This window comes from Pan troglodytes, chromosome 19 (assembly GCF_028858775.2).
Source record: "Pan troglodytes isolate AG18354 chromosome 19, NHGRI_mPanTro3-v2.0_pri, whole genome shotgun sequence".
NCBI classification, from domain to species: Eukaryota; Metazoa; Chordata; class Mammalia; order Primates; family Hominidae; genus Pan; species Pan troglodytes.
Genome location: NC_072417.2, coordinates 1,074,551 through 1,218,729, shown reverse-complemented (window position 1 = coordinate 1,218,729; position 144,179 = coordinate 1,074,551).

The following is a 144,179-nucleotide window of genomic DNA, read 5'->3' as shown; positions in this document are numbered from 1 at the left end:
CCATGTTTATACAGATAGCGGTGTAGATATTTCCATGTTTATACAGATAGCGGTGTAGGTATTTCCACGTTTATACAGATGGCGGTGTAGATATTTCCATCTTTCTACAAATGGCAGTGTAGATATTTCCATGTTTATAGAGATGGCGGTGTAGATATTTCCATGTTTATATAGATGGCAGTGTAGATATTTTCTTGTTTATGTAGATGGCGTTGTAGATACCTCCATGTTTAAAGAGATGGCGGTGTGTATATTTCCATGTTGATGGAGATAGCGGTGTAGATATTTCCATGTTTATAGAGATAGCGGTGTAGTTATTTCCATGTATATAGAGATAGCGGTGTAGATATTTCCACGTTTCTACAGATGACTATGTAGAGATTTCCATGTTTATACAGATGGCAGTGTAGATATTTCCATGTTTATAGAGATAGAAGTGTAGATATTTTCATGTTTATACATATTGCGGTGGAGATTTGTCCATGTTTATACAGATAGCAATGGAGATATTTCCACGTTAATGCACATAGCGGTGTAGATATTTCCATGTTTATACAGATAGCGTTGTAGATATTTCCATGTTTATACAGATGGCTGTGCCGATATTTCCATATTTATACAGAGTTCTCTGTAGATATTTCCATGTTTATATAGATGACAGTGCAGATATTTCCAGGTTTATACAGATGGCTGTGTAGATATTTCCATGTTTATACAGATGGCTGTGTAGATATTTCCATGTTTATACAGATGACTTTGTAGGTATTTCCATGTTTATACAGATGGCGGTGTAGATATTTCCATGTTTATAGAGATAGCTGTGTAGATATTTCCATGTTTACACAGATAGCGGTTTAGATATTTCCATGTTTATACAGATCGCGGTGTAGATATTTCCATGTTTATACAGATCGCGGTGTAGATATTTCCATGTTTATACAGATAGCGCTGTAGATATTTCCATGTTTATACAGATGACGGTGTAGATATTTCCATGTTTATAGAGATGGCGGTGTAGATATTTCCATGTTTATAGAGATAGCGGTGTAGATATATCAATGTTCATAGAGATAGCAGTGAGGATATTTCCATGTTTATACAGATAGCAGTGTAGATATTTCCACTTTTATAGAGATAGCGGTTTAGATATTGCATATTTATACAGAGAGCGGTGTAGATATTTCCATGTTTATACAGATTGCTGTGTAGATATTTCCATGTTTATAGAGATAGCGGTGTAGGTATTTCCACGTTTATACAGATGACGGTGTAGATATTTCCATCTTTCTACAAATGGCAGTGTAGACATTTCCATGTTTATAGAGATAGAAGTGTAGATATTTTCATGTTTATACATATTGCGGTGGAGATTTGACCATGTTTATACAGATAGCAATGGAGATATTCCCACGTTAATACACATAGCGGTGTAGATATTTCCATGTTTATACAGATAGCGTTGTAGCTATTTCCATGTTTATACAGAGTTCTCTGTAGATATTTCCATGTTTATATAGATGACAGTGCAGATATTTCCAGGTTTATACAGATGGCTGTGTAGATATTTCCATGTTTATACAGATGGCTGTGTAGATATTTCCATGTTTATACAGATGACTTTGTAGGTATTTCCATGTTTATACAGATGGCGGTGTAGATATTTCCATGTTTATAGAGATAGCTGTATAGATATTTCCATGTTTACACAGATAGCGGTTTAGATATTTCCATGTTTATACGGATCGCGGTGTAGATACTTCCATGTTTATAGAGACAGCTGTGTAGATATTTCCATGTTTACACAGATAGCGGTTTAGATATTTCCATGTTTATACAGTTCGCGGTGTAGATATTTCCATGTTTATACAGATAGCGGTGTAGATATTTCCACGTTTATACAGATGGCGGTGTAGATATTTCCATCTTTCTACAAATGGCAGTGTAGATATTTCCATGTTTATAGTGATGGCGGTGTAGATATTTCCATGTTTATATAGATGGCAGTGTAGATATTTTCTTGTTTATGTAGCTGGCGTTGTAGATACCTCCATGTTTAAAGAGATGGCAGTGTGTATATTTCCATGTTGATGGAGATAGCGGTGTAGATATTTCCAAGTTTATAGAGATAGCGGTGTAGTTATTTCCATGTTTATAGAGTTAGCGGTGTAGATATTTACATGTTTCTACAGATGACTGTGTAGATATTTCCATGTTTGTACAGATGGCAGTGTAGATATTTCCATGTTTATAGAGATAGAAGTGTAGATATTTTCATGTTTATACATATTGCGGTGGAGATTTGTCCATGTTTATACGGATAGCAATGGAGATATTTCCACGTTAATACACATAGCGGTGTAGATATTTCCATGTTTATACAGATAACGTTGTAGATATTTCCATGTTTATACAGATGGCTGTGCCGATATTTCCATGTTTCTATAGAGTTCACTGTAGATATTTCCATGTTTATATAGATGACAGTGCAGATATTTCCAGGTTTATACAGATGGCTGTGTAGATATTTCCATGTTTATACAGATGGCTGTGAAGATATTTCCATGTTTATACAGATGACTTTGTAGGTATTTCCATGTTTATACAGATGGCGGTGTAGATATTTCCATGTTTATAGAGATAGCTGTGTAGATATTTCCATGTTTACACAGATAGCGGTTTAGATATTTCCATGTTTATACAGATCGCGGTGTAGATATTTCCATGTTTATACAGATCGCGGTGTAGATATTTCCATGTTTATACAGATAGCGGTGTAGATATTTCCATGTTTATACAGATGACGGTGTAGATATTTCCATGTTTATAGAGATGGCGGTGTAGATATTTCCATGTTTATAGAGATAGCGGTGTAGATATATCAATGTTCATAGAGATAGCAGTGAGGATATTTGCATGTTTATACAGATAGCGTTGTAGATATTTCCATGTTTATACAGATAGCAGTGTAGATATTTCCACTTTTATAGAGATAGCGGTTTAGATATTTCATATTTGTACAGAGAGCAGTGTAGATATTTCCATGTTTATACAGAGTGCGGTGTAGATATTTCCATGTTTATACAGATAGTGGTGTAGATATTTCCACTTTTATGCAGATGGCGGTGCAGATATTTCCATCTTTCTACAAATGGCAGTGTAGATATTTCCATGTTTATAGAGATGGCGGTGTAGATATTTCCATGTTTATATAGATGGCAGTGTAGATATTTTCTTGTTTATGTAGATGGCGTTGTAGTTACCTCCATGTTTAAAGAGATGGCGGTGTGTATATTTCCATGTTGATGGACATAGCGGTGTAGATATTTCCATGTTTATAGAGATAGCGGTGTAGTTATTTCCATGTTTATAGAGATAGCGGTGTAGATATTTCCATGTTTCTACAGATGACTGTGTAGATATTTCCATGTTTGTACAGATGGCAGTGTAGATATTTCCATGTTTATAGAGATAGAAGTGTAGATATTTTCATGTTTATACATATTGCGGTGGAGATTTGTCCATGTTTATACAGATAGCAATGGAGATATTTCCACGTTAATACACATTGCGGTGTAGATATTTCCATGTTTATACAGATAGCGTTGTAGATATTTCCATGTTTATACAGATGGCTGTGCCGATATTTCCATGTTTATACAGAGTTCTCTGTAGATATTTCCATGTTTATATAGATGACAGTGCAGATATTTCCAGGTTTATACAGATGGCTGTGTAGATATTTCCATGTTTATACAGATGGCTGTGTAGATATTTCCATGTTTATACAGATGACTTTGTAGGTATTTCCATGTTTATACAGATGGTGGTGTAGATATTTCCATGTTTATAGAGATAGCTGTGTAGATATTTCCATGTTTTTAGAGATAGCGGTGTAGATATATCAATGTGCATAGAGATAGCAGTGAGGATATTTCCATGTTTATACACATAGCAGTGTAGATATTTCCACTTTTATAGAGATAGCGGTTTAGATATTTCATATTTTTACAGAGAGTGGTGTAGATATTTCCATGTTTATACAGATTGCGGTGTAGATATTTCCATGTTTATACAGATAGCGGTGTAGGTATTTCCACGTTTATACAGATGGCGGTGTAGATATTTCCATCTTTCTACAAATGGCAGTGTAGATATTTCCATGTTTATAGAGATGGCGGTGTAGATATTTCCATGTTTATATAGATGGCAGTGTAGATATTTTCTTGTTTATGTAGATGGCGTTGTAGATACCTCCATGTTTAAAGAGATGGCGGTGTGTATATTTCCATGTTGATGGAGATAGCTGTGTAGATATTTCCATGTTTATAGAGATAGCGGTGTAGTTATTTCCATGTTTATAGTGACAGCGGTGTAGATATTTCCATGTTTGTACAGATGACTGTGTAGATATTTCCATGTTTGTACAGATGTCAGTGTAGATATTTCCATGTTTATAGAGATAGAAGTGTAGATATTTTCATGTTTATACATATTGCGGTGGAGATTTGTCCATGTTTATACAGATAGCAATGGAGATATTTCCACGTTAATACACATAGCGGTGTAGATATTTCCATGTTTATACAGATAGCGTTGTAGATATTTCCATGTTTATACAGATGGCTGTGCCGATATTTCCATTTTTATACAGAGTTCTCTGTAGATATTTCCATGTTTATATAGATGACAGTGCAGATATTTCCAGCTTTACACAGATGGCTGTGTAGATATTTCCATGTTTATACAGATGGCTGTGTAGATATTTCCATGTTTATACAGATGACTTTGTAGGTATTTCCATGTTTATACAGATGGCGGTGTAGATATTTCCATGTTTATAGAGATAGCTGTGTAGATATTTCCATGTTTACTCAGATAGCGGTTTAGATATTTCCATGTTTATACAGATCGCGGTGTAGGTATTTCCATGTTTATACAGATCGCGGTGTAGATATTTCCATGTTTATACAGATAGCGGTGTAGATATTTCCATGTTTATACAGATGACGGTGTAGATATTTCCATGTTTATAGAGATGGCGGTGTAGATATTTCCATGTTTATAGAGATAGCGGTGTAGATATATCAATGTGCATAGACATAGCAGTGAGGATATTTCCATGTTTATACAGATAGCATTGTATATATTTCCATGTTTATACAGATAGCAGTGTAGATATTTCCACTTTTATAGAGATAGCGGTTTAGATATTTTATATTTATACAGAGAGCAGTGTAGATATTTCCATGTTTATACAGATTGCGGTGTAGATATTTCCATGTTTATACAGATAGTGGTGTAGGTATTTCCACTTTTATACAGATGGCGGTGCAGATATTTCCATCTTTCTACAAATGGCAGTGTAGATATTTCCATGTTTATAGAGATGGCGGTGTAGATATTTCCATGTTTATATAGATGGCAGTGTAGATATTTTCTTGTTTATGTAGATGGCGTTGTAGATACCTCCATGTTTAAAGAGATGGCGGTGTGTATATTTCCATGTTGATGGAGATAGCGGTGTAGATATTTCCATGTTTATAGAGATAGCGGTGTAGTTATTTCCATGTTTATAGAGATAGCGGTGTAGATATTTCCATGTTTCTACAGATGACTGTGTAGATATTTCCATGTTTGTACAGATGGCAGTGTAGATATTTCCATGTTTATAGAGATAGAAGTGTAGATATTTTCAGGTTTATACATATTGCGGTGGAGATTTGTCCATGTTTATACAGATAGCAATGGAGATATTTCCACGTTAATACACAGAGCGGTGTAGATATTTCCATGTTTATACAGATAGCGTTGTAGATATTTCCATGTTTATACAGATGGCTATGCCGATATTTCCATGTTTATACAGAGTTCTCTGTAGATATTTCCATGTTTATATAGATGACAGTGCAGATATTTCCAGGTTTATACAGATGGCTGTGTAGATATTTCCATGTTTATACAGATGGCTGTGTAGATATTTCCATGTTTATACAGATGACTTTGTAGGTATTTCCATGTTTATACAGATGGTGGTGTAGATATTTCCATGTTTATAGAGATAGCTGTGTAGATATTTCCATGTTTTTAGAGATAGCGGTGTAGATATATCAATGTGCATAGAGATAGCAGTGAGGATATTTCCATGTTTATACACATAGCAGTGTAGATATTTCCACTTTTATAGAGATAGCGGTTTAGATATTTCATATTTTTACAGAGAGTGGTGTAGATATTTCCATGTTTATACAGATTGCGGTGTAGATATTTCCATGTTTATACAGATAGCGGTGTAGGTATTTCCACGTTTATACAGATGGCGGTGTAGATATTTCCATCTTTCTACAAATGGCAGTGTAGATATTTCCATGTTTATAGAGATGGCGGTGTAGATATTTCCATGTTTATATAGATGGCAGTGTAGATATTTTCTTGTTTATGTAGATGGCGTTGTAGATACCTCCATGTTTAAAGAGATGGCGGTGTGTATATTTCCATGTTGATGGAGATAGCTGTGTAGATATTTCCATGTTTATAGAGATAGCGGTGTAGTTATTTCCATGTTTATAGTGACAGCGGTGTAGATATTTCCATGTTTGTACAGATGACTGTGTAGATATTTCCATGTTTGTACAGATGTCAGTGTAGATATTTCCATGTTTATAGAGATAGAAGTGTAGATATTTTCATGTTTATACATATTGCGGTGGAGATTTGTCCATGTTTATACAGATAGCAATGGAGATATTTCCACGTTAATACACATAGCGGTGTAGATATTTCCATGTTTATACAGATAGCGTTGTAGATATTTCCATGTTTATACAGATGGCTGTGCCGATATTTCCATTTTTATACAGAGTTCTCTGTAGATATTTCCATGTTTATATAGATGACAGTGCAGATATTTCCAGCTTTACACAGATGGCTGTGTAGATATTTCCATGTTTATACAGATGGCTGTGTAGATATTTCCATGTATATACAGATGACTTTGTAGGTATTTCCATGTTTATACTGATGGCGGTGTAGATATTTCCATGTTTATAGAGTTAGCTGTGTAGATATTTCCATGTTTACACAGATAGCGGTTTAGATATTTCCATGTTTATACAGTTCGCGGTGTAGATATTTCCATGTTTATACAGATAGCGGTGTAGATATTTCCACGTTTATACAGATGGCGGTGTAGATATTTCCATCTTTCTACAAATGGCAGTGTAGATATTTCCATGTTTATAGAGATGGCGGTGTAGATATTTCCATGTTTATATAGATGGCAGTGTAGATATTTTCTTGTTTATGTAGATGGCGTTGTAGATACCTCCATGTTTAAAGAGATGGCGGTGTGTATATTTCCATGTTGATGGAGATAGCGGTGTAGATATTTCCAAGTTTATATAGATAGCGGTGTAGTTATTTCCATGTTTATAGAGATAGCGGTGTAGATATTTCCATGTTTCTACAGATGACTGTGTAGATATTTCCATGTTTGTACAGATGGCAGTGTAGATATTTCCATGTTTATAGAGATAGAAGTGTAGATATTTTCATGTTTATACATATTGCGGTGGAGTTTTGTCCATGTTTATACGGATAGCAATGGAGATATTTCCACGTTAATACACATAGCGGTGTAGATATTTCCATGTTTATACAGATAGCGTTGAAGATATTTCCATGTTTATACAGATGGCTGTGCCGATATTTCCATGTTTCTACAGAGTTCACTGTAGATATTTCCATGTTTATATAGATGACAGTGCAGATATTTCCAGGTTTATGCAGATGGCTGTGTAGATATTTCCATGTTTATACAGATGGCTGTGAAGATATTTCCATGTTTATACAGATGACTTTGTAGGTATTTCCATGTTTATACAGATGGCGGTGTAGATATTTCCATGTTTATAGAGATAGCTGTGTAGATATTTCCATGTTTACTCAGATAGCGGTTTAGATATTTCCATGTTTATACAGATCGCGGTGTAGATATTTCCATGTTTATACAGATCGCGGTGTAGATATTTCCATGTTTATACAGATAGCGGTGTAGATATTTCCATGTTTATACAGATGACGGTGTAGATATTTCCATGTTTATAGAGATGGCGGTGTAGATATTTCCATGTTTATAGAGATAGCGGTGTAGATATATCAATGTGCATAGAGATAGCAGTGAGGATATTTCCATGTTTATACAGATAGCATTGTATATATTTCCATGTTTATACAGATAGCAGTGTAGATATTTCCACTTTTATAGAGATAGCGGTTTAGATATTTTATATTTATACAGAGAGCAGTGTAGATATTTCCATGTTTATACAGATTGCGGTGTAGATATTTCCATGTTTATACAGATAGTGGTGTAGGTATTTCCACTTTTATACAGATGGCGGTGCAGATATTTCCATCTTTCTACAAATGGCAGTGTAGATATTTCCATGTTTATAGAGATGGCGGTGTAGATATTTCCATGTTTATATAGATGGCAGTGTAGATATTTTCTTGTTTATGTAGATGGCGTTGTAGATACCTCCATGTTTAAAGAGATGGCGGTGTGTATATTTCCATGTTGATGGAGATAGCGGTGTAGATATTTCCATGTTTATAGAGATAGCGGTGTAGTTATTTCCATGTTTATAGAGATAGCGGTGTAGATATTTCCATGTTTCTACAGATGACTGTGTAGATATTTCCATGTTTGTACAGATGGCAGTGTAGATATTTCCATGTTTATAGAGATAGAAGTGTAGATATTTTCAGGTTTATACATATTGCGGTGGAGATTTGTCCATGTTTATACAGATAGCAATGGAGATATTTCCACGTTAATACACATAGCGGTGTAGATATTTCCATGTTTATACAGATAGCGTTGTAGATATTTCCATGTTTATACAGATGGCTATGCCGATATTTCCATGTTTATACAGAGTTCTCTGTAGATATTTCCATGTTTATATAGATGACAGTGCAGATATTTCCAGGTTTATACAGATGGCTGTGTAGATATTTCCATGTTTATACAGATGGCTGTGTAGATATTTCCATGTTTATACAGATGACTTTGTAGGTATTTCCATGTTTATACAGATGGCGGTGTAGATATTTCCATGTTTATAGAGATAGCTGTGTAGATATTTCCATGTTTACACAGATAGCGGTTTAGATATTTCCATGTTTATACAGATCACGGTGTAGATATTTCCATGTTTATACAGATCGCGGTGCAGATATTTCCATGTCTTTACAGATAGCGGTGTAGATATTTCCATGTTTATACAGATGACGGTGTAGATATTTCCATGTTTATAGAGATGGCGGTGTAGATATTTCCATGTTTATAGAGATAGCGGTGTAGATATATCAATGTGCATAGAGATAGCAGTGAGGATATTTCCATGTTTATACAGATAGCAGTGTAGATATTTCCACTTTTATAGAGATAGCGGTTTAGATATTTCATATTTATACAGAGAGCGGTATAGATATTTCCATGTTTATACAGATTGCGGTGTAGATATTTCCATGTTTATACAGATAGCGGTGTAGGTATTTCCACGTTTATACAGATGGCGGTGTAGATATTTCCATGTTTATAGAGATGGCGGTGTAGATATTTCCATGTTTATATAGATGGCAGTGTAGATATTTTCTTGTTTATGTAGATGGGGTTGTAGATACCTCCATGTTTAAAGAGATGGCGGTGTGTATATTTCCATGTTGATGGAGATAGCTGTGTAGATATTTCCATGTTTATAGAGATAGCGGTGTAGTTATTTCCATGTTTATAGAGATAGCGGTGTAGATATTTCCATGTTTCTACAGATGACTTTGTAGATATTTCCATGTTTGTACAGATGGCAGTGTAAATATTTCCATGTTTATAGAGATAGAAGTGTAGATATTTTCTTGTTTATACATATTGCGGTGGAGGTTTGTCCATGTTTATACAGATAGCAATGGAGATATTTCCACGTTAATACACATAGCGTTGTAGATATTACCATGTTTATACAGACAGCGTTCTAGATATTTCCATGTTTATACAGATGGCTGTGCCGATATTTCCATGTTTATACAGAGTTCTCTGTAGATATTTCCATGTTTATATAGATGACAGTGCAGATATTTCCAGGTTTACACAGATGGCTGTGTAGATATTTCCATGTTTATACAGATGGCTGTGTAGATATTTCCATGTTTATACAGATGACTTTGTAGGTATTTCCATGTTTATACAGATGGCGGTGTAGATATTTCCATGTTTATACAGATAGCTGTGTAGATATTTCCATGTTTACACAGATAGCGGTTTAGATATTTCCATGTTTATACAGTTCGCGGTGTAGATATTTCCATGTTTATACAGGTGGCGGTGTAGATATTACCACGTTTATACAGATGGCGGTGTAGATATTTCCATCTTTCTACAAATGGCAGTGTAGATATTTCCATGTTTATAGAGATGGCGGTGTAGATATTTCCATGTTTATATAGATGGCAGTGTAGATATTTTCTTGTTTATGTAGATGGCGTTGTAGATACCTCCATGTTTAAAGAGATGGCGGTGTGTATATTTCCATGTTGATGGAGATAGCGGTGTAGATATTTCCAAGTTTATAGAAATAGCGGTGTAGTTATTTCCATGTTTATAGAGATAGCGGTGTAGATATTTCCATGTTTCTACAGATGACTGTGTAGATATTTCCATGTTTGTACAGATGGCAGTGTAGATATTTCCATGTTTATAGAGATAGAAGTGTAGATATTTTCATGTTTATGCATATTGCGGTGGAGTTTTGTCCATGTTTATACGGATAGCAATGGAGATATTTCCACGTTAATACACATAGCGGTGTAGATATTTCCATGTTTATACAGATAGCGTTGTAGATATTTCCATGTTTATACAGATGGCTGTGCCGATATTTCCATGTTTCTATAGAGTTCACTGTAGATATTTCCATGTTTATATAGATGACAGTGCAGATATTTCCAGGTTTATGCAGATGGCTGTGTAGATATTTCCATGTTTATACAGATGGCTGTGAAGATATTTCCATGTTTATACAGATGACTTTGTAGGTATTTCCATGTTTATACAGATGGCGGTGTAGATATTTCCATGTTTATAGAGATAGCTGTGTAGATATTTCCATGTTTACACAGATAGCGGTTTAGATATTTCCATGTTTATACAGATCGCGGTGTAGATATTTCCATGTTTATACAGATCGCGGTGTAGATATTTCCATGTTTATACAGATAGCGGTGTAGATATTTAAATGTTTATACAGATGACGGTGTAGATATTTCCATGTTTATAGAGATGGCGGTGTAGATATTTCCATGTATATAGAGATAGCGGTGTAGATATATCAATGTGCATAGAGATAGCAGTGAGGATATTTCCATGTTTATACAGATAGCGTTGTAGATATTTCCATGTTTATACAGATAGCAGTGTAGATATTTCCACTTTTATAGAGATAGCGGTTTAGATATTTCATATTTATACAGAGAGCAGTGTAGATATTTCCATGTTTATACAGATTGCGGTGTAGATATTTCCATGTTTATACAGATAGTGGTGTAGGTATTTCCACTTTTATACAGATGGCGGTGCAGATATTTCCATCTTTCTACAAATGGCAGTGTAGATATTTCCATGTTTATAGAGATGGCGGTGTAGATATTTCCATGTTTATATTGATGGCAGTGTAGATATTTTCTTGTTTATGTAGATGGCGTTGTAGATACCTCCATGTTTAAAGAGATGGCGGTGTGTATATTTCCATGTTGATGGAGATAGCGGTGTAGATATTTCCATGTTTATAGAGATAGCGGTGTAGTTATTTCCATGTTTATTGAGATAGCGGTGTAGATATTTCCATGTTTCTACAGATGACTGTGTAGATATTTCCATGTTTGTACAGATGGCAGTGTAGATATTTCCATGTTTATAGAGATAGAAGTGTAGATATTTTCAGGTTTATACATATTGCGGTGGAGATTTGTCCATGTGTATACAGATAGCAATGGAGATATTTCCACGTTAATACACATAGCGGTGTAGATATTTCCATGTTTATACAGATAGCGTTGTAGATATTTCCATGTTTATACAGATGGCTGTGCCGATATTTCCATGTTTATACAGAGTTCTCTGTAGATATTTCCATGTTTATATAGATGACAGTGCAGATATTTCCAGGTTTATACAGATGGCTGTGTAGATATTTCCATGTTTATACAGATGGCTGTGTAGATATTTCCATGTTTATACAGATGACTTTGTAGGTATTTCCATGTTTATACAGATGGCGGTGTAGATATTTCCATGTTTATAGAGATAGCTGTGTAGATATTTCCATGTTTACACAGATAGCGGTTTAGATATTTCCATGTTTATACAGATCGCGGTGTAGATATTTCCATGTTTATACAGATCGCGGTGTAGATATTTCCATGTCTTTACAGATAGCGGTGTAGATATTTCCATGTTTATACAGATGACGGTGTAGATATTTCCATGTTTATAGAGATGGCGGTGTAGATATTTCCATGTTTATAGAGATAGCTGTGTAGATATATCAATGTGCATAGAGATAGCAGTGAGGATATTTCCATGTTTATACAGATAGCAGTGTAGATATTTCCACTTTTATAGAGATAGCGGTTTAGATATTTCATATTTATACAGAGAGCGGTATAGATATTTCCATGTTTATACAGATTGCGGTGTAGATATTTCCATGTTTATACAGATAGCGGTGTAGTATTTCCACGTTTATACAGATGGCGGTGTAGATATTTCCATCTTTCTACAAATGGCAGTGTAGATATTTCCATGTTTATAGAGATGGCGGTGTAGATATTTCCATGTTTATATAGATGGCAGTGTAGATATTTTCTTGTTTATGTAGATGGCGTTGTAGATACCTCCATGTTTAAAGAGATGGCGGTGTGTATATTTCCATGTTGATGGAGATAGCTGTGTAGATATTTCCATGTTTATAGAGATAGCGGTGTAGTTATTTCCATGTTTATAGAGATAGCGGTGTAGATATTTCCATGTTTCTACAGATGACTGTGTAGATATTTCCATGTTTGTACAGATGGCAGTGTAGATATTTCCATGTTTATAGAGATAGAAGTGTAGATATTTTCTTGTTTATACATATTGCGGTGGAGATTTGTCCATGTTTATACAGATAGCAATGGAGATATTTCCACGTTAATACACATAACGGTGTAGATATTTCCATATTTATACAGATAGCGTTGTAGATATTTCCATGTTTATTCAGATGGCTGTGCCGATATTTCCATGTTTATACAGAGTTCACTGTAGATATTTCCATGTTTATATAGATGACAGTGCAGATATTTCCAGGTTTATACAGATGGCTGTGTAGATATTTCCATGTTTATACAGATGGCTGTGTAGATATTTCCATGTTTATACAAATGACTTTGTAGGTATTTCCATGTTTATACAGATGGCGGTGTAGATATTTCCATGTTTATACAGATAGCTGTGTAGATATTTCCATGTTTACACAGATAGCGGTTTAGATATTTCCAAGTTTATACAGTTCGCGGTGTAGATATTTCCATGTTTATACAGATGGCGGTGTAGATATTTCCACGTTTATAAAGATGGCGGTGTAGATATTTCCATCTTTCTACAAATGGCAGTGTAGATATTTCCATGATTATAGAGATGGCGGTGTAGATATTTCCATGTTTATATAGATGGCAGTGTAGATATTTTCTTGTTTATGTAGATGGCGTTGTAGATACCTCCATGTTTAAAGAGATGGCGGTGTGTATATTTCCATGTTGATGGAGATAGCGGTGTAGATATTTCCAAGTTTATAGAGATAGCGGTGTAGTTATTTCCATGTTTATAGAGATAGCGGTGTAGATATTTACATGTTTCTACAGATGACTGTGTAGATATTTCCATGTTTGTACAGATGGCAGTGTAGATATTTCCATGTTTATAGAGATAGAAGTGTAGATATTTTCATGTTTATACATATTGCGATGGAGTTTTGTCCATGTTTATACGGATAGCAATGGAGATATTTCCACGTTAATACACATAGCGGTGTAGATATTTCCATGTTTATACAGATAGCGTTGTAGATATTTCCATGTTTACACAGATGGCTGTGCCGATATTTCCATGTTTATACAGAGTTCACTGTAGATATTTCCATGTTTATATAGATGACAGTGCAGATATTTCCAGGTTTATACAGATGGCTGTGTAGATATTTCCATATTTATACAGATGGCTGTGAAGATATTTCCATGTTTATACAGATGACTTTGTAGGTATTTCCATGTTTATACAGATGGCGGTGTAGATATTTCCATGTTTATAGAGATAGCTGTGTAGATATTTCCATGTTTACACAGATAGCGGTTTAGGTATTTCCATGTTTATACAGATCGCGGTGTAGATATTTCCATGTTCATACAGATCGCGGTGTAGATATTTCCATGTTTATACAGATAGCGGTGTTGATATTTCCATGTTTATACAGATGACGGTGTAGATATTTCCATGTTTATAGAGATGGCGGTGTAGATATTTCCATGTTTATAGAGATAGCGGTGTAGATATATCAATGTTCATAGAGATAGCAGTGAGGATATTTCCATGTTTATACAGATAGCATTGTAGATATTTCCATGTTTATACAGATAGCAGTGTAGATATTTCCACTTTTATAGAGATAGCGGTTTAGATATTTCATATTTATACAGAGAGCGGTGTAGATATTTCCATGTTTATACAGATTGCGGTGTAGATATTTCCATGTTTATACAGATAGCGGTGTAGGTATTTCCACGTTTATACAGATGGCGGTGGAGATATTTCCATCTTTCTACAAATGGCAGTGTAGATATTTCCATGTTTATAGAGATGGCGGTGTAGATATTTCCATGTTTATATAGATGGCAGTGTAGATATTTTCTTGTTTATGTAGATGGCGTTGTAGATACCTCCATGTTTAAAGAGATGGCGGTGTGTATATTTCCATGTTGATGGAGATAGCGGTGTAGATATTTCCATGTTTATAGAGATAGCGGTGTAGTTATTTCCATGTTTATAGAGATAGCGGTGTAGATATTTCCATGTTTCTACAGATGACTGTGTAGATATTTCCATGTTTGTACAGATGGCAGTGTAGATATTTCCATGTTTATAGAGATAGAAGTGTAGATATTTTCATGTTTATACATATTGCGGTGGAGATTTGTCCATGTTTATACAGATAGCAATGGAGATATTTCCACGTTAATACACATAGCGGTGTAGATATTTCCATGTTTATACAGATAGCGTTGTAGATATTTCCATGTTTATACAGATGGCTGTGCCGATATTTCCATGTTTATACAGAGTTCTCTGTAGATATTTCCATGTTTATATAGATGACAGTGCAGATATTTCCAGGTTTATACAGATGGCTGTGTAGATATTTCCATGTTTATACAGATGGCTGTGTAGATATTTCCATGTTTATACAGATGACTTTGTAGGTATTTCCATGTTTATACAGATGGCGGTGTAGATATTTCCATGTTTATAGAGATAGCTGTGTAGATATTTCCATGTTTACACAGATAGCGGTTTAGATATTTCCATGTTTATACAGATCGCGGTGTAGATATTTCCATGTTTATACAGATCGCGGTGTAGTTATTTCCATGTTTATACAGATAGCGGTGTAGATATTTCCATGTTTATACAGATGACGGTGTAGATATTTCCATGTTTATAGAGATGGCGTTGTAGATATTTCCATGTTTATACAGATAGCGGTGTAGATATATCAATGTTCATAGAGATAGCAGTGAGGATATTTCCATGTTTATACAGATAGCAGTGTAGATATTTCCACTTTTATAGAGATAGCGGTTTGGATATTTCATATTTATACAGAGAGCGGTGAAGATATTTCCATGTTTATACAGATTGCGGAGTAGATATTTCCATGTTTATACAGATAGCGGTGTAGATATTTCCACGTTTATACAGATGGCGGTGTAGATATTTCCATCTTTCTACAAATGGCAGTGTAGATATTTCCATGTTTATAGAGATGGCGGTGTAGATATTTCCATGTTTATATAGATGGCAGTGTAGATATTTTTTTGTTTATGTAGATGGCGTTGTAGATAACTCCATGTTAAAAGAGATGGTGGTGTGTATATTTCCACGTTGATGGAGATAGCGGTGTAGATATTTCCATGTTTATAGAGATAGCGGTGTAGATATTTCCATGTTTCTACAGATGACTGTGTAGATATTTCCATGTTTGTACAGATGGCAGTGTAGATATTTTCATGTTTATAGAGATAGAAGTGTAGATATTTTCATGTTTATACATATTGCGGTGGAGATTTGTCCATGTTTATACAGATAGCAATGGAGATATTTCCACGTTAATACACATAGCGGTGTAGATATTTCCATGTTTATACAGATAGCATTGTAGATATTTCCATGTTAATACAGATGGCTGTGCCGATATTTCCATGTTTATACAGAGTTCTCTGAAGATATTTACATGTTTATATAGATTACAGTGCAGATATTTCCAGGTTTATTCAGATGGCTGTGTAGATATTTCCATGTTTATACAGATGGCTGTGTAGATATTTCCATGTTTATACAGATGACTTTGTAGGTATGTCCATGTTTATACAGATGGCGGTGTAGATATTTCCATGTTTATAGAGATAGCTGTGTAGATATTTCCATGTTTACACAGATAGCGGTTTAGATATTTCCATGTTTATACAGATCACGGTGTAGATATTTCCATGTTTATACAGATAGCGGTGTAGATATTTCCATGTTTATACAGATGACGGTGTAGATATTTCCATGTTTATAGAGATGGCGGTGTAGATATATCAATGTTCATGGAGATAGCAGTGAGGATATTTCCATGTTTATACAGATAGCAGTGTAGATATTTCCACTTTTATAGAGATAGCGGTTTAGATATTTCATATTTATACAGAGAGCGTTGTAGATATTTCCATGTTTATACAGATTGCGGTGTAGATATTTCCATGTTTATACAGATAGCGGTGTAGATATTTCCATGTTTATAGAGATGGCGGTGTAGATATTTCCATGTTTATAGAGATAGCGGTGTAGATATATCAATGTTCATAGAGATAGCAGTGAGGATATTTCCATGTTTATACAGATAGCAGTGTAGATATTTCCACTTTTATAGAGATAGCGGTTTAGATATTTCATATTTATACAGAGAGCGGTGTAGATATTTCAATGTTTATACAGATAGCGGTGTAGGTATTTCCACGTTTATACAGATGGCGGTGTAGATCTTTCCATCTTTCTACAAATGGCAGTGTAGATATTTCCATGTTTATAGAGATGGCGGTGTAGATATTTCCATGTTTATATAGATGGCAGTGTGGATATTTTCTTGTTTATGTAGATGGCGTTGTAGATACCTCCATGTTTACAGAGATGGCGGTGTGTATATTTCCATGTTGATGGAGATAGCAGTGTAGATATTTCCATGTTTATAGAGATAGCGGTGTAGTTATTTCCATGTTTATAGAGATAGCTGTGTAGATATTTCCATGTTTCTACAGATGACTGTGTAGATATTTCCATGATTCTACAGATGGCAGTGTAGATATTTCCATGTTTATAGAGATAGAAGTGTAGATATTTTCATGTTTATACATATTGCGGTGGAGATTTGTCCATGTTTATACAGATAGCAATGGAGATATTTCCATGTTAATACACATAGCGGTGTAGATATTTCCATGTTTATACAGATAGCGTTGTAGATATTTCCATGTTTATACAGATTGCTGTGCCGATATTTCCATGTTTCTACAGAGTTCTCTGTAGATATTTCCATGTTTATATAGATGACAGTGCAGATATTTCCAGGATTATACAGATGGCTGTGTAGATATTTCCATGTTTATACAGATGGCTGTGTAGATATTTCCATGTTTATACAGATGACTTTGTAGGTATTTCCATGTTTATACAGATGGCGGTGTTGATATTTCCATGTTTATAGAGATAGCTGTGTAGATATTTCCATGTTTACACAGATAGCGGTTTAGATATTTCCATGTTTATAAAGATCGCGGTGTAGATATTTCCATGTTTATACAGATCGCGGTGTAGATATTTCCATGTTTATACAGATGACGGTGTAGATATTTCCATGTTAATAGAGATGGCGGTGTAGATATTTCCATGTTTATAGAGATAGCGGTGTAGATATATCAATGTGCATTGAGATAGCAGTGAGGATATTTCCATGTTTATACAGATAGCAGTGTAGATATTTCCACTTCTATAGAGATAGCGGTTTAGATATTTCATATTTATACAGAGAGCGGTGTAGATATTTCCATGTTTATACAGATTGCGGTGTAGATATTTCCATGTTTATACAGATAGCGGTGTAGGTATTTCCACGTTTATACAGATGGCGGTGTAGATATTTCCATCTTTATACAAATGGCAGTGTAGATATTTCCATGTTTATAGAGATGGCGGTGTAGATATTTCCATGTTTATATAGATGGCAGTGTAGATATTTTCTTGTTTATGTAGATGGCGTTGTAGATACCTCCATGTTTAAAGAGATGGCGGTGTGTATATTTCCATGTTGATGGAGATAGCTGTGTAGATATTTCCATGTTTATAGAGATAGCGGTGTAGTTATTTCCATGTTTATAGAGATAGCGGTGTAGATATTTCCATATTTCTACAGATGACTGTGTAGATATTTCCATGTTTGTACAGATGGCAGTGTAGATATTTCCATGTTTATAGAGATAGAAGTGTAGATATTTTCATGTTTATACATATTGCGGTGGAGATTTGTCCATGTTTATACAGATAGCAATGGAGATATTTCCACGTTAATACACATAGCGGTGTAGATATTTCCATGTTTATACAGATAGCGTTGTAGATATTTCCATGTTTATACAGATGGCTGTGCCGATATTTCCATGTTTATACAGAGTTCTCTGTAGATATTTCCATGTTTATATAGATGACAGTGCAGATATTTCCAGGTTTACACAGATGGCTGTGTAGATATTTCCATGTTTATACAGATGGCTGTGTAGATATTTCCATGTTTATACAGATGACTTTGTAGGTATTTCCATGTTTATACAGATGGCGGTGTAGATATTTCCATGTTTATAGAGATAGCTGTGTAGATATTTCCATGTTTACACAGATAGCGGTTTAGATATTTCCATGTTTATACAGTTCGCGGTGTAGATATTTCCATGTTTATACAGATAGCGGTGTAGATATTTCCACGTTTATACAGATGGCGGTGTAGATATTTCCATCTTTCTACAAATGGCAGTGTAGATATTTCCATGTTTATAGAGATGGTGGTGTAGATATTTCCATGTTTACATAGATGGCAGTGTAGATATTTTCTTGTTTATGTAGATGGCGTTGTAGACACCTCCATGTTTAAAGAGATGGCGGTGTGTATATTTCCATGTTGATGGAGATATCGGTGTAGATATTTCCAAGTTTATAGAGATAGCGGTGTAGTTATTTCCATGTTTATAGAGATAGCGGTGTAGATATTTACATGTTTCTACAGATGATTGTGTAGATATTTCCATGTTTGTCCAGATGGCAGTGTAGATATTTCCATGTTTATAGAGATAGAAGTGTAGATATTTTCATGTTTATACATATTGCGGTGGAGTTTTGTCCATGTTTATACGGATAGCAATGGAGATATTTCCACGTTAATACACATAGCGGTGTAGATATTTCCATGTTTATACAGATAGCGTTGTAGATATTTCCATGTTTATACAGATGGCTGTGCCGATATTTCCATGTTTATACAGAGTTCACTGTAGATATTTCCATGTTTATATAGATGACAGTGCAGATATTTCCAGGTTTACACAGATGGCTGTGTAGATATTTCCATGTTTATACAGATGGCTGTGAAGATATTTCCATGTTTATACAGATGACTTTGTAGGTATTTCCATGTTTATACAGATGGCGGTGTAGATATTTCCATGTTTATAGAGATAGCTGTGTAGATATTTCCATGTTTACACAGATAGCGGTTTAGATATTTCCATGTTTATACAGATCGCGGTGTAGATATTTCCATGTTTATACAGATCGCGGTGTAGATATTTCCATGTTTATACAGATAGCGGTGTTGATATTTCCATGTTTATACAGATGACGGTGTAGATATTTCCATGTTTATAGAGATGGCGGTGTAGATATTTCCATGTTTATAGAGATGGCGGTGTAGATATTTCCATGTTTATAGAGATAGCGGTGTAGGTATATCAATGTTCATAGAGATAGCAGTGAGGATATTTCCATGTTTATACAGATAGCAGTTTAGATATTTCCACTTTTATAGAGATAGCGGTTTAGATATTTCATATTTACACAGAGAGCGGTGTAGATATTTCCATGTTTATACAGATTGCGGTGTAGATATTTCCATGTTTATACACATTGCGGTGTATATATTTCCATGTTTATACAGATAGCGGTGTAGGTATTTCCACGTTTATACAGATGGCGGTGTAGATCTTTCCATCTTTCTACAAATGGCAGTGTAGATATTTCCATGTTTATAGAGATGGATGTGTAGATATTTCCATGTTTATATAGATGGCAGTGTAGATATTTTCTTGTTTATGTAGATGGCGTTGTAGATACCTCCATGTTTACAGAGATGGCGGTGTGTATATTTCCATGTTGATGGAGATAGCGGTGTAGATATTTCCATGTTTATAGAGATTGCGGTGTAGTTATTTCCATGTTTATAGAGATAGCTGTGTAGATATTTCCATGTTTCTACAGATGACTGTGTAGATATTTCCATGTTTCTACAGATGGCAGTGTAGATATTTCCATGTTTATAGAGATAGAAGTGTAGATATTTTCATGTTTATACATATTGCGGTGGAGATTTGTCCATGTTTATACACATAGCAATGGAGATATTTCCACGTTAATACACATAGCGGTGTAGATATTTCCATGTTTATACAGATAGCGTTGTAGATATTTCCATGTTTATACAGATGGCTGTGCCGATATTTCCATGTTTATACAGAGTTCTCTGTAGATATTTCCATGTTTATATAGATGACAGTGCAGATATTTACAGGTTTACACAGATGGCTGTGTAGATATTTCCATGTTTATACAGATGGCTGTGTAGATATTTCCATGTTTATACAGATGACTTTGTAGGTATTTCCATGTTTATACAGATGGCGGTGTAGATATTTCCATGTTTATAGAGATAGCTGTGTAGATATTTCCATGTTTACACAGATAGCGGTTTAGATATTTCCATGTTTATACAGTTCGCGGTGTAGATATTTCCATGTTTATACAGATAGCGGTGTAGATATTTCCACGTTTATACAGATGGCGGTGTAGATATTTCCATCTTTCTACAAATGGCAGTGTAGATATTTCCATGTTTATAGAGATGGCGGTGTAGATATTTCCATGTTTATATAGATGGCAGTGTAGATATTTTCTTGTTTATGTAGATGGCGTTGTAGATAACTCCATGTTAAAAGAGATGGTGGTGTGTATATTTCCACGTTGATGGAGATAGCGGTGTAGATATTTCCATGTTTATAGAGATAGCGGTGTAGATATTTCCATGTTTCTACAGATGACTGTGTAGATATTTCCATGTTTGTACAGATGGCAGTGTAGATATTTTCATGTTTATAGAGATAGAAGTGTAGATATTTTCATGTTTATACATATTGCGGTGGAGATTTGTCCATGTTTATACAGATAGCAATGGAGATATTTCCACGTTAATACACATAGCGGTGTAGATATTTCCATGTTTATACAGATAGCATTGTAGATATTTCCATGTTAATACAGATGGCTGTGCCGATATTTCCATGTTTATACAGAGTTCTCTGAAGATATTTACATGTTTATATAGATTACAGTGCAGATATTTCCAGGTTTATTCAGATGGCTGTGTAGATATTTCCATGTTTATACAGATGGCTGTGTAGATATTTCCATGTTTATACAGATGACTTTGTAGGTATGTCCATGTTTATACAGATGGCGGTGTAGATATTTCCATGTTTATAGAGATAGCTGTGTAGATATTTCCATGTTTACACAGATAGCGGTTTAGATATTTCCATGTTTATACAGATCACGGTGTAGATATTTCCATGTTTATACAGATAGCGGTGTAGATATTTCCATGTTTATACAGATGACGGTGTAGATATTTCCATGTTTATAGAGATGGCGGTGTAGATATATCAATGTTCATGGAGATAGCAGTGAGGATATTTCCATGTTTATACAGATAGCAGTGTAGATATTTCCACTTTTATAGAGATAGCGGTTTAGATATTTCATATTTATACAGAGAGCGTTGTAGATATTTCCATGTTTATACAGATTGCGGTGTAGATATTTCCATGTTTATACAGATAGCGGTGTAGATATTTCCATGTTTATAGAGATGGCGGTGTAGATATTTCCATGTTTATAGAGATAGCGGTGTAGATATATCAATGTTCATAGAGATAGCAGTGAGGATATTTCCATGTTTATACAGATAGCAGTGTAGATATTTCCACTTTTATAGAGATAGCGGTTTAGATATTTCATATTTATACAGAGAGCGGTGTAGATATTTCAATGTTTATACAGATAGCGGTGTAGGTATTTCCACGTTTATACAGATGGCGGTGTAGATCTTTCCATCTTTCTACAAATGGCAGTGTAGATATTTCCATGTTTATAGAGATGGCGGTGTAGATATTTCCATGTTTATATAGATGGCAGTGTGGATATTTTCTTGTTTATGTAGATGGCGTTGTAGATACCTCCATGTTTACAGAGATGGCGGTGTGTATATTTCCATGTTGATGGAGATAGCAGTGTAGATATTTCCATGTTTATAGAGATAGCGGTGTAGTTATTTCCATGTTTATAGAGATAGCTGTGTAGATATTTCCATGTTTCTACAGATGACTGTGTAGATATTTCCATGATTCTACAGATGGCAGTGTAGATATTTCCATGTTTATAGAGATAGAAGTGTAGATATTTTCATGTTTATACATATTGCGGTGGAGATTTGTCCATGTTTATACAGATAGCAATGGAGATATTTCCATGTTAATACACATAGCGGTGTAGATATTTCCATGTTTATACAGATAGCGTTGTAGATATTTCCATGTTTATACAGATTGCTGTGCCGATATTTCCATGTTTCTACAGAGTTCTCTGTAGATATTTCCATGTTTATATAGATGACAGTGCAGATATTTCCAGGATTATACAGATGGCTGTGTAGATATTTCCATGTTTATACAGATGGCTGTGTAGATATTTCCATGTTTATACAGATGACTTTGTAGGTATTTCCATGTTTATACAGATGGCGGTGTTGATATTTCCATGTTTATAGAGATAGCTGTGTAGATATTTCCATGTTTACACAGATAGCGGTTTAGATATTTCCATGTTTATAAAGATCGCGGTGTAGATATTTCCATGTTTATACAGATCGCGGTGTAGATATTTCCATGTTTATACAGATGACGGTGTAGATATTTCCATGTTAATAGAGATGGCGGTGTAGATATTTCCATGTTTATAGAGATAGCGGTGTAGATATATCAATGTGCATTGAGATAGCAGTGAGGATATTTCCATGTTTATACAGATAGCAGTGTAGATATTTCCACTTCTATAGAGATAGCGGTTTAGATATTTCATATTTATACAGAGAGCGGTGTAGATATTTCCATGTTTATACAGATTGCGGTGTAGATATTTCCATGTTTATACAGATAGCGGTGTAGGTATTTCCACGTTTATACAGATGGCGGTGTAGATATTTCCATCTTTATACAAATGGCAGTGTAGATATTTCCATGTTTATAGAGATGGCGGTGTAGATATTTCCATGTTTATATAGATGGCAGTGTAGATATTTTCTTGTTTATGTAGATGGCGTTGTAGATACCTCCATGTTTAAAGAGATGGCGGTGTGTATATTTCCATGTTGATGGAGATAGCTGTGTAGATATTTCCATGTTTATAGAGATAGCGGTGTAGTTATTTCCATGTTTATAGAGATAGCGGTGTAGATATTTCCATATTTCTACAGATGACTGTGTAGATATTTCCATGTTTGTACAGATGGCAGTGTAGATATTTCCATGTTTATAGAGATAGAAGTGTAGATATTTTCATGTTTATACATATTGCGGTGGAGATTTGTCCATGTTTATACAGATAGCAATGGAGATATTTCCACGTTAATACACATAGCGGTGTAGATATTTCCATGTTTATACAGATAGCGTTGTAGATATTTCCATGTTTATACAGATGGCTGTGCCGATATTTCCATGTTTATACAGAGTTCTCTGTAGATATTTCCATGTTTATATAGATGACAGTGCAGATATTTCCAGGTTTACACAGATGGCTGTGTAGATATTTCCATGTTTATACAGATGGCTGTGTAGATATTTCCATGTTTATACAGATGACTTTGTAGGTATTTCCATGTTTATACAGATGGCGGTGTAGATATTTCCATGTTTATAGAGATAGCTGTGTAGATATTTCCATGTTTACACAGATAGCGGTTTAGATATTTCCATGTTTATACAGTTCGCGGTGTAGATATTTCCATGTTTATACAGATAGCGGTGTAGATATTTCCACGTTTATACAGATGGCGGTGTAGATATTTCCATCTTTCTACAAATGGCAGTGTAGATATTTCCATGTTTATAGAGATGGTGGTGTAGATATTTCCATGTTTACATAGATGGCAGTGTAGATATTTTCTTGTTTATGTAGATGGCGTTGTAGACACCTCCATGTTTAAAGAGATGGCGGTGTGTATATTTCCATGTTGATGGAGATATCGGTGTAGATATTTCCAAGTTTATAGAGATAGCGGTGTAGTTATTTCCATGTTTATAGAGATAGCGGTGTAGATATTTACATGTTTCTACAGATGATTGTGTAGATATTTCCATGTTTGTCCAGATGGCAGTGTAGATATTTCCATGTTTATAGAGATAGAAGTGTAGATATTTTCATGTTTATACATATTGCGGTGGAGTTTTGTCCATGTTTATACGGATAGCAATGGAGATATTTCCACGTTAATACACATAGCGGTGTAGATATTTCCATGTTTATACAGATAGCGTTGTAGATATTTCCATGTTTATACAGATGGCTGTGCCGATATTTCCATGTTTATACAGAGTTCACTGTAGATATTTCCATGTTTATATAGATGACAGTGCAGATATTTCCAGGTTTACACAGATGGCTGTGTAGATATTTCCATGTTTATACAGATGGCTGTGAAGATATTTCCATGTTTATACAGATGACTTTGTAGGTATTTCCATGTTTATACAGATGGCGGTGTAGATATTTCCATGTTTATAGAGATAGCTGTGTAGATATTTCCATGTTTACACAGATAGCGGTTTAGATATTTCCATGTTTATACAGATCGCGGTGTAGATATTTCCATGTTTATACAGATCGCGGTGTAGATATTTCCATGTTTATACAGATAGCGGTGTTGATATTTCCATGTTTATACAGATGACGGTGTAGATATTTCCATGTTTATAGAGATGGCGGTGTAGATATTTCCATGTTTATAGAGATGGCGGTGTAGATATTTCCATGTTTATAGAGATAGCGGTGTAGGTATATCAATGTTCATAGAGATAGCAGTGAGGATATTTCCATGTTTATACAGATAGCAGTTTAGATATTTCCACTTTTATAGAGATAGCGGTTTAGATATTTCATATTTACACAGAGAGCGGTGTAGATATTTCCATGTTTATACAGATTGCGGTGTAGATATTTCCATGTTTATACACATTGCGGTGTATATATTTCCATGTTTATACAGATAGCGGTGTAGGTATTTCCACGTTTATACAGATGGCGGTGTAGATCTTTCCATCTTTCTACAAATGGCAGTGTAGATATTTCCATGTTTATAGAGATGGATGTGTAGATATTTCCATGTTTATATAGATGGCAGTGTAGATATTTTCTTGTTTATGTAGATGGCGTTGTAGATACCTCCATGTTTACAGAGATGGCGGTGTGTATATTTCCATGTTGATGGAGATAGCGGTGTAGATATTTCCATGTTTATAGAGATTGCGGTGTAGTTATTTCCATGTTTATAGAGATAGCTGTGTAGATATTTCCATGTTTCTACAGATGACTGTGTAGATATTTCCATGTTTCTACAGATGGCAGTGTAGATATTTCCATGTTTATAGAGATAGAAGTGTAGATATTTTCATGTTTATACATATTGCGGTGGAGATTTGTCCATGTTTATACACATAGCAATGGAGATATTTCCACGTTAATACACATAGCGGTGTAGATATTTCCATGTTTATACAGATAGCGTTGTAGATATTTCCATGTTTATACAGATGGCTGTGCCGATATTTCCATGTTTATACAGAGTTCTCTGTAGATATTTCCATGTTTATATAGATGACAGTGCAGATATTTACAGGTTTACACAGATGGCTGTGTAGATATTTCCATGTTTATACAGATGGCTGTGTAGATATTTCCATGTTTATACAGATGACTTTGTAGGTATTTCCATGTTTATACAGATGGCGGTGTAGATATTTCCATGTTTATAGAGATAGCTGTGTAGATATTTCCATGTTTACACAGATAGCGGTTTAGATATTTCCATGTTTATACAGTTCGCGGTGTAGATATTTCCATGTTTATACAGATAGCGGTGTAGATATTTCCACGTTTATACAGATGGCGGTGTAGATATTTCCATCTTTCTACAAATGGCAGTGTAGATATTTCCATGTTTATAGAGATGGCGGTGTAGATATTTCCATGTTTATATAGATGGCAGTGTAGATATTTTCTTGTTTATGTAGATGGCGTTGTAGATACCTCCATGTTTAAAGAGATGGCGGTGTGTATATTTCCATGTTGATGGAGATAGCGGTGTAGATATTTCCAAGTTGATAGAGATAGCGGTGTAGTTATTTCCATGTGTATAGAGATAGCGGTGTAGATATTTACATGTTTCTACAGATGACTGTGTAGATATTTCCATGTTTGTCCAGATGGCAGTGTAGATATTTCCATGTTTATAGAGATAGAAGTGTAGATATTTTCATGTTTATACATATTTTGGTGGAGTTTTGTCCATGTTTATACGGATAGCAATGGAGATATTTCCACGTTAATACACATAGCGGTGTAGATATTTCCATGTTTATACAGATAGCGTTGTAGATATTTCCATGTTTATACAGATGGCTGTGCCGATATTTCCATTTTTCTACAGAGTTCACTGTAGATATTTCCATGTTTATATAGATGACAGTGCAGATATTTCCAGGTTTATACAGGTGGCTGTGTAGATATTTCCATGTTTATACAGATGGCTGTGAAGATATTTCCATGTTTATACTGATGACTTTGTAGGTATTTCCATGTTTATACAGATGGCGGTGTAGATATTTCCATGTTTATAGAGATAGCTGTGTAGATATTTCCATGTTTACACAGATAGCGGTTTAGATATTTCCATGTTTATACAGATCGCGGTGTAGATATTTCCATGTTTATACAGATCGCGGTGTAGATATTTCCATGTTTATACAGATAGCGGTGTAGATATTTCCATGTTTATACAGATGACGGTGTAGATATTTCCATGTTTATAGAGATGGCGGTGTAGATATTTCCATGTTTATAGAGATAGCGGTGTAGATATATCAATGTTCATAGAGATAGCAGTGAGGATATTTCCATGTTTATACAGATAGCAGTGTAGATATTTCCACTTTTATAGAGATACCGGTTTAGATATTTCATATTTATACAGAGAGCGGTGTAGATATTTCCATGTTTATACAGATAGCGGTGTAGGTATTTCCACGTTTATACAGATGGCGCTGTAGATCTTTCCATCTTTCTACAAATGGCAGTGTAGATATTTCCATGTTTATAGAGATGGCGGTGTAGATATTTCCATGTTTATATAGATGGCAGTGTGGATATTTTCTTGTTTATGTAGATGGCGTGTAGATACCTCCATGTTTACAGAGATGGCGGTGTGTATATTTCCATGTTGATGGAGATAGCAGTGTAGATATTTCCATGTTTATAGAGATAGCGGTGTAGTTATTTCCACGTTTATAGAGATAGCTGTGTAGATATTTCCATGTTTCTACAGATGACTGTGTAGATATTTCCATGATTCTACAGATGGCAGTGTAGATATTTCCATGTTTATAGAGATAGAAGTGTAGATATTTTCATGTTTATACATATTGCGGTGGAGATTTGTCCATGTTTATACAGATAGCAATGGAGATATTTCCATGTTAATACACATAGCGGTGTAGATATTTCCATGTTTATACAGATAGCGTTGTAGATATTTCCATGTTTATACAGATGGCTGTGCCGATATTTCCATGTTTCTACAGAGTTCTCTGTAGATATTTCCATGTTTATATAGATGACAGTGCAGATATTTCCAGGATTATACAGATGGCTGTGTAGATATTTCCATGTTTATACAGATGGCTGTGTAGATATTTCCATGTTTATACAGATGACTTTGTAGGTATTTCCATGTTTATACAGATGGCGGTGTTGATATTTCCATGTTTATAGAGATAGCTGTGTAGATATTTCCATGTTTACACAGATAGCGGTTTAGATATTTCCATGTTTATAAAGATCGCGGTGTAGATATTTCCATGTTTATACAGATCGCGGTGTAGATATTTCCATGTTTATACAGATGACGGTGTAGATATTTCCATGTTAATAGAGATGGCGGTGTAGATATTTCCATGTTTATAGAGATAGCGGTGTAGATATATCAATGTGCATTGAGATAGCAGTGAGGATATTTCCATGTTTATACAGATAGCAGTGTAGATATTTCCACTTCTATAGAGATAGCGGTTTAGATATTTCATATTTATACAGAGAGCGGTGTAGATATTTCCATGTTTATACAGATTGCGGTGTAGATATTTCCATGTTTATACAGATAGCGGTGTAGGTATTTCCACGTTTATACAGATGGCGGTGTAGATATTTCCATCTTTATACAAATGGCAGTGTAGATATTTCCATGTTTATAGAGATGGCGGTGTAGATATTTCCATGTTTATATAGATGGCAGTGTAGATATTTTCTTGTTTATGTAGATGGCGTTGTAGATACCTCCATGTTTAAAGAGATGGCGGTGTGTATATTTCCATGTTGATGGAGATAGCTGTGTAGATATTTCCATGTTTATAGAGATAGCGGTGTAGTTATTTCCATGTTTATAGAGATAGCGGTGTAGATATTTCCATATTTCTACAGATGACTGTGTAGATATTTCCATGTTTGTACAGATGGCAGTGTAGATATTTCCATGTTTATAGAGATAGAAGTGTAGATATTTTCATGTTTATACATATTGCGGTGGAGATTTGTCCATGTTTATACAGATAGCAATGGAGATATTTCCACGTTAATACACATAGCGGTGTAGATATTTCCATGTTTATACAGATAGCGTTGTAGATATTTCCATGTTTATACAGATGGCTGTGCCGATATTTCCATGTTTATACAGAGTTCTCTGTAGATATTTCCATGTTTATATAGATGACAGTGCAGATATTTCCAGGTTTACACAGATGGCTGTGTAGATATTTCCATGTTTATACAGATGGCTGTGTAGATATTTCCATGTTTATACAGATGACTTTGTAGGTATTTCCATGTTTATACAGATGGCGGTGTAGATATTTCCATGTTTATAGAGATAGCTGTGTAGATATTTCCATGTTTACACAGATAGCGGTTTAGATATTTCCATGTTTATACAGTTCGCGGTGTAGATATTTCCATGTTTATACAGATAGCGGTGTAGATATTTCCACGTTTATACAGATGGCGGTGTAGATATTTCCATCTTTCTACAAATGGCAGTGTAGATATTTCCATGTTTATAGAGATGGTGGTGTAGATATTTCCATGTTTACATAGATGGCAGTGTAGATATTTTCTTGTTTATGTAGATGGCGTTGTAGACACCTCCATGTTTAAAGAGATGGCGGTGTGTATATTTCCATGTTGATGGAGATATCGGTGTAGATATTTCCAAGTTTATAGAGATAGCGGTGTAGTTATTTCCATGTTTATAGAGATAGCGGTGTAGATATTTACATGTTTCTACAGATGACTGTGTAGATATTTCCATGTTTGTCCAGATGGCAGTGTAGATATTTCCATGTTTATAGAGATAGAAGTGTAGATATTTTCATGTTTATACATATTGCGGTGGAGTTTTGTCCATGTTTATACGGATAGCAATGGAGATATTTCCACGTTAATACACATAGCGGTGTAGATATTTCCATGTTTATACAGATAGCGTTGTAGATATTTCCATGTTTATACAGATGGCTGTGCCGATATTTCCATGTTTATACAGAGTTCACTGTAGATATTTCCATGTTTATATAGATGACAGTGCAGATATTTCCAGGTTTACACAGATGGCTGTGTAGATATTTCCATGTTTATACAGATGGCTGTGAAGATATTTCCATGTTTATACAGATGACTTTGTAGGTATTTCCATGTTTATACAGATGGCGGTGTAGATATTTCCATGTTTATAGAGATAGCTGTGTAGATATTTCCATGTTTACACAGATAGCGGTTTAGATATTTCCATGTTTATACAGATCGCGGTGTAGATATTTCCATGTTTATACAGATCGCGGTGTAGATATTTCCATGTTTATACAGATAGCGGTGTTGATATTTCCATGTTTATACAGATGACGGTGTAGATATTTCCATGTTTATAGAGATGGCGGTGTAGATATTTCCATGTTTATAGAGATGGCGGTGTAGATATTTCCATGTTTATAGAGATAGCGGTGTAGGTATATCAATGTTCATAGAGATAGCAGTGAGGATATTTCCATGTTTATACAGATAGCAGTTTAGATATTTCCACTTTTATAGAGATAGCGGTTTAGATATTTCATATTTACACAGAGAGCGGTGTAGATATTTCCATGTTTATACAGATTGCGGTGTAGATATTTCCATGTTTATACACATTGCGGTGTATATATTTCCATGTTTATACAGATAGCGGTGTAGGTATTTCCACGTTTATACAGATGGCGGTGTAGATCTTTCCATCTTTCTACAAATGGCAGTGTAGATATTTCCATGTTTATAGAGATGGATGTGTAGATATTTCCATGTTTATATAGATGGCAGTGTAGATATTTTCTTGTTTATGTAGATGGCGTTGTAGATACCTCCATGTTTACAGAGATGGCGGTGTGTATATTTCCATGTTGATGGAGATAGCGGTGTAGATATTTCCATGTTTATAGAGATTGCGGTGTAGTTATTTCCATGTTTATAGAGATAGCTGTGTAGATATTTCCATGTTTCTACAGATGACTGTGTAGATATTTCCATGTTTCTACAGATGGCAGTGTAGATATTTCCATGTTTATAGAGATAGAAGTGTAGATATTTTCATGTTTATACATATTGCGGTGGAGATTTGTCCATGTTTATACACATAGCAATGGAGATATTTCCACGTTAATACACATAGCGGTGTAGATATTTCCATGTTTATACAGATAGCGTTGTAGATATTTCCATGTTTATACAGATGGCTGTGCCGATATTTCCATGTTTATACAGAGTTCTCTGTAGATATTTCCATGTTTATATAGATGACAGTGCAGATATTTACAGGTTTACACAGATGGCTGTGTAGATATTTCCATGTTTATACAGATGGCTGTGTAGATATTTCCATGTTTATACAGATGACTTTGTAGGTATTTCCATGTTTATACAGATGGCGGTGTAGATATTTCCATGTTTATAGAGATAGCTGTGTAGATATTTCCATGTTTACACAGATAGCGGTTTAGATATTTCCATGTTTATACAGTTCGCGGTGTAGATATTTCCATGTTTATACAGATAGCGGTGTAGATATTTCCACGTTTATACAGATGGCGGTGTAGATATTTCCATCTTTCTACAAATGGCAGTGTAGATATTTCCATGTTTATAGAGATGGCGGTGTAGATATTTCCATGTTTATATAGATGGCAGTGTAGATATTTTCTTGTTTATGTAGATGGCGTTGTAGATACCTCCATGTTTAAAGAGATGGCGGTGTGTATATTTCCATGTTGATGGAGATAGCGGTGTAGATATTTCCAAGTTGATAGAGATAGCGGTGTAGTTATTTCCATGTGTATAGAGATAGCGGTGTAGATATTTACATGTTTCTACAGATGACTGTGTAGATATTTCCATGTTTGTCCAGATGGCAGTGTAGATATTTCCATGTTTATAGAGATAGAAGTGTAGATATTTTCATGTTTATACATATTTTGGTGGAGTTTTGTCCATGTTTATACGGATAGCAATGGAGATATTTCCACGTTAATACACATAGCGGTGTAGATATTTCCATGTTTATACAGATAGCGTTGTAGATATTTCCATGTTTATACAGATGGCTGTGCCGATATTTCCATTTTTCTACAGAGTTCACTGTAGATATTTCCATGTTTATATAGATGACAGTGCAGATATTTCCAGGTTTATACAGGTGGCTGTGTAGATATTTCCATGTTTATACAGATGGCTGTGAAGATATTTCCATGTTTATACTGATGACTTTGTAGGTATTTCCATGTTTATACAGATGGCGGTGTAGATATTTCCATGTTTATAGAGATAGCTGTGTAGATATTTCCATGTTTACACAGATAGCGGTTTAGATATTTCCATGTTTATACAGATCGCGGTGTAGATATTTCCATGTTTATACAGATCGCGGTGTAGATATTTCCATGTTTATACAGATAGCGGTGTAGATATTTCCATGTTTATACAGATGACGGTGTAGATATTTCCATGTTTATAGAGATGGCGGTGTAGATATTTCCATGTTTATAGAGATAGCGGTGTAGATATATCAATGTTCATAGAGATAGCAGTGAGGATATTTCCATGTTTATACAGATAGCAGTGTAGATATTTCCACTTTTATAGAGATAGCGGTTTAGATATTTCATATTTATACAGAGAGCGGTGTAGATATTTCCATGTTTATACAGATAGCGGTGTAGGTATTTCCACGTTTATACAGATGGCGCTGTAGATCTTTCCATCTTTCTACAAATGGCAGTGTAGATATTTCCATGTTTATAGAGATGGCGGTGTAGATATTTCCATGTTTATATAGATGGCAGTGTGGATATTTTCTTGTTTATGTAGATGGCGTGTAGATACCTCCATGTTTACAGAGATGGCGGTGTGTATATTTCCATGTTGATGGAGATAGCAGTGTAGATATTTCCATGTTTATAGAGATAGCGGTGTAGTTATTTCCACGTTTATAGAGATAGCTGTGTAGATATTTCCATGTTTCTACAGATGACTGTGTAGATATTTCCATGATTCTACAGATGGCAGTGTAGATATTTCCATGTTTATAGAGATAGAAGTGTAGATATTTTCATGTTTATACATATTGCGGTGGAGATTTGTCCATGTTTATACAGATAGCAATGGAGATATTTCCATGTTAATACACATAGCGGTGTAGATATTTCCATGTTTATACAGATAGCGTTGTAGATATTTCCATGTTTATACAGATGGCTGTGCCGATATTTCCATGTTTCTACAGAGTTCTCTGTAGATATTTCCATGTTTATATAGATGACAGTGCAGATATTTCCAGGATTATACAGATGGCTGTGTAGATATTTCCATGTTTATACAGATGGCTGTGTAGATATTTCCATGTTTATACAGATGACTTTGTAGGTATTTCCATGTTTATACAGATGGCGGTGTTGATATTTCCATGTTTATAGAGATAGCTGTGTAGATATTTCCATGTTTACACAGATAGCGGTTTAGATATTTCCATGTTTATAAAGATCGCGGTGTAGATATTTCCATGTTTATACAGATCGCGGTGTAGATATTTCCATGTTTATACAGATGACGGTGTAGATATTTCCATGTTAATAGAGATGGCGGTGTAGATATTTCCATGTTTATAGAGATAGCGGTGTAGATATATCAATGTGCATTGAGATAGCAGTGAGGATATTTCCATGTTTATACAGATAGCAGTGTAGATATTTCCACTTCTATAGAGATAGCGGTTTAGATATTTCATATTTATACAGAGAGCGGTGTAGATATTTCCATGTTTATACAGATTGCGGTGTAGATATTTCCATGTTTATACAGATAGCGGTGTAGGTATTTCCACGTTTATACAGATGGCGGTGTAGATATTTCCATCTTTATACAAATGGCAGTGGAGATATTTCCATGTTTATAGAGATGGCGGTGTAGATATTTCCATGTTTATATAGATGGCAGTGTAGATATTTTCTTGTTTATGTAGATGGCGTTGTAGATACCTCCATGTTTAAAGAGATGGCGGTGTGTATATTTCCATGTTGATGGAGATAGCTGTGTAGATATTTCCATGTTTATAGAGATAGCGGTGTAGTTATTTCCATGTTTATAGAGATAGCGGTGTAGATATTTCCATATTTCTACAGATGACTGTGTAGATATTTCCATGTTTGTCCAGATGGCAGTGTAGATATTTCCATGTTTATAGAGATAGAAGTGTAGATATTTTCATGTTTATACATATTGCGGTGGAGTTTTGTCCATGTTTATACGGATAGCAATGGAGATATTTCCACGTTAATACACATAGCGGTGTAGATATTTCCATGTTTATACAGATAGCGTTGTAGATATTTCCATGTTTATACAGATGGCTGTGCCGATATTTCCATGTTTATACAGAGTTCACTGTAGATATTTCCATGTTTATATAGATGACAGTGCAGATATTTCCAGGTTTACACAGATGGCTGTGTAGATATTTCCATGTTTATACAGATGGCTGTGAAGATATTTCCATGTTTATACAGATGACTTTGTAGGTATTTCCATGTTTATACAGATGGCGGTGTAGATATTTCCATGTTTATAGAGATAGCTGTGTAGATATTTCCATGTTTACACAGATAGCGGTTTAGATATTTCCATGTTTATACAGATCGCGGTGTAGATATTTCCATGTTTATACAGATCGCGGTGTAGATATTTCCATGTTTATACAGATAGCGGTGTTGATATTTCCATGTTTATACAGATGACGGTGTAGATATTTCCATGTTTATAGAGATGGCGGTGTAGATATTTCCATGTTTATAGAGATAGCGGTGTAGGTATATCAATGTTCATAGAGATAGCAGTGAGGATATTTCCATGTTTATACAGATAGCAGTGTAGATATTTCCACTTTTATAGAGATAGCGGTTTAGATATTTCATATTTACACAGAGAGCGGTGTAGATATTTCCATGTTTATACAGATTGCGGTGTAGATATTTCCATGTTTATACACATTGCGGTGTATATATTTCCATGTTTATACAGATAGCGGTGTAGGTATTTCCACGTTTATACAGATGGCGGTGTAGATCTTTCCATCTTTCTACAAATGGCAGTGTAGATATTTCCATGTTTATAGAGATGGATGTGTAGATATTTCCATGTTTATATAGATGGCAGTGTAGATATTTTCTTGTTTATGTAGATGGCGTTGTAGATACCTCCATGTTTACAGAGATGGCGGTGTGTATATTTCCATGTTGATGGAGATAGCGGTGTAGATATTTCCATGTTTATAGAGATAGCGGTGTAGTTATTTCCATGTTTATAGAGATAGCTGTGTAGATATTTCCATGTTTCTACAGATGACTGTGTAGATATTTCCATGTTTCTACAGATGGCAGTGTAGATATTTCCATGTTTATAGAGATAGAAGTGTAGATATTTTCATGTTTATACATATTGCGGTGGAGATTTGTCCATGTTTATACACATAGCAATGGAGATATTTCCACGTTAATACACATAGCGGTGTAGATATTTCCATGTTTATACAGATAGCGTTGTAGATATTTCCATGTTTATACAGATGGCTGTGCCGATATTTCCATATTTATACAGAGTTCTCTGTAGATATTTCCATGTTTATATAGATGACAGTGCAGATATTTCCAGGTTTATACAGATGGCTGTGTAGATATTTCCATGTTTATACAGATGGCTGTGTAGATATTTCCATGTTTATACAGATGACTTTGTAGGTATTTCCATGTTTATACAGATGGCGGTGTAGATATTTCCATGTTTATAGAGATAGCTGTGTAGATATTTCCATGTTTACACAGATAGCGGTTTAGATATTTCCATGTTTATACAGATCGCGGTGTAGATATTTCCATGTTTATACAGATCGCGGTGTAGATATTTCCATGTTTATACAGATAGCGGTATAGATATTTCCATGTTTATACAGATGACGGTGTAGATATTTCCATGTTAATAGAGATGGCGGTGTAGATATTTCCATGTTTATAGAGATAGCGGTGTAGATATATCAATGTGCATAGAGATAGCAGTGAGGATATTTCCATGTTTATACAGATAGCAGTGTAGATATTTTCACTTTTATAGAGATAGCGGTTTAGATATTTCATATTTATACAGAGAGCGGTGTAGATATTTCCATGTTTATACAGATTGCGGTGTAGATATTTCCATGTTTATACAGATAGCGGTGTAGGTATTTCCACGTTTATACAGATGGCGGTGTAGATATTTCCATCTTTCTACAAATGGCAGTGTAGATATTTCCATGTTTATAGAGATGGCGGTGTAGATATTTCCATGTTTATATAGATGGCAGTGTAGATATTTTCTTGTTTATGTAGATGGCGTTGTAGATACCTCCATGTTTAAAGAGATGGCGGTGTGTATATTTCCATGTTGATGGAGATAGCTGTGTAGATATTTCCATGTTTATAGAGATAGCGGTGTAGTTATTTCCATGTTTATAGAGATAGCGGTGTAGATATTTCCATGTTTCTACAGATGACTCTGTAGATATTTCCATGTTTGTACAGATGGCAGTGTAGATATTTCCATGTTTATAGAGATAGAAGTGTAGATATTTTCATGTTTATACATATTGCGGTGGAGATTTGTCCATGTTTATACAGATAGCAACGGAGATATTTCCACGTTAATACACATAGCGGTGTAGATATTTCCATGTTTATACAGATAGCGTTGTAGATATTTCCATGTTTATACAGATGGCTGTGCCGATATTTCCATGTTTATACAGAGTTCTCTGTAGATATTTCCATGTTTATATAGATGACAGTGCAGATATTTCCAGGTTTACACAGATGGCTGTGTAGATATTTCCATGTTTATACAGATGGCTGTGTAGATATTTCCATGCTTATACAGATGACTTTGTAGGTATTTCCATGTTTATACAGATGGCGGTGTAGATATTTCCATGTTTATAGAGATAGCTGTGTAGATATTTCCATGTTTAAACAGATAGCGGTTTAGATATTTCCATGTTTATACAGTTCGCGGTGTAGATATTTCCATGTTTATACAGATAGCGGTGTAGATATTTCCACGTTTATACAGATGGCGGTGTAGATATTTCCATCTTTCTACAAATGGCAGTGTAGATATTTCCATGTTTATAGAGATGGCGGTGTAGATATTTCCATGTTTATATAGATGGCAGTGTAGATATTTTCTTGTTTATGTAGATGGCGTTGTAGATACCTCCATGTTTAAAGAGATGGCGGTGTGTATATTTCCATGTTGATGGAGATAGCGGTGTAGATATTTCCAAGTTTATAGAGATATCGGTGTAGATACTTCCATGTTTATAGAGATAGCGGTGTAGATATTTACATGTTTCTACAGATGACTGTGTAGATATTTCCATGTTTGTACAGATGGCAGTGTAGATATTTCCATGTTTATAGAGATAGAAGTGTAGATATTTTCATGTTTATACGTATTGCGGTGGAGTTTTCTCCATGTTTATACGGATAGCAATGGAGATATTTCCACGTTAATACACATAGCGGTGTAGATATTTCCATGTTTATACAGATAGCGTTGTAGATATTTCCATGTTTATACAGATGGCTGTGCCGATATTTCCATGTTTCTACAGAGTTCACTGTAGATATTTCCATGTTTATATAGATGACAGTGCAGATATTTCCAGGTTTATACAGATGGCTGTGTAGATATTTCCATGTTTATACACATGGCTGTGTAGATATTTCCATGTTTATACAGATGACTTTGTAGGTATTTCCATGTTTATACAGATGGCGGTGTAGATATTTCCATGTTTATAGAGATAGCTGTGTAGATATTTCCATGTTTACACAGATAGCGGTGTAGATATTTCCATGTTTATACAGATCGCGGTGTAGATATTTCCATGTTTATACAGATAGCGGTGTAGATATTTCCATGTTTATACAGATGACGGTGTAGATATTTCCATGTTTATAGAGATGGCAGTGTAGATATTTCCATGTTTATAGAGATAGCGGTGTAGATATATCAATGTTCATAGAGATAGCAGTGAGGATATTTACATGTTTATACAGATAGCGTTGTAGATATTTCCATGTTTATACAGATAGCAGTGTAGATATTTCCACTTTTATAGAGATAGCTGTTTAGATATTTCATATTTATACAGAGAGCAGTGTAGATATTTCCATGTTTATACAGATCGCGGTGTAGATATTTCCATGTTTATACAGATAGCGGTGTTGATATTTCCATGTTTATACAGATGACGGTGTAGATATTTCCATGTTTATAGAGATGGCGGTGTAGATATTTCCATGTTTATAGAGATAGCGGTGTAGGTATATCAATGTTCATAGAGATAGCAGTGAGGATATTTCCATGTTTATACAGATAGCAGTGTAGATATTTCCACTTTTATAGAGATAGCGGTTTAGATATTTCATATTTACACAGAGAGCGGTGTAGATATTTCCATGTTTATACAGATTGCGGTGTAGATATTTCCATGTTTATACACATTGCGGTGTATATATTTCCATGTTTATACAGATAGCGGTGTAGGTATTTCCACGTTTACACAGATGGCGGTGTAGATCTTTCCATCTTTCTACAAATGGCAGTGTAGATATTTCCATGTTTATAGAGATGGATGTGTAGATATTTCCATGTTTATATAGATGGCAGTGTAGATATTTTCTTGTTTATGTAGATGGCGTTGTAGATACCTCCATGTTTACAGAGATGGCGGTGTGTATATTTCCATGTTGATGGAGATAGCGGTGTAGATATTTCCATGTTTATAGAGATAGCGGTGTAGTTATTTCCATGTTTATAGAGATAGCTGTGTAGATATTTCCATGTTTCTACAGATGACTGTGTAGATATTTCCATGTTTCTACAGATGGCAGTGTAGATATTTCCATGTTTATAGAGATAGAAGTGTAGATATTTTCATGTTTATACATATTGCGGTGGAGATTTGTCCATGTTTATACACATAGCAATGGAGATATTTCCACGTTAATACACATAGCGGTGTAGATATTTCCATGTTTATACAGATAGCGTTGTAGATATTTCCATGTTTATACAGATGGCTGTGCCGATATTTCCATGTTTATACAGAGTTCTCTGTAGATATTTCCATGTTTATATAGATGACAGTGCAGATATTTCCAGGTTTATACAGATGGCTGTGTAGATATTTCCATGTTTATACAGATGGCTGTGTAGATATTTCCATGTTTATACAGATGACTTTGTAGGTATTTCCATGTTTATACAGATGGCGGTGTAGATATTTCCATGTTTATAGAGATAGCTGTGTAGATATTTCCATGTTTACACAGATAGCGGTTTAGATATTTCCATGTTTATACAGATCGCGGTGTAGATATTTCCATGTTTATACAGATCGCGGTGTAGATATTTCCATGTTTATACAGATAGCGGTATAGATATTTCCATGTTTATACAGATGACGGTGTAGATATTTCCATGTTAATAGAGATGGCGGTGTAGATATTTCCATGTTTATAGAGATAGCGGTGTAGATATATCAATGTGCATAGAGATAGCAGTGAGGATATTTCCATGTTTATACAGATAGCAGTGTAGATATTTTCACTTTTATAGAGATAGCGGTTTAGATATTTCATATTTATACAGAGAGCGGTGTAGATATTTCCATGTTTATACAGATTGCGGTGTAGATATTTCCATGTTTATACAGATAGCGGTGTAGGTATTTCCACGTTTATACAGATGGCGGTGTAGATATTTCCATCTTTCTACAAATGGCAGTGTAGATATTTCCATGTTTATAGAGATGGCGGTGTAGATATTTCCATGTTTATATAGATGGCAGTGTAGATATTTTCTTGTTTATGTAGATGGCGTTGTAGATACCTCCATGTTTAAAGAGATGGCGGTGTGTATATTTCCATGTTGATGGAGATAGCTGTGTAGATATTTCCATGTTTATAGAGATAGCGGTGTAGTTATTTCCATGTTTATAGAGATAGCGGTGTAGATATTTCCATGTTTCTACAGATGACTCTGTAGATATTTCCATGTTTGTACAGATGGCAGTGTAGATATTTCCATGTTTATAGAGATAGAAGTGTAGATATTTTCATGTTTATACATATTGCGGTGGAGATTTGTCCATGTTTATACAGATAGCAATGGAGATATTTCCACGTTAATACACATAGCGGTGTAGATATTTCCATGTTTATACAGATAGCGTTGTAGATATTTCCATGTTTATACAGATGGCTGTGCCGATATTTCCATGTTTATACAGAGTTCTCTGTAGATATTTCCATGTTTATATAGATGACAGTGCAGATATTTCCAGGTTTACACAGATGGCTGTGTAGATATTTCCATGTTTATACAGATGGCTGTGTAGATATTTCCATGCTTATACAGATGACTTTGTAGGTATTTCCATGTTTATACAGATGGCGGTGTAGATATTTCCATGTTTATAGAGATAGCTGTGTAGATATTTCCATGTTTAAACAGATAGCGGTTTAGATATTTCCATGTTTATACAGTTCACGGTGTAGATATTTCCATGTTTATACAGATAGCGGTGTAGATATTTCCACGTTTATACAGATGGCGGTGTAGATATTTCCATCTTTCTACAAATGGCAGTGTAGATATTTCCATGTTTATAGAGATGGCGGTGTAGATATTTCCATGTTTATATAGATGGCAGTGTAGATATTTTCTTGTTTATGTAGATGGCGTTGTAGATACCTCCATGTTTAAAGAGATGGCGGTGTGTATATTTCCATGTTGATGGAGATAGCGGTGTAGATATTTCCAAGTTTATAGAGATATCGGTGTAGATACTTCCATGTTTATAGAGATAGCGGTGTAGATATTTACATGTTTCTACAGATGACTGTGTAGATATTTCCATGTTTGTACAGATGGCAGTGTAGATATTTCCATGTTTATAGAGATAGAAGTGTAGATATTTTCATGTTTATACGTATTGCGGTGGAGTTTTCTCCATGTTTATACGGATAGCAATGGAGATATTTCCACGTTAATACACATAGCGGTGTAGATATTTCCATGTTTATACAGATAGCGTTGTAGATATTTCCATGTTTATACAGATGGCTGTGCCGATATTTCCATGTTTTTACAGAGTTCACTGTAGATATTTCCATGTTTATATAGATGACAGTGCAGATATTTCCAGGTTTATACAGATGGCTGTGTAGATATTTCCATGTTTATACAGATGGCTGTGAAGATATTTCCATGTTTATACAGATGACTTTGTAGGTATTTCCATGTTTATACAGATGGCGGTGTAGATATTTCCATGTTTATAGAGATAGCTGTGTAGATATTTCCATGTTTACACAGATAGCGGTTTAGATATTTCCATGTTTATACAGATCGCGGTGTAGATATTTCCATGTTTATACAGATCGCGGTGTAGATATTTCCATGTTTATACAGATAGCGGTGTAGATATTTCCATGTATATACAGATGACGGTGTAGATATTTCCATGTTTATAGAGATGGCGGTGTAGATATTTCCATGTTTATAGAGATAGCGGTGTAGATATATCAATGTTCATAGAGATAGCAGTGAGGATATTTCCATGTTTATACAGATAGCAGTGTAGATATTTCCACTTTTATAGAGACAGCGGTTTAGATATTTCATATTTATACAGAGAGCAGTGTAGATATTTCCATGTTTATACAGATTGCGGTGTAGATATTTCCATGTTTATACAGATAGCGGTGTAGATATTTCCACGTTTATACAGATGGCGGTGTAGATATTTCCATCTTTCTACAAATGGCAGTGTAGATATTTCCATGTTTATAGAGATGGCGGTGTAGATATTTCCATGTTTATATAGATGGCAGTGTAGATATTTTCTTGTTTATGTAGATGGCGTTGTAGATACCTCCATGTTTACAGAGATGGCAGTGTGTATATATCCATGTTGATGGAGATAGTGGTGTAGATATTTCCATGTTTATAGAGATAGCGGTGTAGATATTTCCATGTTTATAGAGATAGCAGTGTAGTTATTTCCATGTTTATAGAGATAGCGGTGTAGATATTTCTATGTTTCTACAGATGACTGTGTAGATATTTCCATGTTTCTACAGACGGCACTGTAGATATTTCCATGTTTATAGAGATGGAAGTGAAGATATTTTCATGTTTATACATATTGCGGTGGAGATTTGTCCATGTTTATACAGATAGCAATGGAGATATTTCCACGTTAATACACATAGCGGTGTAGATATTTCCATGTTTATACAGATAGCGTTGTAGATATTTCCATGTTTATACAGATGGCTGTGCCGATATTTCCATGTTTCTACAGAGTTCACTGTAGATATTTCCATGTTTATATAGATGACAGTGCAGATATTTCCAGGTTTATACAGATGGCTGTGTAGATATTTCCATGTTTATACAGATGACTTTGTAGGTATTTCCATGTTTATACAGATGGCGGTGTAGATATTTCCATGTTTATAGAGATAGCTGTGTAGATATTTCCATGTTTACACAGATAGCGGTTTAGATATTTCCATGTTTATACAGATCGCGGTGTAGATATTTCCATGTTTATACAGATCGCGGTGTAGATATTTCCATGTTTATACAGATAGCGGTGTAGATATTTCCATGTTTATACAGATGACGGTGTAGATATTTCCATGTTTATAGAGATGGCGGTGTAGATATTTCCATGTTTATAGAGATAGCGGTGTAGATATATCAATGTTCATAGAGATAGCAGTGAGGATATTTCCATGTTTATACAGATAGCGTTGTAGATATTTCCATGTTTATACAGATAGCAGTGTAGATATTTCCACTTTTATAGAGATAGCGGTTTAGATATTTCATATTTGTACAGAGAGCAGTGTAGATATTTCCATGTTTATACAGAGTGCGGTGTAGATATTTCCATGTTTATACAGATAGTGGTGTAGATATTTCCACTTTTATGCAGATGGCGGTGCAGATATTTCCATCTTTCTACAAATGGCAGTGTAGATATTTCCATGTTTATAGAGATGGCGGTGTAGATATTTCCATGTTTATATAGATGGCAGTGTAGATATTTTCTTGTTTATGTAGATGGCGTTGTAGTTACCTCCATGTTTAAAGAGATGGCGGTGTGTATATTTCCATGTTGATGGACATAGCGGTGTAGATATTTCCATGTTTATAGAGATAGCGGTGTAGTTATTTCCATGTTTATAGAGATAGCGGTGTAGATATTTCCATGTTTCTACAGATGACTGTGTAGATATTTCCATGTTTGTACAGATGGCAGTGTAGATATTTCCATGTTTATAGAGATAGAAGTGTAGATATTTTCATGTTTATACATATTGCGGTGGAGATTTGTCCATGTTTATACAGATAGCAATGGAGATATTTCCACGTTAATACACATTGCGGTGTAGATATTTCCATGTTTATACAGATAGCGTTGTAGATATTTCCATGTTTATACAGATGGCTGTGCCGATATTTCCATGTTTATACAGAGTTCTCTGTAGATATTTCCATGTTTATATAGATGACAGTGCAGATATTTCCAGGTTTATACAGATGGCTGTGTAGATATTTCCATGTTTATACAGATGGCTGTGTAGATATTTCCATGTTTATACAGATGACTTTGTAGGTATTTCCATGTTTATACAGATGGTGGTGTAGATATTTCCATGTTTATAGAGATAGCTGTGTAGATATTTCCATGTTTTTAGAGATAGCGGTGTAGATATATCAATGTGCATAGAGATAGCAGTGAGGATATTTCCATGTTTATACACATAGCAGTGTAGATATTTCCACTTTTATAGAGATAGCGGTTTAGATATTTCATATTTTTACAGAGAGTGGTGTAGATATTTCCATGTTTATACAGATTGCGGTGTAGATATTTCCATGTTTATACAGATAGCGGTGTAGGTATTTCCACGTTTATACAGATGGCGGTGTAGATATTTCCATCTTTCTACAAATGGCAGTGTAGATATTTCCATGTTTATAGAGATGGCGGTGTAGATATTTCCATGTTTATATAGATGGCAGTGTAGATATTTTCTTGTTTATGTAGATGGCGTTGTAGATACCTCCATGTTTAAAGAGATGGCGGTGTGTATATTTCCATGTTGATGGAGATAGCTGTGTAGATATTTCCATGTTTATAGAGATAGCGGTGTAGTTATTTCCATGTTTATAGTGACAGCGGTGTAGATATTTCCATGTTTGTACAGATGACTGTGTAGATATTTCCATGTTTGTACAGATGTCAGTGTAGATATTTCCATGTTTATAGAGATAGAAGTGTAGATATTTTCATGTTTATACATATTGCGGTGGAGATTTGTCCATGTTTATACAGATAGCAATGGAGATATTTCCACGTTAATACACATAGCGGTGTAGATATTTCCATGTTTATACAGATAGCGTTGTAGATATTTCCATGTTTATACAGATGGCTGTGCCGATATTTCCATTTTTATACAGAGTTCTCTGTAGATATTTCCATGTTTATATAGATGACAGTGCAGATATTTCCAGCTTTACACAGATGGCTGTGTAGATATTTCCATGTTTATACAGATGGTTGTGTAGATATTTCCATGTTTATACAGATGACTTTGTAGGTATTTCCATGTTTATACTGATGGCGGTGTAGATATTTCCATGTTTATAGAGTTAGCTGTGTAGATATTTCCATGTTTACACAGATAGCGGTTTAGATATTTCCATGTTTATACAGTTCGCGGTGTAGATATTTCCATGTTTATACAGATAGCGGTGTAGATATTTCCACGTTTATACAGATGGCGGTGTAGATATTTCCATCTTTCTACAAATGGCAGTGTAGATATTTCCATGTTTATAGAGATGGCGGTGTAGATATTTCCATGTTTATATAGATGGCAGTGTAGATATTTTCTTGTTTATGTAGATGGCGTTGTAGATACCTCCATGTTTAAAGAGATGGCGGTGTGTATATTTCCATGTTGATGGAGATAGCGGTGTAGATATTTCCAAGTTTATATAGATAGCGGTGTAGTTATTTCCATGTTTATAGAGATAGCGGTGTAGATATTTCCATGTTTCTACAGATGACTGTGTAGATATTTCCATGTTTGTACAGATGGCAGTGTAGATATTTCCATGTTTATAGAGATAGAAGTGTAGATATTTTCATGTTTATACATATTGCGGTGGAGTTTTGTCCATGTTTATACGGATAGCAATGGAGATATTTCCACGTTAATACACATAGCGGTGTAGATATTTCCATGTTTATACAGATAGCGTTGAAGATATTTCCATGTTTATACAGATGGCTGTGCCGATATTTCCATGTTTCTACAGAGTTCACTGTAGATATTTCCATGTTTATATAGATGACAGTGCAGATATTTCCAGGTTTATGCAGATGGCTGTGTAGATATTTCCATGTTTATACAGATGGCTGTGAAGATATTTCCATGTTTATACAGATGACTTTGTAGGTATTTCCATGTTTATACAGATGGCGGTGTAGATATTTCCATGTTTATAGAGATAGCTGTGTAGATATTTCCATGTTTACTCAGATAGCGGTTTAGATATTTCCATGTTTATACAGATCGCGGTGTAGATATTTCCATGTTTATACAGATCGCGGTGTAGATATTTCCATGTTTATACAGATAGCGGTGTAGATATTTCCATGTTTATACAGATGACGGTGTAGATATTTCCATGTTTATAGAGATGGCGGTGTAGATATTTCCATGTTTATAGAGATAGCGGTGTAGATATATCAATGTGCATAGAGATAGCAGTGAGGATATTTCCATGTTTATACAGATAGCATTGTATATATTTCCATGTTTATACAGATAGCAGTGTAGATATTTCCACTTTTATAGAGATAGCGGTTTAGATATTTTATATTTATACAGAGAGCAGTGTAGATATTTCCATGTTTATACAGATTGCGGTGTAGATATTTCCATGTTTATACAGATAGTGGTGTAGGTATTTCCACTTTTATACAGATGGCGGTGCAGATATTTCCATCTTTCTACAAATGGCAGTGTAGATATTTCCATGTTTATAGAGATGGCGGTGTAGATATTTCCATGTTTATATAGATGGCAGTGTAGATATTTTCTTGTTTATGTAGATGGCGTTGTAGATACCTCCATGTTTAAAGAGATGGCGGTGTGTATATTTCCATGTTGATGGAGATAGCGGTGTAGATATTTCCATGTTTATAGAGATAGCGGTGTAGTTATTTCCATGTTTATAGAGATAGCGGTGTAGATATTTCCATGTTTCTACAGATGACTGTGTAGATATTTCCATGTTTGTACAGATGGCAGTGTAGATATTTCCATGTTTATAGAGATAGAAGTGTAGATATTTTCAGGTTTATACATATTGCGGTGGAGATTTGTCCATGTTTATACAGATAGCAATGGAGATATTTCCACGTTAATACACATAGCGGTGTAGATATTTCCATGTTTATACAGATAGCGTTGTAGATATTTCCATGTTTATACAGATGGCTATGCCGATATTTCCATGTTTATACAGAGTTCTCTGTAGATATTTCCATGTTTATATAGATGACAGTGCAGATATTTCCAGGTTTATACAGATGGCTGTGTAGATATTTCCATGTTTATACAGATGGCTGTGTAGATATTTCCATGTTTATACAGATGACTTTGTAGGTATTTCCATGTTTATACAGATGGCGGTGTAGATATTTCCATGTTTATAGAGATAGCTGTGTAGATATTTCCATGTTTACACAGATAGCGGTTTAGATATTTCCATGTTTATACAGATCACGGTGTAGATATTTCCATGTTTATACAGATCGCGGTGCAGATATTTCCATGTCTTTACAGATAGCGGTGTAGATATTTCCATGTTTATACAGATGACGGTGTAGATATTTCCATGTTTATAGAGATGGCGGTGTAGATATTTCCATGTTTATAGAGATAGCGGTGTAGATATATCAATGTGCATAGAGATAGCAGTGAGGATATTTCCATGTTTATACAGATAGCAGTGTAGATATTTCCACTTTTATAGAGATAGCGGTTTAGATATTTCATATTTATACAGAGAGCGGTATAGATATTTCCATGTTTATACAGATTGCGGTGTAGATATTTCCATGTTTATACAGATAGCGGTGTAGGTATTTCCACGTTTATACAGATGGCGGTGTAGATATTTCCATGTTTATAGAGATGGCGGTGTAGATATTTCCATGTTTATATAGATGGCAGTGTAGATATTTTCTTGTTTATGTAGATGGGGTTGTAGATACCTCCATGTTTAAAGAGATGGCGGTGTGTATATTTCCATGTTGATGGAGATAGCTGTGTAGATATTTCCATGTTTATAGAGATAGCGGTGTAGTTATTTCCATGTTTATAGAGATAGCGGTGTAGATATTTCCATGTTTCTACAGATGACTTTGTAGATATTTCCATGTTTGTACAGATGGCAGTGTAAATATTTCCATGTTTATAGAGATAGAAGTGTAGATATTTTCTTGTTTATACATATTGCGGTGGAGATTTGTCCATGTTTATACAGATAGCAATGGAGATATTTCCACGTTAATACACATAGCGTTGTAGATATTACCATGTTTATACAGACAGCGTTCTAGATATTTCCATGTTTATACAGATGGCTGTGCCGATATTTCCATGTTTATACAGAGTTCTCTGTAGATATTTCCATGTTTATATAGATGACAGTGCAGATATTTCCAGGTTTACACAGATGGCTGTGTAGATATTTCCATGTTTATACAGATGGCTGTGTAGATATTTCCATGTTTATACAGATGACTTTGTAGGTATTTCCATGTTTATACAGATGGCGGTGTAGATATTTCCATGTTTATACAGATAGCTGTGTAGATATTTCCATGTTTACACAGATAGCGGTTTAGATATTTCCATGTTTATACAGTTCGCGGTGTAGATATTTCCATGTTTATACAGGTGGCGGTGTAGATATTACCACGTTTATACAGATGGCGGTGTAGATATTTCCATCTTTCTACAAATGGCAGTGTAGATATTTCCATGTTTATAGAGATGGCGGTGTAGATATTTCCATGTTTATATGGATGGCAGTGTAGATATTTTCTTGTTTATGTAGATGGCGTTGTAGATACCTCCATGTTTAAAGAGATGGCGGTGTGTATATTTCCATGTTGATGGAGATAGCGGTGTAGATATTTCCAAGTTTATAGAAATAGCGGTGTAGTTATTTCCATGTTTATAGAGATAGCGGTGTAGATATTTCCATGTTTCTACAGATGACTGTGTAGATATTTCCATGTTTGTACAGATGGCAGTGTAGATATTTCCATGTTTATAGAGATAGAAGTGTAGATATTTTCATGTTTATACATATTGCGGTGGAGTTTTGTCCATGTTTATACGGATAGCAATGGAGATATTTCCACGTTAATACACATAGCGGTGTAGATATTTCCATGTTTATACAGATAGCGTTGTAGATATTTCCATGTTTATACAGATGGCTGTGCCGATATTTCCATGTTTCTATAGAGTTCACTGTAGATATTTCCATGTTTATATAGATGACAGTGCAGATATTTCCAGGTTTATGCAGATGGCTGTGTAGATATTTCCATGTTTATACAGATGGCTGTGAAGATATTTCCATGTTTATACAGATGACTTTGTAGGTATTTCCATGTTTATACAGATGGCGGTGTAGATATTTCCATGTTTATAGAGATAGCTGTGTAGATATTTCCATGTTTACACAGATAGCGGTTTAGATATTTCCATGTTTATACAGATCGCGGTGTAGATATTTCCATGTTTATACAGATCGCGGTGTAGATATTTCCATGTTTATACAGATAGCGGTGTAGATATTTAAATGTTTATACAGATGACGGTGTAGATATTTCCATGTTTATAGAGATGGCGGTGTAGATATTTCCATGTATATAGAGATAGCGGTGTAGATATATCAATGTGCATAGAGATAGCAGTGAGGATATTTCCATGTTTATACAGATAGCGTTGTAGATATTTCCATGTTTATACAGATAGCAGTGTAGATATTTCCACTTTTATAGAGATAGCGGTTTAGATATTTCATATTTATACAGAGAGCAGTGTAGATATTTCCATGTTTATACAGATTGCGGTGTAGATATTTCCATGTTTATACAGATAGTGGTGTAGGTATTTCCACTTTTATACAGATGGCGGTGCAGATATTTCCATCTTTCTACAAATGGCAGTGTAGATATTTCCATGTTTATAGAGATGGCGGTGTAGATATTTCCATGTTTATATTGATGGCAGTGTAGATATTTTCTTGTTTATGTAGATGGCGTTGTAGATACCTCCATGTTTAAAGAGATGGCGGTGTGTATATTTCCATGTTGATGGAGATAGCGGTGTAGATATTTCCATGTTTATAGAGATAGCGGTGTAGTTATTTCCATGTTTATTGAGATAGCGGTGTAGATATTTCCATGTTTCTACAGATGACTGTGTAGATATTTCCATGTTTGTACAGATGGCAGTGTAGATATTTCCATGTTTATAGAGATAGAAGTGTAGATATTTTCAGGTTTATACATATTGCGGTGGAGATTTGTCCATGTGTATACAGATAGCAATGGAGATATTTCCACGTTAATACACATAGCGGTGTAGATATTTCCATGTTTATACAGATAGCGTTGTAGATATTTCCATGTTTATACAGATGGCTGTGCCGATATTTCCATGTTTATACAGAGTTCTCTGTAGATATTTCCATGTTTATATAGATGACAGTGCAGATATTTACAGGTTTACACAGATGGCTGTGTAGATATTTCCATGTTTATACAGATGGCTGTGTAGATATTTCCATGTTTATACAGATGACTTTGTAGGTATTTCCATCTTTATACAGATGGCGGTGTAGATATTTCCATGTTTATAGAGATAGCTGTGTAGATATTTCCATGTTTACACAGATAGCGGTTTAGATATTTCCATGTTTATACAGTTCGCGGTGTAGATATTTCCATGTTTATACAGATAGCGGTGTAGATATTTCCACGTTTATACAGATGGCGGTGTAGATATTTCCATCTTTCTACAAATGGCAGTGTAGATATTTCCATGTTTATAGAGATGGCGGTGTAGATATTTCCATGTTTATATAGATGGCAGTGTAGATATTTTCTTGTTTATGTAGATGGCGTTGTAGATACCTCCATGTTTAAAGAGATGGCGGTGTGTATATTTCCATGTTGATGGAGATAGCGGTGTAGATATTTCCAAGTTGATAGAGATAGCGGTGTAGTTATTTCCATGTGTATAGAGATAGCGGTGTAGATATTTACATGTTTCTACAGATGACTGTGTGGATATTTCCATGTTTGTCCAGATGGCAGTGTAGATATTTCCATGTTTATAGAGATAGAAGTGTAGATATTTTCATGTTTATACATATTTTGGTGGAGTTTTGTCCATGTTTATACGGATAGCAATGGAGATATTTCCACGTTAATACACATAGCGGTGTAGATATTTCCATGTTTATACAGATAGCGTTGTAGATATTTCCATGTTTATACAGATGGCTGTGCCGATATTTCCATTTTTCTACAGAGTTCACTGTAGATATTTCCATGTTTATATAGATGACAGTGCAGATATTTCCAGGTTTATACAGGTGGCTGTGTAGATATTTCCATGTTTATACAGATGGCTGTGAAGATATTTCCATGTTTATACTGATGACTTTGTAGGTATTTCCATGTTTATACAGATGGCGGTGTAGATATTTCCATGTTTATAGAGATAGCTGTGTAGATATTTCCATGTTTACACAGATAGCGGTTTAGATATTTCCATGTTTATACAGATCGCGGTGTAGATATTTCCATGTTTATACAGATCGCGGTGTAGATATTTCCATGTTTATACAGATAGCGGTGTAGATATTTCCATGTTTATACAGATGACGGTGTAGATATTTCCATGTTTATAGAGATGGCGGTGTAGATATTTCCATGTTTATAGAGATAGCGGTGTAGATATATCAATGTTCATAGAGATAGCAGTGAGGATATTTCCATGTTTATACAGATAGCAGTGTAGATATTTCCACTTTTATAGAGATAGCGGTTTAGATATTTCATATTTATACAGAGAGCGGTGTAGATATTTCCATGTTTATACAGATAGCGGTGTAGGTATTTCCACGTTTATACAGATGGCGCTGTAGATCTTTCCATCTTTCTACAAATGGCAGTGTAGATATTTCCATGTTTATAGAGATGGCGGTGTAGATATTTCCATGTTTATATAGATGGCAGTGTGGATATTTTCTTGTTTATGTAGATGGCGTGTAGATACCTCCATGTTTACAGAGATGGCGGTGTGTATATTTCCATGTTGATGGAGATAGCAGTGTAGATATTTCCATGTTTATAGAGATAGCGGTGTAGTTATTTCCACGTTTATAGAGATAGCTGTGTAGATATTTCCATGTTTCTACAGATGACTGTGTAGATATTTCCATGATTCTACAGATGGCAGTGTAGATATTTCCATGTTTATAGAGATAGAAGTGTAGATATTTTCATGTTTATACATATTGCGGTGGAGATTTGTCCATGTTTATACAGATAGCAATGGAGATATTTCCATGTTAATACACATAGCGGTGTAGATATTTCCATGTTTATACAGATAGCGTTGTAGATATTTCCATGTTTATACAGATGGCTGTGCCGATATTTCCATGTTTCTACAGAGTTCTCTGTAGATATTTCCATGTTTATATAGATGACAGTGCAGATATTTCCAGGATTATACAGATGGCTGTGTAGATATTTCCATGTTTATACAGATGGCTGTGTAGATATTTCCATGTTTATACAGATGACTTTGTAGGTATTTCCATGTTTATACAGATGGCGGTGTTGATATTTCCATGTTTATAGAGATAGCTGTGTAGATATTTCCATGTTTACACAGATAGCGGTTTAGATATTTCCATGTTTATAAAGATCGCGGTGTAGATATTTCCATGTTTATACAGATCGCGGTGTAGATATTTCCATGTTTATACAGATGACGGTGTAGATATTTCCATGTTAATAGAGATGGCGGTGTAGATATTTCCATGTTTATAGAGATAGCGGTGTAGATATATCAATGTGCATTGAGATAGCAGTGAGGATATTTCCATGTTTATACAGATAGCAGTGTAGATATTTCCACTTCTATAGAGATAGCGGTTTAGATATTTCATATTTATACAGAGAGCGGTGTAGATATTTCCATGTTTATACAGATTGCGGTGTAGATATTTCCATGTTTATACAGATAGCGGTGTAGGTATTTCCACGTTTATACAGATGGCGGTGTAGATATTTCCATCTTTATACAAATGGCAGTGGAGATATTTCCATGTTTATAGAGATGGCGGTGTAGATATTTCCATGTTTATATAGATGGCAGTGTAGATATTTTCTTGTTTATGTAGATGGCGTTGTAGATACCTCCATGTTTAAAGAGATGGCGGTGTGTATATTTCCATGTTGATGGAGATAGCTGTGTAGATATTTCCATGTTTATAGAGATAGCGGTGTAGTTATTTCCATGTTTATAGAGATAGCGGTGTAGATATTTCCATATTTCTACAGATGACTGTGTAGATATTTCCATGTTTGTACAGATGGCAGTGTAGATATTTCCATGTTTATAGAGATAGAAGTGTAGATATTTTCATGTTTATACATATTGCGGTGGAGATTTGTCCATGTTTATACAGATAGCAATGGAGATATTTCCACGTTAATACACATAGCGGTGTAGATATTTCCATGTTTATACAGATAGCGTTGTAGATATTTCCATGTTTATACAGATGGCTGTGCCGATATTTCCATGTTTATACAGAGTTCTCTGTAGATATTTCCATGTTTATATAGATGACAGTGCAGATATTTCCAGGTTTACACAGATGGCTGTGTAGATATTTCCATGTTTATACAGATGGCTGTGTAGATATTTCCATGTTTATACAGATGACTTTGTAGGTATTTCCATGTTTATACAGATGGCGGTGTAGATATTTCCATGTTTATAGAGATAGCTGTGTAGATATTTCCATGTTTACACAGATAGCGGTTTAGATATTTCCATGTTTATACAGTTCGCGGTGTAGATATTTCCATGTTTATACAGATAGCGGTGTAGATATTTCCACGTTTATACAGATGGCGGTGTAGATATTTCCATCTTTCTACAAATGGCAGTGTAGATATTTCCATGTTTATAGAGATGGTGGTGTAGATATTTCCATGTTTACATAGATGGCAGTGTAGATATTTTCTTGTTTATGTAGATGGCGTTGTAGACACCTCCATGTTTAAAGAGATGGCGGTGTGTATATTTCCATGTTGATGGAGATATCGGTGTAGATATTTCCAAGTTTATAGAGATAGCGGTGTAGTTATTTCCATGTTTATAGAGATAGCGGTGTAGATATTTACATGTTTCTACAGATGACTGTGTAGATATTTCCATGTTTGTCCAGATGGCAGTGTAGATATTTCCATGTTTATAGAGATAGAAGTGTAGATATTTTCATGTTTATACATATTGCGGTGGAGTTTTGTCCATGTTTATACGGATAGCAATGGAGATATTTCCACGTTAATACACATAGCGGTGTAGATATTTCCATGTTTATACAGATAGCGTTGTAGATATTTCCGTGTTTATACAGATGGCTGTGCCGATATTTCCATGTTTATACAGAGTTCACTGTAGATATTTCCATGTTTATATAGATGACAGTGCAGATATTTCCAGGTTTACACAGATGGCTGTGTAGATATTTCCATGTTTATACAGATGGCTGTGAAGATATTTCCATGTTTATACAGATGACTTTGTAGGTATTTCCATGTTTATACAGATGGCGGTGTAGATATTTCCATGTTTATAGAGATAGCTGTGTAGATATTTCCATGTTTACACAGATAGCGGTTTAGATATTTCCATGTTTATACAGATCGCGGTGTAGATATTTCCATGTTTATACAGATCGCGGTGTAGATATTTCCATGTTTATACAGATAGCGGTGTTGATATTTCCATGTTTATACAGATGACGGTGTAGATATTTCCATGTTTATAGAGATGGCGGTGTAGATATTTCCATGTTTATAGAGATGGCGGTGTAGATATTTCCATGTTTATAGAGATAGCGGTGTAGGTATATCAATGTTCATAGAGATAGCAGTGAGGATATTTCCATGTTTATACAGATAGCAGTTTAGATATTTCCACTTTTATAGAGATAGCGGTTTAGATATTTCATATTTACACAGAGAGCGGTGTAGATATTTCCATGTTTATACAGATTGCGGTGTAGATATTTCCATGTTTATACACATTGCGGTGTATATATTTCCATGTTTATACAGATAGCGGTGTAGGTATTTCCACGTTTATACAGATGGCGGTGTAGATCTTTCCATCTTTCTACAAATGGCAGTGTAGATATTTCCATGTTTATAGAGATGGATGTGTAGATATTTCCATGTTTATATAGATGGCAGTGTAGATATTTTCTTGTTTATGTAGATGGCGTTGTAGATACCTCCATGTTTACAGAGATGGCGGTGTGTATATTTCCATGTTGATGGAGATAGCGGTGTAGATATTTCCATGTTTATAGAGATTGCGGTGTAGTTATTTCCATGTTTATAGAGATAGCTGTGTAGATAATTCCATGTTTCTACAGATGACTGTGTAGATATTTCCATGTTTCTACAGATGGCAGTGTAGATATTTCCATGTTTATAGAGATAGAAGTGTAGATATTTTCATGTTTATACATATTGCGGTGGAGATTTGTCCATGTTTATACACATAGCAATGGAGATATTTCCACGTTAATACACATAGCGGTGTAGATATTTCCATGTTTATACAGATAGCGTTGTAGATATTTCCATGTTTATACAGATGGCTGTGCCGATATTTCCATGTTTATACAGAGTTCTCTGTAGATATTTCCATGTTTATATAGATGACAGTGCAGATATTTACAGGTTTACACAGATGGCTGTGTAGATATTTCCATGTTTATACAGATGGCTGTGTAGATATTTCCATGTTTATACAGATGACTTTGTAGGTATTTCCATGTTTATACAGATGGCGGTGTAGATATTTCCATGTTTATAGAGATAGCTGTGTAGATATTTCCATGTTTACACAGATAGCGGTTTAGATATTTCCATGTTTATACAGTTCGCGGTGTAGATATTTCCATGTTTATACAGATAGCGGTGTAGATATTTCCACGTTTATACAGATGGCGGTGTAGATATTTCCATCTTTCTACAAATGGCAGTGTAGATATTTCCATGTTTATAGAGATGGCGGTGTAGATATTTCCATGTTTATATAGATGGCAGTGTAGATATTTTCTTGTTTATGTAGATGGCGTTGTAGATACCTCCATGTTTAAAGAGATGGCGGTGTGTATATTTCCATGTTGATGGAGATAGCGGTGTAGATATTTCCAAGTTGATAGAGATAGCGGTGTAGTTATTTCCATGTGTATAGAGATAGCGGTGTAGATATTTACATGTTTCTACAGATGACTGTGTAGATATTTCCATGTTTGTCCAGATGGCAGTGTAGATATTTCCATGTTTATAGAGATAGAAGTGTAGATATTTTCATGTTTATACATATTTTGGTGGAGTTTTGTCCATGTTTATACGGATAGCAATGGAGATATTTCCACGTTAATACACATAGCGGTGTAGATATTTCCATGTTTATACAGATAGCGTTGTAGATATTTCCATGTTTATACAGATGGCTGTGCCGATATTTCCATTTTTCTACAGAGTTCACTGTAGATATTTCCATGTTTATATAGATGACAGTGCAGATATTTCCAGGTTTATACAGGTGGCTGTGTAGATATTTCCATGTTTATACAGATGGCTGTGAAGATATTTCCATGTTTATACTGATGACTTTGTAGGTATTTCCATGTTTATACAGATGGCGGTGTAGATATTTCCATGTTTATAGAGATAGCTGTGTAGATATTTCCATGTTTACACAGATAGCGGTTTAGATATTTCCATGTTTATACAGATCGCGGTGTAGATATTTCCATGTTTATACAGATCGCGGTGTAGATATTTCCATGTTTATACAGATAGCGGTGTAGATATTTCCATGTTTATACAGATGACGGTGTAGATATTTCCATGTTTATAGAGATGGCGGTGTAGATATTTCCATGTTTATAGAGATAGCGGTGTAGATATATCAATGTTCATAGAGATAGCAGTGAGGATATTTCCATGTTTATACAGATAGCAGTGTAGATATTTCCACTTTTATAGAGATAGCGGTTTAGATATTTCATATTTATACAGAGAGCGGTGTAGATATTTCCATGTTTATACAGATAGCGGTGTAGGTATTTCCACGTTTATACAGATGGCGCTGTAGATCTTTCCATCTTTCTACAAATGGCAGTGTAGATATTTCCATGTTTATAGAGATGGCGGTGTAGATATTTCCATGTTTATATAGATGGCAGTGTGGATATTTTCTTGTTTATGTAGATGGCGTGTAGATACCTCCATGTTTACAGAGATGGCGGTGTGTATATTTCCATGTTGATGGAGATAGCAGTGTAGATATTTCCATGTTTATAGAGATAGCGGTGTAGTTATTTCCACGTTTATAGAGATAGCTGTGTAGATATTTCCATGTTTCTACAGATGACTGTGTAGATATTTCCATGATTCTACAGATGGCAGTGTAGATATTTCCATGTTTATAGAGATAGAAGTGTAGATATTTTCATGTTTATACATATTGCGGTGGAGATTTGTCCATGTTTATACAGATAGCAATGGAGATATTTCCATGTTAATACACATAGCGGTGTAGATATTTCCATGTTTATACAGATAGCGTTGTAGATATTTCCATGTTTATACAGATGGCTGTGCCGATATTTCCATGTTTCTACAGAGTTCTCTGTAGATATTTCCATGTTTATATAGATGACAGTGCAGATATTTCCAGGATTATACAGATGGCTGTGTAGATATTTCCATGTTTATACAGATGGCTGTGTAGATATTTCCATGTTTATACAGATGACTTTGTAGGTATTTCCATGTTTATACAGATGGCGGTGTTGATATTTCCATGTTTATAGAGATAGCTGTGTAGATATTTCCATGTTTACACAGATAGCGGTTTAGATATTTCCATGTTTATAAAGATCGCGGTGTAGATATTTCCATGTTTATACAGATCGCGGTGTAGATATTTCCATGTTTATACAGATGACGGTGTAGATATTTCCATGTTAATAGAGATGGCGGTGTAGATATTTCCATGTTTATAGAGATAGCGGTGTAGATATATCAATGTGCATTGAGATAGCAGTGAGGATATTTCCATGTTTATACAGATAGCAGTGTAGATATTTCCACTTCTATAGAGATAGCGGTTTAGATATTTCATATTTATACAGAGAGCGGTGTAGATATTTCCATGTTTATACAGATTGCGGTGTAGATATTTCCATGTTTATACAGATAGCGGTGTAGGTATTTCCACGTTTATACAGATGGCGGTGTAGATATTTCCATCTTTATACAAATGGCAGTGTAGATATTTCCATGTTTATAGAGATGGCGGTGTAGATATTTCCATGTTTATATAGATGGCAGTGTAGATATTTTCTTGTTTATGTAGATGGCGTTGTAGATACCTCCATGTTTAAAGAGATGGCGGTGTGTATATTTCCATGTTGATGGAGATAGCTGTGTAGATATTTCCATGTTTATAGAGATAGCGGTGTAGTTATTTCCATGTTTATAGAGATAGCGGTGTAGATATTTCCATATTTCTACAGATGACTGTGTAGATATTTCCATGTTTGTCCAGATGGCAGTGTAGATATTTCCATGTTTATAGAGATAGAAGTGTAGATATTTTCATGTTTATACATATTGCGGTGGAGTTTTGTCCATGTTTATACGGATAGCAATGGAGATATTTCCACGTTAATACACATAGCGGTGTAGATATTTCCATGTTTATACAGATAGCGTTGTAGATATTTCCATGTTTATACAGATGGCTGTGCCGATATTTCCATGTTTATACAGAGTTCACTGTAGATATTTCCATGTTTATATAGATGACAGTGCAGATATTTCCAGGTTTACACAGATGGCTGTGTAGATATTTCCATGTTTATACAGATGGCTGTGAAGATATTTCCATGTTTATACAGATGACTTTGTAGGTATTTCCATGTTTATACAGATGGCGGTGTAGATATTTCCATGTTTATAGAGATAGCTGTGTAGATATTTCCATGTTTACACAGATAGCGGTTTAGATATTTCCATGTTTATACAGATCGCGGTGTAGATATTTCCATGTTTATACAGATCGCGGTGTAGATATTTCCATGTTTATACAGATAGCGGTGTTGATATTTCCATGTTTATACAGATGACGGTGTAGATATATCCATGTTTATAGAGATGGCGGTGTAGATATTTCCATGTTTATAGAGATAGCGGTGTAGGTATATCAATGTTCATAGAGATAGCAGTGAGGATATTTCCATGTTTATACAGATAGCAGTGTAGATATTTCCACTTTTATAGAGATAGCGGTTTAGATATTTCATATTTACACAGAGAGCGGTGTAGATATTTCCATGTTTATACAGATTGCGGTGTAGATATTTCCATGTTTATACACATTGCGGTGTATATATTTCCATGTTTATACAGATAGCGGTGTAGGTATTTCCACGTTTATACAGATGGCGGTGTAGATCTTTCCATCTTTCTACAAATGGCAGTGTAGATATTTCCATGTTTATAGAGATGGATGTGTAGATATTTCCATGTTTATATAGATGGCAGTGTAGATATTTTCTTGTTTATGTAGATGGCGTTGTAGATACCTCCATGTTTACAGAGATGGCGGTGTGTATATTTCCATGTTGATGGAGATAGCGGTGTAGATATTTCCATGTTTATAGAGATAGCGGTGTAGTTATTTCCATGTTTATAGAGATAGCTGTGTAGATATTTCCATGTTTCTACAGATGACTGTGTAGATATTTCCATGTTTCTACAGATGGCAGTGTAGATATTTCCATGTTTATAGAGATAGAAGTGTAGATATTTTCATGTTTATACATATTGCGGTGGAGATTTGTCCATGTTTATACACATAGCAATGGAGATATTTCCACGTTAATACACATAGCGGTGTAGATATTTCCATGTTTATACAGATAGCGTTGTAGATATTTCCATGTTTATACAGATGGCTGTGCCGATATTTCCATATTTATACAGAGTTCTCTGTAGATATTTCCATGTTTATATAGATGACAGTGCAGATATTTCCAGGTTTATACAGATGGCTGTGTAGATATTTCCATGTTTATACAGATGGCTGTGTAGATATTTCCATGTTTATACAGATGACTTTGTAGGTATTTCCATGTTTATACAGATGGCGGTGTAGATATTTCCATGTTTATAGAGATAGCTGTGTAGATATTTCCATGTTTACACAGATAGCGGTTTAGATATTTCCATGTTTATACAGATCGCGGTGTAGATATTTCCATGTTTATACAGATCGCGGTGTAGATATTTCCATGTTTATACAGATAGCGGTATAGATATTTCCATGTTAATACAGATGACGGTGTAGATATTTCCATGTTAATAGAGATGGCGGTGTAGATATTTCCATGTTTATAGAGATAGCGGTGTAGATATATCAATGTGCATAGAGATAGCAGTGAGGATATTTCCATGTTTATACAGATAGCAGTGTAGATATTTTCACTTTTATAGAGATAGCGGTTTAGATATTTCATATTTATACAGAGAGCGGTGTAGATATTTCCATGTTTATACAGATTGCGGTGTAGATATTTCCATGTTTATACAGATAGCGGTGTAGGTATTTCCACGTTTATACAGATGGCGGTGTAGATATTTCCATCTTTCTACAAATGGCAGTGTAGATATTTCCATGTTTATAGAGATGGCGGTGTAGATATTTCCATGTTTATATAGATGGCAGTGTAGATATTTTCTTGTTTATGTAGATGGCGTTGTAGATACCTCCATGTTTAAAGAGATGGCGGTGTGTATATTTCCATGTTGATGGAGATAGCTGTGTAGATATTTCCATGTTTATAGAGATAGCGGTGTAGTTATTTCCATGTTTATAGAGATAGCGGTGTAGATATTTCCATGTTTCTACAGATGACTCTGTAGATATTTCCATGTTTGTACAGATGGCAGTGTAGATATTTCCATGTTTATAGAGATAGAAGTGTAGATATTTTCATGTTTATACATATTGCGGTGGAGATTTGTCCATGTTTATACAGATAGCAATGGAGATATTTCCACGTTAATACACATAGCGGTGTAGATATTTCCATGTTTATACAGATAGCGTTGTAGATATTTCCATGTTTATACAGATGGCTGTGCCGATATTTCCATGTTTATACAGAGTTCTCTGTAGATATTTCCATGTTTATATAGATGACAGTGCAGATATTTCCAGGTTTACACAGATGGCTGTGTAGATATTTCCATGTTTATACAGATGGCTGTGTAGATATTTCCATGTTTATACAGATGACTTTGTAGGTATTTCCATGTTTATACAGATGGCGGTGTAGATATTTCCATGTTTATAGAGATAGCTGTGTAGATATTTCCATGTTTACACAGATAGCGGTTTAGATATTTCCATGTTTATACAGTTCGCGGTGTAGATATTTCCATGTTTATACAGATAGCGGTGTAGATATTTCCACGTTTATACAGATGGCGGTGTAGATATTTCCATCTTTCTACAAATGGCAGTGTAGATATTTCCATGTTTATAGAGATGGCGGTGTAGATATTTCCATGTTTATATAGATGGCAGTGTAGATATTTTCTTGTTTATGTAGATGGCGTTGTAGATACCTCCATGTTTAAAGAGATGGCGGTGTGTATATTTCCATGTTGATGGAGATAGCGGTGTAGATATTTCCAAGTTTATAGAGATATCGGTGTAGATACTTCCATGTTTATAGAGATAGCGGTGTAGATATTTACATGTTTCTACAGATGACTGTGTAGATATTTCCATGTTTGTACAGATGGCAGTGTAGATATTTCCATGTTTATAGAGATAGAAGTGTAGATATTTTCATGTTTATACGTATTGCGGTGGAGTTTTCTCCATGTTTATACGGATAGCAATGGAGATATTTCCACGTTAATACACATAGCGGTGTAGATATTTCCATGTTTATACAGATAGCGTTGTAGATATTTCCATGTTTATACAGATGGCTGTGCCGATATTTCCATGTTTTTACAAAGTTCACTGTAGATATTTCCATGTTTATATAGATGACAGTGCAGATATTTCCAGGTTTATACAGATGGCTGTGTAGATATTTCCATGTTTATACAGATGGCTGTGAAGATATTTCCATGTTTATACAGATGACTTTGTAGGTATTTCCATGTTTATACAGATGGCGGTGTAGATATTTCCATGTTTATAGAGATAGCTGTGTAGATATTTCCATGTTTACACAGATAGCGGTTTAGATATTTCCATGTTTATACAGATCGCGGTGTAGATATTTCCATGTTTATAGAGATAGCGGTGCAGATATGTCCATGTGTCTACAGATGACTGTGTAGATATTTCCATGTTTGTACATATGGCTGTGTAGATATTTCCAAGTTTATAGAGATAGAAGTGTAGATATTTTCATGTTTATACATATTGCGGTGGAGTTTTGTCCATGTTTATACGGATAGCAATGGAGATATTTCCACGTTAATACACATAGCGGTGTAGATATTTCCATGTTTATACAGATAGCGTTGTAGATATTTCCATGTTTATACAGATGGCTGTGCCGATATTTCCATGTTTATACAGAGTTCACTGTAGATATTTCCATGTTTATATAGATGACAGTGCAGATATTTCCAGGTTTACACAGATGGCTGTGTAGATATTTCCATGTTTATACAGATGGCTGTGAAGATATTTCCATGTTTATACAGATGACTTTGTAGGTATTTCCATGTTTATACAGATGGCGGTGTAGATATTTCCATGTTTATAGAGATAGCTGTGTAGATATTTCCATGTTTACACAGATAGCGGTTTAGATATTTCCATGTTTATACAGATCGCGGTGTAGATATTTCCATGTTTATACAGATCGCGGTGTAGATATTTCCATGTTTATACAGATAGCGGTGTTGATATTTCCATGTTTATACAGATGACGGTGTAGATATTTCCATGTTTATAGAGATGGCGGTGTAGATATTTCCATGTTTATAGAGATAGCGGTGTAGGTATATCAATGTTCATAGAGATAGCAGTGAGGATATTTCCATGTTTATACAGATAGCAGTGTAGATATTTCCACTTTTATAGAGATAGCAGTTTAGATATTTCATATTTACACAGAGAGCGGTGTAGATATTTCCATGTTTATACAGATTGCGGTGTAGATATTTCCATGTTTATACACATTGCGGTGTATATATTTCCATGTTTATACAGATAGCGGTGTAGGTATTTCCACGTTTACACAGATGGCGGTGTAGATCTTTCCATCTTTCTACAAATGGCAGTGTAGATATTTCCATGTTTATAGAGATGGATGTGTAGATATTTCCATGTTTATATAGATGGCAGTGTAGATATTTTCTTGTTTATGTAGATGGCGTTGTAGATACCTCCATGTTTACAGAGATGGCGGTGTGTATATTTCCATGTTGATGGAGATAGCGGTGTAGATATTTCCATGTTTATAGAGATAGCGGTGTAGTTATTTCCATGTTTATAGAGATAGCTGTGTAGATATTTCCATGTTTCTACAGATGACTGTGTAGATATTTCCATGTTTCTACAGATGGCAGTGTAGATATTTCCATGTTTATAGAGATAGAAGTGTAGATATTTTCATGTTTATACATATTGCGGTGGAGATTTGTCCATGTTTATACACATAGCAATGGAGATATTTCCACGTTAATACACATAGCGGTGTAGATATTTCCATGTTTATACAGATAGCGTTGTAGATATTTCCATGTTTATACAGATGGCTGTGCCGATATTTCCATGTTTATACAGAGTTCTCTGTAGATATTTCCATGTTTATATAGATGACAGTGCAGATATTTCCAGGTTTATACAGATGGCTGTGTAGATATTTCCATGTTTATACAGATGGCTGTGTAGATATTTCCATGTTTATACAGATGACTTTGTAGGTATTTCCATGTTTATACAGATGGCGGTGTAGATACTTCCATGTTTATAGAGATAGCTGTGTAGATATTTCCATGTTTACACAGATAGCGGTTTAGATATTTCCATGTTTATACAGATCGCGGTGTAGATATTTCCATGTTTATACAGATCGCGGTGTAGATATTTCCATGTTTATACAGATAGCGGTATAGATATTTCCATGTTTATACAGATGACGGTGTAGATATTTCCATGTTAATAGAGATGGCGGTGTAGATATTTCCATGTTTATAGAGATAGCGGTGTAGATATATCAATGTGCATAGAGATAGCAGTGAGGATATTTCCATGTTTATACAGATAGCAGTGTAGATATTTTCACTTTTATAGAGATAGCGGTTTAGATATTTCATATTTATACAGAGAGCGGTGTAGATATTTCCATGTTTATACAGATTGCGGTGTAGATATTTCCATGTTTATACAGATAGCGGTGTAGGTATTTCCACGTTTATACAGATGGCGGTGTAGATATTTCCATCTTTCTACAAATGGCAGTGTAGATATTTCCATGTTTATAGAGATGGCGGTGTAGATATTTCCATGTTTATATAGATGGCAGTGTAGATATTTTCTTGTTTATGTAGATGGCGTTGTAGATACCTCCATGTTTAAAGAGATGGCGGTGTGTATATTTCCATGTTGATGGAGATAGCTGTGTAGATATTTCCATGTTTATAGAGATAGCGGTGTAGTTATTTCCATGTTTATAGAGATAGCGGTGTAGATATTTCCATGTTTCTACAGATGACTCTGTAGATATTTCCATGTTTGTACAGATGGCAGTGTAGATATTTCCATGTTTATAGAGATAGAAGTGTAGATATTTTCATGTTTATACATATTGCGGTGGAGATTTGTCCATGTTTATACAGATAGCAATGGAGATATTTCCACGTTAATACACATAGCGGTGTAGATATTTCCATGTTTATACAGATAGCGTTGTAGATATTTCCATGTTTATACAGATGGCTGTGCCGATATTTCCATGTTTATACAGAGTTCTCTGTAGATATTTCCATGTTTATATAGATGACAGTGCAGATATTTCCAGGTTTACACAGATGGCTGTGTAGATATTTCCATGTTTATACAGATGGCTGTGTAGATATTTCCATGTTTATACAGATGACTTTGTAGGTATTTCCATGTTTATACAGATGGCGGTGTAGATATTTCCATGTTTATAGAGATAGCTGTGTAGATATTTCCATGTTTACACAGATAGCGGTTTAGATATTTCCATGTTTATACAGTTCGCGGTGTAGATATTTCCATGTTTATACAGATAGCGGTGTAGATATTTCCACGTTTATACAGATGGCGGTGTAGATATTTCCATCTTTCTACAAATGGCAGTGTAGATATTTCCATGTTTATAGAGATGGCGGTGTAGATATTTCCATGTTTATATAGATGGCAGTGTAGATATTTTCTTGTTTATGTAGATGGCGTTGTAGATACCTCCATGTTTAAAGAGATGGCGGTGTGTATATTTCCATGTTGATGGAGATAGCGGTGTAGATATTTCCAAGTTTATAGAGATATCGGTGTAGATACTTCCATGTTTATAGAGATAGCGGTGTAGATATTTACATGTTTCTACAGATGACTGTGTAGATATTTCCATGTTTGTACAGATGGCAGTGTAGATATTTCCATGTTTATAGAGATAGAAGTGTAGATATTTTCATGTTTATACGTATTGCGGTGGAGTTTTCTCCATGTTTATACGGATAGCAATGGAGATATTTCCACGTTAATACACATAGCGGTGTAGATATTTCCATGTTTATACAGATAGCGTTGTAGATATTTCCATGTTTATACAGATGGCTGTGCCGATATTTCCATGTTTTTACAGAGTTCACTGTAGATATTTCCATGTTTATATAGATGACAGTGCAGATATTTCCAGGTTTATACAGATGGCTGTGTAGATATTTCCATGTTTATACAGATGGCTGTGAAGATATTTCCATGTTTATACAGATGACTTTGTAGGTATTTCCATGTTTATACAGATGGCGGTGTAGATATTTCCATGTTTATAGAGATAGCTGTGTAGATATTTCCATGTTTACACAGATAGCGGTTTAGATATTTCCATGTTTATACAGATCGCGGTGTAGATATTTCCATGTTTATACAGATCGCGGTGTAGATATTTCCATGTTTATACAGATAGCGGTGTAGATATTTCCATGTATATACAGATGACGGTGTAGATATTTCCATGTTTATAGAGATGGCGGTGTAGATATTTCCATGTTTATAGAGATAGCGGTGTAGATATATCAATGTTCATAGAGATAGCAGTGAGGATATTTCCATGTTTATACAGATAGCAGTGTAGATATTTCCACTTTTATAGAGACAGCGGTTTAGATATTTCATATTTATACAGAGAGCAGTGTAGATATTTCCATGTTTATACAGATTGCGGTGTAGATATTTCCATGTTTATACAGATAGCGGTGTAGATATTTCCACGTTTATACAGATGGCGGTGTAGATATTTCCATCTTTCTACAAATGGCAGTGTAGATATTTCCATGTTTATAGAGATGGCGGTGTAGATATTTCCATGTTTATATAGATGGCAGTGTAGATATTTTCTTGTTTATGTAGATGGCGTTGTAGATACCTCCATGTTTACAGAGATGGCGGTGTGTATATATCCATGTTGATGGAGATAGTGGTGTAGATATTTCCATGTTTATAGAGATAGCGGTGTAGATATTTCCATGTTTATAGAGATAGCAGTGTAGTTATTTCCATGTTTATAGAGATAGCGGTGTAGATATTTCTATGTTTCTACAGATGACTGTGTAGATATTTCCATGTTTCTACAGACGGCACTGTAGATATTTCCATGTTTATAGAGATGGAAGTGAAGATATTTTCATGTTTATACATATTGCAGTGGAGATTTGTCCATGTTTATACAGATAGCAATGGAGATATTTCCACGTTAATACACATAGCGGTGTAGATATTTCCATGTTTATACAGATAGCGTTGTAGATATTTCCATGTTTATACAGATGGCTGTGCCGATACTTCCATGTTTATACAGAGTTCTCTGTAGATATTTCCAGGTTTGTACAGATGGCAGTGTAGATATTTTCATGTTTATAGAGATAGAAGTGTAGATATTTTCATGTTTATACATATTGCGGTGGAGATTTGTCCATGTTTATACAGATAGCAATGGAGATATTTCCACGTTAATACACATAGCGGTGTAGATATTTCCATGTTTATACAGATAGCGTTGTAGATATTTCCATGTTTATATAGATGGCAGTGTAGATATTTTCTTGTTTATGTAGATGGCGTTGTAGATACCTCCATGTTTAAAGAGATGGCGGTGTGTATATTTCCATGTTGATGGAGATAGCTGTGTAGATATTTCCATGTTTATAGAGATAGCGGTGTAGTTATTTCCATGTTTATAGAGATAGCGGTGTAGATATTTCCATGTTTCTACAGATGACTCTGTAGCTATTTCCATGTTTGTACAGATGGCAGTGTAGATATTTCCATGTTTATAGAGATAGAAGTGTAGATATTTTCATGTTTATACATATTGCGGTGGAGATTTGTCCATGTTTATACAGATAGCAATGGAGATATTTCCACGTTAATACACATAGCGGTGTAGATATTTCCATGTTTATACAGATAGCGTTGTAGATATTTCCATGTTTATACAGATGGCTGTGCCGATATTTCCATGTTTATACAGAGTTCTCTGTAGATATTTCCATGTTTATATAGATGACAGTGCAGATATTTCCAGGTTTACACAGATGGCTGTGTAGATATTTCCATGTTTATACAGATCGCTGTGTAGATATTTCCATGTTTATACAGATGACTTTGTAGGTATTTCCATGTTTATACAGATGGCGGTGTAGATATTTCCATGTTTATAGAGATAGCTGTGTAGATATTTCCATGTTTACACAGATAGCGGTTTAGATATTTCCATGTTTATACAGTTCGCGGTGTAGATATTTCCATGTTTATACAGATAGCGGTGTAGATATTTCCACGTTTATACAGATGGCGGTGTAGATATTTCCATCTTTCTACAAATGGCAGTGTAGATATTTCCATGTTTATAGAGATGGCGGTGTAGATATTTCCATGTTTATATAGATGGCAGTGTAGATATTTTCTTGTTTATGTAGATGGCGTTGTAGATACCTCCATGTTTGAAGAGATGGCGGTGTGTATATTTCCATGTTGATGGAGATAGCGGTGTAGATATTTCCAAGTTTATAGAGATAGCGGTGTAGTTATTTCCATGTTTATAGAGATAGCGGTGTAGATGTTTACATGTTTCTACAGATGACTGTGTAGATATTTCCATGTTTGTACAGATGGCAGTGTAGATATTTCCATGTTTATAGAGATAGAAGTGTAGATATTTTCATGTTTATACATATTGCGGTGGAGTTTTTTCCATGTTTATACGGATAGCAATGGAGATATTTCCACGTTAATACACATAGCGGTGTAGATATTTCCATGTTTATACAGATAGCGTTGTAGATATTTCCATGTTTATACAGATGGCTGTGCCGATATTTCCATGTTTCTACAGAGTTCACTGTAGATATTTCCATGTTTATATAGATGACAGTGCAGATATTTCCAGGTTTATACAGATGGCTGTGTAGATATTTCCATGTTTATACAGATGGCTGTGAAGATATTTCCATGTTTATACAGATGACTTTGTAGGTATTTCCATGTTTATACAGATGGCGGTGTAGATATTTCCATGTTTATAGAGATAGCTGTGTAGATATTTCCATGTTTACACAGATAGCGGTGTAGATATTTCCATGTTTATACAGATCGCGGTGTAGATATTTCCATGTTTATAGAGATAGCTGTGTAGATATTTCCATGTTTACACAGATAGCGGTTTAGATATTTCCATGTTTATACAGATCGCGGTGTAGATATTTCCATGTTTATACAGATTGCGGTGTAGATATTTCCATGTTTATACAGATAGTGGTGTTGATATTTCGATGTTTATACAGATGGCTGTGCCGATATTTCCATGTTTCTACAGAGTTCACTGTAGATATTTCCAAGTTTATATAGATGAGAGTGCAGATATTTCCAGGTTTATACAGATGGCTGTGTAGATATTTCCATGTTTATACAGATGGCTGTGAAGATATTTCCATGTTTATAAAGATGACTTTGTAGGTATTTCCATGTTTATACAGATGGCGGTGTAGATATTTCCATGTTTATAGAGATAGCTGTGTAGATATTTCCATGTTTACACAGATAGCGGTGTAGATATTTCCATGTTTATACAGATCGCGGTGTAGATATTTCCATGTTTATACAGATAGCGGTGTAGATATTTCCATGTTTATACAGATGACGGTGTAGATATTTCCATGTTTATAGAGATGGCGGTGTAGATATTTCCATGTTTATAGAGATAGCGGTGTAGATATATCAATGTTCATAGAGATAGCAGTGAGGATATTTCCATGTTTATACAGATAGCGTTGTAGATATTTCCATGTTTATACAGATAGCAGTGTAGATATTTCCACTTTTATAGAGATAGCGGTTTAGATATTTCATATTATACAGAGAGCAGTGTAGATATTTCCATGTTTATAGAGATAGCTGTGTAGATATTTCCATGTTTACACAGATAGCGGTTTAGATATTTCCATGTTTATACAGATCGCGGTGTAGATATTTCCATGTTTATACAGATCGCGGTGTAGATATTTCCATGTTTATACAGATAGCGGTGTAGATATTTCCATGTTTATACAGATGACGGTGTAGATATTTCCATGTTTATAGAGATGGCGGTGTAGATATTTCCATGTTTATAGAGATAGCGGTGTAGATATATCAATGTGCATAGAGACAGCAGTGAGGATATTTCCATGTTTATACAGATAGCAGTGTAGTTTTTTCTCCTTTTATAGAGATAGCGGTTTAGATATTTCATATTTATACAGAGAGCGGTGTAGATATTTCCATGTTTATACAGATTGCGGTGTAGATATTTCCATGTTTATACAGATAGCGGTGTAGGTATTTCCACGTTTATACAGATGGCGGTGTAGATATTTCCATCTTTCTACAAATGGCAGTGTAGATATTTCCATGTTTATAGAGATGGCGGTGTAGATATTTCCATGTTTATATAGATGGCAGTGTAGATATTTTCTTGTTTATGTAGATGGCGTTGTAGATACCACCATGTTTAAAGAGATGGCGGTGTGTATATTTCCATGTTGATGGAGATAGCTGTGTAGATATTTCCATGTTTATAGAGATAGCGGTGTAGTTATTTCCATGTTTATAGAGATAGCGGTGTAGATATTTCCATGTTTCTACAGATGACTGTGTAGCTATTTCCATGTTTGTACAGATGGCAGTGTAGATATTTCCATGTTTATAGAGATAAAAGTGTAGATATTTTCATGTTTATACATATTGCGGTGGAGATTTGTCCATGTTTATACAGATAGCAATGGAGATATTTCCACGTTAATACACATAGCGGTGTAGATATTTCCATGTTTATACAGATAGCGTTGTAGATATTTCCATGTTTATACAGATGGCTGTGCCGATATTTCCATGTTTATACAATGTTCTCTGTAGATATTTCCATGTTTATATAGATGACAGTGCAGATATTTCCAGGTTTACACAGATGGCTGTGTAGATATTTCCATGTTTATACAGATGGCTGTGTAGATATTTCCATGTTTATACAGATGACTTTGTAGGTATTTCCATGTTTATACAGATGGCGGTGTAGATATTTCCATGTTTATAGAGATAGCTGTGTAGATATTTCCATGTTTACACAGATAGCGGTTTAGATATTTCCATGTTTATACAGTTCGCGGTGTAGATATTTCCATGTTTATACAGATAGCGGTGTAGATATTTCCACGTTTATACAGATGGCGGTGTAGATATTTCCATCTTTCTACAAATGGCAGTGTAGATATTTCCATGTTTATAGAGATGGCGGTGTAGATATTTCAATGTTTATATAGATGGCAGTGTAGATATTTTCTTCTTTATGTAGATGGCGTTGTAGATACCTCCATGTTTAAAGAGATGGCGGTGTGTATATTTCCATGTTGATGGAGATAGCGTTGTAGATATTTCCAAGTTTATAGAGATAGCGGTGTAGTTATTTCCATGTTTATAGAGATAGCGGTGTAGATATTTACATGTTTCTACAGATGACTGTGTAGATATTTCCATGTTTGTACAGATGGCAGTGTAGATATTTCCATGTTTATAGAGATAGAAGTGTAGATATTTTCATGTTTATACATATTGCGGTGGAGTTTTGTCCATGTTTATACGGATAGCAATGGAGATATTTCCACGTTAATACACATAGCAGTGTAGATATTTCCATGTTTATACAGATAGCGTTGTAGATATTTCCATGTTTATACAGATGGCTGTGCCGATATTTCCATGTTTCTACAGAGTTCACTGTATATATTTCCATGTTTATATAGATGACAGTGCAGATATTTCCAGGTTTATACAGATGGCTGTGTAGATATTTCCATGTTTATACAGATGGCTGTGAAGATATTTCCATGTTTATACAGATGACTTTGTAGGTATTTCCATGTTTATACAGATGGCGGTGTAGATATTTCCATGTTTATAGAGATAGCTGTGTAGATATTTCCATGTTTATACAGATGACTTTGTAGGTATTTCCATGTTTATACAGATGGCGGTGTAGATATTTCCATGTTTATAGAGATAGCTGTGTAGATATTTCCATGTTTATACAGATAGCGATGTTGATATTTCCATGTTTATACAGATGACGGTGTAGATATTTCCATGTTTATAGAGATGGCGGTGTAGATATTTCCATGTTTATAGAGATAGCGGTGTAGATATATCAATGTTCATAGAGATAGCAGTGAGGATATTTCCATGTTTATACAGATAGCAGTGTAGATATTTACACTTTTATAGAGATAGCGGTTTAGATATTTCATATTTATACAGAGAGCGGTGTAGATATTTCCATGTTTATACAGATTGCGGTGTAGATATTTCCATGTTTATACAGATTGCGGTGTATATATTTCCATGTTTATACAGATAGCGGTGTAGGTATTTCCACGTTTATACAGATGGCGGTGTAGATCTTTCCATCTTTCTACAAATGGCAGTGTAGATATTTCCACGTTTATAGAGATGGTGGTGTAGATATTTCCATGTTTATATAGATGGCAGTGTAGATATTTTCTTGTTTATGTAGATGGCGTTGTAGATACCTCCATGTTTACAGAGATGGCGGTGTGTATATTTCCATGTTGATGGAGACAGCGGTGTAGATATTTCCATGTTTATAGAGATTGCGGTGTAGTTATTTCCATGTTTATAGAGATAGCGGTGTAGATATTTCCATGTTTCTACAGATGACTGTGTAGATATTTCCATGTTTGTACAGATGGCAGTGTAGATATTTCCATGTTTATAGAGATAGAAGTGTAGATATTTTCATGTTTATACATATTGCGGTGGAGATTTGTCCATGTTTATACAGATAGCAATGGAGATATTTCCACGTTAATACACATAGCGGTGTAGATATTTCCATGTTTATACAGATAGCGTTGTAGATATTTCCATGTTTATACAGATGGCTTTGCCGATATTTCCATGTTTCTACAGAGTTCACTGTAGATATTTCCATGTTTATATAGATGACAGTGCAGATATTTCCAGGTTTATACAGATGGCTGTGTAGATATTTCCATGTTTATACACATGGCTGTGTAGATATTTCCATGTTTATACAGATGACTTTGTAGGTATTTCCATGTTTATACAAATGGCGGTGTAGATATTTCCATGTTTATAGAGATAGCTGTGTAGATATTTCCATGTTTATACAGATCGCGGTGTAGATATTTCCATGTTTATACAGATAGCGGTGTAGATATTTCCATGTTTATACAGATGACGGTGTAGATATTTCCATGTTTATAGAGATGGCAGTGTAGATATTTCCATGTTTATAGAGATAGCGGTGTAGATATATCAATGTTCATAGAGATAGCAGTGAGGATATTTACATGTTTATACAGATAGCGTTGTAGATATTTCCATGTTTATACAGATAGCAGTGTAGATATTTCCACTTTTATAGAGATAGCTGTTTAGATATTTCATATTTATACAGAGAGCAGTGTAGATATTTCCATGTTTATACAGATCGCGGTGTAGATATTTCCATGTTTATACAGATAGCGGTGTTGATATTTCCATGTTTATACAGATGACGGTGTAGATATTTCCATGTTTATAGAGATGGCGGTGTAGATATTTCCATGTTTATAGAGATAGCGGTGTAGGTATATCAATGTTCATAGAGATAGCAGTGAGGATATTTCCATGTTTATACAGATAGCAGTGTAGATATTTCCACTTTTATAGAGATAGCGGTTTAGATATTTCATATTTACACAGAGAGCGGTGTAGATATTTCCATGTTTATACAGATTGCGGTGTAGATATTTCCATGTTTATACACATTGCGGTGTATATATTTCCATGTTTATACAGATAGCGGTGTAGGTATTTCCACGTTTACACAGATGGCGGTGTAGATCTTTCCATCTTTCTACAAATGGCAGTGTAGATATTTCCATGTTTATAGAGATGGATGTGTAGATATTTCCATGTTTATATAGATGGCAGTGTAGATATTTTCTTGTTTATGTAGATGGCGTTGTAGATACCTCCATGTTTACAGAGATGGCGGTGTGTATATTTCCATGTTGATGGAGATAGCGGTGTAGATATTTCCATGTTTATAGAGATAGCGGTGTAGTTATTTCCATGTTTATAGAGATAGCTGTGTAGATATTTCCATGTTTCTACAGATGACTGTGTAGATATTTCCATGTTTCTACAGATGGCAGTGTAGATATTTCCATGTTTATAGAGATAGAAGTGTAGATATTTTCATGTTTATACATATTGCGGTGGAGATTTGTCCATGTTTATACACATAGCAATGGAGATATTTCCACGTTAATACACATAGCGGTGTAGATATTTCCATGTTTATACAGATAGCGTTGTAGATATTTCCATGTTTATACAGATGGCTGTGCCGATATTTCCATGTTTATACAGAGTTCTCTGTAGATATTTCCATGTTTATATAGATGACAGTGCAGATATTTCCAGGTTTATACAGATGGCTGTGTAGATATTTCCATGTTTATACAGATGGCTGTGTAGATATTTCCATGTTTATACAGATGACTTTGTAGGTATTTCCATGTTTATACAGATGGCGGTGTAGATATTTCCATGTTTATAGAGATAGCTGTGTAGATATTTCCATGTTTACACAGATAGCGGTTTAGATATTTCCATGTTTATACAGATCGCGGTGTAGATATTTCCATGTTTATACAGATCGCGGTGTAGATATTTCCATGTTTATACAGATAGCGGTATAGATATTTCCATGTTTATACAGATGACGGTGTAGATATTTCCATGTTAATAGAGATGGCGGTGTAGATATTTCCATGTTTATAGAGATAGCGGTGTAGATATATCAATGTGCATAGAGATAGCAGTGAGGATATTTCCATGTTTATACAGATAGCAGTGTAGATATTTTCACTTTTATAGAGATAGCGGTTTAGATATTTCATATTTATACAGAGAGCGGTGTAGATATTTCCATGTTTATACAGATTGCGGTGTAGATATTTCCATGTTTATACAGATAGCGGTGTAGGTATTTCCACGTTTATACAGATGGCGGTGTAGATATTTCCATCTTTCTACAAATGGCAGTGTAGATATTTCCATGTTTATAGAGATGGCGGTGTAGATATTTCCATGTTTATATAGATGGCAGTGTAGATATTTTCTTGTTTATGTAGATGGCGTTGTAGATACCTCCATGTTTAAAGAGATGGCGGTGTGTATATTTCCATGTTGATGGAGATAGCTGTGTAGATATTTCCATGTTTATAGAGATAGCGGTGTAGTTATTTCCATGTTTATAGAGATAGCGGTGTAGATATTTCCATGTTTCTACAGATGACTCTGTAGATATTTCCATGTTTGTACAGATGGCAGTGTAGATATTTCCATGTTTATAGAGATAGAAGTGTAGATATTTTCATGTTTATACATATTGCGGTGGAGATTTGTCCATGTTTATACAGATAGCAATGGAGATATTTCCACGTTAATACACATAGCGGTGTAGATATTTCCATGTTTATACAGATAGCGTTGTAGATATTTCCATGTTTATACAGATGGCTGTGCCGATATTTCCATGTTTATACAGAGTTCTCTGTATATATTTCCATGTTTATATAGATGACAGTGCAGATATTTCCAGGTTTACACAGATGGCTGTGTAGATATTTCCATGTTTATACAGATGGCTGTGTAGATATTTCCATGCTTATACAGATGACTTTGTAGGTATTTCCATGTTTATACAGATGGCGGTGTAGATATTTCCATGTTTATAGAGATAGCTGTGTAGATATTTCCATGTTTAAACAGATAGCGGTTTAGATATTTCCATGTTTATACAGTTCGCGGTGTAGATATTTCCATGTTTATACAGATAGCGGTGTAGATATTTCCACGTTTATACAGATGGCGGTGTAGATATTTCCATCTTTCTACAAATGGCAGTGTAGATATTTCCATGTTTATAGAGATGGCGGTGTAGATATTTCCATGTTTATATAGATGGCAGTGTAGATATTTTCTTGTTTATGTAGATGGCGTTGTAGATACCTCCATGTTTAAAGAGATGGCGGTGTGTATATTTCCATGTTGATGGAGATAGCGGTGTAGATATTTCCAAGTTTATAGAGATATCGGTGTAGATACTTCCATGTTTATAGAGATAGCGGTGTAGATATTTACATGTTTCTACAGATGACTGTGTAGATATTTCCATGTTTGTACAGATGGCAGTGTAGATATTTCCATGTTTATAGAGATAGAAGTGTAGATATTTTCATGTTTATACGTATTGCGGTGGAGTTTTCTCCATGTTTATACGGATAGCAATGGAGATATTTCCACGTTAATACACATAGCGGTGTAGATATTTCCATGTTTATACAGATAGCGTTGTAGATATTTCCATGTTTATACAGATGGCTGTGCCGATATTTCCATGTTTCTACAGAGTTCACTGTAGATATTTCCATGTTTATATAGATGACAGTGCAGATATTTCCAGGTTTATACAGATGGCTGTGTAGATATTTCCATGTTTATACACATGGCTGTGTAGATATTTCCATGTTTATACAGATGACTTTGTAGGTATTTCCATGTTTATACAGATGGCGGTGTAGATATTTCCATGTTTATAGAGATAGCTGTGTAGATATTTCCATGTTTACACAGATAGCGGTGTAGATATTTCCATGTTTATACAGATCGCGGTGTAGATATTTCCATGTTTATACAGATAGCGGTGTAGATATTTCCATGTTTATACAGATGACGGTGTAGATATTTCCATGTTTATAGAGATGGCAGTGTAGATATTTCCATGTTTATAGAGATAGCGGTGTAGATATATCAATGTTCATAGAGATAGCAGTGAGGATATTTACATGTTTATACAGATAGCGTTGTAGATATTTCCATGTTTATACAGATAGCAGTGTAGATATTTCCACTTTTATAGAGATAGCTGTTTAGATATTTCATATTTATACAGAGAGCAGTGTAGATATTTCCATGTTTATACAGATCGCGGTGTAGATATTTCCATGTTTATACAGATAGCGGTGTTGATATTTCCATGTTTATACAGATGACGGTGTAGATATTTCCATGTTTATAGAGATGGCGGTGTAGATATTTCCATGTTTATAGAGATAGCGGTGTAGGTATATCAATGTTCATAGAGATAGCAGTGAGGATATTTCCATGTTTATACAGATAGCAGTGTAGATATTTCCACTTTTATAGAGATAGCGGTTTAGATATTTCATATTTACACAGAGAGCGGTGTAGATATTTCCATGTTTATACAGATTGCGGTGTAGATATTTCCATGTTTATACACATTGCGGTGTATATATTTCCATGTTTATACACATTGCGGTGTATATATTTCCATGTTTATACAGATAGCGGTGTAGGTATTTCCACGTTTACACAGATGGCGGTGTAGATCTTTCCATCTTTCTACAAATGGCAGTGTAGATATTTCCATGTTTATAGAGATGGATGTGTAGATATTTCCATGTTTATATAGATGGCAGTGTAGATATTTTCTTGTTTATGTAGATGGCGTTGTAGATACCTCCATGTTTACAGAGATGGCGGTGTGTATATTTCCATGTTGATGGAGATAGCGGTGTAGATATTTCCATGTTTATAGAGATAGCGGTGTAGTTATTTCCATGTTTATAGAGATAGCTGTGTAGATATTTCCATGTTTCTACAGATGACTGTGTAGATATTTCCATGTTTCTACAGATGGCAGTGTAGATATTTCCATGTTTATAGAGATAGAAGTGTAGATATTTTCATGTTTATACATATTGCGGTGGAGATTTGTCCATGTTTATACACATAGCAATGGAGATATTTCCACGTTAATACACATAGCGGTGTAGATATTTCCATGTTTATACAGATAGCGTTGTAGATATTTCCATGTTTATACAGATGGCTGTGCCGATATTTCCATGTTTATACAGAGTTCTCTGTAGATATTTCCATGTTTATATAGATGACAGTGCAGATATTTCCAGGTTTATACAGATGGCTGTGTAGATATTTCCATGTTTATACAGATGGCTGTGTAGATATTTCCATGTTTATACAGATGACTTTGTAGGTATTTCCATGTTTATACAGATGGCGGTGTAGATATTTCCATGTTTATAGAGATAGCTGTGTAGATATTTCCATGTTTACACAGATAGCGGTTTAGATATTTCCATGTTTATACAGATCGCGGTGTAGATATTTCCATGTTTATACAGATCGCGGTGTAGATATTTCCATGTTTATACAGATAGCGGTATAGATATTTCCATGTTTATACAGATGACGGTGTAGATATTTCCATGTTAATAGAGATGGCGGTGTAGATATTTCCATGTTTATAGAGATAGCGGTGTAGATATATCAATGTGCATAGAGATAGCAGTGAGGATATTTCCATGTTTATACAGATAGCAGTGTAGATATTTTCACTTTTATAGAGATAGCGGTTTAGATATTTCATATTTATACAGAGAGCGGTGTAGATATTTCCATGTTTATACAGATTGCGGTGTAGATATTTCCATGTTTATACAGATAGCGGTGTAGGTATTTCCACGTTTATACAGATGGCGGTGTAGATATTTCCATCTTTCTACAAATGGCAGTGTAGATATTTCCATGTTTATAGAGATGGCGGTGTAGATATTTCCATGTTTATATAGATGGCAGTGTAGATATTTTCTTGTTTATGTAGATGGCGTTGTAGATACCTCCATGTTTAAAGAGATGGCGGTGTGTATATTTCCATGTTGATGGAGATAGCTGTGTAGATATTTCCATGTTTATAGAGATAGCGGTGTAGTTATTTCCATGTTTATAGAGATAGCGGTGTAGATATTTCCATGTTTCTACAGATGACTCTGTAGATATTTCCATGTTTGTACAGATGGCAGTGTAGATATTTCCATGTTTATAGAGATAGAAGTGTAGATATTTTCATGTTTATACATATTGCGGTGGAGATTTGTCCATGTTTATACAGATAGCAATGGAGATATTTCCACGTTAATACACATAGCGGTGTAGATATTTCCATGTTTATACAGATAGCGTTGTAGATATTTCCATGTTTATACAGATGGCTGTGCCGATATTTCCATGTTTATACAGAGTTCTCTGTAGATATTTCCATGTTTATATAGATGACAGTGCAGATATTTCCAGGTTTACACAGATGGCTGTGTAGATATTTCCATGTTTATACAGATGGCTGTGTAGATATTTCCATGCTTATACAGATGACTTTGTAGGTATTTCCATGTTTATACAGATGGCGGTGTAGATATTTCCATGTTTATAGAGATAGCTGTGTAGATATTTCCATGTTTAAACAGATAGCGGTTTAGATATTTCCATGTTTATACAGTTCGCGGTGTAGATATTTCCATGTTTATACAGATAGCGGTGTAGATATTTCCACGTTTATACAGATGGCGGTGTAGATATTTCCATCTTTCTACAAATGGCAGTGTAGATATTTCCATGTTTATAGAGATGGCGGTGTAGATATTTCCATGTTTATATAGATGGCAGTGTAGATATTTTCTTGTTTATGTAGATGGCGTTGTAGATACCTCCATGTTTAAAGAGATGGCGGTGTGTATATTTCCATGTTGATGGAGATAGCGGTGTAGATATTTCCAAGTTTATAGAGATATCGGTGTAGATACTTCCATGTTTATAGAGATAGCGGTGTAGATATTTACATGTTTCTACAGATGACTGTGTAGATATTTCCATGTTTGTACAGATGGCAGTGTAGATATTTCCATGTTTATAGAGATAGAAGTGTAGATATTTTCATGTTTATACGTATTGCGGTGGAGTTTTCTCCATGTTTATACGGATAGCAATGGAGATATTTCCACGTTAATACACATAGCGGTGTAGATATTTCCATGTTTATACAGATAGCGTTGTAGATATTTCCATGTTTATACAGATGGCTGTGCCGATATTTCCATGTTTTTACAGAGTTCACTGTAGATATTTCCATGTTTATATAGATGACAGTGCAGATATTTCCAGGTTTATACAGATGGCTGTGTAGATATTTCCATGTTTATACAGATGGCTGTGAAGATATTTCCATGTTTATACAGATGACTTTGTAGGTATTTCCATGTTTATACAGATGGCGGTGTAGATATTTCCATGTTTATAGAGATAGCTGTGTAGATATTTCCATGTTTACACAGATAGCGGTTTAGATATTTCCATGTTTATACAGATCGCGGTGTAGATATTTCCATGTTTATACAGATCGCGGTGTAGATATTTCCATGTTTATACAGATAGCGGTGTAGATATTTCCATGTATATACAGATGACGGTGTAGATATTTCCATGTTTATAGAGATGGCGGTGTAGATATTTCCATGTTTATAGAGATAGCGGTGTAGATATATCAATGTTCATAGAGATAGCAGTGAGGATATTTCCATGTTTATACAGATAGCAGTGTAGATATTTCCACTTTTATAGAGACAGCGGTTTAGATATTTCATATTTATACAGAGAGCAGTGTAGATATTTCCATGTTTATACAGATTGCGGTGTAGATATTTCCATGTTTATACAGATAGCGGTGTAGATATTTCCACGTTTATACAGATGGCGGTGTAGATATTTCCATCTTTCTACAAATGGCAGTGTAGATATTTCCATGTTTATAGAGATGGCGGTGTAGATATTTCCATGTTTATATAGATGGCAGTGTAGATATTTTCTTGTTTATGTAGATGGCGTTGTAGATACCTCCATGTTTACAGAGATGGCGGTGTGTATATATCCATGTTGATGGAGATAGTGGTGTAGATATTTCCATGTTTATAGAGATAGCGGTGTAGATATTTCCATGTTTATAGAGATAGCAGTGTAGTTATTTCCATGTTTATAGAGATAGCGGTGTAGATATTTCTATGTTTCTACAGATGACTGTGTAGATATTTCCATGTTTCTACAGACGGCACTGTAGATATTTCCATGTTTATAGAGATGGAAGTGAAGATATTTTCATGTTTATACATATTGCAGTGGAGATTTGTCCATGTTTATACAGATAGCAATGGAGATATTTCCACGTTAATACACATAGCGGTGTAGATATTTCCATGTTTATACAGATAGCGTTGTAGATATTTCCATGTTTATACAGATGGCTGTGCCGATACTTCCATGTTTATACAGAGTTCTCTGTAGATATTTCCAGGTTTGTACAGATGGCAGTGTAGATATTTTCATGTTTATAGAGATAGAAGTGTAGATATTTTCATGTTTATACATATTGCGGTGGAGATTTGTCCATGTTTATACAGATAGCAATGGAGATATTTCCACGTTAATACACATAGCGGTGTAGATATTTCCATGTTTATACAGATAGCGTTGTAGATATTTCCATGTTTATATAGATGGCAGTGTAGATATTTTCTTGTTTATGTAGATGGCGTTGTAGATACCTCCATGTTTAAAGAGATGGCGGTGTGTATATTTCCATGTTGATGGAGATAGCTGTGTAGATATTTCCATGTTTATAGAGATAGCGGTGTAGTTATTTCCATGTTTATAGAGATAGCGGTGTAGATATTTCCATGTTTCTACAGATGACTCTGTAGCTATTTCCATGTTTGTACAGATGGCAGTGTAGATATTTCCATGTTTATAGAGATAGAAGTGTAGATATTTTCATGTTTATACATATTGCGGTGGAGATTTGTCCATGTTTATACAGATAGCAATGGAGATATTTCCACGTTAATACACATAGCGGTGTAGATATTTCCATGTTTATACAGATAGCGTTGTAGATATTTCCATGTTTATACAGATGGCTGTGCCGATATTTCCATGTTTATACAGAGTTCTCTGTAGATATTTCCATGTTTATATAGATGACAGTGCAGATATTTCCAGGTTTACACAGATGGCTGTGTAGATATTTCCATGTTTATACAGATCGCTGTGTAGATATTTCCATGTTTATACAGATGACTTTGTAGGTATTTCCATGTTTATACAGATGGCGGTGTAGATATTTCCATGTTTATAGAGATAGCTGTGTAGATATTTCCATGTTTACACAGATAGCGGTTTAGATATTTCCATGTTTATACAGTTCGCGGTGTAGATATTTCCATGTTTATACAGATAGCGGTGTAGATATTTCCACGTTTATACAGATGGCGGTGTAGATATTTCCATCTTTCTACAAATGGCAGTGTAGATATTTCCATGTTTATAGAGATGGCGGTGTAGATATTTCCATGTTTATATAGATGGCAGTGTAGATATTTTCTTGTTTATGTAGATGGCGTTGTAGATACCTCCATGTTTGAAGAGATGGCGGTGTGTATATTTCCATGTTGATGGAGATAGCGGTGTAGATATTTCCAAGTTTATAGAGATAGCGGTGTAGTTATTTCCATGTTTATAGAGATAGCGGTGTAGATGTTTACATGTTTCTACAGATGACTGTGTAGATATTTCCATGTTTGTACAGATGGCAGTGTAGATATTTCCATGTTTATAGAGATAGAAGTGTAGATATTTTCATGTTTATACATATTGCGGTGGAGTTTTTTCCATGTTTATACGGATAGCAATGGAGATATTTCCACGTTAATACACATAGCGGTGTAGATATTTCCATGTTTATACAGATAGCGTTGTAGATATTTCCATGTTTATACAGATGGCGGTGCCGATATTTCCATGTTTCTACAGAGTTCACTGTAGATATTTCCATGTTTATATAGATGACAGTGCAGATATTTCCAGGTTTATACAGATGGCTGTGTAGATATTTCCATGTTTATACAGATGGCTGTGAAGATATTTCCATGTTTATACAGATGACTTTGTAGGTATTTCCATGTTTATACAGATGGCGGTGTAGATATTTCCATGTTTATAGAGATAGCTGTGTAGATATTTCCATGTTTACACAGATAGCGGTGTAGATATTTCCATGTTTATACAGATCGCGGTGTAGATATTTCCATGTTTATAGAGATAGCTGTGTAGATATTTCCATGTTTACACAGATAGCGGTTTAGATATTTCCATGTTTATACAGATCGCGGTGTAGATATTTCCATGTTTATACAGATTGCGGTGTAGATATTTCCATGTTTATACAGATAGTGGTGTTGATATTTCGATGTTTATACAGATGGCTGTGCCGATATTTCCATGTTTCTACAGAGTTCACTGTAGATATTTCCAAGTTTATATAGATGAGAGTGCAGATATTTCCAGGTTTATACAGATGGCTGTGTAGATATTTCCATGTTTATACAGATGGCTGTGAAGATATTTCCATGTTTATACAGATGACTTTGTAGGTATTTCCATGTTTATACAGATGGCGGTGTAGATATTTCCATGTTTATAGAGATAGCTGTGTAGATATTTCCATGTTTACACAGATAGCGGTGTAGATATTTCCATGTTTATACAGATCGCGGTGTAGATATTTCCATGTTTATACAGATAGCGGTGTAGATATTTCCATGTTTATACAGATGACGGTGTAGATATTTCCATGTTTATAGAGATGGCGGTGTAGATATTTCCATGTTTATAGAGATAGCGGTGTAGATATATCAATGTTCATAGAGATAGCAGTGAGGATATTTCCATGTTTATACAGATAGCGTTGTAGATATTTCCATGTTTATACAGATAGCAGTGTAGATATTTCCACTTTTATAGAGATAGCGGTTTAGATATTTCATATTATACAGAGAGCAGTGTAGATATTTCCATGTTTATAGAGATAGCTGTGTAGATATTTCCATGTTTACACAGATAGCGGTTTAGATATTTCCATGTTTATACAGATCGCGGTGTAGATATTTCCATGTTTATACAGATCGCGGTGTAGATATTTCCATGTTTATACAGATAGCGGTGTAGATATTTCCATGTTTATACAGATGACGGTGTAGATATTTCCATGTTTATAGAGATGGCGGTGTAGATATTTCCATGTTTATAGAGATAGCGGTGTAGATATATCAATGTGCATAGAGACAGCAGTGAGGATATTTCCATGTTTATACAGATAGCAGTGTAGTTTTTTCTCCTTTTATAGAGATAGCGGTTTAGATATTTCATATTTATACAGAGAGCGGTGTAGATATTTCCATGTTTATACAGATTGTGGTGTAGATATTTCCATGTTTATACAGATAGCGGTGTAGGTATTTCCACGTTTATACAGATGGCGGTGTAGATATTTCCATCTTTCTACAAATGGCAGTGTAGATATTTCCATGTTTATAGAGATGGCGGTGTAGATATTTCCATGTTTATATAGATGGCAGTGTAGATATTTTCTTGTTATGTAGATGGCGTTGTAGATACCACCATGTTTAAAGAGATGGCGGTGTGTATATTTCCATGTTGATGGAGATAGCTGTGTAGATATTTCCATGTTTATAGAGATAGCGGTGTAGTTATTTCCATGTTTATAGAGATAGCGGTGTAGATATTTCCATGTTTCTACAGATGACTGTGTAGCTATTTCCATGTTTGTACAGATGGCAGTGTAGATATTTCCATGTTTATAGAGATAAAAGTGTAGATATTTTCATGTTTATACATATTGCGGTGGAGATTTGTCCATGTTTATACAGATAGCAATGGAGATATTTCCACGTTAATACACATAGCGGTGTAGATATTTCCATGTTTATACAGATAGCGTTGTAGATATTTCCATGTTTATACAGATGGCTGTGCCGATATTTCCATGTTTATACAATGTTCTCTGTAGATATTTCCATGTTTATATAGATGACAGTGCAGATATTTCCAGGTTTACACAGATGGCTGTGTAGATATTTCCATGTTTATACAGATGGCTGTGTAGATATTTCCATGTTTATACAGATGACTTTGTAGGTATTTCCATGTTTATACAGATGGCGGTGTAGATATTTCCATGTTTATAGAGATAGCTGTGTAGATATTTCCATGTTTACACAGATAGCGGTTTAGATATTTCCATGTTTATACAGTTCGCGGTGTAGATATTTCCATGTTTATACAGATAACGGTGTAGATATTTCCACGTTTATACAGATGGCGGTGTAGATATTTCCATCTTTCTACAAATGGCAGTGTAGATATTTCCATGTTTATAGAGATGGCGGTGTAGATATTTCAATGTTTATATAGATGGCAGTGTAGATATTTTCTTCTTTATGTAGATGGCGTTGTAGATACCTCCATGTTTAAAGAGATGGCGGTGTGTATATTTCCATGTTGATGGAGATAGCGTTGTAGATATTTCCAAGTTTATAGAGATAGCGGTGTAGTTATTTCCATGTTTATAGAGATAGCGGTGTAGATATTTACATGTTTCTACAGATGACTGTGTAGATATTTCCATGTTTGTACAGATGGCAGTGTAGATATTTCCATGTTTATAGAGATAGAAGTGTAGATATTTTCATGTTTATACATATTGCGGTGGAGTTTTGTCCATGTTTATACGGATAGCAATGGAGATATTTCCACGTTAATACACATAGCAGTGTAGATATTTCCATGTTTATACAGATAGCGTTGTAGATATTTCCATGTTTATACAGATGGCTGTGCCGATATTTCCATGTTTCTACAGAGTTCACTGTATATATTTCCATGTTTATATAGATGACAGTGCAGATATTTCCAGGTTTATACAGATGGCTGTGTAGATATTTCCATGTTTATACAGATGGCTGTGAAGATATTTCCATGTTTATACAGATGACTTTGTAGGTATTTCCATGTTTATATAGATGGCGGTGTAGATATTTCCATGTTTATAGAGATAGCTGTGTAGATATTTCCATGTTTATACAGATGACTTTGTAGGTATTTCCATGTTTATACAGATGGCGGTGTAGATATTTCCATGTTTATAGAGATAGCTGTGTAGATATTTCCATGTTTATACAGATAGCGATGTTGATATTTCCATGTTTATACAGATGACGGTGTAGATATTTCCATGTTTATAGAGATGGCGGTGTAGATATTTCCATGTTTATAGAGATAGCGGTGTAGATATATCAATGTTCATAGAGATAGCAGTGAGGATATTTCCATGTTTATACAGATAGCAGTGTAGATATTTACACTTTTATAGAGATAGCGGTTTAGATATTTCATATTTATACAGAGAGCGGTGTAGATATTTCCATGTTTATACAGATTGCGGTGTAGATATTTCCATGTTTATACAGATTGCGGTGTATATATTTCCATGTTTATACAGATAGCGGTGTAGGTATTTCCACGTTTATACAGATGGCGGTGTAGATCTTTCCATCTTTCTACAAATGGCAGTGTAGATATTTCCACGTTTATAGAGATGGTGGTGTAGATATTTCCATGTTTATATAGATGGCAGTGTAGATATTTTCTTGTTTATGTAGATGGCGTTGTAGATACCTCCATGTTTACAGAGATGGCGGTGTGTATATTTCCATGTTGATGGAGACAGCGGTGTAGATATTTCCATGTTTATAGAGATAGCGGTGTAGTTATTTCCATGTTTATAGAGATAGCGGTGTAGATATTTCCATGTTTCTACAGATGACTCTGTAGATATTTCCATGTTTGTACAGATGGCAGTGTAGATATTTCCATGTTTATAGAGATAGAAGTGTAGATATTTTCATGTTTATACATATTGCGGTGGAGATTTGTCCATGTTTATACAGATAGCAATGGAGATATTTCCACGTTAATACACATAGCGGTGTAGATATTTCCATGTTTATACAGATAGCGTTGTAGATATTTCCATGTTTATACAGATGGCTGTGCCGATATTTCCATGTTTCTACAGAGTTCACTGTATATATTTCCATGTTTATATAGATGACAGTGCAGATATTTCCAGGTTTATACAGATGGCTGTGTAGATATTTCCATGTTTATACACATGGCTGTGTAGATATTTCCATGTTTATACAGATGACTTTGTAGGTATTTCCATGTTTATACAGATGGCGGTGTAGATATTTCCATGTTTATAGAGATAGCTGTGTAGATATTTCCATGTTTACACAGATAGCGGTGTAGATATTTCCATGTTTATACAGATCGCGGTGTAGATATTTCCATGTTTATACAGATAGCGGTGTAGATATTTCCATGTTTATACAGATGACGGTGTAGATATTTCCATGTTTATAGAGATGGCAGTGTAGATATTTCCATGTTTATAGAGATAGCGGTGTAGATATATCAATGTTCATAGAGATAGCAGTGAGGATATTTACATGTTTATACAGATAGCGTTGTAGATATTTCCATGTTTATACAGATAGCAGTGTAGATATTTCCACTTTTATAGAGATAGCTGTTTAGATATTTCATATTTATACAGAGAGCAGTGTAGATATTTCCATGTTTATACAGATTGCGGTGTAGATAATTCCATGTTTATACAGATGACGGTGTAGATATTTCCATGTTTATAGAGATGGCGGTGTAGATATTTCCATGTTTATAGAGATAGCGGTGTAGATATATCAATGTGCATAGAGATAGCTGTGAGGATATTTCCATGTTTATACAGATAGCAGTGTAGATATTTCCGATTTTATAGAGATAGCGGTTTAGATATTTCATATTTATACAGAGAGCGGTGTAGATATTTCCATGTTTATACAGATTGCGGTGTAGATATTTCCATGTTTATACAGATAGCGGTGTAGGTATTTCCACGTTTATACAGATGGCGGTGTAGATATTTCCATGTTTATATAGATGGCAGTGTAGATATTTTCTTGTTTATGTAGATGGAGTTGTAGATACCTCCATGTTTAAAGAGATGGCGGTGTGTATATTTCCATGTTGATGGAGATAGCTGTGTAGATATTTCCATGTTTATAGAGATAGCGATGTAGTTATTTCCATGTTTATAGAGATAGCGGTGTAGATATTTCCATGTTTCTACAGATGACTGTTTAGATATTTCCATGTTTGTACAGATGGCAGTGTAGATATTTCCATGTTTATAGAGATAGAAGTGTAGATATTTTCTTGTTTATACATATTGCGGTGGAGATTTGTCCATGTTTATACAGATAGCAATGGAGATATTTCCACGTTAATACACAAAGCGGTGTAGATATTACCATGTTTATACAGATAGCGTTCTAGATATTTCCATGTTTATACAGATGGCTGTGCCGATATTTCCATGTTTATACAGAGTTCTCTGTAGATATTTCCATGTTTATATAGATGACAGTGCAGATATTTCCAGGTTTACACAGATGGCTGTGTAGATATTTCCATGTTTATACAGATGGCTGTGTAGATATTTCCATGTTTATACAGATGACTTTGTAGGTATTTAAATGTTTATACAGATGGCGGTGTAGATATTTCCATGTTCATAGAGATAGCTGTGTAGATATTTCCATGTTTACACAGATAGCAGTTTAGATATTTCCATGTTTATACAGTTCGCGGTGTAGATATTTCCATATTTATACAGATAGCGGTGTAGATATTTCCACGTTTATACAGATGGCGGTGTAGATATTTCCATCTTTCTACAAATGGCAGTGTAGATATTTCCATGTTTATAGAGATGGCGGTGTAGATATTTCCATGTTTATAGAGATAGCTGTGTAGATATATCAATGTTCATAGAGATAGCAGTGAGGATATTTCCATGTTTATACAGATAGCGTTGTAGATATTTCCATGTTTATACAGATAGCAGTGTAGATATTTCCACTTTTATAGAGATAGCGGTTTAGATATTTCATATTTTTACAGAGAGCAGTGTAGATATTTCCATGTTTATACAGATTGCGGTGTAGATATTTCCATGTTTATACAGATAGCGGTGTAGATATTTCCACTTTTATACAGATGGCGGTGCAGATATTTCCATCTTTCTACAAATGGCAGTGTAGATATTTCCATGTTTATAGAGATGGCGGTGTAGATATTTCCATGTTTATATAGATGGCAGTGTAGATATTTTCTTTTTTATGTAGATGGCGTTGTAGATACCTCCATGTTTAAAGAGATGGCGGTGTGTATATTTCCATGTTGATGGAGATAGCGGTGTAGATATTTCCATGTTTATAAAGATAGCGGTGTAGTTATTTCCATGTTTATAGAGATAGCGGTGTAGATATTTCCATGTTTCTACAGATGACTGTGTAGACATTTCCATGTTTGTACAGATGGCAGTGTCGATATTTCCATGTTTATAGAGATAGAAGTGTAGATATTTTCATGTTTATACATATTGCGGTGGAGATTTGTCCATGTTTATACAGATAGCAATGGAGATATTTCCACGTTAATACACATAATGGTGTAGATATTTCCATGTTTATACAGATAGCGTTGTAGATATTTCCATGTTTATACAGATGGCTGTGCCGATATTTCCATGTTTATTCAGAGTTCTCTGTAGACATTTCCATGTTTATATAGATGACAGTGCAGATATTTCCAGGTTTATACAGATGGCTCTGTAGATATTTCCATGTTTATACAGATGCCTGTGTAGATATTTCCATGTTTATACAGATGACTTTGTAGGTATTTCCATGTTTATACAGATGGCGGTGTAGATATTTCCATGTTTATAGAGATAGCTGTGTAGATATTTCCATGTTTACACAGATAGCGGTGTAGATATTTCCATGTTTATACAGATCGCGGTGTAGATATTTCCATGTTTATACAGATAGCGGTGTAGATATTTCCATGTTTATACAGATGACGGTGTAGATATTTCCATGTTTATAGAGATGGCGGTGTAGATATTTCCATGTTTATAGAGATAGCGGTGTAGATATATCAATGTTCATAGAGATAGCAGTGAGGATATTTCCATGTTTATACAGATAGCGTTGTAGATATTTCCATGTTTATACAGATAGCAGTGTAGATATTTCCACTTTTATAGAGATAGCTGTTTAGATATTTCATATTTATACAGAGAGCAGTGTAGATATTTCCATCTTTCTACAAATGGCAGTGTAGATATTTCCATGTTTATAGAGATGGCGGTGTAGATATTTCCATGTTTATAGAGATAGCGGTGTAGATATATCAATGTTCATAGAGATAGCAGTGAGGATATTTCCATGTTTATACAGATAGCGTTGTAGATATTTCCATGTTTATACAGATAGCAGTGTAGATATTTCCACTTTTATAGAGATAGCGGTTTAGATATTTCATATTTATACAGAGAGCAGTGCAGATATTTCCATGTTTATACAGATTGCGGTGTAGATATTTCCATGTTTATACAGATAGCGGTGTAGATATTTCCACTTTTATACAGATGGCGGTGCAGATATTTCCATCTTTCTACAAATGGCAGTGTAGATATTTCCATGTTTATAGAGATGGCGGTGTAGATATTTCCATGTTTATATAGATGGCAGTGTAGATATTTTCTTCTTTATGTAGATGGCGTTGTAGATACCTCCATGTTTAAAGAGATGGCGGTGTGTATATTTCCATGTTGATGGAGATAGCGGTGTAGATATTTCCATGTTTATAGAGATAGCGGTGTAGTTATTTCCATGTTTATAGAGATAGCGGTGTAGATATTTCCATGTTTCTACAGATGACTGTGTAGATATTTCCATGTTTGTACAGATGGCAGTGTCGATATTTCCATGTTTATAGAGATAGAAGTGTAGATATTTTCATGTTTATACATATTGCGGTGGAGATTTGTCCATGTTTATACAGATAGCAATGGAGATATTTCCACGTTAATACACATAGCGGTGTAGATATTTCCATGTTTATACAGATAGGGTTGTAGATATTTCCATGTTTATACAGATGGCTGTGCCGATATTTCCATGTTTATACAGAGTTCTCTGTAGATATTTCCATTTTTATATAGATGACAGTGCAGATATTTCCAGGTTTATACAGATGGCTGTGTAGATATTTCCATGTTTATACAGATGGCTGTGTAGATATTTCCATGTTTATACAGATGACTTTGTAGGTATTTCCATGTTTATACAGATGGCGGTGTAGATATTTCCATGTTTATAGAGATAGCTGTGTAGATATTTCCATGTTTACACAGATAGCGGTTTAGATATTTCCATATTTATACAGATCGCGGTGTAGATATTTCCATGTTTATACAGATCGCGGTGTAGATATTTCCATGTCTTTACAGATAGCGGTGTAGATATTTCCATGTTTATACAGATGACGGTGTAGATATTTCCATGTTTATAGAGATGGCGGTGTAGATATTTCCATGTTTATAGAGATAGCGGTGTAGACATATCAATGTGCATAGAGATAGCAGTGAGGATATTTCCATGTTTATACAGATAGCAGTGTAGATATTTCCACTTTTATAGAGATAGCGGTTTAGATATTTCATATTTATACAGAGAGCGGTGTAGATATTTCCATGTTTATACAGATTGCGGTGTAGATATTTCCATGTTTATACAGATAGCGGTGTAGGTATTTCCACGTTTATACAGATGGCGGTGTAGATATTTCCATCTTTCTACAAATGGCAGTGTAGATATTTCCATGTTTATAGAGATGGCGGTGTAGATATCTCCATGTTTATATAGATGGCAGTGTAGATATTTTCTTGTTTATGTAGATGGCGTTGTAGATACCTCCATGTTTAAAGAGATGGCGGTGTGTATATTTCCATGTTGATGGAGATAGCGGTGTAGATATTTCCAAGTTTTTAGAGATAGCGGTGTAGTTATTTCCATGTTTATAGAGATAGTGGTGTAAGTATTTACATGTTTCTACAGATGACTGTGTAGATATTTCCATGTTTGTACAGATGGCAGTGTAGATATTTCCATGTTTATAGAGATAGCGGTGTAGTTATTTCCATGTTTATAGAGATAGCGGTGTAGATATTTCCATGTTTCTACAGATGACTGTGTAGATATTTCCATGTTTGTACAGATGGCAGTGTCAATATTTCCATGTTTATAGAGATAGAAGTGTAGATATTTTCATGTTTATACATATTGCGGTGGAGATTTGTCCATGTTTATACAGATAGCAATGGAGATATTTCCACGTTAATACACATAATGGTGTAGATATTTCCATGTTTATACAGATAGCGTTGTAGATATTTCCATGTTTATACAGATGGCTGTGCCGATATTTCCATGTTTATACAGAGTTCTCTGTAGATATTTCCATGTTTATATAGATGACAGTGCAGATATTTCCAGGTTTATACAGATGGCTGTGTAGATATTTCCATGTTTATACAGATGGCTGTGTAGATATTTCCATGTTTATACAGATGACTTTGTAGGTATTTCCATGTTTATACAGATGGCGGTGTAGATATTTCCATGTTTATAGAGATAGCTGTGTAGATATTTCCATGTTTACACAGATAGCGGTTTAGATATTTCCATGTTTATACAGATCGCGGTGTAGATATTTCCATGTTTATACAGATCGCGGTGTAGATATTTCCATGTCTTTACAGATAGCGGTGTAGATATTTCCATGTTTATACAGATGACGGTGTAGATATTTCCATGTTAAAAGAGATGGCGGTGTAGATAATTCCATGTTTATAGAGATAGCGGTGTAGATATATCAATGTGCATAGAGATAGCAGTTAGGATATTTCCATGTTTATAGAGATAGCAGTGTAGATATTTCCACTTTTATAGAGATAGCGGTTTAGATATTTCATATTTATACAGAGAGCGGTGTAGATATTTCCATGTTTATACAGATTGCGGTGTAGATATTTCCATGTTTATACAGATAGCGGTGTAGGTATTTCCACGTTTATACAGATGGCGGTGTAGATATTTCCATCTTTCTACAAATGGCAGTGTAGATATTTCCATGTTTATAGAGATGGCGGTGTAGATATTTCCATGTTTATAGAGATAGCGGTGTAGATATATCAATGTTCATAGAGATATCAGTGAGGATATTTCCATGTTTATACAGATAGCGTTGTAGATATTTCCATGTTTATACAGATAGCAGTGTAGATATTTCCACTTTTATAGAGATAGCGGTTTAGATATTTCATATTTATACAGAGAGCGGTGTAGATATTTCCATGTTTATACAGATTGCGGTGTAGATATTTCCATGTTTATACAGATAGCGGTGTAGGTATTTCCACGTTTATACAGATGGCGGTGTAGATATTTCCATCTTTCTACAAATGGCAGTGTAGATATTTCCATGTTTATAGAGATGGCGGTGTAGATATTTCCATGTTTATGTAGATGGCAGTGTAGATATTTTCTTGTTTATGTAGATGGCGTTGTAGATACCTCCATGTTTAAAGAGATGGCGGTGTGTATATTTCCATGTTGATGGAGATAGCTGTGTAGATATTTCCATGTTTATAGAGATAGCGGTGTAGTTATTTCCATGTTTATAGAGATAGCGGTGTAGATATTTCCATGTTTCTACAGATGACTGTGTAGATATTTCCATGTTTGTACAGATGGCAGTGTAGGTATTTCCATGTTTATAGAGATAGAAGTGTAGATATTTTCTTGTTTATACATATTGCGGTGGAGATTTGTCCATGTTTATACAGATAGCAATGGAGATATTTCCACGTTAATACACATAGCGGTGTAGTTATTTCCATGTTTATAGAGATAGCGGTGTAGATATTTCCATGTTTGTACAGATGGCAGTGTTGATATTTCCATCTATACACAGATGGCCGTGTAGATATTTCCAAGTTTATACAGATGGCAGCACAGATATTTCCATGGATATGCAGATGGTGGTGTAGATATTTCCATATATATACAGATGGCTGTGTGGATATTTCCATGTTTATACAGATGGCGGTGTAGATATTTCCATGTTTATACAGATAATTTTGAAAGTATTTCCATGTTTATAGAGATGGTGGTGTACATATTTCCATGTTTATAGAGATAGCGGTGTAGGTATTTCCATGTTTATGCATATAGCGGTGTAGATATTTCTTTGTTTACAGAGATAGCGGAGTAGATATTTCCATCTTTGCACAGATTGCGGTGTAGATATTGCGAACTTTACACAGATAGCGGTGTAGATATTTCCAAGTTTACACAGATAGCTGTGTAGATATTTCCATGTTTACAGAGATAGCATTGTGGATATTTCCATGTTTATACAGATAGCGGTGTAGTTATTTCCATGTTGATACAGATAGCGGTGTAGATATTTCCAGGTTTATAGAGATAGCGGTGAAGGTATTTCCACGTTTATACAGAAAGCGATGTAGATATTTCCACGTTTATACAGATAGCGTTGAAGATATTTCCACATTTATACAGATAGCGGTTTAGATATTTCCACGTTTATACAGATAGTTGTGTAGATATTTCCACGTTTTACAGACAGCTGTGTAGATATTTCCATGTTTACACAGATAGCGTTGTAGATATTTCATTGTTTATACAGATAGTGGTTTAGGTATTTCCATGTTGATACAGATACAGGTGTAGGTATTTCCATTTTTGTACAGATAGCGGTGGAGATATTTCCTTGTTCATACAGATAGCGGTGGAGATAATTCTATGTTTATACAGATAGCGGTGTAGATATTTCCTTGTTTACACAGATAGTGGTATAGATATTTCCATCTTTATAGAGACAGCAGTGAAGATATTTCCATGTTCATACAAATGTCTGTGTAGATATTTCCATGTATATACATATAGTGGTGCAGATATTTCCATGTTTATAGAGATGGTGGTGTAGATATTTCCATGTTTATGCAGATGACTGGGTAGGTATTTGCATGTTTATACAGATGGCGGCAAAGATATTTCCATGTTTATAGAGATAACGGTGTAGATATTTCCATGTTTATGAAGATAGTGGTTAAGATATTTCCAAGTTTATAAAGAATGCGGTGTAGATATTTCCGTATTTATACGGATAGCGGTGAAGATATTTCCATGTTTATACAAATGGCGTTGTTGATATTTCCATGTTTATACAGATGGCGGTGTAGATATTTCCTTGTTTATAAAGATAGCGGTGTACATATTTCCATGTTTATACAGATATCGGTGTAGATATTTCCACGTTTATACAGAGAGCTGTGTAGATATTTCCACGTTTTTCAGATAGTGGTGTAGATATTTCCATCTTTATACAGATAGCGTTGCAGATATTTCCATGTTTACACAGATAGCCGTGTAGGTATTTCGATGTTTACACAGCTAGAGTTGCAGATATTTCCATGTTTAAAAAGATAGCGGTGCAGATATTTCCATGTTTATACAGATAGCGGTGTCAGTATTTCCATGTTTATACAGATAGCGGTGTAGATATTTCCATGTTTATAGAGATGACTCTCTAGATATTTCCATGTTTATACAGATTTCCGTGTAGATATTTGCATGTTTATACAGATGGTGGTGTAGATAATTCCATGTTTATTCAGATAGCTTTGTTGGTATTTCCATGTTTATACAGATAGCGGTGTAGATATTTTCATGTTTATACAGCTTGCAGTGCAGATATTTCCATCTTTATACAGATGGCAGTGAAGATATTTCCATCTTTATACAGATAGTGGTGTATATATTTCCATGTTTAAGCAGATGCCGTTGTAGATACAGCCATGTTTCTGAAGATGGCGGTGTAGATATTTACATGTTTACAAAGATGGCGGTGTAGATATTTCCATGTTTACAGAGATTTCGGTGTAGATATTTCCAAGTTTATAGTGTAAGTGGTGTAGGTATTTCCATGTTTATAGAGATAGCGGTGTAGTCATTTCCATATTTATACACGAAGTGGTGTAGGTATTTCCATGTTTATACAGATGGCGCTGTAGATATTTCCATGTTTCTAAAAATGGCGGTGTACGTATTTCCTTGTTTATACAGTTAAAGGTGTAGATATTTCCATGTTTATATAGATAGCGGTGTAGATATTTCCATGTTTACAGAGATAGCGGTGTAGATATTTCCATATTTGCACAGATTGCCGTGTAGATATTTCCATTTTTAAACACATAGCTGTGTAGATTTTTCCAAGTTTACACAGATTGCTGTGTAGATATTTCCATGGTTACACAGATAGCGTTGTAGATATTTCCATGTTTATACAGATAGCGGTGTCGATCTTTCCATGTTTATACAGATAGCGGTGTAGATATTTCCATGTTTATACAGATAGCGGTGTAAAAATTTCCATGTTTATACAGATAGCGGTGTAGATATTTCCATCTTTGCACAGATTGCTGTGTAGATATTTCCATTTTTACACAGAAATCTGTGTAGATATTTCCAAGTTTACACAGATAGCGGTGTAGATATTTCCATGTTTATAGAGATAGCAGTGTAGATATTTCCATGTTTATACAGATGGCTCGGTTGATATTTCCATGTGTATACACATGGCGGTGTAGATATTACCATGTTTATACAGATGGCGCTGTAGATATTTCCATGTTTATACAGATGGCAGTGTAGATATTCCCATGTTTATACAGATAGCGGTGTAGATATTTCCATGTTTACAGAGATAGCGGTGTAGATATTTCAATCTTTGCACAGATTGCGCTGTAGGTATTGCCAAAATACACAGATAGCGGTGTAGATATTTCCAAGTTTACACAGATAGCTGTGGAGATATTTCCATGTTTACAGAGATAGCATTGTAGATATTTCCATGTTTATACAGATTGCGGTGTAGTTATTTCCATGTTGATACAGATAGCTCTGTAGATATTTCCATGTGTACAGAGATAGCATTGTAGATATTTCCATGTTTATAAAGATAGCGGTGTAGTTATTTACATGTTGATACAGATAGCGGTGTAGATATTTTCAGGGTTATACAGAGAGTGGTGAAGGTATTTCCACGTTTATAAAGATAGAAATGTAGATATTTCCACGTTTATACAGATAGCGTTGTAGGTATTTCCACATTTATACAGATAGCGGTTTAGATATTTCATCGTTTATACAGATAGCGGTGTAGATATTTTCACGTTTTACAGATAGCTTTATAGATATTTCCCTGTTTACATAGATAGCGTTTTAAATATTTCCATGTTTACATAGATAGCGTTGTAGTTATTTCCATGCTTACACAGATTGCGGTGTAGACATTTCCAAGTTTACACAGATAGATGTGTAGATAGTTTCATCTTTATAGTGCAAGTTGTGTAGGTATTTCCATGTTTAAAGAGATAGCGGTGTAAATATTTCCATGTTTATAGAGATCGTGGTGTAACTATTTTCATGTTTATTGAGATAGCGTTGTAGATATTTCCATGTTGATACAGATAGCGGTGTTGCTATTTCCATGTTTATAGAGATAGCGCTGTAGATATTTCCATGGTTCTACAGCTTGCGGTGTAGATATTTCCATCTTTATACAGATGGCAGTGTAGATATTTCCATGTTTATACAGATAGCGGTGTAGATATTTCCATGTCTATAGAGATAGCGGTGTAGGTATTTCCATATTTATACAGATTGCGGTGTAGATATTTCGATCTTTATGCAGATGGTGGTGTAGGTATTTCCATGTTTATACAGATAGCAGTGAAGATATTTCCATGTTTATACAGATAGTTGTGTAGATATTTCCATGTTTATACAGACGGCGGTGTAGATACATCCATGTTTCTGAAGACGGCGGTGTAGATATTTTCATGTTTATACAGATGGCGGTGTAGATATTTCCATGTATTTAGAGATTGCAGTGTAGATATTTCCATGTTTATAGAGAAAGCGGTGTAGGTATTTCCATATTTAAACAGATAACGGTGTAGATGTTTCCATGTTTCTACAGATGGCGGTGGAGATATTTCCTTGTTTATACAGACAGTGGTGTAGATATTTCCATGTTTATACAGGTAGCGGTGTAGATATTTCCATTTTTACAGAGATAGCGGTGTAGTTCTTTCCATCTTTGCACAGTTTGCCGTGTAGATATTTCCATGTTTACGCAGATATCTGTGTAGATATTTCCAAGTTTACACAGATAGCTGTGTAGATATTTCCATGTTTACACACATAGCGTTGTGGATATTTCCATGTTTATACAGACTGCTGTGTAGATATGTCCATGTTTATACAGATAGCGGTGTAGGTATTTTAATGTTTATACAGATAGCGGTGGAGATATTTCCCTGTTTATAGAGACAGCGGTATATATATTTCCATGTTTATACAGATAGCGGTGTAGATATTTCCATGTTTACAGAGATATCAGTGTAGATATTTCAATCTTTGCACAGATTGCTGTGTAGATATTTCCAATTTTACAAAGATAGCTGTGTAGATATTTCCAAGTTTACACAGATAGCTGTGTAGATATTTCCATGTTTACACAGATAGCGTTGTAGTTATTTACAAGTTTATAGAGATAGCGGTGTAGATATTTCCATGTTTATACAGATAGCAGTGGAGATATTTCCCTGTTTATACAGATAGTGATGTAGACATTTCCATGTTTATAGAGATAGCGGTGTAGATATTTCCATGTTTATATAGATGGCTCTTTAGATATTTCCATGAGTGTACAGATGGCGGTGTAGATATTTCCATGTTTATACAGATGGCGATGTAGATATTTCCATGTTTATACAGATGGCAGTGTAGATATTTCCATGTTTATACAGATAGTGGAGTAGATATTTCCATGTTTACAGAGATAGCGGTGTAGATATTTCCAACTTTGCACAGATTGCGCTGTAGTTATTGACAAATTTACTCAGATAGCGGTTTAGATATTTTCAAGATTCCACAGATAGCTGTGTAGATATTTCCATCTTTACAGAGATACCATTGTAGATATTTCCAAGTTTATACAGATTGCGGTGTAGTGATTTCCATGTTGATACAGATAGCGGTGTAGATATTTCCACGTTTATGCAGGTAGCGGTGTAGAAATTCCCATGTTTATACAGATCGCTTTGTAGACATTTCCATCTTTCTACAGATGTCTGTTTAGATATTTCCATGTTTATGCAGATGGCTGTGTAGATATTTCCATGTTTATAGAGATGGCTCTGTAGTTATTTCTATGTTTATAGAGATAACGGTGTAAATATTTCCATGTTTACAGAGATGGTGGAGTAAATATTTTCATGTTTATACATATAGCGGTGTAGATATTTCCATGTTTACGTAGCTCGCGGTGTAGATATTTCCATCTTTATACAGATGGCAGTGTAGATATTTCCATGTTTATAGAGATAGCGGTGTAGATATTTCCATGTTTATAGATATCGTGGTGTAAGTATTTTCATGTTTATAGAGATAGCGGTGTAGATATTTCCATGTTTATACAGATAGCGGTGTTGGTATTTCCATGTTTATACAGATAGCGTTGTAGATATTTCCATGTGTATACAGCTCGTGGTGTAGATATTTCCATGTTTATACAGATGGCAGTGTAGATATTTCCATGTTTATACAGATAGCGGTGTAGATATTTCCATGTCTATAGAGATATCGGTGTAGCTATTTCCATATTTATACAGATTGCGGTGTAGATATTTCCATCTTTATACAGATGGCGGTGTAGATATTTCCATGTTTATACAGATAGCAGTGAAGATATTTCCAAGTTTATACAGATAGTGGTGTAGATATTTCCATGTTTTTACAGATGGCGGTGTAGATTCATCCATGTTTCTGAAAATGGCGGTGTAGATGTTTTCATGTTTATAGAGATGGCGGTGTAGATATTTCCATGTTTATACAGATGACTGTGTATCTATTTCCATCTTTATACAGATGGCGGTGAAGTTATTTCCATGTTTATACTGATAGCGGTGTAGATATTTCCAACTTTATACAGATAGTGGTGTAGATATTTCCATGTTTCTACAGCTCGCGGTGTAGATATTTCCATCTTCATAGAGATGGCAGTGTAGATATTTCCTTGTTTATACACATAGCGGTTTAGTTATTTCCATGTGCATACAGATGGCAGTGTAGATATTTCCATGTTTAAGCAGATGGTGGTGTCGATATTTCCATGTTTATAGAGATGACTGTGTAGATATTTCCATGTATATAGAGATGGCTGTGTAGATATTTCCATGTTTATACAGATATCAGTGTAGATATTTCCATGTTTATACAGATAGCGGTGTAGATATTACCATGTTTACACAGATAGCGGTGTAGTTATTTCCATCTTTGAACTGATTGCGGTGTGGATATTTCCATGTTTATTCAGATAGCGTTGTAGATATTTCCATGTTTACACAGATAGCTCTGTAGGCATTTCCATGTTTACACAGATAGCATTATAGTTATTTCCATGTTTATAGAGAGAGTGGTTTAGGTATTTCCATGTTTATACAGATAGCTGTGTTGTTATTTCCATGTTTATGCAGATAGCGGTGTAGATTGTTCCATGTTTATGGAGATGGCGGTGTAGATATTTTCATGTATATAGAGATGGTGGTGTAGATATTTCCATTTTTATAGAGATGACTGTGTAGATATTTCCATGTTTATACAGATGGCGGTGTAGATATTTCCATGTTAATACAGATAGCGGTGGAGATATTTCCTTGTTTATAGAGATCGTGTTGTAGATGTTTCTATGTTTATACAGAGAGCCGTGTAGATATTTCCATGTTTATACAGGTAGCGGTGTTCATATTTCCATGTTTATACAGATCGTGGTGTACATATTTCCATTTTCCTCAGATGGCAGTTTAGATATTTCCATGTTTATACAGATGGCGCTGTAGATATTTCCATGTTCATTCGGAAGGCGATATAGATATTTCCATGTTTACAGAGATGGCGGTGTTGATATTTCTATGTTTAGAGAGATAGCGGTGTAAATATTTCCATGTGTATAGAGATGGAGGTGTAGGTATTTCCATGTTTATAATGACAGTTGTGTAGATATTTCCATGTTTCTTCAGATAGTGGTGTAGGTATTTCCATGTTTATACAGATGTCGGGGTAGATAGTTCCATGTATATGGAGATGGCCATGTAGATATTTCCATGTTTATACAGATAGCGGTGTAGACATTTCCATGTGTATAGAGATAGTGGTGTAGATATTCCCATGTTTATACAGATAGCGGAGTAGATATTTCCATGTTTATACAGAGAGTGGTGTAGATATTTCCATGTTTATACAGATAGCTGTGTAGGTATATCCATGTTTATACAGATTGTGGTGTAGATATTTCCATGTTTATACAGATAGCGGTGTAGGTATTTCCATGTTTATAAAGGGAGTGGTGTAGATATTTCCATGTTTGCAGAGATAGAGGTGTAGATATTTCCATATTTGCAAAGATTGCAGTGTAGATATTTCCATCTTCACACAGATTGCGGTGTACATATTTCCATGTTTAAACAGACAGCTGTGTACATATTTCCTTGTTTACACAGATAGTGTTGTAGATATTTCCATGTTTATACAGATTGTGGTGTAGATATTTACATGTATATAAAGATAACAGTGAAGATATTTCCATGTTTATACAGATAGCGGTGGAGATATTTCCATGTTTATACAGATAGAGCTGTAGATATTTGCATGTTTATACAGATAGCGGTGTAGATATTTCCATGTTTTTACAGATAGCGGTGTAGATATTACCATGTTTATACAGATAGCGGTGTAGATATTTCTATGTTTATACAGAGAGCGGTGGAGATATTTCCATGTTTATACAGATAGCGGTGGAGATATTTCGATGTTTATAGAGATGGTGGTGTAGTTATTTTCAAGTATATGCAGATAGCGGTATATGCAGATAGCGGTGTAGATATTACCATGTTTATACAGATAGCGGTGTAGATATTTCTATGTTTACACAGATAGCGGTGGAGATATTTCCATTTGTGTACATATGGTGGTGCAGATATTTCCATGTTTCTACAGATGACTGTGTAGATATTTCCATATTTTTACAAATGGCGGTGTAGATATTTCCATGTTTACACAGATAGCGGTTTAGCTATTTTCATGTTTATTCAGATAGTCATGTAGATATTTCCATGTTTCTAGAGATGGCTGTGTACATATTTCCATGTTTATACAGATGGCAGTGTAGATATTTCCGTGTTTATACAGATAGTGGTTTGGATATTTCTATGTTTATACAGATGACTGTGAAGATATTTCCATGTTTATACAGATGGTGGGGCAGACATTTCCATATTTATAGAAATAGCCATGTAGATATTTCCATGTTTATACAGATAGCGGTGTAGATATTTCCATATTTGCACAGATTGCCGTGTAGATATTTCCATTTTTAAACACATAGCTGTGTAGATTTTTCCAAGTTTACACAGATTGCTGTGTAGATATTTCCATGGTTACACAGATAGCGTTGTAGATATTTCCATGTTTATACAGATAGCGGTGTCGATCTTTCCATGTTTATACAGATAGCGGTGTAGATATTTCCATGTTTATACAGATAGCGGTGTAAAAATTTCCATGTTTATACAGATAGCGGTGTAGATATTTCCATGTTTATACAGACAGCGGTGTAGATATTTACATGTTTATAGAGACTGCGGTGTAGGTATTTCCATCTTTGCACAGATTGCTGTGTAGATATTTCCATTTTTACACAGAAATCTGTGTAGATATTTCCAAGTTTACACAGATAGCGGTGTAGATATTTCCATGTTTATAGAGATAGCAGTGTAGATATTTCCATGTTTATACAGATGGCTCGGTTGATATTTCCATGTGTATACACATGGCGGTGTAGATATTACCATGTTTATACAGATGGCGCTGTAGATATTTCCATGTTTATACAGATGGCAGTGTAGATATTCCCATGTTTATACAGATAGCGGTGTAGATATTTCCATGTTTACAGAGATAGCGGTGTAGATATTTCAATCTTTGCACAGATTGCGCTGTAGGTATTGCCAAAATACACAGATAGCGGTGTAGATATTTCCAAGTTTACACAGATAGCTGTGGAGATATTTCCATGTTTACAGAGATAGCATTGTAGATATTTCCATGTTTATACAGATTGCGGTGTAGTTATTTCCATGTTGATACAGATAGCTCTGTAGATATTTCCATGTGTACAGAGATAGCATTGTAGATATTTCCATGTTTATAAAGATAGCGGTGTAGTTATTTACATGTTGATACAGATAGCGGTGTAGATATTTTCAGGGTTATACAGAGAGTGGTGAAGGTATTTCCACGTTTATAAAGATAGAAATGTAGATATTTCCACGTTTATACAGATAGCGTTGTAGGTATTTCCACATTTATACAGATAGCGGTTTAGATATTTCATCGTTTATACAGATAGCGGTGTAGATATTTTCACGTTTTACAGATAGCTTTATAGATATTTCCCTGTTTACATAGATAGCGTTTTAAATATTTCCATGTTTACATAGATAGCGTTGTAGTTATTTCCATGCTTACACAGATTGCGGTGTAGATATTTCCAAGTTTACACAGATAGATGTGTAGATAGTTTCATCTTTATAGTGCAAGTTGTGTAGGTATTTCCATGTTTAAAGAGATAGCGGTGTAAATATTTCCATGTTTATAGAGATCGTGGTGTAACTATTTTCATGTTTATTGAGATAGCGTTGTAGATATTTCCATGTTGATACAGATAGCGGTGTTGCTATTTCCATGTTTATAGAGATAGCGCTGTAGATATTTCCATGGTTCTACAGCTTGCGGTGTAGATATTTCCATCTTTATACAGATGGCAGTGTAGATATTTCCATGTTTATACAGATAGCGGTGTAGATATTTCCATGTCTATAGAGATAGCGGTGTAGGTATTTCCATATTTATACAGATTGCGGTGTAGATATTTCGATCTTTATGCAGATGGTGGTGTAGGTATTTCCATGTTTATACAGATAGCAGTGAAGATATTTCCATGTTTATACAGATAGTTGTGTAGATATTTCCATGTTTATACAGACGGCGGTGTAGATACATCCATGTTTCTGAAGACGGCGGTGTAGATATTTTCATGTTTATACAGATGGCGGTGTAGATATTTCCATGTATTTAGAGATTGCAGTGTAGATATTTCCATGTTTATAGAGAAAGCGGTGTAGGTATTTCCATATTTAAACAGATAACGGTGTAGATGTTTCCATGTTTCTACAGATGGCGGTGGAGATATTTCCTTGTTTATACAGACAGTGGTGTAGATATTTCCATGTTTATACAGGTAGCGGTGTAGATATTTCCATTTTTACAGAGATAGCGGTGTAGTTCTTTCCATCTTTGCACAGTTTGCCGTGTAGATATTTCCATGTTTACGCAGATATCTGTGTAGATATTTCCAAGTTTACACAGATAGCTGTGTAGATATTTCCATGTTTACACACATAGCGTTGTGGATATTTCCATGTTTATACAGACTGCTGTGTAGATATGTCCATGTTTATACAGATAGCGGTGTAGGTATTTTAATGTTTATACAGATAGCGGTGGAGATATTTCCCTGTTTATAGAGACAGCGGTATATATATTTCCATGTTTATACAGATAGCGGTGTAGATATTTCCATGTTTACAGAGATATCAGTGTAGATATTTCAATCTTTGCACAGATTGCTGTGTAGATATTTCCAATTTTACAAAGATAGCTGTGTAGATATTTCCAAGTTTACACAGATAGCTGTGTAGATATTTCCATGTTTACACAGATAGCGTTGTAGTTATTTACAAGTTTATAGAGATAGCGGTGTAGATATTTCCATGTTTATACAGATAGCAGTGGAGATATTTCCCTGTTTATACAGATAGTGATGTAGACATTTCCATGTTTATAGAGATAGCGGTGTAGATATTTCCATGTTTATATAGATGGCTCTTTAGATATTTCCATGAGTGTACAGATGGCGGTGTAGATATTTCCATGTTTATACAGATGGCGATGTAGATATTTCCATGTTTATACAGATGGCAGTGTAGATATTTCCATGTTTATACAGATAGTGGAGTAGATATTTCCATGTTTACAGAGATAGCGGTGTAGATATTTCCAACTTTGCACAGATTGCGCTGTAGTTATTGACAAATTTACTCAGATAGCGGTTTAGATATTTTCAAGATTCCACAGATAGCTGTGTAGATATTTCCATCTTTACAGAGATACCATTGTAGATATTTCCAAGTTTATACAGATTGCGGTGTAGTGATTTCCATGTTGATACAGATAGCGGTGTAGATATTTCCACGTTTATGCAGGTAGCGGTGTAGAAATTCCCATGTTTATACAGATCGCTTTGTAGACATTTCCATCTTTCTACAGATGTCTGTTTAGATATTTCCATGTTTATGCAGATGGCTGTGTAGATATTTCCATGTTTATAGAGATGGCTCTGTAGTTATTTCTATGTTTATAGAGATAACGGTGTAAATATTTCCATGTTTACAGAGATGGTGGAGTAAATATTTTCATGTTTATACATATAGCGGTGTAGATATTTCCATGTTTACGTAGCTCGCGGTGTAGATATTTCCATCTTTATACAGATGGCAGTGTAGATATTTCCATGTTTATAGAGATAGCGGTGTAGATATTTCCATGTTTATAGATATCGTGGTGTAAGTATTTTCATGTTTATAGAGATAGCGGTGTAGATATTTCCATGTTTATACAGATAGCGGTGTTGGTATTTCCATGTTTATACAGATAGCGTTGTAGATATTTCCATGTGTATACAGCTCGTGGTGTAGATATTTCCATGTTTATACAGATGGCAGTGTAGATATTTCCATGTTTATACAGATAGCGGTGTAGATATTTCCATGTCTATAGAGATATCGGTGTAGCTATTTCCATATTTATACAGATTGCGGTGTAGATATTTCCATCTTTATACAGATGGCGGTGTAGATATTTCCATGTTTATACAGATAGCAGTGAAGATATTTCCAAGTTTATACAGATAGTGGTGTAGATATTTCCATGTTTTTACAGATGGCGGTGTAGATTCATCCATGTTTCTGAAAATGGCGGTGTAGATGTTTTCATGTTTATAGAGATGGCGGTGTAGATATTTCCATGTTTATACAGATGACTGTGTATCTATTTCCATCTTTATACAGATGGCGGTGAAGTTATTTCCATGTTTATACTGATAGCGGTGTAGATATTTCCAACTTTATACAGATAGTGGTGTAGATATTTCCATGTTTCTACAGCTCGCGGTGTAGATATTTCCATCTTCATAGAGATGGCAGTGTAGATATTTCCTTGTTTATACACATAGCGGTTTAGTTATTTCCATGTGCATACAGATGGCAGTGTAGATATTTCCATGTTTAAGCAGATGGTGGTGTCGATATTTCCATGTTTATAGAGATGACTGTGTAGATATTTCCATGTATATAGAGATGGCTGTGTAGATATTTCCATGTTTATACAGATATCAGTGTAGATATTTCCATGTTTATACAGATAGCGGTGTAGATATTACCATGTTTACACAGATAGCGGTGTAGTTATTTCCATCTTTGAACTGATTGCGGTGTGGATATTTCCATGTTTATTCAGATAGCGTTGTAGATATTTCCATGTTTACACAGATAGCTCTGTAGGCATTTCCATGTTTACACAGATAGCATTATAGTTATTTCCATGTTTATAGAGAGAGTGGTTTAGGTATTTCCATGTTTATACAGATAGCTGTGTTGTTATTTCCATGTTTATGCAGATAGCGGTGTAGATTGTTCCATGTTTATGGAGATGGCGGTGTAGATATTTTCATGTATATAGAGATGGTGGTGTAGATATTTCCATTTTTATAGAGATGACTGTGTAGATATTTCCATGTTTATACAGATGGCGGTGTAGATATTTCCATGTTAATACAGATAGCGGTGGAGATATTTCCTTGTTTATAGAGATCGTGTTGTAGATGTTTCTATGTTTATACAGAGAGCCGTGTAGATATTTCCATGTTTATACAGGTAGCGGTGTTCATATTTCCATGTTTATACAGATCGTGGTGTACATATTTCCATTTTCCTCAGATGGCAGTTTAGATATTTCCATGTTTATACAGATGGCGCTGTAGATATTTCCATGTTCATTCGGAAGGCGATATAGATATTTCCATGTTTACAGAGATGGCGGTGTTGATATTTCTATGTTTAGAGAGATAGCGGTGTAAATATTTCCATGTGTATAGAGATGGAGGTGTAGGTATTTCCATGTTTATAATGACAGTTGTGTAGATATTTCCATGTTTCTTCAGATAGTGGTGTAGGTATTTCCATGTTTATACAGATGTCGGGGTAGATAGTTCCATGTATATGGAGATGGCCATGTAGATATTTCCATGTTTATACAGATAGCGGTGTAGACATTTCCATGTGTATAGAGATAGTGGTGTAGATATTCCCATGTTTATACAGATAGCGGAGTAGATATTTCCATGTTTATACAGAGAGTGGTGTAGATATTTCCATGTTTATACAGATAGCTGTGTAGGTATATCCATGTTTATACAGATTGTGGTGTAGATATTTCCATGTTTATACAGATAGCGGTGTAGGTATTTCCATGTTTATAAAGGGAGTGGTGTAGATATTTCCATGTTTGCAGAGATAGAGGTGTAGATATTTCCATATTTGCAAAGATTGCAGTGTAGATATTTCCATCTTCACACAGATTGCGGTGTACATATTTCCATGTTTAAACAGACAGCTGTGTACATATTTCCTTGTTTACACAGATAGTGTTGTAGATATTTCCATGTTTATACAGATTGTGGTGTAGATATTTACATGTATATAAAGATAACAGTGAAGATATTTCCATGTTTATACAGATAGCGGTGGAGATATTTCCATGTTTATACAGATAGAGCTGTAGATATTTGCATGTTTATACAGATAGCGGTGTAGATATTTCCATGTTTTTACAGATAGCGGTGTAGATATTACCATGTTTATACAGATAGCGGTGTAGATATTTCTATGTTTATACAGAGAGCGGTGGAGATATTTCCATGTTTATACAGATAGCGGTGGAGATATTTCGATGTTTATAGAGATGGTGGTGTAGTTATTTTCAAGTATATGCAGATAGCGGTATATGCAGATAGCGGTGTAGATATTACCATGTTTATACAGATAGCGGTGTAGATATTTCTATGTTTACACAGATAGCGGTGGAGATATTTCCATTTGTGTACATATGGTGGTGCAGATATTTCCATGTTTCTACAGATGACTGTGTAGATATTTCCATATTTTTACAAATGGCGGTGTAGATATTTCCATGTTTACACAGATAGCGGTTTAGCTATTTTCATGTTTATTCAGATAGTCATGTAGATATTTCCATGTTTCTAGAGATGGCTGTGTACATATTTCCATGTTTATACAGATGGCAGTGTAGATATTTCCGTGTTTATACAGATAGTGGTTTGGATATTTCTATGTTTATACAGATGACTGTGAAGATATTTCCATGTTTATACAGATGGTGGGGCAGACATTTCCATATTTATAGAAATAGCCATGTAGATATTTCCATGTTTATACAGATAGCGGTGTAGGCATTTCCATGTTTATAGAAATAGCGGTGTAGATATTTCCACATTTATACAGATAGCGGTGTAGATATTTCCATGTTTATACAGATAGTGGTGTAGATGTTTCCATGTTTATACAGATAGCGGTGTAGATATATCCATGTTTATACAGATCATGGTGTAGATATTTCCATGTTTAGACAGACAGCGGTGTAGATATTCCCATGTTTATATAGATAGCGGAGTAGATATTTCCATATTTACAGTGATAGATGTGTAGATATTTCCATATTTCCACAGATTGCGGTGTAGATATTTCCGCCTTTATACAGATAGCGGTGAAGATATTTCCATGTTTATACAGATAACGTTGTAGATATTTCCATCTTTATACAGATGACTGTGAAGATATTTCCATGTGTATACAGATGGCAGTGTAGATATTTCCATGTTTATGCAGATAGTGGTGTGGTTATTTCCATGTTTATAGAGGTAGCGTTGTAGATATTTCCATGTTTATAGAGATGGCTGTGTAGATATTTCCATGTTTATACAGATGGCAGTGTAGATATTTCCACGTTTATACAGATAGTGGTGTACATGTTTCCACGTTTATACAGATGACTCTGTAGCTATTTCCATGTATATACAGACGGCAGTGTACATATTTCCATGTTTATAGAGATAGAGGTGTAGTTATTTCCGTGTTTATACAGATGGCAGTGTAGATATTTTCATGTTTATACAGAAGGCGGTGTACACATTTCCATGTTTATAGAGATAGCGGAGTAGATATTTCCATGTTTATACAGATAGTGGTGTAGATATTTCCCTGTTTATACAGATTGTATTGTAGATATTTCCATGTTTACAGAGATAGAGTTGTAGATATTTCCATGTTTGCAAAGATTGCGGTGTAGGTATTTCCATCCTCACACAGATTGCGGTGTTGGTATTTCCATGTTTACACAGACAGCTGTGTAGATATTTCCTTGTTTACAGAGTTACTGTTGTATGTATATCCATGTTTATAGAGATTGCAGTGTAGATATTTCCATGTTTATAAAGATAGCAGTGTAGATATTTCCATCTTTATACAGATAGTGGTGGAGATATTTCCATGTTTATACAGGTAGCGCTGTAGATATTTGCATGTTTATACAGATAGCGGTGTAAATATTTCCATGTTTTTACAGATAGCGGTGCAGATATTTCCATGTTTATACAGATAGCGGTGTAGATATTTCCAAGTTTATACAGAGAGCGGTGGAGATATTTCCATGTTTATACAGATAGCAGTGGGGATATTTCAATGTTTATAGAGATGGTGGTGTAGATATTTTCAAGTATATGCAGATAGCGGTGTAGATATTTCCATGTTTATAGAGATAATGGTGTAGATATTTCCAAGTTTACAGGTAGCGGTGTAGATATTTCCGTGTTTACAGAGATAGCTGTGTAGATACTTCCATATTTATAGAGATAGCGGTGTAGATATTTGTATGTTTATTGAGATGGCGTTGTAGCTATTTCCATGTTTATAAAGAGAGTGGTGTAGATATTTCCATGTTTATAGAGATAGCGGTGTAGATATTTCCATATTTATACAGATAACCGAGGAGTTATTTCCATGTTTATACCGATAGTGGTGTAGATATTTCCATGTTTATACAGATAGCGGTGTCGGTATTTCCATGCTTATACAGAGAGTGGTGTAGATATTTCCATGTTTACAGAGATAGAGGTGTAGATATTTCCATATTTGCACAGATTGCGATGTAGATATTTCCATCTTCACACAGATTTCGGTGTACATATTTCCATGTTTACACAGACAGCGGTGTAGATATTTCCATGTTTACACAGATAGTGTTGTAGATATTTCCATGTTTATAGAGATTGCGGTGTAGATATTTCCATGTTTATACAGATAGCGATGTAGATATTTCCATGTTTATACAGATAGCGGTAGAGATATTTCCATGTTTATACAGAGAGTGGAGGAGATATTTCCATGTTTATACAGATAGCGGTGGAGATATTTCCATGTTTCTAGATATGGTGGTGTAGATATTTCCAAGTTTATGCAGGTAGCGGTGTAGCTATTTCCATGTTCATAGAGATAGCGGTGTAGATATGTCCATGTTTATACAGGTAGCGGTGTAGATATTTCCATGTTTACAGAGATATCGGTGTAGATATTTCCATATTTATACAGATAGCGTTTTAGATATTTTCATGTTTATTCAGATGGTCGTGTAAATATTTTCATGTTTATACAGATAGCGATGTGGCTATTACCATGTTTATACAGATGGCAGTGTAGATATATCCATGTTTATACAGATAGTGGGGTAGATATTTCCATGTTTATAAAGATAGCGGTGAAGACATTTCCAAGTTTATACAGATAGCGGTTTAGATATTTCCATGTTCATAGAGATAGCGATGGAGATATTTCCATGTTTGTACAGATAACGATGTAGATATTTCCATGTCTATGCAGATAGCGGTGTAAATATTTCCGTGTTTATGCAGATAACGGTGTAGATATTTCCATGTTTATAGAGATAGCCATGTAGATATTTCCATGTTTATACAGATAACGGTGTAGACATTTCTATGTTTATAGGGATAGCGGTGTGGATATTTCCATATTTATACAGATAGCGGTGTAGATATTTCCATGTTTATACGGATAGCGGTGTAGATATTTCCATGTTTATACAGATAGCGGTGTAATAATTTCCATGTTTATACAGATGACTGTGTACATATTTCCATGTTTATACTGATGGCGGTGTAGATATTTCCATGTTTATAGAGATAGCGCTGTAGATATATCCATGTTTATACAGTTAGCTGTATAGATATTTCCATGTTTATAGAGGTAGCGGTGTAGATATTTCCATATTTATACAGATAGCCGTGTAGATATTTCCATGTTTATTCAGATGGCGGTGTAGATATTTCCATATTTATACAGATAGCGGTGTGGCTATTTCCATGTTTATACAGATGGCAGTGTAGATATTTCCACGTTTCTACAGATAGCGGTGTAGATATTTCCATGTTTATACAGATAGCAGTGTAGTTATTTCCATGTTTATACAGATTGCATTGTAGATATTTCCATGTCTATACGAACAGCGGTGTAGATATTTCCATCTTTATACACATAGCACTGTAGATATTTCCATGTAGATATTTCCATGTTTCTACAGATGACTGTGTAGATATTTCCATATTTTTACAGATGGCGTTGTAGATATTTCCAGGTTTATACAGATAGCAGTTTAGAAATTTCCATGTGTATTCAGATAGCAATGTAGATATTTCCATGTTTATAGAGATGGCTGTGTAGATATTTCCATGTTTATACAGATGGCAGTGTAGATATTTCCGTGTTTATACAGATAATGGTGTGGATATTTCTATGTTTAAACAGATGACTGTGTAGGTATTTCCATGTTTATACAGATGGCGGTGTAGATATTTCAATCTTTATAGAAATAGCCATGTAGATATTTCCATGTTTATACAGATAGCGGTGTAGACATTTCCATGTTTATAGAGATAGCGGTATAAATATTTCCATATTTATACAGATAGCGGTGTAGATATCTCCATGTTTATACAGATAGCGGTGTGGATGTTTCCATGTTTATACAGATAGCGGTGTAGTTATTTCCATGTTTATACAGATGACTGTGTACATATTTCCATGTTTACACAGAAGGCGGTGTAGATATATCCATGTTTATAGAGATAGCGTTGTAGATATATCCATGTGTACACAGATAGCAGTGTAGATATTTCCATGTTTGCACAGATTGCAGTGTAGATGTTTCCATGTCTATTCAAATAGCGGTGTATATATTTCCATGTTTATCCAGATAGCTGTGTAGATAATTCCATGTTTATACAGATAGCGGTGGAGATATTTCCATGTGTATGCAGATGGCGGTGTAGATATTTCCATGTTTCTACAGATGACTGTGTAGATATTTCCACATTTTTACAGATGACGGTGTAGATATTTCCATGTTTATACAGATAGCGGTTTAGCTATTTCCATGTTAATTCAGATAGCCATGTAGATATTTCCATGTTTATAGAGAAGGCTGTGTAGATATTTCCATTTTTATACTGATGGCAGTGTAGATATTTCCGTGTTTATACAGATAGTGGTGTGGATATTTCTATGTTTATACAGATGACTGTGAAGGTATTTCCATGTTTATACAGATGGCGGTGTAGATATTTCCATATTTATAGAAATAGCCATGTAGATATTTCCATGTTTATACAGATAGCGGTGTAGACATTTCCATGTTTATAGAGATAGCGATGTAGATATTTCCATATTTATACAGATAGCGGTGTAGATATTTCCATGTTTATACACATAGCGTTGTAGATGTTTCCATGTTTATACAGATAGCGGTGTAGATATATGCACGTTTATACAGATCATGGTGTAGATATTTCCACGTTTATACAGACAGCGGTGTAGATTTTTCCATGTTTATATAGATAGCGGAGTAGATTTTTCCATATTTACAGAGATAGATGTGTAGATATTGCCATATTTCCACAGATTGCAGTGTAGATATTTCCACCTTTATACAGATAGCAGTGTAGATATTTCCATGTTTATACAGATAACGGTGTAGATATTTCCATCTTTATACAGATGACTGTGTAGATATTACCGTGTATACAAATGGCAGTGTTGATTTTTCCATGTTTATGCAGATAGCGGTGTGGCTATTTCCATGTTTAAAGAGGTAGCGTTGTAGATATTTCCATGTTTATAGAGATTGCTGTGTAGATATTTCCATGTTTATACAGATGGCAGTGTAGATATTTCCACATTTATACTGATAGTGGTGTTGATATTTCCATGTTTATACAGATGACTGTGTAGCTATTTCTATGTATATACAGATGGCAGTGTAGATATTTCCATGTTTACAGAGATAGCGGTGTAGTTATTTCCGTGTTTATACAGATGGCAGTGTAGATATTTTCATGTTTATAGAAAAGGTGGTGTAGACATTTCCATGTTTATAGAGATAGTGGTGTAGATATTTCCATATTTATACAGATAGCGGAGTAGATATTTCCATGTTTGTACAGATTGTGGTGTAGATATTTCCATGTTTACAGAGATAGAGGTGTAGATATTTCCATATTTGCACAGATTGCGGTGTAGATATTTCCATTGTCACACAGATTGAGGTGTACATATTTCCATGTTTAAACAGACAGCTGTGTAGATATTTCCTTGTTTACAAAGATAGTGTTGTAGGTATTTCCATGTTTATAGAGATTGCGGTGTAGATATTTCCATGTTTATAAAGATAGCAGTGTAGATATTTCCATGTTTATACAGATAGCGGTGGAGATATTTCCATGTTTATACTGATAGCGCTGTAGATATTTGCATGTTTATACAGATAGCGGTGTAGATATTTCCATGTTTATACAGATAGCGGTGTAGATATTTCCATGTTTATACAGATAGCGGTGTAGATATTTCCATGTTTATACAGAGAGCGGTGGAGATATTTCCATGTTTATACAGATAGCGTTGGAGATATTTCAATGTTTATAGAGATGGTGGTGTAGATATTTTCAAGTATATGCAGATAGCGGTGTAGATATTTCCATGTTTATAGAGATAGTGGTGTAGATATTTCCATGTTTATATAGGTAGCGGTGCAGTTATTTCCGTGTTTACAGAGATAGCGGTGTAGATACTTCCAAACTTATAGAGATAGCGGTGTAGATATTTGTATGTTTATTCAGATGGCGGTGTAGATATTTCCATGTTTATAGAGAGAGCGGTGTAGACATTTCCATGTTTAAAGAGATAGCGGTGTAGATATTTCCATATTTATACAGATAGCGGTTTAGATATTTGTATGTTTATTCAGATGGTGGTGTAGATATTTTCATGCTTATACAGATAGCGGTGTGGCTATTACCATGTTTATACAGATGGCAGTGTACATACATCCATGTTTATACAGATAGTGGAGTAGATATTTCCATGTTTATAAAGATAGCGGTGAAGATATTTCCAAGTTCATACAGATAGCGGTGGAGATATTTCCATGTTCATAGAGAGAGCGATGGAGATATTTCCATGTTTGTACAGATAACGATGTAGAAATTTCCATGTGTATGCAGATAGCGGTGTAGATATTTCCGTGTTTATAGAGATAGCCATGTAGATATTTCCATGTTTATACAGATAGCGGTGTAGACATTTCCATGTTTATAGGGATAGCGGTGTGGATATTTCCATATTTATACAGATAGCGGTGTAGATATTTCCATGTTTATACGGATAGCGGTGTAGATATTTCCATGTTTATACAGATAGCGGTGTAGATATTTCCATGTTTATACAGATGACTGTGTACATATTTCCATGTTTATACAGATGGCGGTGTAGATATTTCCATGTTTATACAGATGGCGGTGTAGATATTTCCATGTTTATAGAGATAGCGGTGTAGATATATCCATGTTTATACAGATAGCTTTGTAGATATTTCCATGTTTGGAAAGGTAGCGGTGTAGATATTTCCATATTTATACAGATAGCCGTGCAGATATTTCCATGTTTATTCAGATGGCAGTGAAGATATTTCCATATTTATACAGATAGCAGTGTGGCTATTTCCATCTTTATACAGATGGCAGTGTAGATATTTCCATGTTTATACAGATAGCGGTGTAGATATTTCCATGTTTATACAGAGAGCAGTGTAGATATTTCCATGTTTATACAGATTGCGGTGTAGATATTTCCATGTCTATATGAATAGCGGTGTAGATATTTCCATGTTTATACAGATAGCCGTGTAGATATTTCCATGTTTATACAGATAGCGGTGGAGATATTTCCATGTGTATACAGATGGCGGTGTAGATATTTCCATGTTTCTACAGATGACTGTGTAGATATTTCCATATTTTTAGAGAAGGCGTTGTAGATATTTCCAGGTTTATACAGATAGCGGTTTAGCTCCTTCCATGTTTATTCAGATAGCAATGTAGATATTTCCATGTTTATAGAGATGGCTGTGTAGATATTTCCATGTTCATACAGATGGCAGTGTAGATATTTCCGTGTTTATATAGATAATTGTGTGGATATTTCTATGTTTAAACAGATGACTGTGTAGTTATTTCCATGTTTATACAGATGGCGGTGTAGATATTTCCATATTTATAGAAATAGCCATGTAGATATTTCCATGTTTATACAGATAGCGGTGTAGATATTTCCATGTTTATAGAGATAGCGGTGTAGATATTTCCATATTTATACAGATAGCAGTGTAGATATTTCCATGTTTATACAGATAGCAGTGTAGATGTTTCCATATTTATACAGATAGCGGTGTAGATATATCCATGTTTATACAGATCGTGGTGTAGATATTTCCATGTTTATACAGACAGAGGTGTAGATATTTCCATGTTTATATAGATATCAGAGTAGATATTTCCATATTTACAGAGATAGATGTGTAGTTGTTTCCATATTTCCACAGATTTCGGTGTAGATATTTCCACCTTTATACAGACAGTAGTGTAGATGTTTACATGTTTACACAAATAACGGTGTAGATATTTCCATCTTTATACAGATGACTTTGTAGATATTTCCATGTGTATACAGATGGCAGTGTAGATAATTCCATGTTTCTGCAGATAGCGGTGTGGCTATTTCCATGTTTATAGAGATAGCGTTGAAGATATTTCCATGTTTATAGAGATGGCTTTGTAGATATTTCCATGTTTATACACATGGCAGTGTAGATATTTCCACGTTTATACAGATAGAGGTGTAGATATTTCTATGTTTATACAGATGACTGTGTAGGTATTTCCATGTATATACAGATGGCAGTGTACATATTTCCATGTTTATAGAGATAGCAGTGTAGTTATTTCCATGTTTATACAGATGGCAGTGTAGGCATTTCAATGTTTATGCAGAAGATGGTGTAGATATTTCCATGTTTTTAGAGATAGCCATGTAGATATTTCCATGTTTATACAGATAACAGTGACGTCATTTCCATGTTTATAGAGATAGCGTTGAAGATATTTCCATATTTATACATATAGCGGTGCAGATATTTCCATGTTTATACAGATAGTGGTGTAGATATTTCCATGTTTATACAGATTGCGGTGCAGATATTTCCATGTTTATACGGATTGTGGTGTGGATATTTCCATGTTTATAGAGATAGCGGTGCAGTTATTTCCATGTTTATACAGATAGTGGTGTAGATATTTCCATGTTTACAGAGATAGAGGTGTAGATATTTCCATACTTGCACAGATTGCGGTGTAGATATTTCCATCCTCACACAGATCGCGGTGTACATATTTCCATGTTTACACAGACAGCTGTGTAGATATTTCCATGTTTGCACAGATAGTGTTGAAGATATTTCCATGTTATAGTGATTGCGGTGTAGATATTTCCATGTTTATAAAGATAGCGGTGTAGATATTTCCAAGTTTATACACATAGCGGTGGAGATATTTCCATGTTTATACAGATAGCGCTGTAGATATTTGGATGTATATACAGATAGCGTTGGAGATATTTCCAAGTTGATAAATATAGCGGTGTAGATATATCCATGTTTATACAGATAGCGGTGTAGATATTTCCATGTTTATACAGAGAGCGGTGGAGATATTTCCATGTTTATAGAGATGGTGGAGTAGATATTTCCAAGTTTATGCAGATAGCGGTGTAGATATTCCATGTTTATACAGATAGCGGTGTAGATGTTTCCATGTTTATACAGATAGCGTTGTAGATATATCCATGTTTATACAGATCGTGGTGTATATATTTCCATGTTTATACAGATAGCGTTGTAGATATTTCCATGTTTATACAGATAGCGGTGTAGATATTTCCATATTTACAGAGATAGAGGTGTAGATATTTCCATATTTGCACAGATTGCGGTGTACATATTTCCACGTTTATGCAGATAGCGTTGTAGATATTTCCATGTTTATACAGATAGCGGTGTAGATATTTCCATGTTTATACAGATAGCGGTGTAGATATTTCCATGTTTATTCAGATAGCGGTGTAGATATATCCATGTTTATACAGACTGGGGTGTAGATATTTCCATGTTTATAAAGATAGCGGTGTAGATATTTTTTTGTTTACACAGATAGTGGTGGAAATATTTCCATGTTTATACAGATAGTGATGTAAATATTTCCATGTTTATATAGATGACAGTGTAGATATTTCCAGATTTATACAGTTGACTGTGTAGATATTTCCATGTTAATACAGATGGCGGTGTAGGTATTTCCATGTTGTAGAGATGGCGGTGTAGATATTTCCATGTTTATAGAGATAGCGGTGTAAATATTTCCATATTTATACATATAGTGTTGTAGATATTTCCATGTTTTTACAGATAGCGGTGTAGGTATTTCCATCTTTATTCAGAGAGTGCTGTAAATATTTCCATGTTTATACACATCACTGTGTAGACATTTCCATGTTTATACAGATAACGTTGTAGATATTTCCATCTTTATACAAACGGTGGTGTAGATATTTCCATCTTCCTACACATGACTGTGTAGTTATTTCCATGTTTATACAGATGGCGGTGTAGGTATTTCCATATTTATACAGATAGCTGTGTAGATATTTCCAGGTTTATAGAGATGGCGGCGTAGATTTTTCCATGGATATGCACATGGCGGTGTAGATATTTCCATGTTTATGCAGATAGCGGTGTAGATATTTCCATGTTTACACAGATGGTGGTGTAGATATTTCCGCGTTTATACACATGGCAGAGTAGATACTTCCATCTTTATGGAGATGGCAGTGTAGATATTTTCATCTTTATAGAGATAGCAGTGTAGATATTTCCATCTTTCTACAGATGGCAGTGTAGATATTTCCATGTTTATACAGATGGAGTTGTAGATATTTCCATATTTATACAGATGTCTGTGTAGATATTTCCATGTGTATACAGATGGTATTGTAGGTATTTCCACGTTTATACATATGGTGGTGTAGATATTTCCATGTTTATTCAAATTACTGTGTAGATATTTCCATGTTTTTACAGATGGTAGTGTAGATATTTCAATGTTTATAGAGATGGCGCTGTAGATATTTCCATGTTTATACAGATAATGGTGGAGATATTTCCATGTTTATACAGACAGCAGTGGAGATATTTCCAAGTTTATACACATAGCGGTGTACATATTTCCATGTTTATAGAGACAGCGGTGTAGGTGTTTCCATGTTTATACAGATAGCGGTGCAGATATTTCTATGTTTATACAGATGCTTATGCAGATATTTTCATATATATATAGAGGGCTGTGTAGATATTTCCATGTTTATACAGATGGCAGTGTAGATATTTCAATGTTCCTCCACATGACTGTGTAGGTATTTCCATGTTTATACAGATGGCTTTGTAGATATTTCCATGTTTGTAGAGATTGCGGTGCAGATATTTCCATGTTTATACAGATAGCGGTGTAAATATTTCCATGTTTGTACAGATCGTGGTGTAGATATTTCCATGTTTATACAGATACCGGTGTAGATATTTCCATGTTAATACAGACTGCAGTGTAGATATTTCTATGTTTATACAGATAGCGGTGTAGATATTTCCATGTTTGTACAGATGGCAGTGTTGATATTTCCATCTATACACAGATTGCCGTGTAGATATTTCCCTCTTTATAGAGATGGCGTTGTAGGTGTTTTCATGGATATGCAGATGACGGTGTGGATATTTCCATCTTTATAGAGATAGCAGTGTAGGTATTTCCATGTTTATATACATAGCGGTGTAAATATTTCCGTGTTTATATAGATGACGTTGCAGATATTTCCATGTTTATACCGATAGCGGTGTTGGTATTTCCACGTTTATAAAGGTAGCGATGTAGATATTTCCATGTTTATAAAGCTCGCGGTGCAGATATTTATATCTTTATACAGATGGCATTGTAGATATTTCCTTATTCACACAGATGACGGTGTAGATGTTTCCATGTTTATACAGATGGCGGAGTAGATAGTTCCATGTTTATGGAGATGGCAGAGTAGATATTTCCATGTTTATAGAGATGGCGGTGTAGATATTTCCATGTTTATTGAGATAGCATTGTAGATATTTACAAGTTTATACTGATGGCTATGTAGATATTTCTATGTGTATACAGATGGCATTGTAGATATTTCCATGTTTATACAGATGACTGTATAGGTATTTCCATGTTTTTACAGAAGGCATTGCAAATATTTCCATGTTTATAGAGATAGCGATGTAGATATTTCCATGTTTGTACAGATGGTGGTGTTGATATATCCATCTATGCACAGAGGGCCGTGTAGATATTTCCATGTTTATACAGATGGCGGCATAGATATTTCCATGGATATGCAGATGGCGGTGTAGATATTTCCATGTTTGTACAGATACCGGTGTAGATATTTCCATGTTTATACAGACCGCAGTATACGTATTTCGATGTTTATAGAGATAGTAGTGTAGATATTTCCATGTTTGTATAGATGGCGTTGTTGATGTTTCCATCTATACACAGATTGCCGTGTAGATATTTCCATGTGTATACAGACGGCATTGTAGATATTTCCATGTTTATACAGATAGCAGTGTAGATATTTCCATGTGTATACAGATAGCGGTGGAGATATTTCCATGTTTATAGACACAACAGTATAGATATTTCCATGTTTATACAGATAGCGGTGTAGATATTTCCATGTTTACAGAGATAGCAGTGTAGATATTTCTATCTTTGCACAGATTGCTGTGTAGATATTTCCATTTTTACACAGATAGCTGTGTTGATATTTCCAAGTTTACACAGATAGCTGTGTAGATATTTCCATGTTTACACAGACAGCGTTGTAAATATTTCCATGTTTATATAGATAGCGGTGTAGAGATTCCCATGTTTATACAGATAGCGGTGTAGATATTTCCATGTTTATACAGATAGCGGTGGAGATATTTCCCTGTTTATACAGATAGCGATGTAGATATTTCCATGTTTTTACAGATAGCGTTGTAGATATTTTATTGTTTATAGAGATAGCGTTGTACATATTTCCATGTTCATACAGATGGCTGGGTAGATATTTCCATGTTTGTACAGATAGTAGTGAAGATATTTCCATGTTTATACAGATAGTGGTGTAGATATTTCCATGTTTATACAGATGGCAGTGAAGATATTCCCATGTTTATGCAGATAGTGGTGTAGATATTTCCATGTTTATACAGATGGCGGTGTAGATACATCCATGTTTCTGAAGATTGCGGTGTAGTTATTTTCATGTTTATACAGATGGCGGTGTAGATATTTCCATGTATATAGAGATTGCAGTTTAGATATTTCCATGTTTATAGAGAAAGCGGTGTAGGTATTTCCATGTTTATAGACATAGCGGTGTAGATATTTCCATATTTATACAGATAGCGGTGTAGGTACTTCCATGTTTATACAGATAGCGGTGTAGATATTTCCAAGTTTATACAGCTTGGGGTGTAGATATGTCTATGTTTACAGAGATAGCGGTGTAGATATTTTCATATTTATACTGATAGCGGTGGAGATATTTCCAAGTTTATAGAGACTGCGGTATAGATATTTCCATGTTTATACAGATAGCGTTGTAGATATTTCCATGTTTACAGAGATAGCGATGTAGATATTTCCATCTTTACACAGATTGCTGTGTAGATATTTCCACTTTTACACAGATAGCTGTGTAGATATTTCCAAGTTTACACAGATAGCTGTGTAGATATTTCGATGCTTACAGAGATAGGGATGTAGATATTTCCATGTTTATACAGATAGCGGTGTAGATATTTCCATGTTTATACCGATAGCAGTGTAGATATTTCCATGTTTATACAGAAGGCGGTGAAGATATTTCCATGTTTATACAGATCACGGTGTAGATATTTCCTTGTTTATACAAACAGCAGTGTAGTTATTTCCATGTTTATACAAATAGCGGTGTAGATATTTCCATGTATATACAGATGGCTTTGCAGATATTTCCATGTTTATACAGATGACTTTGTAGTTATTTCCATGTTTATACAGATGGCGGTGTAGATATTTCCATGTTTATAGAGATAGCTGTGTAGATATTTCCATGTTTATACAGATCGCGGTGTAGATATTTCCATGTTTACACAGATCGCGGTGTAGATATTTCCATGTTTATACACATCGCGGTGTATATATTACCATGTTTATAGAGATAGCGGTGTAGATATTTCCATGTTTATGCAGATCGTGGTGAAGATATTTCCATGTTAATATAGATGGCGTTGTAGATATTTCCATGTTTATACCGATAGTGGTGTAGATATTTCCATATTTTCACAGATGGTGGTGTATATATTTCCGTGTTTATACACATGGCGGAGAAGATACTTCCATCTTTATGGAGATGGCAGTGTAGATATTTTCATGTTTATAGAGATGGCGGTGTAGATATTTCCCTATTTATAGAGATAGCGGTGTTGATATTTCCATCTTTCTACAGAAGGCAGTGTAGATATTTCCATGTTTACACAGACGGCGATGTAGATATTTCCATATTTATACAGATGTCTGTGTAGATATTTAAATGTGTATACAGATGGTATTGTAGGTAATTCCATGTTTATACAGATGGTGGTGTAGATATTTCCATGTTTATTCAGATGACTGTGTAGATATTTCCATGTTTTTACAGATGGCAGTGAAGATATTTCAATGTTTATAGAGATGGCGCTGTAGATATTTCCATGTTTATACAGATCGCGGTGTAGATATTTCCATGTTTATACAGATAGCGGTGTAGACATTTCCATGTTTTTACAGATATCGGTGTAGATATTTCCATGTTTACACAGATTGCGGTGTAGATATTTACATCTTTCTACAGACGGCATTGTAGATATTTCGATGTTTATACAGATGGCGGTGTAGATATTTCCATGTTTACATAGATGGTGGTGTAGATATTTCCATGTTTATACAGATAGCGGTGAAGATATTTCCATGTTTATACAGATCGTGCTGAAGATATTTCCATGTTTATACAGATCGCTGTGTAGATATTTCCATGTTTATACAGATCGCGGTGTATATATTTCCATGTTCATACAGATAGCGGTGTAGTTATTTCCATGTTTATATAGATAGCGGTGTAGATATTTCCATGTATATACACATGGCTGTGTAGATATTTCCATGTTTATACAGATGGCGGTGTAGATATTTCCAAGTTTATACAGATAATTTTGTAAGTATTTCCATGTTTACACAGATGGCAGTGTAGCTATTTCGATGTTTATAGAGATAGCAGTGGAGATATTTCCATGTTGATTCAGATAGCAGTGTAGATATTTCCATGTTTATACTGATCGTGGTGTAGATATTTCCATGTTTATAGAGATGGCTGTGCAGATATTTCCATGTTCATAGACATCGCGGTGTTGATTTTTCCATGTTTATAGAGATGGCGGTGAAGATATTTGCATGTTTATACAGATCACGGTGTAGATATTTCCTTGTTTATACAAATAGCAGTGTAGTTATTTCCATGTTTATACAAATAGCGGTGTAGATAGTTCCATGTATATACAGATGCCTGTGTAGATATTTCCATGTTTATACAGATGGCTTTGTAGATATTTCCATGTTTATACAGATGACTTTGTAGGTTTTTCCATGTTTATACAGATGGCGGTGTAGATATTTCCATGTTTATAGAGATAGCTGTGTAGATATTTCCATGTTTTTACACATATCGGTGTAGATATTTCCATGTTTACACAGATTGCGGTGTAGATATTTCCATCTTTCTACAGATGGCATTGTAGATATTTCCATGTTTATACAGATGGCGGTGTGGATATTTCCATGTTTATATATATGGTGGTGTAGATATTACCATGTTTATACAGATAGCGGTGTAGTTATTTCCATGTTTATACAGATCGTGGTGAAGATATTTCCATGTTTATACAGACCGCGGTGTAGATATTTCCATGTTTATACAGATCATGGTGTAGATATTTCCATGTTTATACAGATACCGGTGTAGATATTTACATGTTTATACAGATGTCTGTGTACATATTTCCATGTGTATACAGACAGCATTGTAGATATTTCCATGTTTATACAGATGACTGTATAGGTATTTCCATGTTTTTACAGATGGCGGTGCAGATATTTCCATGTTTATAGAGATAGCGGTGTAGATATTTCCATGTTTGTACAGATGGCGGTGTTGATATTTCCATCTATACACAGATGGCCGTGTAGATATTTCCATGTTTATAGAGATGGCGGTGTAGATATTTCCATGGACATGCAGATGGCGGTGGAGATATTTCCATGTTTATACAGATAGCGGTGTAGATATTTCCATGTTTACACGGATGGTGGTGTAGATATTTCCGTGTTTATACACATGGCGGAGTAGATACTTCCATCTTTATGGAGATGGCAGTGTAGATATTTTCATGTTTATAGAGATGGCGGTGTAGATATTTCCATATTTATAGAGATAGCGGTGTTGATATTTCCATCTTTCTACAGATGGCAGTGTAGATATTTCCATGTTTACACAGACGGCAGTGTAGATATTTCCATATTTATACAGATGTCTGTGTAGATATTTCCATGTGTATACAGATGGTTTTGTAGGTATTTCCATGTTTATACAGATGGTGGTGTAGATATTTCCATGTTTATTCAGATGACTGTGTAGATATTTCCATGTTTTTACAGATGGCAGTGTAGATATTTCAATGTTTATAGAGATGGCGCTGTAGATATTTCCATGTTTATACAGATAGCGGTGTAGATATTTCCATGTTTTTACAGATATCGGTGTAGATATTTCCATGTTTACACCGATTGCGGTGTAGGTATTTACATCTTTCTACAGATGGCGTTGTAGATATTTCCATGTTTATACAGATGGCGGTGTAGATATTTCCATGTTCATATAGATGGTGGTGTAGAGATTACCATGTTTATACAGTTAGCGGTGTAGATATTTCCATGTTTATACAGATCGTGCTGAAGATATTTCCATCTTTATACAGATCGCTGTATAGATATTTCCATGTTTATACAGATCGCGGTGTAGATATTTCCATGTTCATACAGATAGCGGTGTAGATATTTCCATGTTTATACTGATAGCAGTGTAGATATTTCCATGTTTATAGAGATAGCGGTGTAGGTATTTCCATGTTTATAGACATAGCGGTGTAGATATTTCCATGTTTACACAGACGGCGGTGTAGATATTTCCATATTTATACAGATGTCTGTGTAGATATTTCCATGTGTATACAGATGGTATTGTAGGTATTTCCATGTTTATACAAATGGTGGTGTAGAAATTTCCATGTTTATTCAGATGACTTTGTAGATATTTCCATGTTTATACAGATCGCGGTGTAGATATTTCCATGTTTATACAGATATCGGTGTAGATATTTCCATGTTTATACAGAACCCGGTGTAGATATTTCCATGTTTATACAGATAGCGGTGCAGATATTTCCATGTTTGTACAGATGGCGGTGTTGATATTTCCATCTATACACAGATGACCGTGTTGATATTTCCATGTTTATACAGATGGCGGCACAGATATTTCCATGGATATGTAGATGGCGGTGTAGATATTTCCATGTTTATACAGATAGCGGTGTAGTTATTTCCATGTTTATATAGATAGCGGTGTAGATATTTCCATGTATATACACATGGCTGTGTAGATATTTCCATGTTTATACAGATGGCGGTGTAGATATTTCCATGTTTATACAGATAACTTTCTAAGTATTTCCATGTTTATACAGATGGCAGTGTAGCTATTTCGATGTTTATAGAGATAGCAGTGGAGATATTTCCATGTTTATACAGATAGCGGTGTAGATATTTCCATGTGTATACTTATCGTGGTGTAGATATTTCCATGATTATAGAGATGGCGGTGCAGATATTTCCATGTTCATAGAGATCGCGGTGTTGATTTTTCCATGTTTATAGAGATAGCGTTGTGGATATTTCCATGTTTATACAGATAAGGGTGTAGATATTTCCATGTTTATACAGATAGCGGTGTAGATATTTCCATGTTTATACAGATCGCAGTGTAGATATTTCCATGTTTATACAGATCGCGGTGTAGATATTTCCATGTTTATACAGCTCGCGGTGCAGATATTTATATCTTCATACAGATGGCATTGTAGATATTACCTTATTCACACAGATGGCGGTGTAGATGTTTCCATGTTTATACAGATGGCGGAGTAGTTAGTTCCATGTTTATGGAGATGTCAGTGTAGATATTTTCATGTTTATAGAGATGGCGTTGTAGATATTTCCATGTTTATAGACATAGCAGTGTAGATATTTACATGTTTATACAGATGGCTGTGTAGATATTTCCATGTGTATACAGATGGCATTGTCGATATTTCCATGTTTATACAGATGACTGTATAGGTATTTCCATGTTTTTACAGATGGCAGTGTAGATATTTCCATGTTTATAGTCATAGCGGTGTAGATATTTCCATGTTTGTATAGATGGCGGTGTTGATATTTCCATCTATACACAGATGGCCGTGTAGGTATTTCCATGTTTATACAGATGGCGGCGTAGATATTTCCATGGACATGCAGATGGCGGTGTAGATATTTCCATGTTTATACAGATAGCGGTGCAGATATTTCCATGTTTACACAGATGGTGGTGTAGAAATTTCCGTGTTTATATACATGGCAGTGCAGATACTTCCATCTTTATGAAGATGGCAGTGAAGATAATTTCACGTTTATAGAGATGGCGGTGTAGATATTTCCATATGTATGGAGATAGCGGTGTGGATATTTCCATCTTTCTACCGATGGCAGTGTCGATAATTCCATGTTTATACAGATGGCGATGTAGATATTTCCATATTTATACAGATGTCTGTGTAGATATTTCCATGTGTATACAGATGGTATTGTAGGTATTTCCACGTTTTTACAGATGGTGGTGTAGATATTTCCATGTTTATTCAGATGACTATGTAGATATTTCCATGTTTTTTCAGATGGCAGTGTAGATATTTCAATGTTTATAGAGATGGCGCTGTACATATTTCCAAGTTTATACAGATCGCGGTGTAGATATTTCCATGTTTATACAGATAGCGGTGGAGATATTTCCATGTTTTTACAGATATCGGTGTAGATATTTCCATGTTTACACAGATTGCGGTGTAGATATTTCCATCTTTCTACAGATGGCATTGTAGATATTTCCATTTTTATACAGATTGCGGTGTAGATATTTCCATGTTTATATAGATGGTGGTGTAGATATTACCATGTTTATACAGATAGCGGTGTAGATATTTCCATGTATATACAGATCGCGGTGAAGATATTTCCATGTTTATACAGATCGCGGTGTAGATTTTTCCATGTTTATACAGATAGCAGTGTAGATATTTCCATGTTTATACATATAGCGGTGTAGTTATTTCCATGTTTTTTGAGTTAGCGGTGTAGGTATTTCCATGTTTATAGACATAGCGGTGTAGATATTTCCATGTTTATATAGATGGCGTTGTAGATATTTCCATGTTTATACCGATAGCGGTGTTGGTATTTCCACGTTTATACAGATAGCGATGTAGATATTTCCATGTTTATACAGCTCGCGGTGCAGGTATTTATATCTTTACACAGATGGCATTGTAGATATTTCCTTATTCACACAGATGGCGGTGTACATGTTTCCATGTTTATACAGATGGCGGGTAGTTAGTTCCATATTTATGGAGATGGCAGTGTAGATATTTTCATGTTTATAGAGATGGCGGTGTAGATATTTCCATGTTTATAGAGATAGCAGTGTAGATATTTACATGTTTATACAGATGGCTGTGTAGATATTTCCATGTGTATACAGATGGCATTGTAGATATTTCCATGTTTATACAGATGACTGTATAGGTATTTCCATGTTTTTACAGATGGCAGTGCAGATATTTCCATGTTTATAGAGATAGCGGTGTAGATATTTCCATGTTTGTACAGATGGCGGTGTTGATATTTCCATGTATACACAGATGGCCGTGTAGATATTTCCATGTTTGTACAGATGGGGGCGTAGATATTTCCATGGACATGCAGATGGCGGTGAAGATATTTCCATGTTTATACAGACAGCGGTGTAGATATTTCCATGTTTACACAGATGGTGGTGAAGATATTTCCGTGTTTATACACATGGCAGAGTAGATACTTCCATCTTTATGGGGATGGCATTGTAGATATTTTCATGTTTATAGAGATGGCGGTGTAGATATTTCCATATTTATAGAGATAGCGGTGTAGATATTTCCATCTTTCTGCAGATGGCAGTGTAGTTATTTCCATGTTTATACAGATGGCGGTGTAAATATTTCCATATTTATACAGATCGCGGTGTAGATATTTCCATGTTTGTACAGATAGCGGTGTAGATATTTCCCTGTTTTTACAGATATCGGTGTACGTATTTCCATGTTTACACAGATTGCGGTGTAGATATTTCCATCTTTCTACAGATGGCATTGTAGACATTTCCATGTTTATACAGATGGCGGTGTAGATATTTCCATGTTTATATAGACGGTGGTGTAGATATTACCATGTTTATACAGATAGCGGTGGAGATATTTCCATGTTTATACAGATCGTGGTGAAGACATTTCCATGTTTAAACAGATCGCGGTGTAGATATTTCCCTGTTTATACAGATCGCGGTGTAGATATTTCCATGTTTATATAGATGGCGTTGTAGATATTTCCATGTTTATACCGATAGCGGTGTTGGTATTTCCACGTTTATACAGATAGCGATGTAGATATTTCCATGTTTATACAGCTCGTGGTGCAGATATTTATATCTTTATACAGATGGCATTGTAGATATTTCCTTATTCACACAGATGGCTGTGTAGATGTTTCCATGTTTATACAGATGGCGGAGTAGTTAGTTCCATGTTTATGGAGATGGCAGTGTACATATTTTCATGTGTATAGAGATGGCGGTGTAGTTATTTCCATGTTTATAGAGATAGCAGTGTATATATTTTCATGTTTATACAGATGGCTGTGTAGATATTTCCTTGTGTACACAGACGGCATTGTAGATATTTCCATGTTTACACAGATGACTGTATAGGTATTTCCATGTTTTTACAGATGGCAGTGCAGATATTTCCATGTTTATAGAGATAGCGGTGTAGATAGTTCCATGTTTCTACAGATGGCGGTGTTGATATTTCCATCTATACAAAGATGGCCGTGTAGATATTATCATGTTTATACACATGGCGGCCTAGATATTTCCATGGACATGCGGATGGCGGTGTAGATATTTCCATGTTTATACAGAGAGCGGTGTAGTTATTTCCATGTTTACACAGATGGTGGTGTAGATATTTCCGTGTTTATACACATGGCGGAGTAGATACTTCCATCTTTATGGAGATGGCAGTGTAGATATTTTCATGTTTATAGAGATGGCGGTGTAGATATTTCCATATTTATAGAGATAGCGGTGTAGATATTTCCATCTTTCTACAGATGGCAGTGTAGTTATTTCCATGTTTATACAGATGGCGGTGTAGATATTTCCATATTTATACAGATGTCTGTGTAGATATTTCCATGTGTATACAGATGGTATTGTAGGTATTTCCATGTTTATACAGATGGTGGTGTAGATATTTCCATGTTTATTCAGATGACTGCGTAGATATTTCCATGTTTTTACAGATGGCAGCGTAGATATTTCAATGTTTATAGAGATGGCGCTGTAGATATTTCCATGTTTATACAGATCGCGGTGTAGATATTTCCATGTTTATACAGATAGCAGTGTAGATATTTCCATGTTTTTACAGATATCGGTGTAGATATTTCCATGTTTACACAGATTGCGGTGTAGATATTTCCATCTTTCTACAGATGGCATTGTAGATATTTCCATGTTTATACAGATGGCGGTGTAGATATATCCATGTTTATATAGATGGTGGTGTAGATATTACCATGTTTATACAGATAGCGGTGTAGATAGTTCCATGTTTATACAGATCGTGGTGAAGTCATTTCCATGTTTATACAGATCACGGTGTAGATATTTCCCTGTTCATACAGACCGCAGTGTAGATATTTCCATGTTTATACAGATAGCGGTGTAGATATTTCCATGTTTATACAGATAGCGGTGTAGATATTTCCATGTTTATACAGATAGCGGTGTAGGTATTTCCATGTTTATAGACATAGCGGTGTAGATATTTCCATGTTTATATAGATGGCGTTGTAGATATTTCCATGATTATACCGATAGCGGTGTTGGTATTTCCATGTTTATACAGATAGCGATGTAGATATTTCCATGTTTATACAGCTCCCAGTGCGGATATTTATATCTTTATACAGATGGCATTGTAGATATTTCCTTATTCACACAGATGGCGGTGTAGATGTTTCCATGTTTATACAGATGGCGGAGTAGTTAGTTCCATGTTTATGGAGATGGCAGTGTAGATATTTTCATGTGTATAGAGATGGCGGTGTAGTTATTTCCATGTTTATAGAGATAGCAGTGTATATATTTTCATGTTTATACAGATGGCTGTGTAGATATTTCCATGTGTATACAGACGGCATTGTAGATATTTCCATGTTTATACAGATGACTGTATAGGTATTTCCATGTTTTTACAGATGACAGTGCAGATATTTCCATGTTTATAGAGATAGCGGTGTAGATAATTCCATGTTTCTACAGATGGCGGTGTTGATATTTCCATCTATACACAGATGGCCGTGTAGATATTTCCATGTTTATACAGATGGCGGCCTAGATATTTCCATGGACATGCAGATGGCGGTGTAGATATTTCCATGTTTATACAGACAGCGGTGTAGTTATTTCCATGTTTACACAGATGGTGGTGTAGATATTTCCGTGTTTATACACATGGCGGAGTAGATACTTCCATCTTTATGGAGATGGCAGTGTAGATATTTTCATGTTAATAGAGATGGCGGTGTAGATATTTCCATATTTATAGAGATAGCGGTGTAGATATTTCCATGTTTATAGAGATAGCGGTGTAGGTATTTCCATGTTTATACCCATAGCGGTGTTGGTATTTCCACGTTTATACAGATAGCGATGTAGATATTTCCATGTTTATACAGCTCGCGGTGCAGATATTTATATCTTTATACAGATGGCATTGTAGATATTTCCTTATTCACACAGATGGCGGTGTAGATGTTTCCATGTTTATACAGATGGCGGAGTAGTTAGTTCCATGTTTATGGAGATGGCAGTGTACATATTTTCATGTGTATAGAGATGGCGGTGTAGTTATTTCCATGTTTATAGAGATAGCAGCGTATATATTTTCATGTTTATACAGATGGCTGTGTAGATATTTCCTTGTGTATACAGACGGCATTGTAGATATTTCCATGTTTATACAGATGACTGTATAGGTATTTCCATGTTTTTACAGATGGCAGTGCAGATATTTCCATGTTTATAGAGATAGCGGTGTAGATAGTTCCATGTTTCTACAGATGGCGGTGTTGATATTTCCATCTATACAAAGATGGCCGTGTAGATATTATCATGTTTATACAAATGGCGGCCTAGATATTTCCATGGACATGCAAATGGCGGTGTAGATATTTCCATGTTTATACAGAGAGCGGTGTAGTTATTTCCATGTTTACACAGATGGTGGTGTAGATATTTCCGTGTTTATACACATGGCGGAGTAGATTCTTCCATCTTTATGGAGATGGCAGTGTAGATATTTTCATGTTTATAGAGATGGCGGTGTAGATATTTCCATATTTATAGAGATAGCGGTGTAGATATTTCCATCTTTCTACAGATGGCAGTGTAGATATTTCCATGTTTATACAGATGGCGGTGTAGATATTTCCATATTTATACAGATGTCTGTGTAGATATTTCCATGTGTATACAGATGGTATTGTAGGTATTTCCATGTTTATACAGATGGTGGTGTAGATATTTCCATGTTTATTCAGATGACTGCGTAGATATTTCCATGTTTTTACAGATGGCAGTGTAGATATTTCAATGTTTATAGAGATGGCGCTGTAGATATTTCCATGTTTATAGAGATCGCGGTGTAGATATTTCCATGTTTATACAGATAGCGGTGTAGCTATTTCCATGGTTTTACAGATATCGGTGTAGATATTTCCATGTTTACACAGATTGCGGTGTAGATATTTCCATCTTTCTACAGATGGCATTGTAGATATTTCCATGTTTATACAGATGGCGGTGTAGATATATCCATGTTTATATAGATGGTGGTGTAGATATTACCATGTTTATACAGATAGCGGTGTAGATAGTTCAATGTTTATACAGATCGTGGTGAAGACATTTCCATGTTTATACAGATCACGGTGTAGATATTTCCCTGTTTATACAGACCGCGGTGTAGATATTTCCATGTTTATACAGATAGCGGTGTAGATATTTCCATGTTTATACAGATAGCGGTGTAGATATTTCCATGTTTATACAGATAGCGGTGTAGGTATTTCCATGTTTATAGACATAGCGGTGTAGATATTTCCCTGTTTATATAGATGGCGTTGTAGATATTTCCATGTTTATACCGATAGCGGTGTTGGTATTTCCATGTTTATACACATATCGATGTAGATATTTCCATGTTTATACAGCTCCCAGTGCGGATATTTATATCTTTATACAGATGGCATTGTAGATATTTCCTTATTCACACAGATGGCGGTGTAGATATTTCCATGTTTATACAGATAGCGGTGTAGATATTTCCATGTTTATACAGATAGCGGTGTAGGTATTTCCATGTTTATAGACATAGCGGTGTAGATATTTCCATGTTTATATAGATGGTGGTGTAGATATTACCATGTTTATACAGATAGCGGTGTAGATATTTCCATGTTTATACAGGTCGAGGTGAAGACATTTCCATGTTTATACAGATCGCGGTGTAGATATTTCCCTGTTTATACAGATCGCGGTGTAGATATTTCCATGTTTATACAGATAGCGGTGTAGATATTTCCATGTTTATACAGATAGCGGTGTAGATATTTCCATGTTTATACAGATAGCGGTGTAGGTATTTCCATGTTTATAGACATAGCGGTGTAGATATTTCCATGTTTCTATAGATGGCGTTGTAGATATTTCCATGTTTGTACAGATGGCGGTGTTGATATTACCATCTATACACAGATGGCCGTGTAGATATTTCCATGTTTATACAGATGGCGGCCTAGATATTTGCATGGACATGCAGATGGCGGTGTAGATATTTCCATGTTTATATAGACAGCGGTGTAGTTATTTCCATGTTTACACAGATGGTGGTGTAGATATTTCCGTGTTTATACACATGGCGGAGTAGATACTTCCATCTTTATTTAGATGGCAGTGTAGATATTTTCATGTTTATAGAGATGGCGGTGTAGATATTTCCATATTTATAGAGATAGCGGTGTAGATATTTCCATCTTTCTACAGATGGCAGTGTAGATATTTCCATGTTTATACAGATGGCGGTGTAGATATTTCCATATTTATACAGATGTCTGTGTAGATATTTCCATGTGTATACAGATGGTATTGTAGGTATTTCCATGTTTATACAGATGGTGTTGTAGATATTTCCATGTTTATTCACATGACTGCGTAGATATTTCCATGTTTTTACAGATGGCAGTGTAGATATTTCAATGTTTATAGAGATGGCGCTGTAGATATTTCCATGTTTATACAGATCGCGGTGTAGATATTTCCATGTTTATACAGATAGCGGTGTAGATATTTCCATGTTTTTACAGATATCGGTGTAGATATTTCCATGTTTACACAGATTGCGGTGTAGATATTTCCATCTTTCTACAGATGGCATTGTAGATATTTCCATGTTTATACGGATGGCGGTGTAGATATTTCCATGTTTATATAGATGGTGGTGTAGATATTACCATGTTTATACAGATAGCGGTGTAGATATTTGCATGTTTATACAGATCGTGGTGAAGACATTTCCATGTTTATACAGATCACGGTGTAGTAATTTCCCTGTTTATACAGATCGCGGTGTAGATATTTCCATGTTTATACAGATAGCGGTGTTGGTATTTCCACGTTTATACAGATAGCGGTGTAGTTATTTCCATGTTTATACAGCTCGCGGTGCAGATATTTATATCTTTATAGAGATGGCATTGTAGATATTTCCTTATTCACACAGATGGCGGTGTAGATGTTTCCATGTTTATACAGATGGCGGAGTAGTTAGTTCCATGTTTATGGAGATGGCAGTGTAGATATTTTCATGTGTATAGAGATGGCGGTGTAGATATTTCCATGTTTATAGAGATAGCAGTGTATATATTTACATCTTTATACAGATGGCTGTGTAGATATTTCCATGTGTATACAGACGGCATTGTAGATATTTCCATGTTTATACAGATGACTGTATAGGTATTTCCATGTTTTTACAGATGTCAGTGCAGATATTTCCATGTTTATAGAGATAGCGGTGTAGATAGTTCCATGTTTCTACAGATGGCGGTGTTGATATTTCCATCTATACACAGATGGCTGTGTAGATATTTCCATGTTTTTACAGATGGCGGCCTAGATATTTCCATGGACATGCAGATGGCGGTGTAGATATTTCCATGTTTATACAGACAGCGGAGTAGTTATTTCCATCTTTACACAGATGGTGGTGTAGATATTTCCGTGTTTATACACATGGCGGTGTAGATATTTCCATCTTTATGGAGATGGCAGTGTAGATATTTTCATGTTTATAGAGATGGCGGTGTAGATATTTCCATATTTATAGAGATAGCGGTGTAGATATTTCCATCTTTCTACAGATGGCAGTGTAGATATTTCCATGTTTATACAGATGGCGGTGTAGATATTTCCATATTTATACAGATGTCTGTGTAGATATTTCCATGTGTATACAGATGGTATTGTAGGTATTTCCATGTTTATACAGATGGTGGTTTAGATATTTCCATGTTTATTCAGATGACTGTGTAGATATTTCCATGTTTTACAGATGGCAGTGTAGATATTTCTATGTTTATAGAGATGGCGCTGTAGATATTTCCATGTTTATACAGATCGCGGTGTAGATATTTCCATGTTTATACAGATAGCGGTGTAGATATTTCCATGTATTTACAGATATAGGTGTAGATATTTCCATGTTTACACAGTTTGCGGTGTAGATATTTCCATCTTTCTACAGATGGCATTGTAGATATTTCCATGTTTATACAGATGGCGGTGTAGATATTTCCATGTTTATATAGATGGTGGTGTAGATATTACCATGTTTATACAGATAGCGGTGTAGATATTTCCATGTTTATACAGGTCGAGGTGAAGACATTTCCATGTTTATACAGATCGCGGTGTAGATATTTCCCTGTTTATACAGATCGCGGTGTAGATATTTCCATGTTTATACAGATAGCGGTGTAGATATTTCCATGTTTATACAGATAGCGGTGTAGATATTTCCATGTTTATACAGATAGCGGTGTAGGTATTTCCATGTTTATAGACATAGCGGTGTAGATATTTCCATGTTTCTATAGATGGCGTTGTAGATATTTCCATGTTTATACCGATAGCGGTGTTGGTATTTCCACGTTTATACAGATAGCGATGTAGATATTTCCATGTTTATACAGCTCGCGGTGCAGATATTTATATCTTTATACAGAAGGCATTGTAGATATTTCCTTACTCACACAGATGGCGGTGTAGATGTTTCCATGTTTATACAGGTGGCGGAGTAGTTAGTTCCATGTTTATGGAGATGGCAGTGTAGATGTTTTCATGTGTATAGAGATGGCGGTGTAGATATTTCCATGTTTATAGAGATAGCAGTGTATATATTTACATGTTTATACAGATGGCTGTGTAGATATTTCCATGTGTATACAGACGGCATTGTAGATATTTCCATGTTTATACAGATGACTGTATAGGTATTTCCATGTTTTTACAGATGTCAGTGCAGATATTTCCATGTTTATAGAGATAGCGGTGTAGATAATTCCATGTTTGTACAGATGGCGGTGTTGATATTACCATCTATACACAGATGGCCGTGTAGATATTTCCATGTTTATACAGATGGCGGCCTAGATATTTCCATGGACATGCAGATGGCGGTGTAGATATTTCCATGTTTATACAGACAGCGGTGTAAGTATTTCCATGTTTACACAGATGGTGGTGTAGATATTTCCGTGTTTATACACATGGCGGAGTAGATACTTCCATCTTTATTTAGATGGCAGTGTAGATATTTTCATGTTTATAGAGATGGCGGTGTAGATATTTCCATATTTATAGAGATAGCGGTGTAGATATTTCCATCTTTCTACAGATGGCAGTGTAGATATTTCCATGTTTATACAGATGGCGGTGTAGATATTTCCATATTTATACAGATGTCTGTGTAGATATTTCCATGTGTATACAGATGGTATTGTAGGTATTTCCATCTTTATACAGATGGTGGTGTAGATATTTCCATGTTTATTCAGATGACTGCGTAGATATTTCCATGTTTTTACAGACGGCAGTGTAGATATTTCAATGTTTATAGAGATGGCGCTGTAGATATTTCCATGTTTATAAAGATCGCGGTGTAGATATTTCCATTTTTATACAGATAGCGGTGTAGATATTTCCATGTTTTTACAGATATCGGTGTAGATATTTCCATGTTTACACAGATTGCGGTGTAGATATTTCCATCTTTCTACAGATGGCATTGTAGATATTTCCATGTTTATACAGATGGCGGTGTAGATATTTCCATGTTTATATAGATGGTGGTGTAGACATTACCATGTTTATACAGATAGCGGTGTAGATATTTCCATGTTTATACAGATCGTGGTGAAGACATTTCCATGTTTATACAGATGGCGGTGTAGATATTTCCCTGTTTATACAGATCGCGGTGTAGATATTTCCATGTTTATACAGATAGCGGTGTAGATATTTCCATGTTTATACAGATAGCGGTGTAGATATTTCCATGTTTATAGAGATAGCGGTGTAGTTATTTCCATGTTTATAGACATAGCGGTGTAGATATTTCCATGTTTATATAGATGGCGTTGTATATATTTCCATGTTTATACCGATAGCGGTGTTGGTATTTCCACGTTTATACAGATAGCGATGTAGATATTTCCATGTTTATACAGCTCGCGGTGCAGATATTTATATCTTTATACAGATGGCATTGTAGATATTTCCTTATACACACAGATGGCGGTGTAGAAGTTTCCATGTTTATACAGATGGCGGAGTAGTTAGTTCCATGTTTATGGAGATGGCAGTGTAGATATTTTCATGTGTATAGAGATGGTGGTGTAGTTACTTCCATGTTTGTAGAGATAGCAGTGTATATATTTTCATGTTTATACAGATGGCTGTGTAGATGTTTCCATGTGTATACAGACGGCATTGTAGATATTTCCATGTTTATTCAGATGACTGTATAGGTATTTCCATGTTTTTACAGATGGCAGTGCAGATATTTCCATGTTTATAGAGATAGCGGTGTAGATAGTTCCATGTTTGTACAGATGGCAGTGTTGACATTTCCATCTATACACAGATGTCCGTGTAGATATTTCCATGTTTATACAGATGGCGGCCTAGATATTTCCATGGACATGCAGATGGCGGTGTAGATATTTCCATGTTTATACAGACAGCGGTGTAGATATTTCCATGTTTACACAGATGTTGGTGTAGATATTTCCGTGTTTATACACATGGCGGAGTAGATACTTCCATCTTTATGGAGATGGCAGTGTAGATATTTTCATGTTTATAGAGATGGCGGTGTAGATATTTCCATATTTATAGAGATAGCGGTGTAGATATTTCCATCTTTCTACAGATGGCAGTGTAGATATTTCCATGTTTATACAGATGGCGGTGTAGATATTTCCATATTTATACAGATGTCTGTGTAGATATTTCCATGTGTATACAGATGGTATTGTAGGTATTTCCATGTTTATACAGATGGTGGTGTAGATATTTCCATGTTTATTCAGATGACTGTGTAGATATTTCCATGTTTTTACAGACGGCAGTGTAGATATTTCAATGTTTATAGAGATGGCGCTGTAGATATTTCCATGTTTATACAGATCGCGGTGTAGATATTTCCATGTTTATACAGATAGCGGTGTAGATATTTCCATGTTTTTACAGATATCGGTGTAGATATTTCCATGTTTACACAGATTGCGGTGTAGATATTTCCATCTTTCTACAGATGGCATTGTAGATATTTCCATGTTTATACAGATGGCGGTGTAGATATTTCCATGTTTATATAGATGGTGGTGTAGATATTTCCATGTTTATACAGATAGCGGTGTAGATATTTCCATGTTTATAGAGATAGCGGTGTAGGTATTTCCATGTTTATACCGATAGCGGTGTTGGTATTTCCACGTTTATACAGATAGCGATGTAGATATTTCCATGTTTATACAGCTCGCGGTGCAGATATTTATATCTTTATACAGATGGCATTGTAGATATTTCCTTATTCACACAGATGGCGGTGTAGATGTTTCCATGTTTATACAGATGGCGGAGTAGTTAGTTCCATGTTTATGGAGATGGCAGTGTACATATTTTCATGTGTATAGAGATGGCGGTGTAGTTATTTCCATGTTTATAGAGATAGCAGTGTATATATTTTCATGTTTATACAGATGGCTGTGTAGATATTTCCTTGTGTATACAGACGGCATTGTAGATATTTCCATGTTTATACAGATGACTGTATAGGTATTTCCATGTTTTTACAGATGGCAGTGCAGATATTTCCATGTTTATAGAGATAGCGGTGTAGATAGTTCCATGTTTCTACAGATGGCGGTGTTGATATTTCCATCTATACAAAGATGGCCGTGTAGATATTATCATGTTTATACAAATGGCGGCCTAGATATTTCCATGGACATGCAAATGGCGGTGTAGATATTTCCATGTTTATACAGAGAGCGGTGTAGTTATTTCCATGTTTACACAGATGGTGGTGTAGATATTTCCGTGTTTATACACATGGCGGAGTAGATTCTTCCATCTTTATGGAGATGGCAGTGTAGATATTTTCATGTTTATAGAGATGGCGGTGTAGATATTTCCATATTTATAGAGATAGCGGTGTAGATATTTCCATCTTTCTACAGATGGCAGTGTAGATATTTCCATGTTTATACAGATGGCGGTGTAGATATTTCCATATTTATACAGATGTCTGTGTAGATATTTCCATGTGTATACAGATGGTATTGTAGGTATTTCCATGTTTATACAGATGGTGGTGTAGATATTTCCATGATATTCAGATGACTGCGTAGATATTTCCATGTTTTTACAGATGGCAGTGTAGATATTTCCATGTTTCTACAGATGGCTGTGTAGGTATTTCCATGTTTCTACAGATGACTTTGTAGGTATTTCCATGTTTATAGAGATGGCTGTGTAGATATTTCCATGTTTACACAGATAGCGGTTTAGATATTTCCATGTTTATACAGATCGCTGTGTAGATATTTCCATGTTTTTACAGATCGCGGTATAGATACTACCATGTTTATTCAGATAGCGGTATAGATATTTCCATGTTTATACAGCTGACAGTGTAGATATTTCCATGTTTATAGACATGGCGGTGTAGATATTTCCATGTTTATAGAGATAGCGGTGTAGATATTTCCATGTTTACACAGATAGCGGTTTAGATATTTCCATTTTTATACAGATCGCAGTGTAGATATTTCCATGTTTATACAGATCGCGGTATAGATACTTCCATGTTTATACAGATAGCGGTATAGATATTTCCATGTTTATACAGATGACGGTGTACATATTTCCATGTTTATAGACATGGCGGTGTAGATATTTCCATGTTTATAGAGATAGCGGTGTAGATATTTCCATGTTTACACAGATAGCGGTTTAGATAATTCCATGTTTATACAGATCGCGGTGTAGATATTTCCATGTTTATAAAGATCGCGGTGTTGATATTTCCATGTTTATACAGATAGCGGTGTAGATATTTCCATGTTTATACAGATGACGGTGTAGATATTTCCATGTTTATAGAGATGGCGATGTAGATATTTCCATGTTTATAGAGATAGCGGTGTAGGTATATCAATGTTCATAGAGATAGCAGTGAGGATATTTCCATGTTTATACAGATAGCAGCGTAGATATTTCCACTTTTATAGAGATAGCGGTGTAGATATTTCCATGTTTACACAGATAGCGGTTTAGATAATTCCATGTTTATACAGATCGCGGTGTAGATATTTCCATGTTTATACAGATCGCGGTGTTGATATTTCCATGTTTATACAGATAGCGGTGTAGATATTTCCATGTTTATACAGATGACGGTGTAGATATTTCCATGTTTATAGAGATGGCGATGTAGATATTTCCATGTTTATAGAGATAGCGGTGTAGGTATATCAATGTTCATAGAGATAGCAGTGAGGATATTGCCATGTTTATACAGATAGCAGCGTAGATATTTCCACTTTTATAGAGATAGCGGTTTAGATATTTCATATTTATACAGAGAGCGGTTTAGATATTTCCATGTTTATACAGCTTGCGGTGTAGATATTTCCATGTTTATACAGATAGCGGTGTAGATATTTCCACGTTTATACAGATGGCGGTGTAGATATTTCCATCTTTCTACAAATGGCAGTGTAGATATTTCCACGTTTATAGAGATGGCGGTGTAGATATTTCCATGTTTATATAGATGGCAGTGTAGATATTTTCTTGTTTAAGTAGATGGCGTTGTAGATACCTCCATGTTTAAAGAGATGGCGGTGTGTATATTTCCATGTTGATGGAGATAGCGGTGTAGATATTTCCATGTTTATAGAGATAGCGGTGTAGTTATTTCCATGTTTATAGAGATAGCGGTGTAGATATTTCCATGTTTCTACAGATGACTGTGTAGATATTTCCATGTTTGTACAGATGGCAGTGTAGATATTTCCATGTTTATAGAGATAGAAGTGTAGATATTTTCATGTTTATACATATTGCGGTGGAGATTTGTCCATGTTTATACAGATAGCAATGGAGATATTTCCACGTTAATACACATAGCGGTGTAGATATTTCCATGTTTATACAGATAGCGTTGTAGATATTTCCATGTTTATACAGATGGCTGTGCCGATATTTCCATGTTTATACAGAGTTCTCTGTAGATATTTCCATGTTTATATAGATGACAGTGCAGATATTTCCAGGTTTATACAGATGGCTGTGTAGATATTTCCATGTTTCTACAGATGGCTGTGTAGGTATTTCCATGTTTCTACAGATGACTTTGTAGGTATTTCCATGTTTATAGAGATGGCTGTGTAGATATTTCCATGTTTACACAGATAGCGGTTTAGATATTTCCATGTTTATACAGATCGCTGTGTAGATATTTCCATGTTTTTACAGATCGCGGTATAGATACTACCATGTTTATTCAGATAGCGGTATAGATATTTCCATGTTTATACAGCTGACAGTGTAGATATTTCCATGTTTATAGACATGGCGGTGTAGATATTTCCATGTTTATAGAGATAGCGGTGTAGATATTTCCATGTTTACACAGATAGCGGTTTAGATATTTCCATTTTTATACAGATCGCAGTGTAGATATTTCCATGTTTATACAGATCGCGGTATAGATACTTCCATGTTTATACAGATAGCGGTATAGATATTTCCATGTTTATACAGATGACGGTGTACATATTTCCATGTTTATAGACATGGCGGTGTAGATATTTCCATGTTTATAGAGATAGCGGTGTAGATATTTCCATGTTTACACAGATAGCGGTTTAGATAATTCCATGTTTATACAGATCGCGGTGTAGATATTTCCATGTTTATAAAGATCGCGGTGTTGATATTTCCATGTTTATACAGATAGCGGTGTAGATATCTCCATGTTTATACAGATGACGGTGTAGATATTTCCATGTTTATAGAGATGGCGATGTAGATATTTCCATGTTTATAGAGATAGCGGTGTAGGTATATCAATGTTCATAGAGATAGCAGTGAGGATATTTCCATGTTTATACAGATAGCAGCGTAGATATTTCCACTTTTATAGAGATAGCGGTGTAGATATTTCCATGTTTACACAGATAGCGGTTTAGATAATTCCATGTTTATACAGATCGCGGTGTAGATATTTCCATGTTTATACAGATCGCGGTGTTGATATTTCCATGTTTATACAGATAGCGGTGTAGATATTTCCATGTTTATACAGATGACGGTGTAGATATTTCCATGTTTATAGAGATGGCGATGTAGATATTTCCATGTTTATAGAGATAGCGGTGTAGGTATATCAATGTTCATAGAGATAGCAGTGAGGATATTTCCATGTTTATACAGATAGCAGCGTAGATATTTCCACTTTTATAGAGATAGCGGTTTAGATATTTCATATTTATACAGAGAGCGGTTTAGATATTTCCATGTTTATACAGCTTGCGGTGTAGATATTTCCATGTTTATACAGATAGCGGTGTAGATATTTCCACGTTTATACAGATGGCGGTGTAGATATTTCCATCTTTCTACAAATGGCAGTGTAGATATTTCCGTGTTTATAGAGATGGCGATGTAGATATTTCCATGTTTATAGAGATAGCGGTGTAGGTATATCAATGTTCATAGAGATAGCAGTGAGGATATTTCCATGTTTATACAGATAGCAGCGTAGATATTTCCACTTTTATAGAGATAGCGGTTTAGATATTTCATATTTATACAGAGAGCGGTGTAGATATTTCCATGTTTCTACAGATTGCGGTGTAGATATTTCCATGTTTATACAGATAGCGGTGTAGATATTTCCACGTTTATACAGATGGCGGTGTAGATATTTCCATCTTTCTACAAATGGCAGTGTAGATATTTCCATGTTTATAGAGATGGCGGTGTAGATATTTCCATGTTTATATAGATGGCAGTGTAGATATTTTCTTGTTTATGTAGATGGCGTTGTAGATACCTCCATGTATAAAGAGATGGCGGTGTGTATATTTCCATGTTGATGGAGATAGCGGTGTAGATATTTCCATGTTTATAGAGATAGCGGTGTAGTTATTTCCATGTTTATAGAGACAGCGGTGTAGATATTTCCATGTTTCTACAGATGACTGTGTAGGTATTTCCATGTTTGTACAGATAGCAGTGTAGGTATTTCCATGTTTATAGAGATAGAAGTGTAGATATTTTCATGTTTATACATATTGCGGTGGAGATTTATCCATGTTTATACAGATAGCAATGGAGATATTTCCACGTTAATACACATAGCGGTGTAGATATTTCCATGTTTATACAGATAGCGTTGTAGATATTTCTATGTTTATACAGATGGCTGTGCCGATATTTCCATGTTTATACAGAGTTCTCTGTAGATATTTCCATGTTTATATAGATGACAGTGCAGATATTTCCATGTTTACACAGATGTCTGTGTAGATATTTCCATGTTTATACAGATGACTTTGTAGGTTTTTCCATTTTTATACAGATGGCGGTGTAGATATTTCCATGTATATAGAGATAGCTGTGTAGATATTTCCATGTTTACACAGATAGCGGTTTAGATATTTCCATGTTTATACAGATCGCGGTGTAGATATTTCCATGTTTATACAGATCGCGGTGTAGATATTTCCATGTTTATGCAGATAGCGGTGTAGATATTTCCATGTTTATACAGATGACGGTGTAGATATTTCCATGTTTATAGAGATGGCGGTGTAGATATTTCCTTGTTTATAGAGATAGCGGTGTAGATATATCAATGTTCATAGAGATAGCAGTGAGTATATTTCCATGTTTATACAGATAGCAGTGTAGATATTTCCACTTTTATAGAGATAGCGGTTTAGATATTTCATATTTATACAGAGAGCGGTGTAGATATTTCCATGTTTATACAGATTGCGGTGTAGATATTTCCATGTTTATACAGATAGCGTTGTAGATATTTCCACGTTTATACAGATGGCGGTGTAGATATTTCCATCTTTCTACAAATGGCTGTGTAGATATTTCCACCTTTATAGAGATGGCGGTGTAGATATTTCCATGTTTATATAGATGGCAGTGTAGATATTTTCTTGTTTATGTAGATGGCGTTGTAGATACCTCCATG